The sequence below is a fragment of the Perissodus microlepis genome, chromosome 15 (genome assembly GCF_051167445.1).
Source record: "Perissodus microlepis isolate ML-2025 ecotype Zambia chromosome 15, ASM5116744v1, whole genome shotgun sequence".
Classification (NCBI taxonomy): domain Eukaryota; kingdom Metazoa; phylum Chordata; class Actinopteri; order Cichliformes; family Cichlidae; genus Perissodus; species Perissodus microlepis.
This window is the reverse complement of record NC_140475.1, coordinates 25,563,020-25,707,198: the sequence shown is the minus strand read 5'-3', so window position 1 is coordinate 25,707,198 and position 144,179 is coordinate 25,563,020. Positions and strand designations below refer to the sequence as shown.

The window sequence follows — 144,179 nt, the reverse complement described above, 5'->3', positions numbered from 1 at the left end:
TTCTATTTTTAAATAAACATATTTAACATTTTAAACTGTAATCTCAAGTAAATCATTAGTCGCAGGCAAAAAACTGTTAAACAGGTTCCTGCTCTTGTCGGCTTTTATTATCACTTAAAGTCAACATCAGTATTTGTAAGTGAAAAAAGGTGAAACTCACCTGAACTCTGACCTGCCAAACCTGCTCATAGAAACGTCAAATTCTGCTCGTTCAAAGTGGATCAAAACATTAGCATCATCACATCTTCATCAGCGCTTTGTACTAAGAAACCTTTCTCCATGTCGGTTTCAGAGTGAGCTGAATTAAAGTAGGAATCCTGCTGCTTCATCCAAAACTATAAAAGCTATCATAGATCACAGAGATCAGTTGATCACGTTTAACTGAAATCCGATCTTTTCTGAATAGAGTTTGGCGAAGCAATCAAGTGAGGTGGGGGAAAAAACACACTCCGCCAAAACTCCGTTCCTTTACCTGAAAATCATCCAAATCACAAATAATCAGTAAAAATCACATAAACCATCTGCCTTTTAACTTCCGGCTGCGCCTCTCATTGGCCTGCTTCAGGTGTTGCTGCAGTGCCCCTGCTGGTCAGAGTGTGAAATGCTGACTGATCGTACTGCACTGATTAATCAGTACTTGATTTAGAAACGATTTTACTGATTAGTGATAAATCCACGCTCTGCTCCACAGTCCTCATCCATAAAGTGCTTTACAAATGCAAACATCACAGCTAATTAGGCTAACACCCAACCGTAACCATGTAGCTAGCCAAACAGTGAACAGCCACTTCCTGCCACAGAAGGTAAAGTGTACAGTATATCCTGGTTTAACGCCTCACTGCTGCAGCACTACAGTGATCCTCGTACTCTGATGTTTAGTTTCCTCTGAGCTATTGGTTCTGTCACTAGTTAGCTAACATAAACTATTTTTTTTTCCCTCAAACTTTATTGAAATTACAAAGTGAACAGCCAGTCATTCCAGTTCAGCCTGAACAGTAGACATACAAGGCAAATAAAAGTAACAATATACAGTACAATGAAATAAGAAGGATAAATAAATAAAGGAAAAAAAAGAAGAAAAAAAAAGAAGAAAAAAAAAAGAAAGAAAAAAAAGGGGGGGGGGGAATGTGACAGACTTCATAATTTAGTACTTGAAAGTCGTGACAGCTCATTTGTTAAACATTTCTGAATGAATTTCAATCAATGATAAACCTTTTTTATTGGAAGTTAATTTAAGAGAGTTTAAATAATATTCAATTTCAATCAAAAACAAATTAAATGATGGGGTTGAGTTTTGAAATTTACATTTATGTATATGGAATTTCCCTAATAAGATATAAAGATTGACAATGGCACATATTTTTTGCTAACATAAACTAATATGAGTCTGTTAGCCAACCACATGACGTCACGCTCCGTACTAACAGAAGGTGGCAATAAACATGTTTTTAACACTTTGAACTCTGAGCTCTTGTTTCTTAAACCCAGCGTCACAGACAGAGTAACGTCTGTGTGAGAGTCTGTGAAGCTGGGCTCAGTGGGATCAACTTTACTTATCTTTGAATGTGTGATGTTTTTATTTTGTCATTCAAATCTGTGACTCATCTCTCCACACAGACCCTCTCTCTATCTAACACACAAACTCTTTCGCGTTCTCCTGTCGGATTCATAAATTCACCTGTTGTTGTTGACGTCAGCGGCGCGTCAGAATCACCTGTGTGGGGGCGGGGCGAGGTGTGTGTCTTCCTGTCAGAGAGCAGGTGAGACACACCTGAGGAGGTACATCGGAGCTGAGCTGAGCGTCTTTTCCTCCTCGCGCGTAGACTGACCGCAGACGGACATGTCCACGCGCTCCTCTTCCTCCCCCCTCCTCCTCCTCCTCGTTTTCGCGCTCTTGCGGTCCGGGGGGGCGGTGGACCCGCACTGTGAGGACGAGTTCCGGCGCGGACACGAGGACTTCGTGCTGTACGCGGAGGACGCGGTGAAGCAGGGCGCGGTCATGTTGGCCACCGCGAGCTTCTACTCCGAGCTCGAGTGCGAGCGCGCGTGTTGCGGGCAAGTGCACTGCAACCTGGCGTTGCTGGAGCCGAGCGTCCCCGGAGAGGAGAACCGCACGTGCGTGCTGTTCAACTGCGTGCGTAGGAATCGGTTCGCGTGCAGGTTCGTGACCCAGAGCGGGTACAAGAGCTACGTCAGAGACGCCGTGTACCGGAAGTACCTGGCAGCCCCCCAGAAAGAGGGTGAGTACTTTCAGGCTTACTGACTCTCCGTGATGTCAGTTCTGCTCAGTGAGCAGGATCAGAGGGACTCTCGGAGGCTGAGAGAGGTCTGAGCATGTGCAGGGGGATGAAGATGCAGGCAGGAGGAGAAGAGGAGGGATGGAGGCGGGTGATTGGCTGTGGGCCCAAGTGTGTCAGCAGGGAGGTTGGTGGGCAGACTCGGAGCCCGATGGGGTCGCCAGGTCAGAATACACACGCCTGTTCGTCAGAGCAGGACCGGGTGTTCTGAGAAACCATCCTACTCTGACAAAACGTCCTACCCGTATTATAATTTGACGGTGACTTGCGATTAAACCTAACCCTACCCCTAACCATAACCCTAACCATAACCTTAAGAAGTATTCCGGATGGGTGAGAGAAAAAGGAGTTAATTCGTTGTCTGCACAGAAACATTGTGTAGGATGTTTTTTCAGGTAGGATGGATTCCCAGAACACCGGCCCACATAGACTGCGAAGGCCGGGTCTTCCGAAGGATGTGGCCTAGGTTTTGGGACACAGCTTCTGTTTAATGTTTTTGAAGAGCAGCTGTCGCGTAGACGGCGTGTTCCTCCGCTGTGTGAGGAGTGGGTTAAAGATGATCTGCAGCTTCGTTCTCTCAGACCGCCGTGATCAGCTGATTAAGTGTTACAGGCTGTCACATGTTCCTTCCACGTTGACAGATAACCACGGCACAGACACCTGTTATCTGTGGCTGAAGCCCCCGGCACAACGCTGTGACCAGTTCGCCTCCATCGTAACTGTGGGACTAACGCCTCGCCGGTGCTCTGTCTGTCTTGGTCGTTGTGTCCTTGGACACCTACCGCCTACTGGTGTTGGCCGGGGCCAGCCCCCACCTCACTTGATTGGCAGCCTCGCTTCTGTCAGCCTGCCCAGGGCAGCTGTGGCTACCACTGTAGCTTGCCTCCACCAGTGTGTGAATGTGAGAGTGAATGAATAGTGGAATTGTAAAGCACTTTGAGGGTCTTGAAAAGCGCTATATAAATGCAATCCATTATTATTATCATTTCAGGCTACGCTGCCTCTCTAATCACGTGATCTCTGACCCTGTCTCAGAATCCATCTGACTTCAGCTCCCCCTCACTCTGTCTCCAGGTAAGAAGCATCCGCCCGTCGCCAACGCAGGCCGTGATGTCACCATTCAGCCTGGAGAGACTGTGATGCTCAACGGCACTGAGAGTGTGGCGCTGAGCGGCGCCAAAATTAAAGACTACCGCTGGAGTCTGGAGAGAGGAGACAGCAGTGTAAAGATAGAGGTACAGGTGCTGCTGCACGGGGGTGGGGGCTTCTGTGTTACAGGGAGACTTCACCTGGAGACAGACGGGTAGTTCACTGTATCCACTACTTTGAACATAAAATTCAGCAGAGCAGCTTCCAGCCCACCAAATCTCATTCACAATCCGTCCAGTTTTCACTCTTCCTTGGTTTTTGGAAGTTAAAATAGGGGCTTGTGTCTGTGCAGGTGTGTCCAGGTGAATGTAATTGTTCTTCAGGGTCCCTCTGCAGCATTCAGCTGTGACTGAGTCCAGCTCATTTCACTTTTAAATGCTGTTATTTTTGAATGGGCTTCTGCAGGAGACCAATTATCCTGACCAGGTGCAGCTCTCCAACCTGCAGACAGGCTCGTATGTCTTCAAGCTGACGGTCAACGACTCCAACGGCAAATCGGATAATGCCAAGGTCACAGTCCTCGTTCTTAACCCACAACAGACCAGCTGTGAGTGCTCATGGGATATGTATTCCAACAATAAGCCTGTAGCATGTGCAGAGCTCTGTGCCAGAGTCAATAGAGAATTTGGTCAATTTTAGGTTTTGAAGACGTTTAGTTTGTTTTCATCTCAGTCTGACTTTATTGATTTCTGAAGTCTTCACTTATCGTCACTTTATCGATCAGCTGATGGCTAAATCACTGTGTTATTGATCAGTTAAACAGTGTGGTAGAAGCAGAGTCAGCTAATTGGTGGAGGGAATGGTGTTTGTTTTCTCGCTCCTCTTAAACTGGCCAGACTGGATTACCAGACTCATGCACGCTCAGAGGACGCCCCCACACTCACAGCAGAAACTTGACGTAATTCTATTTGACATCTTCCTTTCAGCTGATTTCAGGGTCATGTGATTCACTGAGTGTGTATTGATCGCAGCTCTGACCAGAGTCAGGCTTTAAAACCGTAAAATGGGAGTTTGCAAAACAGTAATTGGCGCAAGTGTTGTCACAGTGGCACACCCTGTTTGTGTTCAGCACTGCAGTCAGCTGTATTTCTGTAGGTAAAAGTCTGACAAGAAGTGATGTAACTGACGCTGTCCTCGCCCTCAGCATACTGTCAAGCTCCGGTGAAGATCGGGCCGTGCCGCGCGAAATTTACTCGCTGGCGTTACAACATCACAAAGGGCGTCTGTGAGATGTTTGTGTTCGGAGGCTGTAAAGGAAACGAGAACAACTTCCTGTCTGAACAAGAGTGTCTGTCTGCCTGCAGAGGAGTCACAGGTACACACACGCACACACGAACACAGACACACACCTTTATTGTAACACTGTTTCTGTATTTTTGTCCACAGCATCATCGCAGAGGAGTGTTACTCTGCCCGCTGCAGGTCAGTCCCACAGCGCACCTCTTCATCTCTGCTCCACAGTACAACCAGGATGCTCAGTGTGTGTGTGTGTGTGTGTGTGTGTGTGTGTGTGTGTGTGTGTGTTTTAAGAGGTGTGCGGCTCGCCGTGCGGTCCTGATCAGCTAACCTGTGGCAACGGCTGCTGCCTGGACAGAAGTATGGAGTGTGACAACGTGAAGCAGTGCAGCGACGGATCAGACGAGAGCCAGTGCCACCAACGTAACGCAAACACACACACATGCACACACACACACACACACACACACACACACACACACTCTGAGTGTAGCTGACCTTCCTCCTCCTCCTCTTCAGTGAATCAGACCTTGAGCCTTCTGCTGGACATCGATGTGAACAAGAAGAAAGGTTTGTTTTAATTATCTTTGTTAAAGAAATACTCAAAGCTAACAAGCTACATGATAATTAACCCCTCCCCCCTCAGCTCAGTGCACGGAGCCTCCCCGCACCGGTCTGTGCCGGGCCAAATTCCCCAGCTGGTACTATGACCCCCTGGACCAGAAGTGTCACGAGTTCACCTACGGTGGCTGTGACGGGAACGAAAACAACTTTCCAGACGATCAGACATGCAGCGAGTACTGCAAAGAAGTTGGCGGTACACACAAATTCGCACACACAAACACTTAATCTTCACAACAGAGCGCTGGCTTTCCAGCAGATTAAAGATCAACCAAACCAGAGCGTCACCCACACTGCAGCGCTCTGACTTAAAGAAAGTGGGCGTCTCGCTAAGCACGGGAGCGGCTTCTATTGGCCGGCTGAAGGTGGCGTTGCCTTGGTTACCAGCTAACACAAACGTAAAAATTTGGATTTTTTATCTGTGGGAAATCAAACTTTAGGACCATTCACTCATGAGATGAGCTCCACACACAGAAACTGCTCACATACACTGCAGTCACATGACTCTGTGACAATGTCATTCAGATGTCTTCTTGCTAACCTGACGCAGTTTGTGCTGAAGCACAGAAATGTAAGCACTCCGGCAGAACTTCATAAAACTCGCTGACTTCCAGATGAGGAAACAGGAAGAGAGAGCAGCTCACTCGCTTATGAGTTTTGGAACTCACTGCTGCTTTTTCTTCTTTCCCCGCAGAGAACGATGTGTTCGCCAGAGGTTTGTTTGAGCGCTTTGACAAGGAAGTAGATGACGACTCAAGTGAGACATTTAACCTCAGCTTTAAACTATTCTACAGTACAAACAGGACATGACCTCACTGTCTTCTCCACAGGTTCCATCACGCTCGCCGTGATCCTGTCGGTGGCCATTTTGTCTCTGCTGGCCATCCTGGCCTACTGCTTCCTGAGGGCCCGCAAGAGGCACACACACAGGCCCATCAACACGGGCCCCACCCACGAAGCACTGTCCAAGGAGGAGACGTCTGTTTATAACAGCACCACCAAGCCCATGTGACGTCAGCCGTGTCATTACCGTGGCGATCGGCTGCCTTGTTTTGATTTAAGTGTCCTTTAAATGTTTTTATTTCTCAGCTGTTTTCATGATTGATTATTGGGGACGCTGGAGTTCTGTGGTGATGTCAGTTTCCTGTCCGTGGCGTCTTTACTGCTCTTTGTGTTTCAGTATTTATGAATTCAGCGTCTGGGTCTCAGGTTTTATTAGTTTTCATGTAAATACCAAGTTGGTCTCAGGTTTTTAACTTCTGCTCTTATAAAGTTTTAATAAAAGTTTGACAGTAGTAATAAAGTTTGGACATAACAAAAAGTGATCTTTATTTTGAAAACAATCTTCCTGCTTACTGTGAGGTGCTAAACAGGTGGCTTCACAGTGAATCTGTGGTGTGTTCACTGACTCCTCAGTCCCCGCCTGCTCTCCATCCACCTTGTCCAGGTCATGCTGGGTTCAAGTCTTTTACAGAAGCTACATAATTACAAACAATTTCTTTAAATCATTGTTTTTATTTCTGTTGTTGGCTCAAAACACACTAATTTCATTTCTTTATGTATTCATGAGTGGTCTGTACTTTCCTGAGGTGTTTTCTCTTAACCTTGCACTAATTTTGTTTAACCTCAAAGTCTGCATTTAGTTGTTTTGTTATCGTTATTTCCCAGAAAACACTTGAATCATTTATTTTGATGTCTTGTGGTTGAAATGTATGGAGGACCACAAGAGCCACGTGCATCGAAATAAAGAATTCTGTGCTTAAATAATTAATTGTAGAATGAAATCTGCATTTGTAAATTCATTTTTGAATTCCAATTTAATAAACTGATTTTCAAGATGCTTTTTAAAAAACTAATTTCAAATAGGGCTGGGCTATATCATACCGTTCACGGTAATACCAGTGTAATTTTGGGCAACGATAGGAAAATGACATATCGCGATAGAATATGGGTAAAACGCATATATACATACATACATATACATATATACATACATACATATATATACATATACATACACACACACACACACACACACTTTAGGACTAGGGGTAAAGGGGTCAATAACAGTTTAAAATTTATAATTTACAGTTTGATGATTTAAAGTCTGGAAGCAAAAACTCGGGTGTGGGAGGAGTTTGGAGAGGCCATGGAAAAAGACTTTCGGACTGCCTCGAAGAGATTCTGGCAAACCGTGAGGCGTCTCAGGAGGGGAAAGCGGTGCTCTACCTGCACTGTGTATAGTGCTGGTGGAGCGCTGCTGACGTCGACTGAGAAAATTGTCAGGGAGTGGAAGGAACACTTCGAGGACCTACTTAATCCCACTGACACGTCTTCCGAGGACAAAGCAGAGTCTGGGGATGAGGGGGATGACCATCCAATTTCCGGGGGCGAGGTCACTGAGCCACTTAAACAACTCCTTGGTGGCAGAGCCCCTGGTGTCAATGAGGTCCGCCCCGAGTTCCTGAAGGCTCTGGGTGTGTAGGGCTGTCCTGGCTGACACGCCTCTACAATGTTGTGTGGAGATCAGGGGCAGTACCCCTGGACTGGCACACCGGGGTGGTGGTCCGCATTTTTAAGAAGGGGGACCAGAGGTTGTGTTCGAACTACAGGGGGATCACACTTCTCAGCCTCCCTGGGAAAGTCTATGCCAGGGTGCTGGAAAGGAGAGTTCGTCCGCTAATCGAACCTCAGATACAGGAAGAACAATGCAGTTTTCGTTGTGGTTGCAGAACACTGGACCAGCTGTTTATCCTCTCAAGGATACTTAAGGGCGCATGGGAGTTTGCCCAACCAGTCTACATGTGTTTTGTGGACTTGGAGAAGGCATTCGACCGTATTCCTTGGGGTGTCCTGTGGGAAATGCTATGGGAGTATGGGGTGTCTGGCCCATTGCTATGGGCCATTCGATCCCTATACAACCGTTGCAAGAGAGCTTGGTTCGCATTGCTGGCAATAAGTCGGACTCGTTCCCGGTGGGTGATGGGCTCCGCCAGGGCTGCCCTTTGTCACCGATTCTATTCATAATTTTTATGGACAGGATTTCTAGGCGCAGCCAAGTGGCGGAGGGCTTTCACTTATGTGGCCTCAGAATCTCATCTCTGCTTTTCGCGGATGATGTGGTTCTGTTGGCTTCAACAGGGTGCTGGCCTCCAGCTCGCACTGGAACGGTTTGCAGCCGAGTGTGAAGCAGCGGGAATGAGGATCAGCACCTCCAAATCTGAGGCCATGGTTCTCAGCCGGAAAAGGGTGGAGTGCCCACTCCAGGTCGGGGATGAGTTCCTGCCCCAAGTGGAGGAGTTCAAGTATCTCGGGGTCTTGTTCGCGAGTGATGGGAGAAGGGAGCCGGAGATCGACAGACGGATTGGTGCTGCGGCCACAGTGATGCAGACACTGCACCGGTCCGTCGTGGTGAAGAGAGAGTTGAACGTAAAAGCGAAGCTCTCAATTTACCGGTCGATCTACGTCCCTACCCTCACCTATGGCCACAAGCTGTGGGTAGTGATCGAAAGAACGAGATCGCGGATAGAAGCGGCGGAAATGAGCTTCCTCCGAAGGGTGGCTGGTCTCTCCCTTAGAGATAAGGTGAGAAGTTCAGCCATTCGGGGGCTCAGAGTAGAGCCCTCTACATCGAAAGGAGCCAGCTGAGGTGGTTCGGGAATCTGACAAGGATGCCTCCTGGGTGAGGTGTTCCGGGCATGTCCCACAGGGAGGAGGCCCCGGGGCAGATCCAGGACACGCTGGAGAGATTATATCTCTTGGCTGGCCTGGGAACACCTTGGTGTTCCCCTGGATAAGCTAGAGGAGGTGGCTGGGGAGGTCTGGGCTTCTCTGCTTAGGCTGCTACCCCCGCGACCTGGCCCCAGATAAAGCGGAAGAGGATGGATGGATGGATGGATGGATTTAAAGTCTCACACACAACCTGTCGACAGGGGAGGGGGCCCTGTCGACAGAAAAGAAGAGGAGGAGAAACGAGCAAAAGATACAGGTAAGCAGATGTGTCATTGGATAATTGCAGGTCATGTGTCCTGAAACAATCAGAATCATATTAAGAATACTTTATTAATCCCTAAGGAAATTATGTGGGTTACATTTGGTCCAAGAAGAAATTCTAAAAATAGCAACAGCAACAGACTAAATTCCAAACAATACATTATGTTACAGATTTTACACATTTAAGAAATAGCACTAATATATACAGATCACTCAATTATAATTATCAAGGATTAGCAGAGATGATTATAAATAAATATCAAGAAAATTAACAAGAATATTCCAGAGTATAAAAGAGCGTGTGTAATAAGGGTGTAACTATTGCAGTGTTTACAGTGTATTAGATGGAGGAATTGTACAGGGAGATGGCGACGGGCAGGAATGATTTCCTGTGTCGTTCAGTGGTGCTTTTTGGTAATGTCAGTCTCTCGCTGAACGTGCTCCTGTGACTAGCCGGTACGTCATGGAGTGGGTGGGAGTTATTATCCACGACTGTCCTTATCTTGGACAACATCTGCCTCTCAGACACCACCCTAACGGAGTCCAGCTCCATCCCCACAACATTACTGGCCCTGTGGATCAGTTTATCTAGTCTGTTGGCGTCTGCCAGAGGGCGTGTTCGCCCAGGGCACCAAACAGGCTAGGACCGCCACTGCACACTCGTACACACACACACACACACACATGCACACACGTACACACACATACACGTATACATGTATATGTAAACATTACAGCAGTTGATATTGATAAACACAACTATAAATTGGCTCAGTACAGTGCAACAGTGTGACAGTGGTGACAGTGCACAGCTGAAAATAAGTGTTAGAGAGCAGATTACTTTTCCCTAGACAGATTGTACAAACCTAGTTCTGAAAATACCGGACTCCCATGTAAAATGTAAAGGAAAAAAAAAAAAAAGAGAGAGAGAGACAGAAGAAAGCAGTGATTTGCGTATCTCAAAGCCATTATTTATTCACAGTGTAACATAGAAAAGATGTCAAATGTTTAAACCTGGACTATGTCGTTAAAAATAACTTCTTTTGAATTTGATGGCAGCAATATGTATCAAAACAGTTAGGATGAGGCAAGAAAATAAGTGGTTCTAAAAAGAAACAGCTGGAGAGACATTTTAAAAGTACTTAGGTTACTTGGCAACAGGTCAGTAACATGATTCGATATTAAAAGAGCATCTTAGTGAAGCAGAGTTGCTCCGAAGGAAATGTGGGCAGAGGTTGATCAATCTGCAAAAAACTCCATTAACAAGGCTCATGTCTAGACACTGTCCCACAGGCTCGTTATTAGCAAGCAGAGGTGAGGCAGATCAATTTTTACAAATCAAAATTTATTAAGAAAAACTACTACTGCTGTGGTCGGCATGAAGCTGGACACTCTGGTGACAGTGGCAGAGAAAAGGACACTAAAGAAGCTGCTGGACATTATGGACAATGCTGGGCATCCTCTGCACACGGCCATAAACAACCACAGGAGTCTGTTCAGTGACAGATTGCTTCTCACAAAGTAAAGAACCAACAGACTTCAAAACTCCTTTGTCCCACATGCCATCAAACTGTTTAACTCCTCTCTGGAGGGGAGAGGGAGTGGAAACAGGAGGACAAAGGAGGGGGGAACAACTATGCTGTAGTGCCTTTTCACTGCAGTGCGTAGCCGCCTAACGCTCTCTGCCTTGGATGGGAAAAGAATGACAAATGGCTCCGAATACGAAACAGTACTTTGATAAAAGTTAAGGTCTCCACTTATTTCAGAAAAAATCATTCTGTTATTTATTTGCTTTATCATGCTCTCCTCCGGCCATCTCTGCACTGTGTGGGTGATTGGTGGCTCCCTGCGCACTAAGGGCTGTACACAGGGACAAGGTGCACCAGATTGTGATCAGATCTTCCCGGGGCATGGGTAATGTATGCCACTTTTGCATTGGCATGTACAATGCTTTATTGTCTATGGTGGCGCAGGTCACATACTGGGTGAAGGTGGGCAGTGTGGAGTCCAGTGAGACATGATTAAAGTCCCCTGATATTAGAAGAAGGGCTCTTGGAGATTGCGTTTGCAGTCTGCTGACCAGAGTAGAGAGAGTCATAGGCTGCATCCACGCATGCTAATGGCTAACAGCTCAATGTATGCGTTGCAGTTGTTCTTTCACAGCGATGTGCCCAGGGATACCCCATCTGTCGTTTAATAAACACTGCCAGTCCCCCTCCTTTCCTCTCACCTCTGTCTCTCGTCCTGTCTGCCCGCAGCAGCTGGAAGCCGGGCAGCCTACTCACAGAGGGAGTACCGGGCAGTGCTGGGGTACTGCTACTGTGACCGGGTTAGCATCATTAGCTTCTCAATCTTACAAGGGAGCGATCTCACATTTCAAATGGTTATCCGGTCGTTAAGTGATGACGTGACGAATCCTACTTCCGGGCCTAAAGTAGTCTGTGTTTAATATGGCTTTTGTGTTGTTAACATGTTTAATGTTATGTATTTTCTTCTATTTAATCTCAAAAAGCTCCTAAAACAGTCAGTGATCACTGTTGACCTCCCTCGGCTTTTATTACCGCTAATCATTTATTTAAGCTCAGTTTTTAAAACCTTAGGATGTAACTACAGCCCAGCCCATGCAGCAGTATATGAATGACTAACCTCGTATTGTGGATGGATTATCTCAGTTGTTCTCCTGGCTGAAGTTTGGTCCTTTTACAACATCCTGCCATGCAATTACATTTGTTCCTGACCACCGAGAACACTCACGTTAACTTTTATCGAGTGGACAAAAAGTTAGCTTGTTTATATTATGCTAACATAGCTGTGTCGCTAGCGGTCACGTAGCACATCATTATATACCAGCTAGCCAAACTTCAGTAACCCTACAAACGTCACTGCTGTTTAGTTTTCTGTCTTCATTTATGTTGGAAGTGATAACAGAGCTGTACGTTTTAATTTGTTTCCAAAACCCCGCAGTCAGGACATGCTATATTGTATTTAGATAGAAGCTAGCGAGCTAACTTCCTGCTAACTTCTAACTCCGTTAAATGTCATAAATTCCGTTTTCATGGATGCCTGGATGTTAAACTCAATTGTTACACCTGGTAGAGCAGAACGCTGATCATTTTTATTAAAGATGAAAGACTTTAGACAGTTTTTCAACTCTCAGTAATGCCACAGTGATCGTTTGATATATGGACCTGCAGCGGAGTTTAGGCCCAGACACGGCTAGTGACGTCAGACTTAACGACCGGATAGAAAGGAGAGATGGTCTGTAACGTCTCCTTCTCGAGCGACGACACCCCCATCTCTTCCCCCTCACCTCACTGGGGATGTTGGGTCTGTCTGCCGGTGTTCTGACAAAACGTCCTACTTTGGCAAAACGTCCTACTGTAAGTAGTTTTTGCACATTTCTGCTGTCACAGAGTCATTCCAGCACAAATGTAAGTAGGTATGATGGTTTGCCACTTAACTTTGCCCATCAGAGTATGCTTGTAGCTCATAATTAGGACGGTTTGCCACTTCATTTTAGCCGTTAAAGTATGCTTGTAGGTCACATTCACAAAGGTAGCATGGTTTGGCACGTAATTTTACCCGTCAGAGTATGTGTCTAGCTGTTATTAACAAAGGTACGATGATTTGCCACTGAATTCTAGCCGTAAAATTATGCTTCTAGCTCATATTCACAGAGGTAGGATGGTTCGCCACTTAATTTTAGCTGTTAAAGTATGCTTGTACGTCACATTTACAAAGGTAGGACGGTTTGGCACTTAATTGTACCCATCAGAGTATGTTACTAGCTTATATTCACATAGGTAGGATGGTTCGCCACTGAATTTCGTGTCGTGCGCATGCGTAGAAACAACGGGTAGGATGGTTTGTCAGGTAGGATGGATTCCCAGAACACCGGTAGCGCAGCTGCAGGGCGCAGCGCTAACAGCTGATCCCTAACATAAACAAAGGAGCCATGCGCAGGGTCTCCAAATACGGGTGAAAAAAGTGGAGACAAAAGAAGAGAAAAGTAAACAGAACTAGCACAAAATGGTAGTGCATGGTGGCAGAATCTAATTGCTAAGATGTAAGTTAAAAGTTAAGAGAAGTAAAGAGGAGCATGTTAAAAAAGCTCAGAAATGAGCAGAACTGTCGTAACAGACCTCCCAGCCCATTGTTCCTTCAGTGGGCTGGTTTCAGTCATTATGCAAATGTTCTGTTTATAAGATTGGGGAAACCTGCAGTCAGCTGAGACTGAAGAAGTCACTTGGATGAGTGGCGAAACGTTTCTCCCACAAAACGCTACGTCCAGATGAACAGAATCAACTTTTGGAGATTTACTTACCTGGATGATTGAGCATGCATCAAGATGTCGTAACGGGGGGGGGCGCTAGCGAGCGCGATGGAGTGAACATCCTTACTTCAGAGCCTCTGCACATTCCAGCTTAATTTGCATCAAAAATAGGCACTTAAGTTACCAATCTGCTTTCAAAGACAATCTTAAACTTTTAAACAAAGTTCCTACGGATATAAATCCAAGAAAGTCGCTTTTATGGCGGCAAATCTGCGGAAATACAAATACGAGGTTTCGTCGACAGCTAAGACCAGTGCAACCGCGGGCAAAAGTTGTGACAACACCGCTAGCCAAACATCGAAGTCGGCACCGATAGCTAAAATGGATGTGGCAGACCTCAAGACGAATATTCTTACCTCCTTGCAACAAGATATCGCTGCCATCATCCAGCAGGAAGTCAGGTCTGCTCTGGCTGACAGCTTTGACTCGTTGAAAAGGGATATCCAAGACGTGAAGGCAGAAATCAATAGCAACACTACCGCTATTCGAGCCGAGCTGGACCAGGTGAGAGCTAACGTAAAATCTGTCGAAGCGGGTCTGTCGAATTGGTCTGACGAAATGGTGGCCGTACAAGACACGATGGAGTCCCTCGCAAAAGAGGTGAAAGCCCTTAAACACAAATTTGAAGACCTCGAGGGACGTATGAGAAGGGGAAACATCCGGATTATCGGTGTGACTGAAACTCAGGGTTCCAGCTCTCCGGCGGCGGTCTCTGCGCTCCTCAAAGAGGTGTTTCAGCTTGACAGAGAAGTCCGCGTGGAAAGATCTCATCGTAGCCTGACTTAAACAGCGAAGGAGACGCGGCGGACATCCTCAGGAGAGCGCGCAGAGGAAAACTACACTTCAAAGGAAACCCAATCGCCATATTCCCCGACTACACTGCCAGCGTGGCGAAAGCCAGGGCGGCTTTCACTGACGTGAGGAAGATACTCCACGATAGACCGGGAGTCCGCTTTGGCATCCTCTACCCTGCCAGATTCCGTGTCTCTTACAACAACGTTGAAAAGGAGTTTGTGGATGCTGCCAAAGCCATGGATTATGTCAAGGAAAATATACTCTCTCCAGCAGATGGTGATCTGTAACTGTCTTATCTTCTGTCCCAAGGTGGAAGGTAACTCAGAGTTCTCTATGTCAGTAAGCTACATCACTGTGCCTGGTCGTAACTACGTTGTGCAGGGCCTGAGTTCCAATATTGTTTTAGCAGACAGCATTGAGATTTATTAGTGGTACTGAGACTGCTCGCCCAGCAATTTTCCCCAAACTTCAGTTCATCATTCCATATGAAGACATCTAAACTTGAGTTAGCTGCACTCGGGGTCCCTTTGACTTTCTGTCCTGCTGTTGTTACCCTTGTTCAGGTCCCTTGTTCTCCTGGGGATCTTTTGATGGGCAAAAAACTTGTACAATGTAGTTTATATATTAGTTTCTGGTTTGTTGGTTTGATGGTTCTTTTTGTATTGCCCTATGCTAAGCAAAACTTTGGGTCATCATGGAGTTCAAAATTATTTGTGCCTCTCAGATATCCTTCAAACGTAACCCTAAACAGTCAAGATAAATTTGCTTAAAGTCATAAGCTATAATGTCAATGGCCTCCACAGCCCTATTAAAAGGAAAAAAATTCTAGGCCAGTTAAAAAGTTTCAATTGTCATATAGTTTTTTTGCAGGAGACGCATTTATCTGACATTGAGCATGTGCAACGATACTCGTATCAATATTGAACCGTTCAATACAGTGCTTTCGGTTCGGTGCGCATATGTATCGAACAATACAAATTTTTTAATTTATTTTATCAACTTTCCTTCTGACGATGCTGTCTGTGTTGAGCGCTCAGTGGATCTGCGCTCGACAGTGCAGCCTAGGCGGAGTAGTCGAACGCAGATTCACTGAGCGCAGGGCAAGCTAGTGAGACAGAAGTTAAGCTCTCCTTGCAACATGGCAAATTGAACCTCCCCCACCCTAATTCAGATCTGGCGTTTGGAACTATTTTGGTTTTCATGTGACGTATGACCCTGAAGGCAAGCGCATCATGGACAAAAGTAAAACAGTATGTCGGATGTGCCACGCAATACTCAATTACATTGGTGGGAACTAGTGCATTAGTGCAGTTAGCTCGTTAATGTGTTGGCCGTCCAGCCCCATGCACGGGGCGATCCGCAGTAGCTCGTTAACGGAGATTTGCCGTGTTGTCGCGTTAACGTCATTTCAACGAGATTAACGCTGACAGCACTAGTGGGAACACAACGAATATGACTGCACATTTACTCCGACAGCATCCTAGTGCAAAGACAAGTGGAAGCAGACAAAAACAACAAGCACGCATGCTACAAACTTTACCTGAGTCATTTAGACAGCCGTTAGCACATGATTCTTGTTATGGGGACCTGATATGTTTAATATGCTGCTGAGAATATAGCCCAGAAGAAGTGTATAGTATAGCTTTTATTTTGGAAAGAGCCATTTCTCTGTAATAAACTCTCTTTTCCAAAGATGAGTGATTCCTCAATCAGATACAGGGCTCGCAAAATCGCTAGCCCCGGGACGTCGGGCTAGCGATTTTTCCAGTCGGGCTACCAAAATCTACCTCTGCCCTGCCCGTCGGGCTATCGTAGGAAGGAAAAATATATGTCAATGCTTTTGCATTCTTTCGGAAATGTAGCTGGGTAATTATGTCATTGGCATCGGTGAGCCACTGTCAATATGTGACATATTGAAATCGCGTTTGAATTTGCGCTTGTTTTTTGCTTTCACTTTGCAATCGTGCGAACTGTGTATAGAGAGCGACAGTACTGATTGGTGAGTGACGATAATTTGCGCACCAATTCCTCTGACATCGTCTTATCAATCGTTAGCTTACTATGAAAACATGACAAGTGAAATCTCCCGCAGCAAGCTTAAACATGTGAGAGGTTGATCGCGCAGAGAATCGCTGAGCGTTATGTGAGTGCATGTGTAAAAGCAGCAGGATATATATTTTAGTTCTGCTGAGCCAAATAAGACAGGTCAGGGTGAAGAAGTGACAGCCAAAGAAAAGCTTAACACAAAACGGAAAAGTTATGGCAAATCAGACTATAAGGCAAAAAGAAAGTGCAGCTTTATGGTTTCATGGACAAAATAATTTCTGTGGCTGCAATATGACGAGCTATATAACCAGGGGTGCACATAAGTGGTTCGCAGGTGCGCATTCGCTGTCAAAATAAAAAACGCGCACAAGATAAGAAGTTGCAACGCGTGTTTGCGTACATAAGATTTTCTGGAGGAGGACAGACATTTGTTTAGAACTCTTAAAGATGTCGAAGAAGCTCCTTTAAGCAATTACTTTGGTTTTCCTCCACCTCCAAAGAAATGTCAGAAGGAGTCCGAACCACAAAAGAAGCGCGTATTCTCGGAAAAGTGGTTGCAGGAGGTGAGCTGGCTTCAAACAAATGATGAACGCACAGAGATGTGGTGTGGAATGTGCCGTGAAAATCCCACTCTGTGCCTTTTTATATGGACGCAAACGCGCGTTGCAACTTCTTATCTGGTGCACGTCTTTTATTTTGACAGCGAATGTGCACATGCGGACCACTTTTGTGCACCCGTGTAAATAACACAATGTTCTGCCGGGTGTGTTGTTGGTTTTCCCCCGGTTTCTGAGTCGACAAGCGCCTTTGTTACTGGGACCAGTCATTTTAAGAAAGGCCCCCATTAGAACTCATGAGAAATGCAAGAAATGCATTATTGCTCAGTCTGCAATATCTTTCCCAGAACAAACCCCAATTGCAAATAACATACTAAAAATAAACCTGAAAATCAGTTTAAAACAGCGTACTATGTTGCAAAGAGTGAACTACCACTGGCAAAATTTAGCAGTCTTTGCAAACTTCAAAAAGCAAATGGCCTCGATCTTGGTTCCACTTGCCTCTTACCCATGACTTCAGTGGAAATTTCAAATTCATGATCTGACACAGACTGATTCATGTTCTACACAGTTCTTACAAGTTCATAGAAATTTCTGTTCAATTAGAACCAAGTATAGTACCAGGGATTTTGAAATTTTGCGAGCCCTGAGATATATTTATTTTTTTTATTATGTATATTATTTGTACATATACCTAAAAAGTTATGCAAATATGTACCCATAACTTGTTTTTCAAAATATTAATAAAAGGGGTGTGTCTCCAAACAGCCATCTCTTTCCTGACAATTCCCTTTGTGCATATTCTCTTACATATGATAAGTCAACATTGAAACACCTGCGGCTTTTAGTCAGGTGCGGCTAATGTATGTACAAAACAGGATTTTCCCCTGATTTTAGCTTGTGCGGCTAATATTCAGGTGCGCTTTGTAGTCCGGGAAATACGGTACTATGAACAGGGTAGTAGGGCTAGTAGATTGCTGGCAATAAGACTCAGGAAACAGCAAACTTGTAATATGGTCCAAAAGTTGAAGTCAGATCAAACCCTAATTACTAAACCAAATCAAATTGTAAGTTGCTTTGCCAATTTTTTTCGAGTCATTATATAAAAATTCAGATACATGTAAAGATGACAATACACTATCTGATTTCTTAGAAAAGATCAATTTAAAAACACTGCCAGAATCGCAAAATAGCAAAGGAGTTAGATGAACCAATTCGAGAACAAGAAATTTTCCAGGTGATTTCAAACCTTAAAACTAAAAAAAGTCCTGGCCCTGATGGTTTTTATTAACGAATTCTATAAAAAACTTAAGGACAAAGTCACACCCTTATTACTGAAAGCTTACCATTGCGCTCTGGAGACTGGGACTATGGCGCCGTCCTGGAATGATGCTACAATTGTCGTAATCCATAAAGAGGGCAAGGACCCCACAAATTGTCAATCATACAGGCCAATCTCATTACTTAATACTGATTTGCGCATTCTCACCACGATTTTAGCCAAAAGAGTTAGTAAAATTATTACCCAGGTTATAAATCCAGATCAAATGGGGTTCATTGCAGGAAGGCACTATGGGGACAATGTTCGTAGATTGTTGAACTTAATGTCCTTGTACAAGACCAAACAAGAAGAAACAATGATTCTGTCTCTTGATGCGCAAAAAGCATTCGACAGGGTTTCCTGGCAGTACTTGGGCCATACACTTGAAAGATTCAAATTTGGGCCAAAATTAAGTGGATACAGATTCTTTATTCCAACCCAATGGCGGCTGTACGGGTAAATGGAACAATATCAGCCAGATTTCCACTGGAACGTGGGTGTAGACAAGGATGCCCACTGTCGCCCCTGCTGTTCGATATAAGTATTGAGCCTCTGGCGCAGTTGATTAGAGATGAACATGAAATTCAGGGCCTTTCAATTAATGGAGAACAGCATAAATTGTCCATCTATGCAGACGATGTACTTTTATACATTTCAAATCCTGCAGTCAGTGTACCTCATTTAAAAGAAATTATTAATACATACGGTTACCTCTCTGGTTACAAAGTTAATATTGACAAAACATTGGCAATGGATATAGGAGGAAACATTTCACAAACATTCAAGGAGCGATGTGGCTTTAAATGGCCAAACGAAGGTATCAAGTATTTAGGAATTCAAATTCCTCACTCATTATCAGACTTGTTTAAAGTAAATTATGAAGTTATAGTTGCAAAAATAAAAAAAGATTTAGAGAGATGGACAGTCCTGCCTCTCTCTTTCTTAGGTCGGATAGAGAGTATATGTATGAATGTATTGCCAAGACTTCTATACCTTTTCCAAATGCTGCCTATTAACATTCCCAACTCTACATTTGATAATTTAGATAAAATTTTTTCCCAAATTTATATGGCAAGGCCCAAGGATCAAGTCCAGACATTAAAACTGTCAAAACTGCAGGGGGGATTGGCTGTTCCAAATCTGAAATATTATTTCTGGGCAGCTCAGATGAGACCCCTGACTGTATGGGTGCGGGATTTGTCTGAAACTCAGTGGCTAAACATTGAGAAGACAATGCGAAAGATCGTTGGAATCCCTGCTTTTTTCTAACATTTCAATTAAAAATTTGCATATGGGGGAATGGACAAGGGTCACACTAAAGATTTGGCGTAGAATCAAACAATCATTTGGTCTTCCAAAAGAAATTTCAATTTTATCAAGCTTTTCCTCCCTGCAGGGTTTTTCTCCTATTGTGGAAGACTCTGGCTTCAGAGCATGGTCAAATAGCGGGCTTCATAAACTGTGTCATGTTGTGAGGAATGGGCACCTGAGCTCATTTGAACAGTTGAGAGGTCAGTTTCGGCAATGTTGTAAATTATAATAAAAAAAAAAGTTAAAAAAAAAAAGATGTCGTAACAGACACAGTTAAGGTTTCAGAAAAAGCATTCTGTCATTTGTTTGCTAGATTATGCTTTAAACATATCAAAATGCATAGTGAGATTATAATACAAGTGAATACTGTGACAAACATTGGTACCGAATAGGCAATCACTTAGCAGCAAGGTGAATCTGTAATGAATTAGTATGGTCTGCACTTCCTTTTCTTTGATTGGGTGAAATCTGTTGAAAGTAATTGGATGAGGGCACCATGAGGACTGCCCTGCATAATTTCAAGAAAAAAGGCGTTTTAAACGCTGACACAGAACGCTGTAAAAAAACAAACAAAAACAAAACAATGCTGTTTTTATCCGTCTTTGAACGCCGTTTTCTGCCGAGTGATGTAAAAAGCGGCGTTCAAAGAATGCCACTCAGATGGGGCGTTCAAGGAACCAGTCTGTGGCGTAAAAAACAGCATTCTGTCGGGACAAACGCCGTTTTTTATGGCCTTTTGAATAATTAAACGCAGTTTTTACGCTATTTCTTAACCAAACGGGTTAGAAAAGTGGCGAATTTTTGCACTGATATCTTGCCATAGATTACCTTAAAATAACAGGGCTACGTGCAGTGATGCTAATGTTAGTACGTTACCTTCAACAGGTGGTCAGACTGAGTAAAGAGGCGCACAGTCAGAGCTTCAACTCTCCATTTCGCTGCAGGGTCCCTTCATTCTTCACATATCCATGTCAATCAGAGTGTAAATCCCGAGGCTGAACGGCCTTTGCACACGCTTGTTAGCAGGGCAAAGCTATGAGATAGAAAAATCCAGGCAGACAGCTGAGAGCTCCTTACATCCCACGGTGTGGCTAATTTGCATTGCAGCAGGATTTTTAAAATGAAGTTGCTAATCTAGCTGCTAATCTAAATGTTAATCCCTGAGCAAAGAGGAAAGGGAAATGGATTTTGAAATAAGGAGGGGAATCGCCATTTTAAAAAGCATTTTGAAAATCACTTTATTAAATTGGAATTTAAAAATGAATTTACAAATGCAGAATTTATTCTTTTTTTGATGCGCATGGCTCTTGTGGTCCTCCATAGAAACGTAGTTCCAAAATGGAAGACGTGATGAATCCAACAATCGTATGACCGCCCATGAGCAAGTGCTTTGACAACAGTGGGAAGGAAAAACTCCCTTTTAACAGGAGGAAACCTCCAGCAGAACCAGGCTCAGGAAGGGGGGACCATCTGCTGTGACCAGTTGGGGCTGGTGTTTCTTTTCTCTCAGTTTCTATTGTTATGCTGAAGCTTTGTTATGCTCTACCTGTCTACCAAACCCCACCGCCCTCTGTGTTTGCCTCCAGGGAATCAAACCTGTTCTCCTGCAACTTTGTCACACTGAACAGTCCACCTTATCAAAATTTAACAGTTTTTGCCTCCCTGCTGATACCTCCTCAGACCCTTTCTAGTCTGACCCGTGAAGCCAGAACATTCGAATTGTATGAAGATTGAGCATTTATTACAGCTGACTCTTAGGGTCACATTGAGAAAAAATAATATTGTTGATAATTTTGAGAATAAGGTTCAAATTTATATATTAAATTCTAAAATCTATTTTGAGAAAATGTGTGGAGATAACAGGCTGCTGTCCCCTCTAAGAATGCCTCATGTAGATGAGTCAGTGAAACAAAGTGATCAGCCCCACAGTGATACGTCATCCGTCTTCGTTAATGCATGAGGCTGTAACCATCGATAACCTTGCATCTGTCCGTTACCAGACATTTCATTTTGCACAAATCCACTAATACATTTTTATTTTTCTTCTGATCAGACAAAGCTTTCTGCACCATCTCTTCATCGTCCTCACCCTGATATCAACCCTGTGTTTATGAGTCCAAAGACAAATCGTTTCCTTCCTTGTTACTAAAACCGAAAGTACGACCTCACTAACTCAAAAGGTACAGCGGCATTTTGTCCTGAAACAACAGCTGTGATCTGCACATTACCACTGTTATTTCTCAGAAGGATCAATAAATCTTCTTAATGTGGCTTTGATAGAACAAATTTGCTTATATAAACCTTAATTTCTATCATATTTCCTGCAATTTATCACCTAAAACGTGTTGTGCCATTTATTTACAAACCCCACACCAATGATGTTGAAGTCTCAAAAATGTATTAAAACATATATGATACGCATGGCGTTGACGGCTTTGAGTCTGGGCCCCTGTCACAGCCAGTAGCACTGCCTTTTTCTTTCACTCCTTTGTTACATCGATGACTCGAACTGTGTTCTCTGTGGTGTTCCTCTCAGGCCCATACATACCTGCAGCTGGCCCCAAACCCCGCCTCTCGCATCATCACTACAACTCCTTCCATTAGTCACATCAGCACTGTCCTTCAGCAACTTCGCTGAAACATCAGATTGAACCAGGAGCCAATGAACATCTCCCAGAGCCATCATGGGGTGGAAGAACGTGGAAACCAGCAGCTGCAGGAAGTCGAGTCTGGACCGATTACAGACAGGGTGACAGGCGTGGATGTGGGTCAGGGTCGAGATCCAGAGCTCGGCCTGCGGATTTCACTTTAATCAGACCAAATCTCCTGCCTGCCTCATGTCAGACTGCACTCCAGAACGGAGGTGAAAACTTTTCTGCCTGCGCTCTCAGACGTTACACTCGACACTGCTGCTGCCGGAGTCACGAGCTGTTCTTCTGCCCTCGGACAGGTCGGGACTCGTTTTAGGCTCGCTGTTCTGTAACTGACGGTTTTGTGAGTCACAGACATCTGCAGACTCGCACAGCAGTCACTGACTCAAATCTCCACCTGAATGAATGTGTCTGAGTTCACTAATCGGCAGATCTGAAGCCTGCTGCACTAAAACAGTTACTAACATCAGAGGAAACATTTGTGAGGGTCCGAGTCCACCGAGCAGGAAAACACAGACACGAATACATCAAAATCAAACATGTTTCAAAGCCAGTAATGAACAAGTGCACAGATTTGGTTCCTCTGGTGCTGTGGAGCTCTGCTGCCCCCGAGTGGTCAGTGCAGTTTGGGTGTGTCGGATCCGTGCACACATTTACAGTGTGTGTCTGTGCGCGTGTGTTCCTTTTTCTCTCATTTTTAAGATTTAACTATTTTGACGGGGTTGTCATATTTATTTATGTTTTTATTTTTTGAGCTATTCTACTTCATGAATTATTTTCTTATTGATATGATTTGTTTGTGCTGCTGTGATTGGGATAACTGAATATTACTGAAACACACAGATTTCAAATTGAAAGCTGAACGAGGTTGTGCTGATCTCTTCTGCGGCGTATTTTCAATCGATGACGCAGAAATGCAGATGAGGCTCGTTTTCAGCCTCCATTGCTGCTGCTTGAATGACACGCCGCGTTTATGCAAATCTATTTTGCCTCCTGTATTTACCTGCAGAGCTCTGATGTGTTTCATTATGGCGATGTTGGATGTCTGATAACATTCTCCAGTAAAACAGGGACAGCACTAAGCTTATCACCTTCGGTCCATCCAAATGTAGAGGCACCTGCGCTGACAGGTAGTAACCTCAGCCTTCAATTCTCTGTTCTCCTCTGTCCTCTTCTTACTGATTAACGCACGTGTGTGTGTGTGTGTGTCTGTCTCTCTTTCATTTCTTTCACCTTCCGCTTCTCAGGTGTATTTCACGCGTCAGCGCAGTTTCAGTCGCTTTTCTACTTTTCAAAGGGAGCGCGTGCGCATGCGCAGCGGGAGTCGGCGCAGACCGTAAGGAAGCCGTGCTGCAGAGTTTATTTTTCCTGTAAAGTGCTGGGGGCAGCTGGAGGGCTGTGGCGGCTGTAAAGGAGGCTGAGGTGAGTCCACACTTTCACATTTTTGGCTCTTAAACTCCTCCGGGAGCAGCTCCGAGTCCTGCCTGGGCTCCGGGTCACTCTCCAGGCTGTGCTCGCGGAAGTGTTCTGCCTCAGAGGAAGAGCCCGGGCTCAGCTCAGATCCTCTTCATCACAGCAAAGGCACGTAGTGTGTAGGTGGGGTTCTCAGTCATAATTCCGTTAGGAAATCTTCACATTTAAAGATGAGCTGATCAACGCAAATCGTATTACAGACACTCGGGGGTGGGGGTATGATGAGGGCGGGGGCACCTCAAATCTACGGCACCGCGTCTCCTCCTGGATGTTTCAACTTTTACGGCTGTCGGTCGGAGCAGTCAGACCAGGGAGCAAGTCTGTACTGCTCACAGATTATCGGTCCAGATTAGACTGTGTGATGAAACACGAGGAGCCGAAAACAACGACGGGCCCAGATGTTTCAGAAAAAGTACACGATCAAGTTCAGACATGTTTGTGTTTGCAGAGAAAATCAGAAAACACCAAATTAGACGCCTTTAAACGGAGCTCCGCGCGGAGGAAACAGCCGCTTTGCCCAAGCTTTGAGCTCAGATCACAGCTGATTCTCGCTGCTGCCTTTTTTCTTTATGTTTGGTTGTTTGTGTTTGTTTCATAAACACTTTGAGCTTTTTTTCATCTAAAGGTTATAAACAGCGAAACTTTATTCAAATCAGGCTCACCTGGAAAACCATGTCAGGAAAGTCGACCAGTGCGCGTTCATGTGTTACCATGGAAACCATCCAAGGTTCATACCTGCGCAGTGCCGCAGTCTGCACATGCTGTCTCTTTGCCTGAGGAATTAAAATTCATAACTGAGACTTTCTCTGTTTTTAATCATTTTATTAATGAATTATTTCTGATGAATAATCCAGATTCATCAAATCAACCAAATCCAATAACTGAAATTAGCTGAAAGACTTCAGATTAAATGATTAAAAATTTCATTTATGTATTGTAGGAATTTTAAGAGTAAACATTTGAATTCATTGAATAAATAAATTTCTAAATCCTGTTTTTTTTTTTTTTCACACAAGTCATTTTGTTAACCTAAGAAATGATAAAGTCATTAATTAAATTATTTACTATATTATATTTTGTTTAAGTTATTTTTAATTGAATTTGTTGGTGCTTATGTTCATATTTGAGTTTGTGGACAGTCAGATGAGCAGTAAAAAGTTTGTGAACAGGAAGCTTCAAAAGCTTTAAACATAAAATCATCACACAGGAATCAGTGGATGCATCACGGGTGAACTCTGAATCGTGTCACTTCCTGACGTCTATGCAAGTTTCTGTCGGTCCGGTTCTTCAATCCTCGCTCTGCTCGGTTTCTGTTTTGCCTTCATCATCACTCTGCACACTCAGGTGAGTCTGATCACATGACCTCCTCCATCACCCGATGATGCACGTACTGACTTCTGCCGCTTATGTTAAACAGCTGAAGGTCTTTATCAGTCTCCTGTGTGTGTGTGTGTGTGTGTGTGTGTGTGTGTGTGTGTGTGTGTGTGTGTGCGTGCGCGCATGCTTGCAGGTGATGCCTGAAGGATCTCTCTGCTCCTCCTCAGATCTCCCCATGGATGAAGGTAAGACGCTCTTCCTATTCCTCTTGGACCCTGGTTTTAGTTCTGACTTAAATTATGAGCTCCCTGAACGCATCTGGACTTCCCGTTCTGTAGGGGCACTCTCTGGAGCTGCTCCAGTTGGCAAAAACTTTATTTAACTTGCAGAATGGTGTCCCTGTGAGACTCCCTCAGGTGGACCTGAGGACTATCTCCTGGTCCCGGTTCTGGTCCCGGTCCTGATTCTGGTCCTGGTCAACCACAGATGAGTCTTTGTTGGCGAGAGTGGATGTGAGGCGTCTTTCTTCTGCGTGCTGGAGCGAGCCGGCGGCACTGTTGGAGGACAAAGGGTGTCTGTCCCCAGAGTGACGTCAGGCCTGTTGTTTCCTGTTTGCACGCACACGAAGCTGCAATCCCAACGCCGCGTCCTTCGAGGCGCGGTGCTCCGAGCTGCAGGAGAGCAAAAAGTGAAAAAGCAGAAGCGAGATTAAAATCAGCCACGTTCACAAACAACAAACATTCACCAACTCATGATAAAAAGAAAATAAACATCAATAATAAAAACAAATTAATCTTTTAATAATTAATTTAATGACTGTAAACAATAACGTAAAAACCTGAGAATGAAGAACACTGAATGTACAAAATTATAGTTCGCAAAGTAAAAGTATTAAAATGAATTGAAAAAGTGAAAAAACATAAATAAAAAAAATACAATAACATAAATAAAGGTCCCACATAAATAAAAAGAAAAAATAACTTAAATAATTATAATAAATAATTAAAACATTTAATATTTTTTTTATATTTACAATAATCTGATTTTCAATAATATAACAAATAAAATAAATAAAAAATCAGAGTGATAAGGTTTCTAAAACTAAACCTGAACAAAGAGAAATGAAAGAGACTGGGTGTGTGTGTGTGTGTGTGTGTGTGTGTGGGGGGGGGGGGGGGTAAGGGTGTGTGTCTTTGTATAAACAGTTACTTATGAGGACCAAAACGGTTGTCCCCATGGGTTTGAAGACATTTTTGAGACTCAGAATGCAGTTTTAGTGTCAGGGTTATGATTAGGTTTAGGCAGGAAAACATTATGTCAATTAGATGTCCTCACTAAGATATCAAAATGAGACGTGTGTTTGTGTGTGTGAGGGCAGGTGGTGGGGTGGGGCAGGTCAGTCACCAGCACGTGGCATCTGGTGCTCCACGTTATTCTGAGGCTAATTAGATTAGGCTCCACCCCCTGGCATCAGGGCGGCAGGTGGATCAGTGAGACCTGGCAGTCCTGAGGAGACTCGGTCTGGAGACATCCTCTGTTGGGTTCTGCTTCTCGCTCCCTTTAAGGTAGGCTGGGATTCTAGAGTTTCAGCACAAAGCTCAGGTGTTTCTGCAAGTGAAGGGTGAAGTGCTGAGAGATGTGTTTTTTTCAGAGGTGACTCAGCTGTTTGTGTTTGTGTAGAGGAATCTGGTCTCTGACTTGGATCAGCTGTAGAAACAACTGTGTGAAGGTTACCTTTCTGTTTAACAGCCAATCAAATCACTCCGTGTAGGAGCAGCAGGTAGAAAACATGCTGATTAAACCTGATTGTGTGATTCAAACCAGTTGAATGTGGCAGCCATGCCCCAGAGCATCATGGGAACTGAAGACTCTAGATTCAGTCTGCCGAGTAGTTCTTATTGAATTATCACACACACACCACAGCAGGAGGTGTGTGTGTGTGTGTCAGACTTGAACATGATCTCAAGTCACCTGCCTCTTAATCACTATGGGAACCAGCTGATGTATTGCATAAGATAGGTGGTGGGGTTATCGCGATGACATCATCATGCTGCTTTGTTTAAACTGGTTTGAGGCAGTTCTGGTCCACACAGGGCTGGTTCAGACTGGCTCCTGTGTGTGAGGAGGTGAAGTTTGGAGTCCGGCTGTTCGCACTCGCTGGATCTTACTGACGTGCTCTGAGGTGGAGAAACTACAACGTACTTCAGCACATCGTTGCTACTCTGAGGTCAGAGTTCATGACAGCACTCTGAGAAACAGACTGAACGGGTACGACTGCTTGGAAGGACTTCACAGGAGATAGCCTCTCCTCTGTGAAAGAACAGGGCAGCACAGTTGCACCTGAACAGAGCCCAGAGGAACAGACATAACCAGAGTGCAGGTGTTGGTCCATCATGGACAGAATCAAACACCTCAGACCAGCGGTGATGATCAGAGTGGACCATCAACTTCTCTGTAAACACAGTGGAGTAAGCGTGAGGCCGTCTGTCCCACAGCTCTAACTCAGAGAGCTGTGCATGTTCATGTTTATGAAACGCTGGTATGAACATGTGCTAGCTGCTGTATGTCAGACCTCAGTGTGTGTGCAGCAGGTTTGTCTCGGTGGACGACTGACCTAAATACTCATACATGAATAAACTGGAACATCAGAGAAGTTCTTCAATAACAGAAACCCTGAGCACGGTAATCACTGAAAGCCTCATCACAGTGTGAAACATCAACGTTTACCCAGATTATTAAAAACGGAAGAAGTGAGTGACGGCTGGCCACAAGGCTCACCGACATCAGCTAAGAAAAACACGTCAAATAAAGCTGTTTATCAGCAGGTGTGAGTCTGAGTAACAGGTAACGTGAGGCCAATAGTCCTGGGCGTACCTGAGAGTATGGCCACTGTGCTGAATGTAGTTTATACTTTGCTGGTGTTTTAAAGTGAGCTCACTTGTACAGTGGCTCAGGTCCACAGTGTTCAGCTCTGCTTCTCCTGTTGTTGTTTCCAGTGTGTAATCTGTGATGGATTAACTCACAACTTTAATCCCCATTACTCCAGATTAACACACACACACACACACACACACACACACACACACACACACACACGCCTCCAGCTGAGGAAACATGCTTATCAATAAGGAGATGATTAATCTGTAGGTGTAAATGTCACTGTACTTGTTCATTGTGCAGCTGCTGATCGATCACACCGACAGATTATAGATTGTGTTTCCGTGCTCGTGGTCGGGGTTCAGGAAGTGAAAGGGGCTTATGGGAAACGAGGGGTTATTTCTGTTAGAGTGAGGCATTCGAGGTGTGCAGGAACAATGACGCTCCACGTTAATCCTACTCTCTTCCCCGCAGAGGGGGAAGATGTTTTGTTTACCTGCTGTTTGACTCAGCACTCTGACTGGAAGTGATGCATATCCTCAGACACCACTTCCTAAGTTATTGTGTGAAAGCAGCCAATCATGAGTCATCTCAGATGTCAGATTTTTTTTTTATAAACCAGTAAAACAAAGTACTGAGTGTTACATTAGGAAATATTTTAACAGGAAACATCAGAGGATCTTGGACTGAACCCTGTGGAACGCCACACGTGAGACAGATTTAGCCAGTCAGCTCTTCAGCTTCCTGTACTGTGTTCGTCTGCAGATTAAAAAAACCTAATCAAAATAAAAATAACATATCAGGAAACTAAGGTTTTTAGTTGATGTTGACTTGTGCAGCAGCAGCACCCCTGCTGTCTGAACTCACACATTTTTCTTTCATCACAGCAAACAATAAAAAGTTTTAGTACATTGGGCTGAAGCTGTGTGAGGTTTGAAGGATCTTTAGGAAGATCAAGATTGTTTCTGTCCCGTCTGGTTCCTCTAAAAGAGGATAAGCTGCACAGATCAGGACCTTCAATGTGATGAATGCTTCACTCACTGTTTCCTCTCACACGTTTCTTGTATGATACAAACCGTAACTCTGCCGTTCACGACTCACAGCGTCACGCTTCTTGCAGCACTGATCTGTTCCTGTTCCTGATACTTTGTCCACCCCTGCTGGTTACAAGTGGCGTGTGTCTGTGGCATCATGGCGAGACGCTGTGGTTAAACGGCTCTGTTGTGTCTCAAGAACAGTTGGCCATTATCCCGCAGCATCCCCCCCCCCCCCCCCCTCCCCCCAAGACACTTCAGGACACAAACAAACAGACCGAAACAAAATGGAGGAGCAGGAGGTGGAGGAATAAAAACATTCAAACTGGAGCTGAGCCATCAATGTCAGTGAAAGTAAGACGCATCTCAGCTCTGACCTCGCTGAGCTGAAGGAGCGACAAGGAGAAGATGATGTCCAATTATTCATAGCTACGCAGCGTGCTGGAGAGGACGAACGTGACTCAGATCATGTAAATGTTCATTCAAAGCATTTCCATTTCCATAATATGTTTTGAATTTTCACACCCTAAACGTCTCGTGGCTGCAGGGATGTTTGATTCATGGAAACGCTGTGAATTGCTGTGTTTCCATTCAGCATCTGCTGATCAGGGTTTGTGGTTACTTCAGGTCAGCTGGGAAATGGAGGGGATAATAATAATAATAATAATGGATTGCATTTACATAGCGCTTTTCTGGGCACCCAAAGTGCTTTACAATTCCACTATTCATTCACTCTCACATTCACACACTGGTGCAGGCAAAGCACAATTGTAGCTACAGCTGCCCTGGGGCAGACTGACATAAGCGAGGCTGCCATATCGCGCCATCGGCCCCTCTGACCAATGGAGGCAATGAGTTCCCCCAGATCATCTCTGCAGGAATGGTGAGACAATTTATTCTGTGACTTATGGAGCATCACTTAGGTCAGGTGATCTGTGGTCCGTGTTGTAGTTTCAACACGATCACACATCTGTTGTGATCCAGAGAAAGAGGAGAACAGATTCACGCAGAAAGTTCCAGCTCCTCTGCCACAGACGCTAACCTGTGACCTTCAGCTGCAGCGTGGTGATGTCAGGCTCACACTGAAACAGGTTAGGTCATCGTGCTTTTAAATAATAAAAGACAGACATGATGAGAGACTGTGTGACGGGAAACATCATTGTCAGACTGAAAAAGATGTCTTTTTGTGCCTTGCAGACTTTTATTTTGAAAAATTAAAACTTGTGTAGGTCGCTGAGGAGGGCGCCTTTACTTCCTGTGTGAGTGTGCTGAGACCTGCTGTGAGGCGGTGAACCCTGACGCCTGATGCGGCCTGCACGTGTTATGGTGCTCACCTCACCGCCCAGCTTGCTGTCATTTACCTGATTTTTGTTTCTGAGAGAAATGAGAGCCATAGGATGACATTCATTTTAAATTTTGATAGAACAGTGGCAGTATACTGTCTTCGTACCTGGATATCAAGCCCTTGTAGAGCAAAATGTATTATTTTGGTCTAGACATCCCACAAATGTGATGTCCAAATATGTGGACGCCAGTTCCTAGCAGGTTAAGGCGGAGCTCCGTTTGTATTTGAAATGAAACCACACCCAGTGATGTGTTTCAGGCTCCGTCCCCAGTAAACATGTGACTCTTTAAAATGAAATAAAAGAGGACCTAAAATAAATGATGATGCTAATAAAGTTTTTTATGAACAGAAACGGATGACATCAGTGATGAGTTCAGGTGCAGCTGGGTAATCTTCAGACTGCAGTTCAGGTCCCATTGAACAGAGCTAAAGAGAAAGTGTGCGAGGAGGCGAAGAGGAAGGCACTCAGTCGAGTACAGTGATTAAAGTTGTCCAGAGGGGCAGGGCCAACCTGCGAGCGACGAGTAAATCAGAGCCGACGGCGAGGTTCTGCCATGTTGTTGTGTTGCTGCCTGTATGTCTGTTGCCGTAATGTTGTGTTTTGTGATGTCTTGTTGCTGCCTGTGTGTCTGTGTTGTTGTGTGTCTGTGACTGTGTTGTTTATGTCTGTGTTGTGTGTCTGTGTTGTTGTGTGTCTGTTTTGCCATGTTGCTGCCTGTGTCCGTGTTGTTGTGTCTGTGTTGCTGCATGTCATCATTAAATCGTGAGCTCTTGTGTTTGTTCAGATGTTTCTGATCAGATCCCGAGTCTCTGTGGTTGCTCGGTAACGCCCTCTAGTGTATTTCTGGCTCATGTCAGGTCAGTTTGTAGCCCCTCCCTCTGCTAGCGTTTCTTTGCGATTCTTTTTTTTATATATATATTTTTTTTATTCATTTGAACCCAAACAGAGAGGAGGAAGGACCTTCATCTTCCTCACTTTTTAAATCTTTTCCTCCCCTCAGCAACTCCTCCTGATGTCTGCCCTTTCTCCTCCTGTAACTCCTCCTCCTCCTCTTCCTCCTCATGTTTCTGTTCAGCTCTGCAGTCACAGTTTACACATGTGGGGCATTCAGGGCACTTTAGAGCTGCAGGAAAACTCAACCTCTTCTCTTTCATCCTCTTTTTGTTTTTGAGCCTTTTTTGAGGACGTTTGTTGAGGCCAACATTCAGGTTCAATGGGGTATCAGAGGAGCATGTGGCGCAGTCTGACTGGAGGAGGAGGAGGCGATGTAGCTGTGGTCAGGTGTTTCTGCTCAGAGGAACAGGTGAAGATCTCTTTCAGGAGTGTGGAGGAGGATCGGCGGCTCAGACGAGTGTTTGTGCGCCGCTGGTTTGGTGAGTCGCCGTCAGATGGTCCCTGAAAATCTCAGACTTTTTTCCTGATGCAGCATTTTGGATGGAGTGAGGTCTCAGAGACTGTTTCTGTTTTCTAGTGTCAGAGGTTTGAATAAAGCTCATTAGTGTTAAAGCTATGAGCGGAGTGGATAATTTTTTATTTTTTATTTTTTTAACAAACACGTTTTTCTTCACAGGTGTTAAACAGAGCAGGTGAAGAGGTTTCAGATGTTTGTTTGTTTGAGTTTTTATTCTGGTTTCAAACTCTGGTCAGGGTCCTAGAAAAGCTGCTCTTCCTGTTGGTCCAACGGTTGCAGAGGTCAAAGGTCAACCCTGTGTGTGTTTGAAGGTGTTTGAATGTAAACTCTGAGCTGTGACTGGCCCACCAGGCCTCTTATCACATCCATAAACTCACTCCCTTCCTGCCTGGTGAGTAAACGCCTCCCTGGCTGCAGAATGGCAGGAAGCCAAAGAGCTAACGGACCACTCTTTGTGTGTGTGTGTGTGTGTGTGTGTGTGAAGCTGTTTTCATTCAAACACGCACTCCTCCTCCCCTCCTCCTCCTCCTTCTCCTGTGTTCCCTCTCAGGGAGGATTTGTGTTTTGGCTTCTGAGATTCCTGTCATGTGGGAGAGTGAAGTGAACACAGCGTGAAACCCTCCAGCTGAGCTGCTCTTCGGAGCCGGAAGAGGTCCGTCTGATCCTCCCGCTGAAAGTCCTGCAGGGTTAATTTACTTCACCCACAGCTTCACATTAAAGGCTTTTAACTGACTTTTATTCTGAAGGAAATTCAGGAAACTGTGTTTGTGTCTGAGTTTGTTGAGTATTGGACAGAGGATCCGTTTGAAATGATTCAGACCTGAGCTGCTGTTGTGTTCAAGTGCAGTTTGTAATCTGTGTGCAGCGAAGCAGAGAGGACAGGTCCAAAGCTGGTTACCCCCTGCCTTTGTGTGCCTGCTTTTCCACCTGTTGGGGAGCATGCTCTGTCTGTGTTCTGAAGTCAGGTTTGACAGTTCTGTGCATGTTTAACGGGAACATCAGAGACCGTGGCAGCAGGAACTTCCTGTCTGAGGAGCACTCTGCTGTCTTACTGTTGTCGTCCACATGTTGAATGTGTGTGTCTGTGTCTCAGGTGGACTCTCGGTGTCGCTGCTCTTCAGATATTTAGCCAAACCCTCAGAGGACTGGTTAGCCGGTACGTGCGCCAACCAAATCTCTCAGTATGCGATTCCCAGAAATCTGTCAATGAAGCTAAACCAATTAATCAAAGAGGAATCAATGACTATCACTGATCTGCTACATGCTGATTTCACTGAAAGAGTCTGTGGGAACCTGCTGTGATTGGCTGGTTGGACCATGCTTGAACACCTGATCCAAGAATCTGGTTACATACATGAAACACAAATGTGTAGCTTCCACTTTCTCACAGTGTCATACCTGTAAACATCTGCCAGCATCAGCAAGTAACTGCACAGCAGCCATGTTGTTATTGTCACGATGATATCATGAAACTCATCCTAAAGGACAAAACAGCACAAATAAGACAGCTAGCAGCTACACCCATCTGTGTAACCATGCACCTGTAAGTCATAGCGGCCACGCCCCTGATAATGCAAACTCTCAGTCTTCATACACTAAACAGGTGAGTTATAGACTACAGGTGTTTTGAAGATAGATCAAAGTGTTTGTTTACAGGCTGTAAACATGTTTATGTTAATATGGGAGTCAATGGGGACTGACTCACTGCTGCCTATGCTGGACGCCAGAGGAACTATAGGTTGATGGAAGAAATGGGCGTTTGAGGCGTTTCACTTTGAAACTCCCGGAGCTCAAACCACCTGATGAGTCAGTTCCTGAACATTTGATTCCCAGCCAAGCAGCCAGCATGTACATGTTGAAATGTTGCTCATTCGTTCAGTTGCTTCACACCAAGTACAAACTGTTTCTTCACTGTAAAAACATCTAAACACATTTGGATTCCTGACATTCCTCAGGTGTGGTTAATAGGCTACAACCTGTCCAGATGTTTGCAGCTGTGGATGTGAGGCGTGAGTGTTTCCTCAAAGTGAATTCAGCCTCCAGGACCAAAATAACACACTTTTTTATCTGTCTTTGCGGACAAACATTCATCATGTTCTAACTTCTCCTTACACAAGCTTTTATTGTGAAAGTCTGCCCTCACTCTGACAGTGGAAAAACCTCAGTGCTTTTATTGTGAAAGGTGATGATGTAGAAGTTTGCTATCAGTGACATCATCTCTCTCCCTCCCCTCCTCAGAGTCCCCCCGCCTGTCCACCACCTCCATCAGCAGCGATGAGCGTGCTCCATCGTCCACACCCTCCGACTCCTCCGACCTGCTGGCATCTTACCGGCGCCCCGTGAGCCTGATCTCCACTTTGTCCTCCGGGTCTGGATCCTCCAGAGACGACAACCTCGCCCTGCCTTCATCTATCACCAGCTCCTCCTCGGACCCTGACATCAACCTTAACCTGAGCCCCGAGGAGGTCGCTGCAGACCTCCAGGGGTCGAGCCCCCAACCCAACAGGAAGGGGCGGAGCTTCATTCACAACAAAAACAACAACAACAAAGACTGGAAGGCGAGTCGTACCTTGAGCCGCCGACAGCCGGCTTCACCGTTTATCCGCGCCAGCATGGCGCCCAACCCTCAGCTGACCTACCTAGACCGCGTCGTCATGGAGATCATTGAGACAGAGAGGATGTACGTGAGAGACCTGCGCATGATCGTGGAGGTGAGTTACCTAACTGTGTGACCCTATAGGTGTCATGGGAACAGGTGTGGGCTCTACGGGCTCAAATTTGTCGCTGATGTGGATGGTTGGTTGTTGTGGTTGCCTAGGTAGCCACCCGTCCAACCATATCCTTTATTCTCATTGGTAGTTTAACTCAGGACCATCTCCTGAGTTCCTGGAATTCTGTTGCCGAATACCTGGAACATCGATCGCTGCTCGCTAGCGGCGGGTTCAGGACGAGTCAGGTTTGCTTTGATCACGCTCGCTGATGGTTTGACGCTTTAGCCTGAAGCTAACTCTAAAGTAACTTCAGGCGCTAAGCTTTTCTCTGAAAGTCTAGTCTGTGATCTCATGAAAACACCTGGATGTCCACAGAGGGTGGCGGTGGATGATCCCGGGATCGTTTCCATGGTGTAGAACATGAAGTAGAAACACTTCCATCCTCGGCGTCTTATTTTCAAACGATGATCAGTGACCATGGAGCTGGACAGGGTTTTGGTTTTTAAGCTGCTGACGCATGAGCTTCTCATCCTTTAGTTTTAATCTAAACTCACCAAGGTAAAACTGTCTGAACTTCAAACATTTCATTTCTATTCTGAAAGCACGCAGGACAAAAACTGACCCATTTTTCTTAGTCTGAAGATTTTGGGCTCGTGAAACATACACGTTTCCTGAACGCGTCTCCACGTACAGAGGACAGCTCGCGATGTCAGTCGTTACCCCGGCCATGACTCAGTGTCAGACTATAATTAACAAGCTAAGACGTTCTGCAGTGATGGGATTAGCTGCTTATGTAACAGGCTCACCGAGCTGCACGCACCTGTTTCAGTGTCTGAAGTACGACTCAATCAAACCAGGCTGTTTAAAAAACTTAGGAAAACAAACCAGTGAAGGAGCAACGGATACGACAGAAATACTCCAACAGATATTTATTATGATTTATTTACCAAGGTTTCAGAGAATAACAAAGACCTGCCCTTATAATAAAATAATAACAAGTTTTAGGTTTCCTAAAAAAGCTGTAAGTGAGATAGAATATTTAATATGAAATCAGTAAACACATCAGACATACGAGTTTTCGCCATTTTTAAAATATTTAAAAATCAAGTAAACTCTGACACATTAAACATAAACTGATACACAGATTTTAAAGTTCAGTTTATAAAAATAAACATAAATAAATACGTAATCACTTTTATTTAAAACAATAAATGTGTTTATGTACTTACCTCAATAATAAATACCAAACATATGGAATATATATATATTTAATCAAACAAAGCATCTCTGATCAAGCCAGAAGTAATCAGATTACTGTGGTATAGCTCAGTGAACGTTCAGTCTGGCTCCTGTTGGAGAAATGGAAACATTCCAGTTTATTTTAAAGGGTGTTTTATTTGACGCTGAGCTTTTTAAAAAGTGACCCCTGACCTTTCTGTCACTTCCTCTTATCCTCTTCTTCCCTGCTTGTCTCTTCCTTCCTTCCTTCCACTCTACTAACCTCTCCCTCCTGTCCTGCAGGACTACCTGGCTCACATCATCGATCAGTCCGACCAGTCGGATCTGTCGATCCGTCCTGAGCTGGTCTGCGCTCTCTTTGGAAACATCGAGGACATCTACGAGTTCAACAGGTGAAGAAGATAAAGTTTAATGTGTCCATTATCACAGCACGATATTTTGTCTAAAACGGTTAACGTTGATGTTACGTCTCCCCCATGTCAGCGCTCTCTGTTTCCTGTCAAGGGGTGAGTTTGCTTTTGCAGACCGGCGCTGTCCTGCTGCACAGCATGTGGAGTGCTCTGTTTGCTGTGACTTTGAGTGCCTTCATGTTTAGGAACGATTCAGCAGGTTAAATATGAACAAACCGTTTCACCCATTTTCACTCCTGAACGGTGCAGCCACAGACGAACACCGTAACACAAACCAGATCGTATGTATAAAAATAACCATGACCGCCATGATGTCAGCCTTTGGTTTAGTGTTAGTCGAGTCATTCGAGTAGAAGGTAACAGAGACTTTCACTGCATGTCCTTCGTCTGCTCTCCTCCCTCCTTCTTGTCTGCCTTCATGGTTAAAGGTAAAAACTCCAAAACATCAGAAGAACATCATGAAATATTAAAATGAGCGTTAGGGTTCAGACTCTGAAGTAAGAACCAAGGAAACTGCTGAAACGAAAGAAAAACTTCAGGTTTCCTTTGGTTTGCTCCTGGTGACATGCAAAGCGTTGTTGTTGCTGGGGTCGCCACGGTGACAGTGTTTCCTGTTCACAGCGAGCTGCTTCAGGATCTCGACCAGTGTGACAACGACCCCGTCGCCATCGCCAGGTGCTTTGTCATCAAGGTGAGACCAGATCTGATTGGATTTGGGTGAGGATGGTTCGTACAAGCAGCGGCTGATAAAAGTCTTGGTTTGTTGTATTTCAGAGCGAGTACTTTGACATCTACACACAGTACTGCACCAACTACCCAAAGTAAGCCCTACAGCAGCTGTACTGCTTTCCCATACGTCAGGTTTCGAGCACGTTTTAAAAACCTTGTCTCATTCACATTGACCTGTCCACACTTGTCTGTCTCCTCTCTCCTGTTGCAGTTCGGTGGCGGCGCTGACGGAGTGCATGAGGAACAAATCTCTTGCCAAATTTTTCCGGGACCGCCAGTCCTCGCTTAAACGTTCGCTGCCTCTGGGTTCATACCTGCTCAAACCTGTTCAGAGGATCCTTAAATACCACCTGCTGCTACAGGTACCACACCAGCACACCTGACAACCAGTTACACCTGCATCCAAACCTGTAGAAATAGAACAGAGGACTGAGATGAAGCAAATATGTCTAAGGCCACGTTTACATCACATTTCACACGAAGACTCACACGGATTCCCGGAGGATCAGTCAGAGTTAAAGTGTCTTCAGACATTTCCTGTTGTGAAAGCAGAAGTTATCTTCTTAGTTATATTTTTTTAGCCAACTAACTGACAACTATATGAGCAACACATAAGTGAAGTTTGAGTGGATATACACGGTATTTGGAAAAAATGTCCAGATGTGGATGATTGGTTTGGGTTGAGAGGGAGTCGTCTTTTTAATGAAGACTCCCTCAGTCTTCATTAAAAAGAAGACTGAGGGAGTCTTCATTAAAAAGAAGACTGAGGGAGTCTTCTTTTTAATGATGAGGATGTACACATCATGGACAGGAAGGAATGCTGGTTTGAGCGGGGAGTCAAGGAGGCCACATGAAAAGGGAAAGCCCATCTCTGAATTGAGGAGGGGGCCTAAAGGTACATCTGTCACCATCTTACAATGCTGTGATTGCAGCCATCCCCGAACTCTCTGTGAATGGTACTCATGGCATTGATCAATAGGTTTTGATCAGTGTTCATTGATTAATGGTTGTTGATCCATGGTCATGACAATTTTCATATTAATGATCAATGAACTGACCTCACAGCCCATTGTTCATTCAGTGAACATTTCAGTTATTGTGCAAATGTACTGTTTATAAAGTTGGGGAAACATGCAGTCAGCTGAGACTGAAGAAGTCACTTGGATAAGTGATGATTTCTCCCACTGAAAGCGTCCAGATGAACAGAATCAACCTTTTGGGAGTCTTCTTTTATTTTTTAGACTATATATACTTTCAAGCATGTATTGGGGAATATTTGTCAGACTTTTTGGTTATTGGGTTTGAAGCTACAGCGTGATCGTGTCTCTTTCATTTTACATAAATAAATTGGTATCATCTGCATAAAATTGTATGTTTTAACCTTTTCATGCATAGTGGTCACTACAGTGGACAGCTATTCAAAGGCTGTTTTCAGGTATTTGTGTCAGTGTTGATGGTATACTTGCACATAAACCACTACATTAGACACTGATACATTAGACACTGATGTGTCACTCCATACACAGTTGTCCACCTAAGTGTTTAAAAAATAATGAAGTTCAAAATTCTTTTTTTTTCATGCCTAAAGATGAATAAAAATACTTAAGAAAAATATCCAGATTGAGGTTGTCATAATTCATGCATGAACGGGTTAAACTGAACATGACTTTATTCTGATTTGTTGGTGTTTGTAATGGTTTTCTTTAGGAGATAGAGAAGCATTTTGACCCAGAGGATGACGGTTATGAGGTGGTAGAGGAGGCCCTCTACACTATGACAGGAGTGGCATGGTACATTAATGACATGAAGAGAAAACACGAACACGCCGTCCGACTCCAGGTAACTAATGGCAAAACAAAGTTTATTCTATACACACTGTAATTATGGCTATAAAGTGAAAAGAAAATATTGGGGCAGGGATAGCTCAGTAGGTAGAGCAGTGGCCCCATGATCAGAAGGTTGGGGGTTCGAATCCACTGAACGGCTACCCTGAGGTACCCCTGAGCAAGGTACCGTCCCTACACACTGTTTCCCGGGCGCCCAATGGTGAATGGGTTAAATGCAAAGAGGAATTTCCCCACTGGGATCAATAAAGTATACATAATTATTATAATCATTATTATTATTATAGAAAATAACTTTAAATGAATACATTCCTATTTTTAGGCTGTGCAGATGAAGTTCTTATCAGAAGGTAAATGTAAGAGAGGCGTGTCCCAGATAAGAACTATTTATTAGCTCTGACATCTTGTGACAGTTTAGAGAGAGTTTGCTCCCAGTGGTGACATTTTCAAACAGGAAGCCCTGCACTGAATTGTTCTGATAAAGGAAATTAAATCTGGAAAGGTTGAACTTTCTTTTTCTACAAAGTTGTTTCAGGGCTTCCTTCCTTAAAAACAAACCAAAACAACCAAAGGCAGGAGTGTCTGAGTGTTTCTGTGTTTGGTTCTTCAGGAGGTTCAGTCACTGCTGCTAAACTGGAAAGGTCCTGATCTCACCACATACGGAGAATTGGTTCTGGAGGGAAACTTCAAGGTCCATCGAGCCAGAAATGAAAGAACGCTCTTTCTCTTTGACCGGGTGCTGCTCATCACCAAACGTCGCGGCGAGCACTATGTCTACAAGACGCACATCTCTGTGAGTGGCAGCAGACAAACATCTAAGAGCTGCAGGGTTTCAGGTCTTTGGTTTAAGTGCAGGTTTGATTCTTAGTTCTGTCTCTTGGTTTCAGTGCTCCACACTAACGCTCAACGAAAACGCCAAAGACTCCCTGAGTTTCAGCGTCATGCATTACAAAAACCCCAAACAGCCTCACACCGTCCAGGTGAGTCGACCTCCACCCGCCAGCCAACAGATTTAAGCCTGAGAGGATCGGAGTTCACTCCCTGTTCTTGTCTTTTAATGTTTCAGGCTAAGACGGTGGAGGAGAAGAAGCTCTGGGCTCATCACATCAAACGCATCATTGTGGAAAACCACCAAGCCATCATCCCACAGAAGGTCAGAAACATCAGTATACTCACCCATATCGCTCCAGGTGACCAGTGCAGACACCAGTAATGGTTAGTTGTGTGTTTCAGGCAAAAGAAGCTATCCTGGAAATGGACTCCATCTGTGAGTAAACATCTCTTCTGCTGTAGAAGATTAATAAAAGCAAAGATTAATAAGGATGTGATGAAATGCTCCTCTGTGTTGTTGTTGCTTCCCTGTAGATCCTTCCAAGTACCGTTACAGTCCTGAGCGCCTGAAGAAAGCCACATCCTGCCACTCTGACGAGTTCCCACGAGATGCTCGTCAGGGCCGCCGACAGTCAGGTAATCAGATTACCTGGGTTACTGATCAAGGTATCTTGTTGTTATTGATGTGTAATGACCAGTTTTGTTTCCTCTGCAGAGCCAATCAAACAAACCCTGAAAAGCAACAAAGGTAAAGACATTTCATTGAAATCGATTTTGATAAATCTTTGATCAGTATGTCCACTTTTGTGACTTTTGTCCTCATAGTAGTTTCTCTTGGAACGTTTTTGTTTAGGTTGTATTCTGCCCAGGTTTTAGATTTCCTTCTCAGACATGCATTTGGACCTCTAGGTTATCTCTTATAATATTTTGCAGATGTTGATTTCAGTCAAAATTCAATAAAATGTCTGGACTCTGTGGACCTAATAAGGGTTAGCGTGGTAGAAAACACTGTGAGGATTCTGAGGCCTGTTGCTCTCTGGGCTGATTAAAGCTGCAGATGTTCACAGGTAAAGCTGTTGTGTCTAACAAATCTTTTTGCTCTTGTTCTTCTGCTGAATCCCCTGCTGGACTCTCAGCGCTCCTAGAGGTAAGACCCAAACTCATTGAACACACGCCTGCTTGCTGTTGCTCAGATTTAAAGACTGTTTCTTCTGTTTTCTTCTGTTTATGAATCTGTGAACTTTCTGATGTGTTCTTATGAGCGATGTTTCAGTGAGGGTTACTGAGGCTCAGTCCTGCTGTCAGAGCCACATTTTAGTTTTAGAAAGCAGAAACATGATAGTGTGTGACGTCCTGCAGTGCTCAGATGACAGGCGCTCTCTGCGGGCCGCCGTCAGCAGCAGCATGCTGGGGGAGTCTGTCACGGAGGAGGAGGCGGAGCTTGGCAGCAGGAAGGACTCGCTAGAGCGCCTGCTGTGCAGCGTGGAAGAGGCGGGTCAGTTGGATGATGCTCTGCTGGAGGACAAGCAGGTAGACGACTTTGCCAGCTCCGTGCTCGCTGCCATCTCCTGCTGGCACGTCACTGTCCAGGCCTTCTTTTCCGCCGCGGGGACGGTGAGGCTTTCCGGTGCCAGCCCAGTCTTCATCGCCCGCAGCCCCTGTAATGTGCTACAAGGATGCTGCTGTGGAGCTCAAAGTAACTGCTGCATGGGCATCTAACACCAGCCGAGCTGCATGCTTGGGTTCAACACACTTAACTACCGCAGGGTGACCACATGGGGCAGCGTTTAAAGGAACTGACAATGTTTGGATGAAATTCATTGTTTTTTGTTTTCCTTGAGTCAGATTGTTTCAGATGGGTCACTTTCTTTGCAAAAGGTTTAGCTTAGATTAGTACAAAGACTGGAAGCAACAGCAAACTGCTAGGCTAGCTTTGTTAAAACCTCACATCTATCAAATCAGAAAGATGTTGAGGTTTTATGAGCACTCATGACCTCAGTCATCATCTCTAAAGTCCTAAGCTCTGTGAATCTTATCAATCTGTTTATCTATAAGCACATTTAAAAACAACACAGTTGACCAAAGTGCTGTACAAACTAAAAAGTGAAACAAAGACAAAGACACAAAGAGAACAAAGCAAAAACTCAGTCACAGTTAAAAGTTAGGGAGTAAAGATGTGTTTTCAGACAGGATTTAAAAATGTCGAGTGTTGGAGAGATCCTCATTTGAAGAGGCAGACTGGTCCAAAGTTTAGGCACAGCAATTGCAAAGGCCCGGTCACCTCTGTGTCTTAGTCTGCTTCTAGGAACAATCAGAAGCAACTTATCACCTGACCTAAGAGTTCTACTAGTTCTAATCCATTATAAGAGACTTAAAAACAAGCAGTATGCTCTTGTTCTGATGGCTAGTTGATTAGCTAACACGTGGAGCTCCACAAGGTTCCATCCTGGGTCCTCTGCTGTTTGAATAAATACATACTCTGGTGCTTAAAAACAAAACATTTGAAGATGATGTTTCCTACAATAGAAAGCTAATTCACACACCAACAGGTGTAACTTAGGAAGAAGTCTGTGAGAGTCTGTGTGAGGAGGTGAGCGACCAGGTCCTGTTTTTAGGTTGGTTGCTGATATGAATGCAGCTCACAGTGTCTGTACAGCCCAAAGTCGCTGAGCCAGCTGCCCAAATATTATGTCCCATGTTTGCTTTTCAAAGGTGGAAATAAAGAACAGGTCCATGCCACATACCTCATGCAAAGTGCTTCAGCCTGCAGCTGCCCACCATAATCTTTTCACTGAAGGCCATACTGTGGTCAGTGTCTGGAACATTATTTGGTTTGTTGATCATGACATCAGTTTGATGTCTGAACGACATTAGTACCAGGTCAGGACACCAGCGCTGTATTGTAGCAATCCCGGGCGTGCACATTATTCCACAGCAACGGGAAAAACAACCTCCTTTAACCACAAAAGCATTTTCTGTTATGTTTTCCAACAACACGAGTGCTCTACATTTTCACACTGAGAAATAATCTCATTGACTTCTGTGCCTCCTGCAGTGTCTCCGTCAGTACCTCCTTCAGTGTCTCCTTCAGTGCCTCCTTCAGTTGGGGACATTGACTTTAGAAGTTGTTTATTGTAAACAGAAATGTGAAATGTGAGCAGGTTAATGAGGCACACTGACAGTTTTCCTTGGATCAAATGTTTTTGCTAAGCGAAGGTTGTCTGTATGCACTGAAACACCCGACTCTGGAGAACAAACAAACAAGGACTTCCCAAAAACTGTTCCTGTCGTATTAAAGAATGAGAACGGCTCTTTGACTGATTTTGGCTATTTATCTTTGCAAAGCTTAAAAGTTGTTTTGTTTTTTTTTCTCTGGGAGCTTCTTCAAACATTCGTCCTGCAGCTTTACATCCATCTTTGTCTTTATTGCTGTGAGCATGAATACGATTGGTGATCCCGCGTTTCTAGGTGTGGTTGGATGAACTGGACATTTGCTGCTGCCTCTCACAGTTCTGTTGCATTGATTTGCATTGATGGCTGCTCTGTATCATGTAATAAATAAAGGTTCAGTTCACACAATAATAACAGACACTCTTTAAAACTGAGTAAGCAGCTTTTCCATGAACGACACTAATGACTTCTTGGTTTGATTTTTTTTAAATCATATTATAAAAACTTTTCTTTTCTTCCAGCATTTCTTGACTTCCTGTTCTGTTTGTTTTTTGCTGAAGGAGACAGAGGGAGGCAGCATCTCTTCAGACAATTCTAACAAAGAAAATGGACAACTCCCTGAAGAAGAAGAGCCAGGTGGCACCGACAAGCAGGTAAGTAACACTCAGTCCGCTGACTTGCAGTTGTGAGGCCATCTCCAGATCACCCAATCTCTGGGTTGTCAGTACTTGTTGATTTTGAGGGGTGGGGGGTGTTTGCAGGTGGTCGTAATCTCTTGCATCATGGCTGTATTTCCCACCTCTAATTACTGCTTCTGTATTTTTGTCCTGTCCAGCCAGCTGTTGAGAAGCTACCACAGGAGAAGATGTCTGAACTAATCTCAGAACCAGAACATTTCACTGATCCGACCCCTTCCAACATCTCCAATTCCTGTCGAAAGTCAGACAACCTGAAACCTGAAGTAGATCCAGAACCCACAGAGGAGCCATCCTCAGCTACACCTGATTCAGATTTGAAGACCTTGAGCAGTGGGGAGTCCTCTGATGATGAGGACAACGAGAAGGAGACAGCAGAGAAGGAAGGCGAAGCCACCAGCATCCTCCCGTCCTCCGTCCTGGACAAAGCTAGCGCCATCGCCCAGCACTTCACCAACAGCATCAAGCGAGGCAGCGTGGCCCAGGATGACGCCCGCTCGCTCAGTTGTCCTTCACCTCGGTTACCCAGCAGGAGTGGCAGCAGCCTCAGCCTGAGTGCCGAAAACGACGACCGACCTCCGCGGCTCTGCAGCTTTGTTGCCGATCCTTCAGAGACCTTCGGTGGGTCAGATTTGACCATGTTGTCTCCTCGAGATGACAGTCTCTTTGACAGTGACCGAAGCATTAGGCGAAGACGGGACTCCACGCTGTCCAAGCAGGACCAGCTGCTCATTGGGAAAATCAAGAGTTACTATGAAAATGCTGAAAACCAAGATGCCACTTTCAGTCTTCGGCGCAGAGAGAGCCTCACATACATCCCATCTGGGTTGGTCAGGAGCTCCGTCAGCCGGTTCAACAGCACCTCGACCTCCTCCACCTCCACTGTGGACCCTACTTATGCAGAGTCACACTCTGCTTTACCCCAAAACACCCAGGATCTTATGGGCTGTAGTGGCTCTTTGGACTCTTTGAAGTCTGAACAAAGAAGCACTGATCCAGAAGATTCAGAAGGCAGCCAGAGGTCCAGGTCTCAAAGTGTGCAGGATAATCTCTCTGATGATGAAGACTTCAAACCTTCATCTGAAATGATTAAGATCTGGCAGGCAATGGAGCGAGACATCAAAAAATCCCAGAGTGAAGATGGAGGGCAGGATCGAACCAAAGAAGCTGCAGTAACCTCCAGAATCTCCGGCCTTTCTTTCCCAACCAAAAACTCTTCCCAAGAAAGCAGAGCTTCTGATCTCAGAACAATCAAAGAAGAGTCGACAAGCCCTATGCCCCTCAAGCCCAAAGCCTCGGAGGTGAACCGGACAGGAAGCGTGAGGGACACGCTAAAGATGTTTGGGGAAGAGGCCGCCGTCCTCAGGGCTCCAGTGCCTCAGGTCACCCAGCTGATGGTGGAGGCAGAAAAGGACCACCCCAGTAGCGCTTCAGACCAGGTGGTCGAAGTGGACAAGATGGCGAGCAAAGTCCTCCACCTGGCTCGTCAGTACAGTCAGCGAATCAAAACCTCCAGTCCGGTGGTCCGACAGCGAAGTCAGGGTCTCCTCTTTGGAAAGAAGAGCTTAGCCAGTGTGGTGGAGGAGAGGGAAGGTTCAGGTACGCACACTGCTTAACATTTCAAACCAGCAATCCTCAAGGAAATCTATTGATTGTCTATGTGACCATAGGACCACTAAATCTTCAACCAATCAGAAACTGTATTTAATTCTCTTTTGACTTCTTGACATTCACCAGGTCATCAGTGACCTTTTGTAAATGGTAAATGGACTGGTTCTTATATAGCGCTTTTCTACTCATCTGAGCACTCAAAGTGCTTTACACAACTTGTGCATTCACCCATTCACACCCATTCGCACAAGCACATCTTTCTAAGTGCTTTATAGCTAACATTCACACACATTCATACTCCGATGGATGCATCGGAGAGCAATTTGGGGTTAGTATCTTGCCCAAGGATATTTGGCATGCAGACTAGGGGAAGCCAGGAGTCGAACCACCTTCCGATCAGTAGATGACCTGCTCTACCACCTGAGCTACAGCCACACCAGTTTTGTGGTACAGTTAGGGTTATCGATCGTCAACCTATCCATTTTATATGAAATTTTAATTTAGAAAATCAGATAGTACACCTGTAAGGTGATAACACACAGGAGAGACTGGATTTAAAATTAATCTTTTTTTTTTTATACCATGTACGGGGAAAGTGTGATGTTAACCCTGACCATACTCTGAGTCCTGCACGGGCTCGACGACCTGCTGGATGTTAAGAGATTAATTGTTGTAAATGTTTGTTCTCTGTGTTTGCAAAACTGGGTATATATTCAGTCCTGCTCAGCCTGAGCCTGCCCTGCCTTCAGCAAACTCTGCTTCTTTAAATAAACCATTTCCTGTTGAGCAACCGATCAGTCCAACCTGCCCACACACGCTTAGTCTGCGCCCGCTGCATGAAAAGAAAAACAAAAAAACAATGGTACCACATGTAGTTATAACACTGTACTGTCACCTTCAGGTAAAAATGCGCTGCTTAGGGGCAGATTATAATCTGAACAGCCTAAAGTGATGAGCTCATCTTTCCTGAAGCTGAAGTAAAATATCACAGCTGCATGTGGTACCATTGTTTGATTTATGTAGAAGCCAAACATATGTTTATGGATTATTACGGCTTTTGTTAATCATTTCTGTCAGTTATCGGAATATTGTAACGATCAAATTTAAGATTGATTTAAATATGTTTCGTTTGTTTTGTTTTTTTCTGGCAGGTAAATCCAGCCTGACTCTGCCGCTGGTTTCTCATAAGCAGGCAACTTCTTTGCCGCTGAGTCCCATAGACCACGTGAGGTCTTTAACCCTCGGCTTCACCTCCAGCTCAGCGGGAAACTCCAGGGGCGTCTCCTCGGGCCGGCCTCACTCTCGCAGCCCCCTCAGTCCACCTCCTCCCCTCGAAGGCTTCAACTGGCCCGATGTCCAGGAACTCCGTTCCAAGTACTCCGCCAACAGCTGCTCCCAGAAGAGCGCAGTCAGTCGGAGTCAATCCATCCCGGAGCAGTTCGACAGCAGTCTGAGGAGGCACTCCAGCTGCTCCTCAGGCCGCTTCCTCGCTGATGAAGCTCCCAGAAGGGTTTCTTCACAAAGGCCTCACAGAAACGCCAGCCGGGAGGAACGCAACAGACGGCTCCTCAGAGCTAACTCCCTGGATCCTCAGCTGAGTGAATCTCAGATGAGTGAGTTGCAAAAGCTCCAGGACCAGGTGGCAAACGACGGTTACTACATTGCAGCTGAGGCTCCCCTAACAAACGACCCCGAACACAAGATCATTGTCATGGAGAAGCTTCCAGAGCCAGAAGAAACAGCCAGAGACAAAAAAGATGAAAGTTACGTCCAGATCCGTTCACCCACCAGCAGAGAGAAGATCTCCATCATGGCTGTCATCGACCGGTGCCGGGCCTACCAGGAGTCTGATGAATACCAACAGAGGGAGGAACTGAAGGCCAAAACCGAGCAGAACAAGTCCACAGCATTGTCTGCTGATCAAGATGTTTCCCAGAAAACGAGATCGACCTCAGGACCAAAGGCGGAAGGTCAGCAGAGCATTGTGAAGAACCTGAGGGAAAGGTTTCAGAGCCTGAGCTGAAGAGAGTTGTCCGAGCTCTCCTCTACATGTTACGACTCTCAGTTTATAACCAAAGATGTAACAATGACAAGCTGCTCAAGTTTTAATGATGACATAATTATTTAATTTATGTGAGCATGAAAGGAAAAGCTGTTCTAGCATGTGGTAATGGCACAAATGTTCAGGGGGGTGAAATATTAAAACAAAGAAGTTATAATATGTGTATATAAAGTCTGCAGTTAGAATTCTTTCTGCTATCTTAGAAATGTAAATATCTTATTGGAAATCTTGATGGGAGCACCTTTCTGTGCAGGATGCCGTGTTTTGGCACAGGGTTATTACATAATTTTCTGTCCAGGTGGAATCAGGACTACACTAAGGGATCGCTTAAAGCTCCAAACTGCAGCCACTTAAACTTAAACTTTAAAGCTCCACTGTGAGAGGACTAACCACTAAACTCACGTTCATTCCCGGTGTAAAAAGCGACCAGGTTGAGTGTGTGTTGTGTGCCGAGCATTTCACCTCTTCACCTGACCTCCCTGAAGCCCCAACTCCTGTGACTCAGAGGTCAGACTGATGCAGTGGTTTGGAATTACTGCAGCACTCGATCACTGATTTTAAATTTCAGAATATGGATTTTTGGATTTTAAAAATATGGAGGTCTACATTGTCAGCACCAGACTCACCTCTTTGTTGTCAGAGGTCTTGTTACAGAAATAACAGCTTTCATATTTCACTTGTTTGATGGTGATTTTATCAGAGACCACTCATTCCTTGGTGATAATGAGTCTTTGAACAGTCACCTCTGAATCACCAGAGCTTGGTTGGGGTATTTGGACCACCCGGAGCAGCAGGGTGTTGGTAACGCCACTGTTCGGTGAGGTCAGATTGTTCTTTGTGTTAATGTCTGCTTGATATGAAGGCAGCTTTAATCCCTCCGTGACACACAACCACAAAGACCAAACCGTCCTTTAAAGGAGCGGTACTTTATATCGAACTCTCTGTGACTGGCTGTGTTTAGACTGTCTGTAGGGGGATGTGTTGGCTCCAAAAGAAGAGGAAAAGCCCCTCAGAGTTTGTGTGATCTGCACTTTGTGAGTTGGTAACTTGTAGAGTGAGGAGCTGACCAAGCTGATCGTGTCTGAGGGCTGGGGTGAGAGGCCTCGTCATGATCAGGACTTCCTCTCCCGGATCCACCTGCTATAGATTCAGACTGTTGAGACTAGAAGACGGTTCAGTGAAACCAACATGAGCGCACCTGATACCTGCACACAGTGTCAGTTATTGATCATCAGCTTCTGGTCACACTGATTGATTGTGGTCACCATATTAAAGTCAGACTGTTCCTTCCAGTGACTAGAACTTTAAAGACATAACCACGAGTAAATGTTCACGACAGCCAGAGCAGTGCACGGAGCCCCAAACCTGCCTCATTAGAAAAAAAATTAATAAACACAGGTGATGGATTTATTAACTGTCCAGTAATTACTAAACTGTAAATAAGTGAAGTACAAATGATTTTTTTTTTTTTTTGTTTGGCCAAGTTCTGTTTTTCCTGTTAACAATCATAAATATTCAACTGTAAAAGTCATTAGTAGTTTATTTAATAATTGATATTTAAAGGAATTTCAGTTTTTGTGCCTTGTTGTTGTATTTCATCATATTTTATGCAAGTCAATATTTTCCTAATAGTTGGACTCTGCTGCAAGCACTTTGTTCAGAGGCACATGGCAGATTTCAACATGTGACTTCCCACCTGCATATCCTGCTCCTCAGTCCACTGTTAACAGTCATGTGACGATGTCATGTACTCCTTATTTATTTGATCAGATGTAAATAGAAACACATCACCTGTCTTTCTATAAATGTGTGCGTGTGTGGCTACAAATGTGTATATATGACGTCTGTTCTGCATTAAAACTAAATATAGAAGAAAAAGCGTGTACATTCTTTACATGTACACAGTATTATGTGTTGGTGTCATGCACACAGTTCTCTTCCTGCAGCATCCCTGTCGGTCACAACGACTCTGCTGATTGGTTGATGGATGCAGGCTCGATTTCATACTGAAGAAGCTCAGAGTCGTGCAGCCAGCTAACGTTAGCGCTCAGACTGCTCCTCTCACTTTACTCACCCAGAATTATCGTGCTGATAAACACTGTGCACGCCATAATTTGATGTTAAATTTGTGTTGTTTTTTTTAAGTATGACAGAATGACGCGAAGTAATTGATGATGGTTGTCATCAATACTGTAAAAGAAGCCTGTACAGACATTTATTACACACCCAGTGTGTAAGGTTTACGCTAGGGCTGGGTATCGTCACTGATTTCTAGAATTGATTCGATTCCGATTCACAAGGTCCTGAATTGATTTGATTCGACACCCCTAGTTTACACCCCAGCTGCCCTAAAGTAACAGCATTAGTAACGTTCATGTTTTTGTACTGGTTAATCCAGCAGTTTGCACAAGCTCTGTAAATGCTCAAATACATTCAGTGTTATTCTCTTTTTTCTCGTGTTTTTTTTTTTGTTTTGTTTTTTTGCCTGTCCCGTTCAGCCCTGATAATCAGAGTTATTGTGACACACATCTGCACCTGGCGCTATCACCACGTTTGAATTCTCGTTTCATGCACATTACATTTGTGACTTTCAGTGTTTTCAGTTATCGTCTTGCACATAAACCTTTAAACTAAATGAAATGTTTTATTTTCAGCCTACTGGTGAAGGTTCTGGGCTGCCTTTCCTCATAACAGCCATTCCTCAAGAGTCTCCCCATTTAAAGCAATGCACTAACAGGGACTGTAACATCTAGTCCTTTTTACTGAATATACAATAGTATAAGTCGCCCTGCCTCCAGCTAGCCAGTTAGATGGCACAGATTTGGTGCTTCTAGTGGAGTTTAGCCCATTTATTCCCTTTGTTACAGGCTAATATGCTCAGCATTGAAAAGACATCAGTAAGAAAGTAGATTTGTCCTCCACAGAGTGTCTCGGCCTAACACAGGCATCTGTTAGCCTCACCGTGCAGTAAGTCTGTGGGTAGACTGACCTTGTGGCGGGAAACTTTGCTAGAATCAGTGCTGGATCAGAAATTCATCCCAGAAACAAACTCACTGAGGGCTGGTTCTGCTGGTTCTGGACCAGCTATAGCTGGTATTTGAACGATCAATTGTTTCACAGGATGACAAGCAAATAATATCAAAACATGAAAACTAGAGCTATAGATTGATTAATTTTAAATGATTTAGTAATAAAAACAAGCACAGTGACAGTACTCCTCACTCACTGTCTAAACTCACCAATGTTGACAGATAATATCAGAGGAATCATGTGGAAGCCTGACTTACACAGCCTGTGGAAGCTCAACTATAATGCAATATACAAAAGTACATCTCAGCTCTGTGGGGCCTTAAAAGAAAATCAGATGAATGTGTGTTTTCTGCACTGTCACCAGTATTATACCACCAGTATTATAAAGATTCAGGATTCGAGGTCTTTATTGTCAGTACAACAACATACACAGTATACAGCGTACCGAAATGCAGTTTCTTCGGCATAAAAGAGGGAGCAGAGGGGCAACAATCACTCTTCGACTTTATTAACATCATGCTACCTAAGTGGCTGGGATTCCAGCACAACCCATGCAGACTCAGGATCCTGTACGGTGGAAAGATCCACCTCTTCTCAACACCTCAAGAAGCCGAAAAATTCTACAAGAATCTGCCGAAGGAAACAGCAGAGGATGCTCATCACCAGTGAGTCGGTTAAACAACAGGTTAACCATTAACACACTCCATAAGACTGCCTCTGCTTCAACATAACCGACCAGTAATTGAGTCACTGATAAGAGACAGATAAAATTTTGAGCTCAAATTTATGTGCAACTTATGTTAACATAAATATTCGTTCTAAGTTTAATCGCAATTGTTTTTGGGTTATATATTAACAGCTCTAAGTCTTTTTTGTTTCGTTTTGTTTTGTTTTGTCCTACCAAGGGTAAACTTTACTTTATTATGGGGAAAAATCAGTATCATTATATGGTTAGTGTAAACTGTCTGATTTATGGGGTTTTGGAGAGGTTGCGTTGACTAGTTACTCCTCAGTGATGTGGATTAACGCCCTCCAAATAATTTGTTCAAGGGAGGGGGGAACTGGTGCTTCTAATGATTGAACATGCAAATGTTCAATCAGAAATTGTTTACAAGTTCTTTATCTGGTATGTGTGAGTGTGTGAATGTATGTGCAAACCTGCTTCTTCAATTTTTCCTTTACTTTGTTTATTTAAGTAAACAGTCTGACAATATTTTATGGAGAGGACAACTAAAGAAAACATTTTGAACGTTAACATTACGACCTGGAACGTTAGGGGGATACGGAAGTTAGTTAAACTGAAACAAGTATTAAACCAACTAAAACATTTTAACTCTAGAATTATTTTCCTACAAGAATCTCATCTTACTGCATCAGAGATACATTTATTAACCAAAGGATTGCAGGGTCAGGTATATTACTCTTCTTTTACTAGACATGCCAGAGGAGTCATTACTCTTATACATAAGTCAATCCCATTTCATCTACGAGGGTGATTACAGATCCAAACGGGAGATATGTAATTGTGCAGGGCCATATCTCCATGTTAGAAATAAACCTGATAAATATCTATGGCCCCAACGAGGATAACCCATCCTTCTATGAAAATCTATTTCTCACAATATCAACCTTGGAGGGCCTTTATATCATAGAAGGGGACTTCAATTGCGCCCTGGACCCTATCCTGGATAGGTCATCTCAAACTGACACTACTCATAACCAGACTAGAAAAAATACTTTTTAACTATATGAAAGATTTGAGAATAAATGAGGTCTGGAGGACAAGGAATCCAAATAATAGAGAATTTTTATGTTATTCTAGTTCGTATCGAAGTCATTCGCGGATAGACTACTTTCTTATCTCTACAGAGTTACTACCTTGTGTTGAGAACTGTTGGTATAACAGTATTGTGATTAGTGATCACGCAGCAGTATGTCTATCAATTAGATTGGGTGAAGTTGATCAAGGTGCAAAGGATGCAAACATTTTTGTTAAAGGACCCATCATTTGTCAAATTTATAGAAACTTGCATTGATCAATATTTTCAAATAAATAAAGATGAAACCACAGCTAGTATTAGGTGGGAAGCATTTAAAGCTTACATAAGAGGGGAAATTATAAGCTACCGTAGCAACAAGAGTAAGCAATATTGTTGGGTCTGTGTTTCCACAAGCCCCGCTGGTTTTAGAGACTTATTCATCATGAAAGAAAACAAGACAGTCAGCGATCGATCGATTACTCGCAAGGGAGGCCTTGTCTGTGTCCACCACGAAAATGACCCCAAATCCGGCCTCCGATTGCTGCCTTTTATTGAGAAACAGTTCACACAAAACACATCACAGCAAAGCAACGCCCACATGGTTCTAAGACAAGGCATTGTATGTGTGTGTGTGTGTGTGTGTGTGTGCGTGCGCGTGCGTGTGTAAGAATGTGTGTGTGTGACCTCCTGCTGACCAAAGGGTCATAAAAGCAGGAGCAACATCACAAGAAACAGATCTTCCAGATAGGCTGTATCTGCAATAAAACACTACAGCCCCCCACCCAGAACCTCGAGAATCTGGGGAGGGGGACAGTGGAATTCCTTTTGTAGAGATGGCAAGCATAAAAATGACAGCATTTAACAATTCACTCTAACATTCCCTCCTGTGTTGTGATTTTTATGCTCCAAATTATTCCTGTGTAAAAACACATTAGTCAGCAATTAAATGTTTAGCTTGTTTAACTCCCAGCTCCACCCAGAGCCTGTATCCTAGAAGACAAAGTCTTAAAGTTAAAACAACTTCACATTTGCAACCAACTGCAGCTCATAAGTGTAATAAAGTATTCAGCATCACAGAGACAAGTATCATTGCAGGTTTATTCTAAACTCATTAAACTCCTACTTTTTTCCATAATTTGTTCCAAATCATTTAACATCTCAACGTCATTCCACATTTTAATCAGTGACTTTCCTTAAGTTTGTCACTCACCATGAGCCCAATAGTCAGATAATGAACCCCATGTAACTATTTTGTAACCACTGCACATTTGTTCAATTGTCACTTGTCTGTCTGTGCTGAATCCTTTACAAACACTCTTAAAGAAAAACAAACATTAGCCAAACACACGGATCATCCTGATTGTCAGGTGTCGGCCATCCAGATTCCAGAGGTGCCGTAAAAGGTCATAAAGTTAACACTCTGCTGTGAAAAAAGTAACACTGGTTTCAAACACAGTATGTCTCAAACTGTATTCACTTTTTCCCCTATAACATTCACATGTTCTCCAACATTTTCTCAACAACACAGTGTAATTTCATCATCAACATATAGCCTGTAACTACAGTTTTCTTCACACAAAAACTCAGTAATCCTGTGGTAGAAAAACATCATTAAGTTGTGTCCTGCTGTAAATCACATGATCAAATCACATGATTAACCATCTGCTGTAAAAAGAAATGTAAATGTTAGCGCTGCGCAGGTGTATACACTCTTTCTCACAGTAATCTCTGTGAGCAACACAAGGTAGTGAATAACACACCCATTTATTTAAAATTCTCACTCATTCACTCAGTGATTCTTTCTTTTGCTGATTGTGGAAATTATCGTTGCATTTCGTTTCCACGCTCAGCAAAATGACGTCATTTCAAAAACAAAAAGAAGAACTTTAGATCGGATTACCTCGCTGAATCCTTTTGGACAGGAACTCATTTTCTAAATGTCCCAATAAGTGGCTTTCTCCTTAGCCCATTTTAATTTTGGAGAAGCTCACTTTGCAACAGTTATCTCGACGATGAGTCGTATAGCGCTTCTGTTCTAATCGTGCAGATCTGCTCAAACAGAGATCATCAAACAAAACTTTCCATGCACCATGAAAGTTACAAAATAAAAAGAAAAGAAAGAAAATAAAGGAAAGCAAAGGAAAGAAAGGCCTTGTTAAGTCACGACACGTGTTCTTCATGCCAGGGGGATAAATCGTAACAACCCAATTGGCAGGCTCAACTTAGTACCAAAAGACAAATGAACAGCCAGTTTAATCTCAAACATTCATCCAATCACACACAACACACAGCATAACCCTGTTGTCTCATCACATAATAAGTTTCTTCTTATGTAACCAAATGTGTGCCATGTTAAAACTTCTTCACACACCAGAAACTCACAATTAGCTCACTCATTTAAGACCCCTCATCAGCATTCTGTTTTCTCCTCTATGATGCAACCATCTGTCCTCCTATAATATTCAGTCCACTAGTCTATGTATCACTTTCATCTTACTAGTGACTTGGACAAGATGACAAACAGAATCTCATGCTTAAGATGCTGTCTGGTCTTCATGAGTATCGTTGTATGTGTATATGCATGTAGGGTTAGTATGGTTAATGCATTTTCTGTATGTTTTTGTGTTCCTCTCTCATCACATTTTCATTATTCTCATCACTGCTTAAAACAACACAAATCTCTCTGTTTTTTTTTTTAACTGTCCTTCTCTCCAAAACAGAAAGTAGCATTACAGCTGTTTCAGGCTGAGAAACACTCTTCGTGCTATCATTCATCCACACAACTATTTTATTTCTTTTTGTCCACTGGGCAGGTGACCTGCAGAATCATGTCTGCCCCAGCTGGATACCTTTTCACACACACCGTGACGACAGACACACTCACACTCACTTCTGCTTAGAGCACAATTTCACTTCATTCGTCAATGATCCACACACCACGTGCTGCCCAATAAAAACTTTGCAGTGTATTTCATCATCTTTCAAGGCAGACTTACACAGTTTATTCTCCATTACAAGACAACAATCAGCCACACTCACGCAGACCACGTCTGGCCCGCACACACACAAAATAGGCCTATCGCTTGCGTCTACACGCACAGCTAGCGCTCTCTGTTGAAAACTCTCAAATGCCCCATATGGCGGAGAATTCAACCATCGGACACTCTCCTAACGCCCCAAATGGCGGAGATTCCGAACTCTCCTCACGGCGGAGTCACCGAACCTAGGTTGTCTCTACGCCCCACACGGCGGAGAAGCCTGCGTCTCTCTCACGCGGCTGGCGTGCTCCCGTACCTGCGTTCAACGCACGGTCACGTAGCCGCTCTCTAAGGCCTTCTGTACTCACTGTTCGTGTTGTTTTTGTTCATGGGAAGCGTCTCTGGATCCCGTCAATCGCCATCCATCCCGAGGGGAGTTCAGACGCAAACTCTCCGGCCTGGTGACAAGTGAAAAACCAGGATTTTACGTCAATCGTCCCAGACGTTGCGGTGGCGTCCTCTCCCTCTCCTCGGTGGATGCGATGTTTTAGGCTCCGGCTCCAAAGGACCAAATAAATGTTGGGTCCATGTTTCCACAAGCCCCGCTGGTTTTAGAGACTTATTTATCATGAAAGAAAACAAGACAGTCAGCGATCGATCGATTACTCGCAAGGGAGGCCTCGTTTGTGTCCACCACGAAAATGACTCCAAATCCGGCCTCCGATTGCTGCCTTTTATTGAGAAACAGTTCACACAAAACACATCACAGCAAAGCAACGCCCACATGGTTCTAAGACAAGGCATTGTATGTATATGTGGTGTGTGTGTGTGTGTGTGTGTGTGTTATGTGAGAATGCGTGTGTGCGTGTGTGTGTGTAAGAATGTGTGTGTGTGACCTCCTGCTGACCAAAGGGTCATAAAAGCAGGAGCAACATCACAAGAAACAGATCTTCCAGATAGGATGTATCTGCAATAAAACACTACTGCCCCCCACCCAGAACCTCGAGAATCTGGGGAGGGGGACAGTGGAATTCCTTTTGTAGAGATGGCAAGCATAAAAATGACAACATTTAACAATTCACTCTAACAAATATAACCAAGAATTAAAATCGTTTAGAAAGGCAAATTAAATCTAATGAAACTGAATTTTACCAGAGCAATGATCCCACTAAACTAAACAATCTGACTATTCTAAGAGCCAGGTATGATAAATTAACAACAGAGAAAGTGGCAAAAAGTTTAATGTGGACCAAACAATTATTTTATAACCAAGGAGAAAAGGCAGGAAAATTATTGGCCTGGAGGATAAAAAAGATGCAAGCAGAAAAAGCCATCACCCACATAAAGTCCAAATCGCGTATTATAACAACAGACCCTTTTGTATAAAGATTGATAAAACTCTCTGAAATTTTCGTTTATTTCTAATCTGAATATACAGGAAACAGAGAAACACAAGATGCATTTCTTGATCAGTTAAAATTTCAAACCCTCTCAGAAGAGGATAAAACAGCCCTTGATAGTCCTTTAGCAATAAAAGACCTGTCAGAAGCCATAGACGACCTGAATAGCGGTAAAACGCCTGGCCCTGATGAACTTCCAATGGAATTCTATAAAACATTTAAAAATAAATTAATACAGCCACTTCTTAACATGTATGAGGAGTCATATAAATCCGGAACTCACTGAGATTAGCTACAATAACCCTTTTATTGAAGCCAAATAAGCCTCTGACTGAATGCTCCTTTTATAGGGGTAGCGCTGCTATCACTAGATGCATGCAAAGCCTTCGACAGAATAGAATGGAATTATCTCTTACAAGTGCTCCCCAGATATGGACTAGGTGAAACATTCCTGAAATGGATCTGATTATTGTATACACATCCAACAGCACAAGTTTTAACTAATAATAACGTATCAAAACCCTTTAATTTACAGCAATCAACCAGGCAGGGCTGCCCTCTGTCACCAATTCTCTTTGTGTTAGCAATAGAACCTCTGGCCATAGCTGTGAAAGCAAATGCAGGAATATCAGGGATAAGAATTGGAGGAAGAGACCATCTAATTTCTTTATTTGCAGATGATATTATATATATATATTTTTTTTTGACTAATCTGAAAGATAGTATCCCTAATTTAGTAACATTAATAAAAATATTTGGAGAATTTTCAGGATACAAAATTAACAATTCTAAATCAGAATTAATGTTTCTTAATGAAGAAGAAAGAAGAAGCCCTGTGGTGGCCACCCCATTTAAAACAACTACAACTTTAAATATTTAGGCATTAGGATCACCCCAAGCCTCAAGGACATAACCTCAATAAATTATGATCCCCTTGTAGAAGAGGTCACGGAAATGCTAAACCGTTGGAAAAACCTGCCTGTATCTATCTAAAAATGACAATTTTACCCAAATTTTTATATTACTTCCAAACACTTCCGTTGCCTCTACCAACTTCATTTTTTGACAGTTTAAACAAACTATTTAACCAATTTATTTGTAATAATGAGAAGGCAAGGGTCCGCTTACAACTACTTTACTTGCCTTATGAAAGAGGAGGTCTCCAAGTCCCCAACCTCAGATGGTATTATGTGGCTGCCCAACTAACATCAGCCACCCATTATTTCTGCCCAACAACACCTCCAGCCTGGGTTGACATTGAGCAAAAATCTGTTCCAGATCTTCCTTTACACACTTTTCTATATTCTTCAGACACTAAGACTGTCATGATCCTGGGTCATTTTGACCCAGCGTTTTGTGTTTCCTTGAAGTTCATTTTGTGCCTTGTGTTTATTCTGATTTTGTATTAGTTTAGTGTTGAACCTGAAGTTTAGTGTTTTATCAGCCATACCTGTGTCGGTCCTCGGTGCTCTGTTCATGTCCCCGTGTTTGTGTTGTAAATCAGTCTGTGTGTTTCCTGTTTTACTTTGAAGGCTCGTGTTCTGGATTTCCTGTTCTATTCTGAAGGTCTGTGTCTGTTGTCATTGTGTTCAGCTTGTGTCCTCCAGTCATCGTGTGTATTAGGATCAGCTGTTCTCCCCTCCTGTGTGTGATTACCCGATTACCTTGTGTATGTATATTCAGTGGGTGTCGGTCTATGCTCGTTGTCGGCTCGTCTGCGTTTCTCTGTGTTTCTTGGTGTCCTATTCGTTGGTCTGCCTCTCTCTGCCTTTCAACCCGTTTGCTGAGGATTTCAAGTTTGCTCTTTAGTTTTTCCCAGTTTAGGTTTCCGTTAGTATTTCTCATGCTTCGTTGTCTGTTTCTGCCACTGCCACTTGTAAATAAACGTCACACTCTTCATCAGTCAGCTGCCTGCATTTTGGGTCCTTTTCATTCCACAACACGACTGCTGCCCCAGCTGTGACAAAGACATTAAGAAAAAATACAAGGAACCCTTTCTTGAAAAATACAATTATAATTTGGCATGCAGCTCATAAATATGTGGGTGATCCTCCATCGCTTTCGCAATTTACCCCTATCTGGGGAAATGAAAAGTTCACGCCTGGTAAAAGTGATGGAGGATTTAAAATATGGAAAAATAAAGGCATTCCAAATTTTAAAGACCTATATGCAGACGACATGCTGCTCACATTTGATCAGTTATGTAAAAAATATTTAATACCCCCAATTTGGAAAGATGTTATAAAATATCTGTCCGAAGTGTTTAAGGTAAAAATCCCTTTAAAATGAAAACTCTGTGTACTTGGAATATATCCAAGGGAATTTAAGCAATCGGAAAAAAACCCAAATTACTGGACTATGGACTACAGAAGAGCCATTGCGCTATGTTGGAAGAGTATGGATGCTCCCTGGAAGAAGGAAATTGCAGTCTCTCTAGGCCTGGAAAGACTAACATATATTGCCAAGGGCAAACAATGGGACTTTGTGAATATGTGGAAGCCATATATGGATATTTTAGGGAGTGGAGGTGAAGGACATTTATGAAAAAGAAGGAAAAGAAGAAGGGAAGGAAGGGAAAATCTTGTCTATCCTAACCCATTGTATTTGGTGCGTCCATTGTACCCAGGTGCGTCCGCCTCCCCTGCAGTGGCGCTGCAGACCACGCCCCACCACACACATTAACCAGGTAAAATACATATTTAGGCAGAATTTTGCAAATATCTATTTTTCATCTTTTAGCAGCATAGTGCTTTTTTCCAGTTGTTTTTTAAAAGTTAGGTCAAGGCTCCAAAATCCCAAAGGCGAGTAGGGTGGCGGCTCACAACAGTTTTTGTTTGCTACATGGATCATTTTAGTTCAGCTGGGTGTCTTTCCTTTTGTTATATTTCTTTAAGAGTTTAAAACATGTTAATTACATAAATAAAATGTAATTTTCTCTGTAGCACTTCATGGATTTCATAAGCAACACACCTTAGTTGTTCACACAAAGCATAAAAGTAAAAAACAATATATACAGTGTTATCTTTATTTTAGATGTCAAAAAGTATTTGCAGCTCCCAATGTTTTCTTTTGCGTGGAACCCGGGTCCAAATGACTCTTTGGGTGTTAAAGGTTGAAGACCCCTGAGCTAGGGTGTAAAACGACTCTCTGCATCCAGTTTTTCTCCAACTCCAACTTTTTCATTATTGTTATCTGATTGCAGGGCATGTCCTGTAAGAGTCCATAATGAAGTCCAAATAACAAGAAATAAAATTAAAAGAATCGCTACCTTATCGTGGTGGAGTGGTTTGTGTGTCCCAGGGATCCCAGGGGCTATGTTGTCTGGGGGCTTTTGCCCCCTGGTAGGGTCTCCCATGGCAAATTGGTCCTGGGTGAGGGACCAGACAAAGAGCGATTCAGAAGACCCTTATGAAGAAAACATCGAGGGAACAGTTTACCCTGCCCGGGATAGGGTTACCGGGGCCCCGCCCTGGAGCCAGGCCTGGGGAGGGTGCCCGAGGGTGAGCGTCTGGTAGCCGGGCCTTAGTCCATGGGGCCTGGCCGGGCACAGCCCGAAAAGGGGACATGGGCCCATCCTCCCGCAGGCCCACCACCCGCAGGAGGCGCCATAGGGGTCGGGTGCATTGTGTGCCGGGCGGCGGCCAGGAATGGAGGCCCTGGCGGACTGATCCCCGGCTGCCAAGACTGGCAATTGGGACATGGAATGTCACCTCTCTGGTGGGGAAGGAGCCTGAGTTAGTGCGTGAGGTCGAGAGGTACCGGCTAGATATAGTCGGGCTCACCTCTACGCATGGCTTGGGCTCTGGAACCAGTCTCCTGGAGAGGGGCTGGACTCTGTCTCAGTCTGGATTTTCCCCTGGTGAGAGGCAGCGGGCTGGGGTGGGTATTCTAATATAATCTCGGCTTGCTGCTGGTACGTTGGGGTTTTTCCCGGTGGATGAGAGGGTCGGGGAACGGGTCCTTATATGCCGAGTGGCAGTTCAGAGTACCCAGCCTTCTTAGAGTCCCTGGGTGTGGTGCTGGAAGGTGCTCCACCTGGAGACTCTGTTGTCCTGCTGGGAGACTTCAATGCTCACATGGGTAACGACAGCGAGACCTGGAAGGGCGTGATTGGGAGGAACAGCCTCCCCGATCTGAACCCGAGTGGTGTTGGACTTCCGTGCAAATCACAGTTTGGCAATAACGAACACCTTCTTCAAACATAAGAGTGTCCATAAGTACACGTGGCACCAGGACGGTCTAGGTCGCAGGTCGATGATCGATTTTGTAATCGTATCACCAGACCTGCGACCATATGTTCTGGACACTCGGGTAAAGAGAGGGGATGAGCTGTCAACTGATCACCACCTGGTGGTGAGTTGGATCAGGTGGCAGGGGAGGACGCTGGACAGATCCGGTGCACCTAAACGCGTAGTGAGGGTGTGCTGGGAACGTCTAGCAGAGGCCTCAGTCCGCGAGATCTTCAACGCACACCTCTGGCAGACCTTCAAAAGCATTCCGAGGGAGACTGGGGACATTGAGTCCGAATGGACCATGTTCAGCGTCTCCATTGCCGAAGCTGCTGCACTGAGCTGTGGCCGCAAGGTGGTTGGTGCCTGCCGTGGTGGTAATCCCCGAACCAAATGGTGGACACCAGAGGTGAAGGGAGCCACCAGGCTGAAGAAGGAGTCCTATCGGGCTTGGTTAGCCTGTGGGACTCCGGAGACAGCTGACAGGTATCGACAGGCCAAGCGGAATGCGGCTCGGGCAGTGGCTGAAGCAAAAACTCGGTGTGGGAGGAGTTTGGAGAGGCCATGGAAAAAGACTTTTTGGACTGCCTCGAAGAGATTCTGGCAAACCGTCAGGCGTCTCAGAAAGGGAAAGCGGTGCTCTACCTCCATTGTGTATAGTGCTGGCGGAGCGCTGCTTACTTTGACTGAGAAAATTGTCAGGCGGTGGAAGGAATACTTCAAGGACCTCCTTAATCCCACTGGCACGTCTTCCGAGGAGGAAGCAGAGTCTGGGGATGAGGGGAATGACCCGCCAATTTCTGGAGGCGAGGTCACTGAGGCAGTTAAACAACACCTTGGTGGCAGAGGCCCTGGTGTTGTGAGGTCCGCCCCGAGTTCCCTCCGGAGGGTGTGTTCCAACTACAGGGGGATCACACTCCTCAGCCTCCCTGGGAAAGTCTATGCCAGGGTGCTGGAAAGGAGAGTTCGTCCGCTAGTCGAACCTCGGATACAGGAGGAACAATGCGGTTTTCGTCCTGGTCGCGGAACACTGGACCAGCTCTTTATCCTCTCAAGGATACTTGAGGGTGCATGGGTGTTTGCCCAACCAGTCTACATGTGTTTTGTGGACTTGGAGAAGGCATTCGACCGTGTCGCTCGGGGTGTCCTGTGGGAGGTGCTGCGGGAGTGCTATGGGCCATTCGATCCCTATACAACTGTTGCAAGAGCTTGGTTCGCATTGCCGGCAATAAGTCGGACTCGTTCCCGGTGGGTGATGGGCTCCGCCAGGGCTGCCCTTTGTCACCAATTCTGTTCATAATTTTTATGGACAGGATTTCTAGGTGCAGCCAAGTGGCGGAGGGCTGTCACTTCGGTGGCCTCAGAATCTCATCTCTGCTTTTCGCGGATGATGTGGTTCTGTTGGCTTCATCGGGTGAAGGCCTCCAGCTCACACTGGAACGGTTTGCAGCCGAGTGTGAAGCAGTGGGAATGAGGATCAGCACCTCCAAATCTGAGGCCATGGTTCTCAGCCAGAAAAGGGTGGAGAGCCCACTCCGGGTCGGGGATGAGTTCCTGCCCCAAGTGGAGGAGTTCAAGTATCTCGGGGTCTTGTTCGTGAGTGATGGGAGAAGGGAGCCGGAGATCGACAGATGGATTGGTGCTGCGGCCACAGTGATGCGGACGCTGCACCGGTCCGTCGTGGTGAAGAGGGAGCTGAGTGTAAAAGCGAAGCTCTCAATTTACCGGTCGATCTACGTCCCTACCCTCACCTATGGCCACGAGCTCTGGGTAGTGACTGAAAGAACGAGATCGCGGATACAAGCGGCGGAAATGAGCTTCATCCGAAGGGTGGCTGGCCTCTCCCTTAGAGATAGGGTGAGAAGTTCAGCCATCTGGGAGTGGCTCAGAGTAGAGTCGCTGCTCCTCCACATTGAAAGGAGCCAGCTGAGGTGGTTCGGGCATCTGACAAGGATGCCTCCTGGGCGCCTCCTGGGTGAAGTGTTCCGGGCATGTCCCACCGGGAGGAGGCCCGGGGCAGACCCAGGACACGCTAGAGAGATTATAACTCTCGGCTGGCCTGGGAACGCCTTGGTGTTGCCCCGGATAAGCTGGAGGGGGTGGCTGGGGAGAGGGAGGTCTGGGCTTCTCTGCTTAGGCTGCTGCCCCCGCGACCCGGCCCCGGATAAAGCGGATGAAGATGGATGGATGAATCAAAAGGAAAAATACAGAAATCGCAGAGTGTTAAGAGATATACTCTAAAACACTTCTTCAGTAGAGAATCAGAGAAGAGAAACACACAGAATTTCTTGCTAGCAAGGGCAGCCTCCAGAACTGACACTCCAAGAGTGAGGCTCAGAGACTCGCACTGAGGACTGTCCTGGTCCTTTATTTATACACTTCAGTAAGCGTTTGTTCCATACATTGAAATGTGGAGGTGTACGTGTGTGTGTGTGTGTGTGTGTGTGTGTGGGGTCAGAGTGTGACCCCATAAATGACTTCCCTAAACCTGCTGGTCTCGAAGTCCAGCAGTTCATCTAAACAAAAAGCACTTAGACTAAAACAGATATAGCTACGTTAATCCTACCGTAAAACAATAAGACATGGTACGACTTCTCCCATACTCCTAGGATGTAGGGGTGAACGCCAGAACACCCTGGAATGTTACAGACCTCCTAGGATGAGACATTCTTTCAATATGCCACCAACTATATACTTCTAAACACAAATGATTACATGCAGTATTCTACCATATGCAAACTTATATCATTAAAAGATTATACTGACTACTAAGTACAATTTTCCATTGACATTCCCTCCTGTTGTCAGTATAACTTTAAGTGAGATATCAGTATGTAACACCTTGTTGTACATTTTCTGTCACATCCTCATTAATCACACAAAGTCTTCATGTTCCAACAGGTCGGGGTCATCATCATCATCATTTGTCACGGCTGTATATGCAGCAACAGTGGAAAATATTATGCGGTTAATCATGAGTTTTAGACATGGCAGTATACATGTTACAAAGACACAAAATAAAAGTAAAAATATCCCAACTCCGATGAGTAGTCCTTTTAGCACCTGTAACCAGGAGCCAGTGTAAAGCCAAGAAAACCAGTCACTTGTATCACTTACATAGTCCTGATTTTGGGCCTGCTGGATTTGTCTCAAAGCATTCGGGGCGTCAGTCATGTTTGATGAATGTACATCGTCTTTATGTAAGTGCAGCATGTGTTGTTGAAGAGGACACAAAGTCCCCCTTTCTCTGCTAGTATCATGGAGTGGTTCTTCCCTGGGAATTGGTCCAGGAACACATATAGTGTGGGGTGTGTTGACATGCTGGGCATATGGGAACAGACATAATAGTCTGTATTTGCTGATTCTGTCTTTGTCCTGTAAAGGTGAGCGTCGTAGTCAAGGTAACCAGGAGGGTCCACCTTCCCATGGCTACGTACATGTCCGTCACACCCTACTACTTGATTACTCTAGAGTTGGCCAATGGCTGGAGGTTGAAGTGCGAGCAATTCCCTACGGGCGCCCAATCAGCACTTCCCCCTCGCCACTGAAGCAACCAAGTGAGGGTGAAACTTTCCTCTACTAGTTGATTTCTGTGGAGGAAGTGAAATCCTCTGGGACCTCAACCTTTTTGCAGTGGCTCTGATGTATCCAGGAGGGTCTCTCTGCTATTTTGCAGGCAGTTGGAGTGGTCAGAAGCACTTGAAATGGCCTCTATCAACCCCCATCACCTCACTTTAGGCCTTCATCCTGTAATGTTAATTCATTGTTTCATGTTAATCCTGGACCCCTCCTCTTGACGCATGGATACTCCCATGAGTCAACTCATCAAAACCAGATTCCTGTCTTAAAGGAAAAGGTTAGCTAGATCACGTCCCAGGCAACATCAGGGCGTCTCCTCCTCTGGAGCAGCACCACCCTGGACCTATAATCCTGCAATAAAAGATGTTAGTGTGTTTTGCATATTAAGTTTGCTTAAAAACTGGCTCCGCCAGGAGCCTGCATACACACCATCATGGCCTGAAAAACAAGATCTGGAAGTGAAATCAAACTTCACGCTTATAAACAATTATATCATAAGAGTAATAAAGCATTCAACATCAGCAAGACAAGTGTCATGTGCAGGTTTTCTCAAATCAGTAAACTACAATTATTTCCATAATTCGCCTCAGACATGGGTCATCCCTTGTACTCAGTCAACATTAATGTAATCGGTGACTTCTCTTAAGCAAAGTCACTCCACTCATATATTACTAGGAGCTCAATAGTGGCCAGCTAATGAGTCCCATATTCAACTATTCCATAAACACTGCATCTCTTATTTGTTTTTCTCATGTCACTTGTCCGCTTCTGCCTCTACATGTACTCTTAGAAAAACAAACATTAGCAATACACATTGACCATCCCGGTGGTCAGACGCAGGTCGACAGGTTCCAGAGGTGCCATAAAAAGACCATAAAGTTAGCCATCCATAGCTGTAGAAAGAATGTTATTCACATCATCAAAGTAACCTTCACATTTTCCCAAAAACACAGTGTAACAGCATCACTACTCATAACCTATAAACACAGTTTCTTCACACATAAACCCAGAAATCCTATAGTAGAAAAACATCATTAAGTTGTGTCCTGCTGTAAATCACATGATCAAATCACATGATTAACCATCTGCTGTAAAAAGAAATGTAAATGTTAGCGCTGCGCAGTGTGTACACACTTTCTCACAGTAATCTCTGTGAGCAACACCCATGAAAGCCCATGAATAACACACCCCTGGTAGATTCACAAACACAGAAAGTGGCATTTAAAAGGTTAAATCGTCATGCAACCTCGGATGTTGCTGTCATCTTTCTGCTCCTGTAAAAAGAAACACACATAGATTCATCTACACCTTTGTCAGGTGGGGGTTAACTTCGCACAGTGATGTCAGTCAGTCTGTCAGCTTCTGTCAGCTTTTCCCAGTCAATTTTTTCTCTTTCACTCATTCATTCATACATTCATTCATTCTTTCTTTGCTGATAGTGGAAACCATCGTCGCATTTGATCTCCACCCTCAGCAAAATGACGTCATTTCAAAAGAAAAAGAAGAACTTTAGATCGGATTACCTCGCCGAATCCTCTTTAGGCAGGGACTCTCGTTTTCTAATTGTCCCAAATAAGTGGCTTTCTCCTGAGCCCATTTTAATGTGGAGAAACTCACTTGTAACAATTTTCTCGACGACGTGTAGCACTTTTAATTCCCGACATGCAGATCTGCTTAAACAGAGATTATCGAACAAAACTTTCAGTGCACTGTGAAAGTATCAAAATAAAAAGGCCTTGTTAAGTCATGACATATGCTCCTCATCTCAGGAGGGTAAATCATACTAATTGGCAGGCTCAACTTCACAACAAAAGAAAAATCATCAGCTAGATTAACTCCAAACCATCCATCAGCTGCACAACACACAACATAACCTTAATATGTTATTAGATATGAGTTTAATCCCCAGGTCTGTGCTTTTCACTCATTTGGGCCACACACCCATTTTATTCAGTTTTCCTTTTTTCCCGTCATCATAAAACGTGTGACATGTCATCAGGTATTTCACAAAAGACGTTTGTTCTTATGTATTCAGAGTTGTGTATCTGGGTGCAGGATTCACTCGCACATCAAAACAGGAAACTCAGTGTTTTAGAGTCTCCACTCTAACAAACTCCAACACATCCATTCACTCGTGCTAGAATTCAATCACCTTTCATTAATCTAAGAACGATCAACTAATTTGCATATCAGCTATTAACCCACTAAGATGACAGGACAACAGAAATGCATGTTCAAAATCTTATCACAAAAACAGAATTTCCCTCATACAGTAAATTACTTGTGCTGCATCAATCAAGCAGAAAGCATCTCCCAATTTACTATATTAACAACTAAATTTATTGTCTAATCACTGGTTGGTCAAACCAGAATCTTTTTTTTCCCCACAAAAGTTAAACTGTTGTCCTGCAACCTAGAGAGTCATGTTTTTGCATTGGATAAATTCAGCATTTGATAACAAGTGTCTGCTAAATTTACCATATTTTAACACTGATGATAGATAACAAGCTAATTTTCATTGCATGGGTGTTTGTGTTATTAGGCAGGTTTAATGCGTGTCTGTGGAGCTGCATATCCAGCAGAACATGTTCTTAAAGCTGCCTTTCCCACACATTTCTCTGCTATTATTTAATCATTTTGTAACTGATGTGCTATGAGTCCACTGATCTTTGCATCACTTCTCATCACACTAAGTGACTTGGACAAGATGATAAACAGACTCACATGCTTAAGATGTTGTCTAATCTTCATGAGCTCTCTTGTGTTTGGAAGTGTTAGTAGGGTTAATGCATGTTCTGCTTGTGTGTGTGATTTTGTATGTTTCTTTTTTGCAGTGTTTCAGACTCCTCAATTTTCCCACTTAAACAGTCAGTTTTGTTTTTCCCAGGTTTGCTAACCCAAATTTTGATTTCCCAGATTAAACACCAGCAACAGCAGCTCTGTGTTCTACTTACTCTCACTCTGTTGTCCTCTCCCACTTCAACAGTCCAACAGCCGGCAGTTCTCCTTCAGCTTTGTCCTGTGTTCCACTGTCTCTTCTTGCCATTTCCTCCAAAAGTGGCAAATGTCAAACTCCAACAGTCTCCTCAGTTCTCCTCAAACATTCTTTTCACCTGCACAGTGAATTTGCAGCTTGTTGGAAACACAGTGCCATTCATTCAATCAGGCAGGATGATGGGTTTGCTCTTCTTCTCTGATGCTGTTTGTCCACACTGCTGCTGCTTGCTGGGTCTCTTTTCTCAGGACTTTGCTGCTGTCTCTTTATCTGCCATGTTATTGCTCTTTGGAGCTGCATTCCTTGTCTTCAGGGAGGAGTGAGAGCTCGCTTGTGAGTTTGAGAGACACATGGAGCTGTAAATAAGTTAGCCAGAAACTTGGCCTGCATGTTTCCACTGATGTTAAACTATAACTTTCTTCCGACCGCTGCATGTGGAAAATTGATTCAGGTCTGCTTTTCACCTGAAAGTGACAAACTAAGACATTTTCATTATTATCATCACTGCTTAATCAACACACATCTCTCTCTCTCTGTTTTTGTGAACAGTCCTTTCTTAAAAGCAGAAAATGAGATTGTAGTTGTTCTTGGCTGATCAACACAAAACCTTTTTCCTATTATTATTTTTCATCTACAATGTAAATTTTGTCTCTTTTTCACTCTTTTTTTTCTCTTTACAATAGCTGGTGACCTGCAGAATCACCGCTCTCACAATCAGAGGCAATTACTTTTACACAGCGCACAAAAACTCTGTGATGTCAGACACATTCACACTCACTTTTTCATCTGCATAAATAAATCACATGGCTGATTATGTGCCATGGTGGTCCATAAGTATGATCACAAGTTTATTTAATTATTTTTCAACCCAACAAAACAAATAAACAGAAACATGATGCTAATGCTATGAACACTCCACACATATGAGTCAAGATACAAGAAAACTGCTCACAGAAATGCTGCACACTCCAGTTATCATAGTTATCATAGTTTCGTTTCCCTCTCTTTTATGAGTTCTCAGCCAGCTCTCGATCTGATAATGTGTAGCTTGCTCATCAGCTCAGAAGAGACCGCAACGCAACCTCACACAGTGGTTGCGTGCTTTGCCCCACACAGTGGCAAAGACTTTCACTTTCATATTCAATTCAGCTTCTCCATCATGTAGTTTTCAGCTGTTTCATATAGGGTTCAGCATATTAGTTGTTTTCATAGGTGTGCTCTATATCTCAACAATGGCTCATATTAGGATGACAGTTTTTCAAACAGGTCAAGTGCCTCTATACACGTAATTAGTTAAAATATTTACCTATTTCACTCCATCTCATATGTACTTAATTTGAGCAACCCTAAGCTTAATGCAGGTTACTTTCAACAATTATCCACCTCACATCATAACTGACTGAGGTGCCTCTTCATATTAATATTATTTCATCATTAATGCTATTATTTTTTATATAACAGCAATGGTATATTACAATATGTTATTTATATTTTACTTTGTATCCACCAAGGGCTGTGGGTGATCTGCAGTTTCACCCTTTCTCAAGCTAGAGACATTTTCCTTTTCACACACTTTCCTTGGCTGAACAATGACACAACCTTAATATACCTTGTGCATCTCTCTATTTCATTTAATATGTGTTTGTGTGAATTATCTGCTTTCATTCATTCTATTCTGGGCATGATCTTCATCCCAACTATGTTTCATTATTAATACCAGTTTATAGGTTGTTATCCTTGCTATTATTAGTTTGAATACATTAAAGTTAAGTTGTAATTTAGCCTTTTGTTTATTTTACTTTATTCCTCTTGTATTTATATCTATTCAGTCGGGTCTGTTTCCAACCCTTTTTAAACTACTTTAAACTGCTTTGATCTCTAATTTTCACTTGGTTAGGGATTATTACGTTCTTCCTAGTCTGAACTGCTCTCTTCACCTGAGCTGCTATCCTATTTTGAGTTACTGTCTTCTTTGTTTCTTACAGTCACGTACAAAATGTCCCTCTTTTCCACACCTCCAGCATGTAGTGCTAAAGCCACTGTTTGGTGTGTGTGTAGCTCTGCCTCTACCTCTTGCTCTTCCACTATGCATTCCTCTCCCTTTCTTTTGGATTAGTCCTGCTCCGGCTTGCTGTTTTTCTAAACATTTCTCATCAGGTGTTGATTTTACTTGTTTATTCCCCATTTTCAAAGATTTTGCTGGGCCGTCGCTGGCATGCTTGACTTTAGAGTGGTTTACTGATACGGCCTTCAACTTCACCCTAACGGTGAAGCGGTATCAGTTTTATGAGATGAAACTCAACCGTTCTCCTTTGTCACCAGTACGTGAGCCTCAGCAAAGAAAACAAAAATGGAAGTAGTTCAGCAGCGTATTGTGCTGTAAAATCAACTTACTTCCAGACACATACACACACATAGACATTTGCGCGCTAATTTGTCACGAAGTAATTTCGGCTACCTCTAAAACCTAAGTCTAATTCAGTTCCTTTTGGCGAACCCAACCTAATTTAATTTCTCTGTCTCAACGTGTTTTCATTTGCCTAAACGTATTTTAATTTGTCACGAAGTAATTTCGGCTACCTCTAAAACTTAAGTCTAATTCAGCTCCTTTCGGCGAACCCAACCTAATTTATCACGTTACTTTAAACCTTTGCGGCCATTTTATATACCAAAATAGTGTTTCTCACCCTTCGACGTCTCACTGGTGGTTCGGATCATCAGATTGAATCCCAGCGCCGTGGACCAGGCCACCGGCCCAGACCCGAATTCACGTCCTGGGGCTCTCTCCTTGTCTAAGAGGGCTGTGCACAGGCTTCGGTGCTGGCTCCCCACGGCGTCAGGAATCAGTGCTGGATCCTGGAACAGAGTCACAGATAACAGTTCTGATATTTTCTGCTCCGGCTACGAAGGACCAAATAATGTTAAGAGATATACTCTAAAACACTTCTTCAGTAGAGAATCAGAGAAGAAAAACACACAGAATTTCTTGCTAGCAAGGGCAGCCTCCAGAACTGACACTCCAAGAGTGAGGCTCAGAGACTCGCACTGAGGACTGCCCTGGTCCTTTATTTATACACTTCAGTAAGCGTTTGTTCCATACATTGAAATGTGGAGGTGTACGTGTGTGTGTGTGTGTGTGTGTGTGTGTGGGGTCAGAGTGTGACCCCATAAATGACTTCCCTAAACCTGCTGGTCTCGAAGTCCAGCAGTTCATCTAAATAAAAAGCACTTAGACTAAAACAGATATAGCTACGTTAATCCTACCGTAAAACAATAAGACAAGGTACGACTTCTCCCATACTCCTAGGATGTGGGGGTGAACGCCAGAACACCCTGGAATGTTACAGACCTCCTAGGATGAGACATTCTTTCAATATGCCACCAACTATATACTTCTAAACACAAATGATTACATGCAGTATTCTACCATATGCAAACTTATATCATTAAAAGATTATACTGACTACTAAGTACAATTTTCCATTGACACAGAGCAACAAAGGACCGAGATGACAGACTGTACACACAGAAGGTTACAGACACAGGTGAGGACAATCTAGACCACTAGACAAGAGGAGGAGCCTGAAACTAAACACAAGACCCAAGAGACAGTTCGCTAGTGAGTCAAGAGACGAAATCAACAAATCTTACAATCAGTAGCGGTTTTAGATACGGGCGACACGGGCGGTTGCCCGGGGCGGCATCGTGGTGGGGGGCGGCATCACAGCCAGCGCATAGTGGGAATGGCACTCTGACGGTTTTCTATCGCCCATTTGCTGGGAGTAAGGGCGCCCTCCGTTTGCGAGGTGTGCCTGCACAGGGAGGAGGGGGCGGGGGGGGCGAGGGATTCACTGTTGGCTGGAGCAGCATCTAATAACCAACTCGCAAAATAAAACAAAATAAAAACAAACCAACAAACACGAAAACACCAGACATTATGATACAGACTTATAATTTGCACCGATGTTTTTTCGAAATTCTGTACGCGAAAAGTGAGCGCGAGAGCCCTCGGTGCGCCTGCTAGTTGCTGAAGTCAAAGTAAACTTTATTGTCATCTCCGCTACATACAGTCCAGTATATAGAGAGACGAGACGACGAGGCTCCAGTTACAGCAGTGCAAGTAAACAAACAATAAATATAAGAGGAGTAAGAAAATAAATAATCACTTCATGACTAGGGTTATGTGACACAGGACCCACACACACATGGGTTATGCTTAGTGTCTTTTTATTTTGGAAATAATCTGCGGTTTTTTGGCACCCGCCTCGGACGCAGCCACTCCCTCTCTCTGCCAGCATCATCTGCTCCATCTCACTGTGGGCACACAAAAAGACATCTCCCTCATTAACACAGTCCTGTACACCTGTTGCCTCCCAGCCTCCATGCCACCCAGAGAGTTCACTGTGGCTGTATCCCAATTCATGGTCTGCAGCCTTAAAGTACGCAGCCTTAACGGTCCTCAAGGGCCGCGTACTCAAAGACCGCTAAGGCCCTGAAGTGCGAGGCTTGTAGGCTTGTGAAATGGGACGGTCTAGCCTCCGTCGCGCTGCCCAGGTTGCCTAGCAACCATGATACTAACAGCTGGAAACGTTTCATACAGCTTTGTTTGACAGAAATGAAGGAGAACATATTTTGTACATTTGTTTCTACATGAGCTTTGTGTGATTTGATAAGTATCTGAGGCTGAGACCACAGGACTGTAAAACATGATTGTTGGGCTTCATTTCTGTACTGAACAGTCATTTTAAGATTAGCTAGTAAATAACAATTAGCTAATGTTGTTCATGAGACTAAAGTCATCTCACTTTGGTAATGTAAATATAATATGGCCAATATTATATTAATCATTATTAGTTATTACAGCAGTGAGTTTGAACTCTGTGTCAAACACTGAGCTTCAGTAAAGATTCAAATTGCATGTATTTATATGTCCTATCACCTTAAATCTTCACTCAAAGACAAGTATCTTTGACAGTGTATCTATAGATGTATTATATATAAGAGACAAATATTGTTCTTTTAATATGTTGGCATTACTAAATTTGGCTCAATGCTTACATATATGTGTAAAAAGAAAATGTACGAGCTGTGATAACTGTTTCTGATAAAATGAAGAGTAGACTGATATATTAAATATTCCTTTATTGGGTGAGAAAATCAGACCATGTCATAACGGCTTTAAGTCATACAGAATAGATATCAGAGCCTTAAACAGGCTGACTTCTGCTAAATGGGTCAAACTGGGCAGAAAGTATACAAACACATAACATCCTTATAGAATATGATGTAACACTATAGATCAATTTAAAGCATATAAACAATTACAGCAATATGATGCAACAAACACAGCAGTACTACTAAACCAAAATACTCAAAGCTTCATAGAACTGAAACAAACATTTATTTTTAGGTCCATTCTGCTGCTGATACATACTTTAGGTTTCTGAATATTAAACTTGTTTCTGCCTTTCATAGTGTGTAACTTGAAGGCCCTGAGTACTTTCTCCCACACTGAAAACACTGGAATGATAAAATGATTTGAACATTACCTAATAAGACTGATTCAGGACAGACAGTTATTTTAAACTTTTCTAGCAGTCCTTCACAAACAGGGAACAGTCTGTCTATTCTCTCCATCTGTCAGCTGCTGCTGGCTCTTCCTCCTCCTCTTCCTCACAAACTGCTGAGTTTGTCCTGGTGGATCATCAGGGGTGCAAAGCCTCACAGATGATGTGCAGCAGTGGGTCCCTCAGTCTGTCCTCACTCTGGACACTTGCAGTTGTCACACATGGAAATCAAATGTGTGATAAGCTGCAGAATTCAAACACAAGTGTAACTTATAAATACGTGTTCAGACTTTTATTACACAATCAGAGAGAAAGAAAAGGAGAGAGAGTGCAGGACAGACAGACAGGTGACAGTCTCAGGTGTATACACTGCTACAAAACAGCACAAGAGAAGGAGGATTTAGTGATTGTGTTATTACGAGTGCTAAACAAGAAGAGTTCCCAGATGGTACAGTGGACACATGTGTGACTCCTGTGATTAAAGCATCTTTCTTTCAGCTTAACGAGTGAACCGTCAGCTCGTTCAAACAAACGTTAAAGTCCGTTTGGCTCGACACCACCGAACAGAGGCAGCAATATAACATAGCTAACATTAACAGTGCAGTGGATCCTGCTTGTGCCGTGATATTCAGGACTGCAAACCGAGCAGCATTCACTGACTTTCAGCTTGTTGCGTTTGTGGATATATGACTGACTTTAATTATCCACAAAATCATCACATTTTCTGTAAGATTAAGGTCAACTATCAAACGGCGTATAAAGTAAAGGCTTTAAAACAAAGTAAACGCTGAAAGTACAAACATCGCTAATGTCACATAACTTTGCTGGCATGTGGCCAACAGTAATGTTTTAATGTTCTTTATTATTAAACATTTGCACATAATTAAGTGGCATAATATTCAGTACTTACTGTATAAGCCGTGAGACCAGTTTTCCCGTGCTTCACTCGCGTACGTCAGTTTGAAGAGGAAAAAGAACTCCACGGGACTCCGATGTGAAAAGATGTAACAAAAAATTTATTCCACAGTTTGCATTTTACAGGTGTGGTCAGGTTTAACTTATCCTCAACAAAATAACCTACTACGGTAGGAAAACCGTGTGGCTCTGTTCTACCCTGCTGCCGCGTATAGCTTATGCCGTATTAACTCTTTTTCTCTCTCCCCCCTCCCGCACCGCATGCGCTAATTTGCATATATCCGTGTTGCCCGGATTTTTACTATAAACACGAGTCTTTAAGGCACATGTATTCATGGTACTACGTAACCAAACCAACACAGCAATAAAATAATTTTAGTTCCACCATAAACATGCATTTACTTCTTAAATTATTAATTACACAAACAAGCTTAACAACAGTGAAATATATACTAAAACATATGAACTATCTTAACTTGGCTCCCACATACCGGCCCCTAATTGTGACTCTATTACACAATTACCCAATTAAACTTGTGGAGCCAAAGTACACAAACTTCAGTCTCTGCAGTTGATTACTTCAGTCCGATTCCTGCAGAAGGCAAATCTTCGTAATAGGCCTGTCCAGTACACTCGTTTTGGTCTTGAGCCTAACCTGCCGCACCATTCCTGCCTTGTCCGAGATGGTATGGATTACTTTCCCTGTAATCCAAGAGTTGCATGGGGCTGTATCGTCAACAATAAGCACAATGTCTCCAACCAAAAAGTTGCGACATGGACGGGTCCACCTTTGCCTCTCTTGAAGTTGCGGCAAATATTCCCGTGCCCATCGTTTCCAGAATATTTCCGACACGTATTGCACTTGCTTCCATCTTCTTCTTGCGTAGAGATCTTGCCTATCGAACAGTCCGGGAGGAAGAGATGGTTTATTCCTGAGCAGCAACAGGTGATTGGGAGTGAGTACTTCCAGATCATTTGGATCGCTGGACGCTTTGGTTATTGGCCGACTATTAATAATGGCCTCCGCCTCACACAGAAGTGTATGCAGGCTGTCTTCATCCAGTGTCTGCAGCCTCAAGGTAACGTTTAGGATTTTCTTCACTGACTTGATCAATCTCTCCCAGACCTCTCCATGATGGGGTCCTGAGGGAGGGTTGAACGTCCACTGAATGTCTTGTTGTTTTAGGTGGTCTTCAATTTTGGACACATTCCATTCAGCAATGGCTCTTTTAAGTTCACACTCTGCACCAATGAAGTTAGTTCCATTGTCAGAACGAAGGATCTTTATCTGGCCTCGTCTGGCTATGAAGCGACGGAGAGCATGGATGAAGGAATCTGTGTCCAGCGAGGCTGCCATCTCCAAGTGTATTGCACGAGTAGTTAGGCAGGTGAAAATGACTCCATACCTCTTCACCGTACTTAGACCACGTTTGATCTCGAACGGACCAAAGTAGTCTACTCCGCAGTTAGTAAATGGAGGGTCATCTGGCAAAACTCTGTCTCGGGGCAGGTCGGCCATTTGCTGCTGCCCTGCAACTCCATGCTCAAGCCGGCAGGCAATACACCTAGCGAGTATTTTTCTTACTGCAGAGTTGGCACTGGGTATCCAAAATTTTGGTCTCAACTTGGAGATAACATGATTGCGACCACAATGAGCCAAGTTCTCATGTACTTCTCTGAGGATAAGCTTCGTGACGTGAAGATCCTTGTTTAGGATTGCTGGCCGCTTAGACTCCTCGGGTAGTGCTGCTCTGCTGAGTTGCCCTCCGACCCTGAGGATGCCTTGTTCAAGTACTGGACTCAGTTTGAAAAGACTACTAGTCCTCTTCAACCCTTGACCTTTAGAAAGTGCGGTGATCTCCTTGGGAAATGTCTTCCTTTGACAGTAGCGAATGATTGCTTCTTTAGCCTTAGCAAGGTTCTCTACAGTTAGCTTGTTGGTGTCCCCTTGAAACAGGCTGTCCTTGAAACCTTTCATATCCCTATCAACTTCAGGGTGAGTTTTAACAGCACTCAACTCCTTCCTTTTGCGACACAGTTGCAGCAGAATGCTCTTGACTTTAAGCATCCATGCCACTGCCCTTTTAAGCTTAAACCAGGATGAGAAGTACTGCAGGAACTCCAGCACTACATCTTCACATTCCTTGATTGTACTAGCACACACCTTTACCTCTGGGTCATCTGTAGTCAGGCCTTCAACTGGGTGCACCTCTTCTGGCCACTCTTCCATGGATTTGGTGAGAAAGTCCGGCCCCTGTACCCATGTGTGGGACTGCAGGTAGCTCTCTGCTTGGAGCCCTCTTGACGCAAAGCCGGCAGGATTCAGTGAGGTGTTGATATACCTCCATTGCTCTGGACTGGAGCATTTCAAGATGGCATCCACACGGTTAGCAACAAAGGTACGGAATTTACTTGTTTGATTGCTGATATACTTGAGTACCGTGGTACTATCTGACCAAAATACAGATGGTTGGAGTGGAAGCTGCAATTCAGATGTCAGAACCCTGTCCATGCATGCTGCCATTGTTGCTGCGGTAAGTTCCATGCGGGGAACTGTAATGGGCTTAAGTGGGGCCACTCTTGCCTTTCCCAACATGAATGTGCAGTAGACTTCATTACGGTTGTTCCTCTGTAGCAAGTAGCTTACTGTACCGTAGCCCTCTTCACTGGCATCAGCAAATTGTTGCAGCTGATTGTATACTGACTCTCCAAAGCCCACAGGTTTAAAACATCTTGGAACGCTTATGTTCTCCAGCTGGTGGAGCTGGAGAACAGCTGAACCACTGTGAGTTCTGTCTACTGGCTCCACCAGCCAGTAGACAGAACTCACAGTAGACAGGAGGTTCCTCCGAGTGGGTGCCTTGTCCGGCATTACAATCTTGAACCTGAAGCTGTCAGATTGAATACACCACTGGACTCCCAGCGCTCTCTCAATGGGAAGTGTGTCCTGATTTAGATCGAGATCTTTAACCTCTGATGCCCTTTCTTTTTCTGGAATAGCAGACAGAACTGCTATTGCTTATCCATTTTGTGAGCCTGAATCCACCCCTCTGACATACAGCTCTAAGAGTGTGGTATAACTGTATGGCTTCCTCATCTGAGCTCACAGCCTTCAAACAATCGTCCACATAGAAGTTGTGCGGCACTGTGTCGACCGCTTGGCTGTTGGCTGGATCTCGGTTGCCTTCAGCACATTTGCGCAGAGCAAAGCTGGCGCAGCTTGGTGACGAAGTTGCACCGAAAATGTGAACCACCATCTTGTACTCCACCATTTTCTGAGTAATGTCACCAGATGTCCACCACAGGAATCGAAGAAGGTCAGAATCTTCATCAGGCACCTTTACTTGGTGGAACATTGCTTCCACATCTGCCATGATGACCACTTCTTCTTGTCTGAATCGGATAATTACCCCAAGAAGGGTACTGGTAAGATTTGGTCCTTGTAACAGCTGATCATTTAAGGTGGTGCCTTTGTACGATGCTCCACAGTCAAAGACCACTCGAAGCTTGTGTTTCTTGGGATGGTAAACTCCGTGGTGCGGTAGATACCAAACCTTTCCATCGTCACGACCAAGGTCCTTTTCTGGCACTTTCACTGTGTAACCTTTGGTTATGATGTTACTCATGAAAGCCGAGTATTCTGCGTGGAATGAAGTATTCCTCTCCAACTTTCGCTTTAGGTGTAAGGCACGTTGCTCAGCCACTTTGCGGTTGTTGGGCATCTTAATGCGCTTGTTCCGCAATGGCAGAGCGATGCTGTAAAGTCCGTCCACAATAGTAGCTGACTCTGTCGCTATCTCCAGAAAGTGCAAATCCTCTCTTGACATTTCTTGCTTCTCGTTTCTTTCACACTCAGGGAAGTCACTTTTAAACTGCCGGTCCCAGAGTTCATCCAATTTGCTAACTGATATGCGGTTTGCTGCAACCTGAATCAGTCCGCATGCTGCCTTTTGTGAACTGCTTCCTTGGAGGGGTTCGCTGATGGTCCAACCAAGCCTTGTCTTCACAGCATATGGACCGCCATTCTCACTGGCTATAACTTGCCAAGGTTCAACAGCTTTAGGTGCATTAGCCCCGATTAGCAGTCCAATCTTTGCTTCAATCCTAGGTAAAGACACCTGCTGAAGGTAGGTCCACCTGTTCACGTAGTCCTGAGAAGGAGCATTGTCGGCAGAAGCAGGAATGTCACTGTGACTGTACATTTCTGGCAACTCAAAGAAGTCATCGCTGTCTAAGCTGCTTATTTCCAACCCAGACACAATGTGGCTACTGACGACCTTTTCTTCTCCCATCGTTTTCAGCAAAATGTTTGTCTTCCTGCCAGACAAGTTAAGCTCATGCATTAACGCTTCAGTACAAAAGCAGGCAGTACTGCCAGGGTCCAGAAAAGCATAAGTGTATGTCACCTTTTGTCCTCTTTTAGGTTTCACTTGGACTGGAACTATTGCCAAGATGTGCTCTGTTTTCTCTGCATCGTGAGCAGGTGCTTCCATTTCAACAAATCCATTCACGATTGACTCTGTTTGGTCTTCCCTTTCTAATGATTCCACTTCAGAAGCTGCCCTTTTGCTTGTAGCACTGGGCTTAGTCTTCATGTGTAACACTGCAGGGTGCAGTTGTGCACAAACCTGAAAACTTGCCTTTTCTTTGCATGAACTACTCATGTGTCCCTGCTTAAGACAGCTGAAGTATAGTCCTTTAGTTCGCATGAAGTCAATCTTTTCCTTATGAAGTGACTTCTTCATCCTCTTGCACTGTTCCATGGTGTGCTCTTCACCACGACAGAAGAGACAGGGTTTAGAAAATGCACACACCTGATTTCCGCTGACCTTGTTCCTTTCTTTAGAGGGTAAGTCCTGTGTAGTGGTGATAGTTGCAGCTGTGGTGAATCCTTTTCTGCTTCCACTATCTCCTTTGCAACCTCTCATCCACTTGCCCTCTAACGTGGACCTTTAAGGTGCCGTCCTTTATATCACCGAACAATGGATGCAAAACTTCTTTGGCCTGCTTATTGACAAACTCCGCCAGATCTGAAAACTTGACTCTGCGTTTTGCCTTGTCTAAGACCACACAAGCAAATGTTCTCCACCTTTCTCTCAGCTTGTACGGAAGCTTGGAAACGATAGCACGCATGTTGGCCGTGTTATCCAACTCCTCCATGTACTCCACATCCATCATTGCATTATGACATCCAGTAAGATAGAGGCCGAAAGCATGCAGAGCCTCTCCATCATCTGACTTGATGGTTGGCCAGTTAAGAGCCTTGTGAATGTATGCCACTGATATCTTGTAGGCATTTCCAAAGTGCTCTTCCAACAGTCTCTTAGCCGTTTGATATCCATGTGTAGGTTCCATATGAAGACAACTCCGTATCAATTCTCATGGTTGCCCACTTGTGTACTGTTCCATGTAGTACAATCGATCCTTGTCACTCTCTGTTCTATGCTCCACACCATGTTCAAATGCCCGCATGAACAGCCGATACTCCAATGGGTCCACTTTAAACACAGAAATGTTCTGCGGGGGCAACGTAGCTAACTTCTGCTGCTTAGTTAGCACTTCGACCACATCCTGTAGAGCACTTGGTGTCTGTGATGGCTGGGAGGTAACAGTGTGTGTTTGCTGTGCATTTTGGAGAATGTTCTTCTTCTGTGCTTGTCTTTCTCGCGTGGGGAAAGGACTATTTGACTGCTGTGAAGTAAATAAATCTCCAACTCTATGCGATGCCACGTAGGAGTTCATTCCATCCGAGTGGATACACGACTGGATGCCTTGGATGCACGACTTTCATATTCCGATAAGATCTTGATCTTTGCCTCATTTGCTGCAAGAGCTGTTTCTATTTCTAGCTCCTCCTTTTCAGCTTGGAGCTTAGCCTCCCTTTCCTCCAGCAAGCGTTTCTGTCTTAAAGATGATGCCTTAATCAATAAGGTAGCTCGCTCCACCTCTGCCTTCATGCGTGTGGACGACACCGATGACGAAGCGCAGGAGCCACATTCTGAAAATGCCTTATCACTGCGTTTTGAGACAGATGCATTAGATATGCTGTCAGATGGATCCACATCTTCATTGCATTTTTCAGCCTCCACAGCGCGCATGGCCATCTTGTATATCCAAGCCGAAGCTGTCTCCGCAAAAGCCTTAAAGGAATCAGCCTTAGGTTCAAACCATTTTTTCTGGTCTTTAGTTAAATCCTCCTCCGGCATTTGCTGGAGCACCTCTTTAACATTTGTGTTCAAATCACAAAACTCTCCAAACTGCTCATTAAAATCCTTCATTAACTGTGTTGCTTCTGTTAGGCTGGTATCACATTCATTTTCCATCAGCTGGCGCACTTGTTTCACTGTGCCTGTTAATTTGGCTAGCTTGGCCTTCTGTAAATTGATAACACGTTGCAGCCTTTCCTCCATAGCTTTAGGTGTGATTTTCACCGCCCTAGCTTCCATTTCTGCTACTGTGTCTTCTTCTTCTTCGTTCTTGGGTTTTTTCCTTCTTAGTCGCTTGAATTAATCCACAGCGAGCGGGTTTTCCTACAAAATGTATAAGCTGTGAGACCAGTTTTCCCGTGCTTCACTCGCGTACGTCAGTTTGAAGAGGAAAAAGAACTCCACGGGACTCCGATGTGAAAAAATGTAACAAAAAATTTATTCCACAGTTTGCATCTTACAGGAGTGGTCAGGTTTAACTTATCCTCAACAAAATAACCTACTACGGTAGGAAAACCGTGTGGCTCTGTTCTACCCTGCTGCCGCGTATAGCTTATGCCGTATTAACTCTTTTTCTCTCTCCCCCCTCCCGCACCGCATGCGCTAATTTGCATATATCCGTGTTGCCCGGATTTTTACTATAAACACGAGTCTTTAAGGCACATGTATTCATGGTACTACGTAACCAAACCAACACAGCAATAAAATAATTTTAGTTCCACCATAAACATGCATTTACTTCTTAAATTATTAATTACACAAACAAGCTTAACAACAGCGAAATATAAATACTAAAACATATGAACTATCTTAACTTGGCTCCCACACTTACTTTTGAATGTTTACTCTTCGGCAAAATTATCCACACCCACCGCCACGCTATGAAGTCTGGGATATGTTGGGCCATGAAGTCTACACCGCCACATCCTTAAAATTCAGGGAAATGAAGGACGCATTTGAGGGCCGTGTCACTACCCGATCCGTACCGGAAACCCGATCGGTACCCCGCATGCGCGAAAGGTGTCTACTTCCGGTCGAAGCATTTTACGATAGTTACAGGTCAGAGTATCTATTAAGATGTTAAGTATAACAAGTATCTCTTAAAATGTTTCCGATAATGAAACATTTAATATAATGTAGACAAAAACAAAAAAATAAAAAGATAGTGACAGATCAGGACCCGATCCTTACTGCGCATGTGCAAAGCCGGACCGTACAAATCGGGTCTACCCGATCCGTACCGCACATGTGCAGGGGTTTTCTTCTTCTTCTGTTCGTTTAATGGCAGTTTACTCCCCAGTGTACGAGGATACCGCCACCTGCTGACTGAGCGAATGAACCCTATTGTAAACTGAATTAGCGTCATTACAAACGTGTGTTAAATTTGATTTAGTGATAATCGAGTGTGTTTATGCTTGTCTGTGTGGAGAGGATTGTTGGAATAGTGATGATGATGTCCGCTATCACTGTCAATTGCCAGTAAACACTTCATCTGGCTGCTGAATCTTCATGTGACACATTACTAAGTCTGTATTATTAACTCTGTCATTAGGCACCATTCTTTTTATTTTACGGCGCTGTTGTTCAATCGGGGGACGCTCTCTGTTGAGGAGAAAAGCAAAAATTTGTTGCGGATACGGATTATCCATTGTTTACATTGCTGTTGGGAAATGCTAAGAGCTAACTGGGCGCTAACCGTGTCATTCAAATATATTGAATGTCGCAATGTTGGCAAAGAGAGGAAGTGATGTAAGATTTGCGCATGCGGGGTACCGATCGGGTTTCCGGTACGGATCGGGTAGCGACAGGCCGCATTTTGAGCAGCCTTTGAATTGGAACAGCCTTCGTCGCGTCGCTGTGACGTAATCGGCCTTAAAATGCGGCCTTTAAGGCTGCAGACCCTGAATTGGGATACAGCCTGTGTCACCCCTCCTCTGCAGCAGGCCAGCAAACCACGCCCCCGCCACAGCTTCCCCACCGCCCCACCGAGGCCGGGGACTAGGGATAAAAGGATCGATAACAATTTAACATTTATAATTTACAGTTTGATGATTTAAAGTCTCACACGCAACCCGTCGAAAGGGGAGGGGCCGGCTGCTTCCAAATAGAGCACATTTCATTCATAATGTTGAATATCTAAGCCCATTATGTATTCATGATTTGAATCCTGGGTTGTGTGAAATCCCAGAAATACACCTTAGACAAAGTGAATCTGTGAACTAAGATGTAGGTCTATTAGGTTATGTTGTGGTGATCCTCGGGTTGAGGGATGGGTGTTCATAATGGAGTGCAAAATTAAAACCAATGGAAGATGGACAAGAAAAGTTCAAAGCCATCAGGTGCTCAGTTTAGAAAAAAGAGAAAAGAAGAGGAGGAGAAACGAGCAAAAGATACAGGTAAGCAGATGTGTCATTGGATAATGGCAGGTCATCCTGAAACAATCAGAATCAGAATACTTTATTAATCCCTAAGGAAATAATGTGGATTACAGTTGCTCCAAGAAGAAATGGTAAAAATAGTAACAGTAACAGACTAAACTCCAAACAATACATTATGTTACAGATTTGAATAGTAATTAGTCATTGTCAATTGTTGATTTGTCCTGTTCTCATTGTATGACGAATTATGATGGCTGTTTGGTAGCCGTTTGCATACAATGCATACTCTCTCTCTCTTCATAAGTGTGTTTTTCTCTGGTGAAATTCAGTATGGTTCCGACAACAGTTTTATGTTAATGTACAATCCTTAATATGTTTTGTGTGTGTGTGTCTGTGTGTGTGTGTGTGTGGGGGGCGCCAGAGGGAGTGTTCGCCTGGGGCGCCAAACAGGCTAGGACCGCCACAGCTTACAATAAAAAATAGACAAAAAATATTTATTCTGTGACCCCAGTTCCACTCAGTCTTGTTTTTCAACAGTAATCTGCTGAAATTAGCCGGGCTGCTTTCATCTTGAGCTGAGGAGAGAATTTAATTCATTTCACTAATCTAAGCAATTAAAAAGAGCCACTGAGGTTCAGCTTCAGACTGCAGAATGAACACTTTAATAAACGCTACAGCTTAAATAAAAGGGCAAAAAGGAAACACCCCCCCCCCCCCCCCCCCCCCCCCCCCCCCAGAGGTTAAACCTGGAACACTTAGCAGATGCTCGGAGGCCTCACTTGGGTCTGACTCAGGTCATATTCCAGTACAAATACTGATTACCTGAAGATTATGGAGGCAAAGGTCAAAATAATAGTGATGATTCTAGTTTCCGCAGCAGGAAGTTCTGACTCTGCCTCCACCTGCAGGCCTGCATCCGTGCTGTGAGGAGGCACAGTGGTTCTCCTTCTCAGTGAGTCAAACCTGAGCACCAGCACGCTTCAAAGGAGGCTCACCGCCACTTACATTCACCCCCACCTGCTTTCAGTCAGTGACAGCTTCACAGCAGCTACACCAACCTCTCTGTCGTCTCCAGCTCCTCCCACCCCCACCACCCAGGAACAAGAACCTGAAGGCATTCCCACCTGCAGAGTCGAGATAGAGGTGTTAATCCTGGACCTGGTGTAAAGACCTCAGGACCGGCTCCTCGCTCACTGACCTCCACCCCACTTTAAACTCCTGTGGGTGGTGTTAGAGCACCATCAGCATTATGTAGCTGAAGTGTGCTGATGAGCCGTTATGTAAGCCCGTGTCAGAGCCTGTCCTGTCCCACTGTGTGAAGGTTCACGCTTCAGCAACATCATTCTCCACCCACAGCCCGCGCTCACCCAGCGTCCCTTTATTCTGCAGTGGAAGCACAGATTTCCTCAGAGGCTGAAGGAAAATCAAGCCAGAGAGTTCATAACTGAGCACTGGTTAAGCAGAGATGTACTCACAGTACTGGAACATGGCTCGGGGACGCAGGCCGGACTACAGGAGATATACGGTGAGTATCACACAACGCAAACCACCCTGATCCTGCTACACGTGAGACAGATGAGCACAAACATCTGTCCTAGGTCTACGCTGAGTTCACTGTTGAATGTGCTTGGCATCATTTCTAAAGCTTGATTCAGACTAACTTCAGTCTGAACTGATCCTCAAGTCTTTTCGGTACATGTCGGTGTGGAGTTGCTTTTCTCCCAAGGTGCACGTCAGGTTACGGCGTAGGGTTAAAATGGCGTTCTGGTTATGGCGACGTATATTTCACACAGAAGTATAATTCACATATAAACGTGTCAAACTTGCTTTGCTGTACTTTTATTTTGAAGAGGAAGCAGCTTTCATGTCTCGCTCTGATTGGCTTGATGAAAACAACCTGTTTGCCCTGTTTTTGTTTTAATTAATTATCAAAATAAATATTTTGATAAACAACAGAATAAATATGTGCTGCTGTAGCCGACTGCTGACCAATCACAACAATCCATTTTACTCTGACCAAAACCCGACTCGTTTCAACAGAGGATGCCACATGACTCGAGCACGCCGAGGGTTTGGTTCCTTCTGTTCTTCAGGTATCCACACTCCTGGGTTCTCAGTGGAACGCTGTTCACGCACAGCTTACCTGGTCAGTTTGGATTAAAGACATTTTCTATTGAAATTAGAAAACCCGAAACCAACAGACAAGACAAAAATTAGAGCTGAAAGTAGAGACGGTTTCTACTGGTATGAGTGATCAACAGTCTATTGCTCCCTTTCTGTCACATGTGCTCAGTATTTATGCCCTTATACTTCTGTGTCTCTGAATGCATGCCCTGTTCTACACACTCCACATTAAATGTATATATGCACACCTGTATGCAGGTGGTGGAGGGGGACACGCCTCTTCCTTTGGGCTCCACCTGTTGCAGGAAACGTCTTCATTCTGCAGGAGAGGACGAAGAGGAGGAGTTGAGGAGGAGCTGCGCATCTCGGCCCAATCCCGAAGGCTCGCTGTCGGCTGGCGAGCTGAGCCGCTATGGCGAGCCTGAGGAGGAGGAGTTACGGAGACTGTGCCAGCGCTGCCACATCATGGCGTCCCAGCTGAACCGACAGGCTGCTGCTCTGGCCGACACCGCAGCGCTGAAGGTCAGAAACACATATGCACACACGTGTCTCGGAAACACGAAACCCGGCACCAGTGCAAGGACATCACTGATGTAGTTTCTGAATGTCTCTTTAGGCCTGTGGCGAGGGCGAATAACAGCGCCTGCCGAGCCACAGCCGCCTTTGAGGCGTGACCACAGGCTCCCATGAATAAACGTTAAACTCTGTGGCACACACAGATACGTCATATACATCCTGTATGTTCCACACGCTACAGTTTATGGTTTTATTGATGTTTGGAAAAACGTTCCCATTAAAAGGAGGCTGGCTCCAGGCTCCAGGATTCACAGGGACTCTAACCTGTGTGTGACCACTGCACTCACCTGTTCTGTAGTTGTTTTCAGTTTGTTGTCAGTATTTGAGTGTATGTCGATGCAGGCAGGCCTGCGGTCTCTGATAACGCCGTCCACTCAGACTTCTCATCGTTTCCTTTGCTCATGTAGTTTGATGGAGTTCATGTTTCTGTATTTGCTATGAACTTTGATTGGGAGATTTGGAGGTCCACTTCCTGTCCTGGTGAATGTTTGACACTGAACTCCTTTGTCAGGTTTTTTTTTATATCAATGCATGAACATCAGAGTGGCTCACATCTCCGTTGGGCCAAGCGAGCTTTGCTCTTCACTCTCGCTCGCTCTGCAGAGCGGGTAGCTGTGATTATTCTGATGATCTCTCTGGTCACCGAGTCGCTGCTCGCTCTGCTGAACACAATAACATCACAAAGTCTGAATCACTTGTGTTTCTTCACTCGCCTCTTTAATCTCTTTTTCCCCTCCATCTCGTTGTTATGTGTATTTTAAGTATATATTACATCCAGAGAAAATAATTTTCTCCTGGTATGCAGGAAGTATTTAGATCATGTATGGAAGTAAAAATTGTAAATTATTACTTGTAAATACTGAAATCCTTAAAATGAGCACTGACCGCCAGTTTGTGTTAGCTGAATTAGAACAGCCTTGTTCACTGACAGTCCGACGGATTAAAGCGTTTCCGGTCCGAGCATCTCCAGCGCTGGACAAGCCTCTCGTCTCTTTGTCTCTTTCATTGAACAGAAACCCATCTGCGGTCGTTCTAGCTCCAAGTTTAAAGGAAGTACAATGTAACTGCAGCCATGGGACTCATGGTGTCCCAATCACTAAATATCCGAAGAATCCCTCTCAGTGTGGACATGAGGATCAGCAGCAGACTTATGGCTGACCTCGTGCTGCAGATGGATAGCCTCAGACATTCTCTCTGCTGGACTTCGGTGCATCGTTTGTGTCTTCTTCCTGCCCATCAGGGACCCTCAATGTGAACAATTTAACCCTCAACCTCCATATTCCTGTTAATGTCTTCCTGTTAGCCTATCCGGAGCTCATTAGTTAGCCACCAGTACGTCATCATCTGCCCTGACTTCACCCGCCCGCCAAACATCTCTGATATTTAGAATAAACTGATCATTGTGTGAGAGCTAAAAGGATCTGACTGGTTTGTCTGTTTGGACCCGGAAACGTCTCCTGGTGTCAGACTGATTTAGCTCGTGCATGGTGATGGGTATTTTATTTAGAGCAAGCAAAAACAATTTTATCAGTTTCTTCTCTGATTTCACGTAAATCTGCGCTAGAACTAAATTTCTACAAGTTTTCACATTTGCTTTAATCCTGAATCCTGTTTGATTACGGTATGCTCTACTGCTAAAGGTCTCACTCCAGTAAAAGCCCTGAGGATGTGCTGTGTCAGCAGCAGCTTTATAAGCCTGACCTCAAGAGCCCGACAGGAAGTGCTGAGCGTCACTTCTGCCTGTGCATTCAGGCCCAATATTATCCTGATCATCACCACAGCACATATCTCACTTCATGATGGTGATGGGGGTTTTGCAGGTTTTGAGGAGAATAAACTCTGAGCTCGGGTCTTCAGACTTTAAAAACCCAATTTAATGCTTTCAAACAGGTCATGTGAGCAGGATAGTAATTTAATGAAGTTCTTCCATCATTAAATATATAAACCCAGTTTACTTAATTGATTCTCCGCATAGTGTTCTGTTTTTGATGCTCAGAGCGTACAAGCTGATAATAATTTCTATGATTCAGGTTATAGGTTTGATTAATTAGCAGCTGGTTTCATAGGCAAACACACTGTGGACTCCTGTATGCACACACCAGGGGGCACTGCTGCACATCATTTTCAGAGCATGAAAGAATGGCTTAAAGAGAAACATCTAGGCTGTTTGTGTGTTGCACATAAAAGCAGCCGGCAGCTCTGATCTGGAGTCTGAGCGTCTTCTCAAAGTTTGATCCTCAGCCTGAGGAGCTCCAAATAAGCATCAGAGTCAGTGAAAGCTCCACCCTGCTGTCTGACTGCAGGGACACAGACACTGAAACATAATGCTCTGAAATGCGGACTACAAGACCATTTCTTTCAGAGTCTGAGACCCCGAGGAGGCCTGCTGAGATAAATGACTGTGTGATGGAGGGCAGATGAAGCTCCACCTCCTGAGAGGGAAGCCCCAGATCTGTTAGAGACAACAAATGGAGTCTACGCTGAGCTGCTAATGCAGGCCGGCACGGACTGAGCCTGATGGGGTGGTTGTAGCTCAGGTGGTAGAGCGGGTCATCTACTGATCGGAAGGTTGGTGGTTCGATCCCTGGCTTCCCCAGTCTGCATCCCAAATATCCTTGGCATTTGGCATGCAAGTCATGTTATCCTTGACTAACCCCAAATTGCTCTCTGATGCATCCATCGGAGTATGAATGTGTGTGTGAATGTTACTTAGAAGCTTGGGTGAATGTACAAGTTGTGTACAGCGCTTTGAGTGCTCAGAAAGAGTAGAGTAGTGTAGAGTAGAGTAGTGCTCTATAAGAACCAGCCCATTTACCATGATGATGCTCTCTGCAGGACCCGCTCATTGACTCCATCCTTCACCCCACCAGCTGTAACAGGAACATCTTCACCCTCACAGAAAACATGCAACATATGTGACCTTCAATCAAACATCTAAGGTTCTTCTTTGAGGCTGTGAACGAACAGACAGATTTCAGAGCAGCTGAGGTTTCTCCTTTTCTATTTTTGGAAAAGACTGGAGATGCACAAATTTACATTCATATCCATTCATACACAGTCACATCGTAGCCCTGCGAACATCCTGTCAGAGGTTTAGTTGAGGTTAGCAGGGAAGGAGCATCTCCTACATCCAAAAGATAATTCTTTGTTTTTAAATTAATCAGGTCCCAATCAGCCCAAATAGCAAAGAGAAATTAAAAATGCATGCCATTAAAGAGATCAGGTCTTACGAGTTAAAGGCTTTACTCAACTTTATTTCCTGTGGTGATAAGAGCTGAGCGGGAGAGAATAAAACTCTGCTTCTATAGTGACGTGTTTCTATTTTCCCGTTTCCCGTTTCTGTGGTCCTATGTTTCTATTTTCACGTTTCTATGGTCACGTGTTTCTGTGTTCCCGTGTTCCCGTGTTCACGTTTCTTTGGTCACGCGTTTCTATTTTTACGTGTTTCTATGGTCACATGTTTATATTTTTACGTGTTTCTGTGTTCATGCGTTTCTATTTCAACGTTTCTATGGTCACGTGTGCCTATTTTCACATATTTCTGTGTTCACTTGTTTCTATGGTCACGCGTTTCCATTTTAATGTGTTTCTATGGTCACATGTTTCTGTCACAGCTGCGATGGCAGTCGTGTAGGGTTGAAGGGGAAAGGACCCAATCGCAGGCACTAATGATGCAAAGAGTGGGCTTTATTTACATGAGGTGATAATACAGACAGAGCAGAGATGGGACGGACGGAAACTAAGAACAAACCTAAACGGGGACAATCTAACCAACAAATCTGAAACCATAACTCACAGGAAAACATACTGGGAGGAACACAAGATGACCAGTAAGAAGCAGAATAAAACACAGGGCTTATATACACACAGGAGCAATCAGGGAATGGGAGACAAGAGGGAAACACAGCTGGGGACTATCAATGACAGGGACTATCAAAGTAAAACAGGAAATACAACAGGTATGCACAGACACGAGCTTAACACAAGACATCAGACATGGCAACAGGGAGGGAACACAGAGACGTGGGACCAGGGAGGCACAGAGACACAGAGACACAGAACAAAAAGAGCTCAAAATACAAAACAGAAACCAAACCTAATAACAAGGAAATCCTAACAAGAATTAACCTGAAACATAAGATGATAATAAAAACCAAAACCATTGAGTCCACAGCCTCAGGACCATGACAGTTTCTGTGTTCACATGTTTCTGTTTTCACGTGTTTCTGTGTTCACGTGTTTCTATTTTTACATGCTTCTGTGTTCTTCTGTTTCTATGGTCATGTGTTTCTTATTTTCACATTTCTATTTTCATGTGTTTCTGTGTTCACGTGTTTCTATTTTCAGGTGTTTCTGTGTTCATGTGTTTCTATTTTCACGTGTTTCTGTGTTCACGTGTTTATATTTTCACGTTTTTCTGTGTTCATGTGTTTCTATTTTAACATGTTTCTGTGTTCACATGTTTCTATTTTCCTGTGTTTCTGTGTTCACGTTTCTGTTTTTACATTTCTATTTTCACGTGTTTCTATGTTTCTAGCTCCTGAAACTTCTCTGGCTTCAGTTTCAGGATCGTTTCAGCTCATCCTTAAATCCTGAAAACATTCTGTGTGAACACTGATCCACGGCACCCTCTGTGTGGCCCCGCCCCCATGTCATTTCACTCACTGTCAGTTTTCATTTCTCTTGGTGATGAACTCAGTCATGTGTCGCAGTCTCTGATTAATTTGCCAGCTACTCTTAATTAACAGATCAGTGTGTGTGTGTCTGTGTGTGTGTTCTTACTGAAAGGCAAAAAGCAGGTTGGGCTCACATTGATCTTTTCCTGAGTGAAGGTTGATAATTTGACGTCTCTCTGATTGCTTGGGAAGAAAAGCTGAAATATTTCTTAAAGCATGAATGTTGACAAAAGAAATCTTCTGCACATTGTCACACAAACCACAGAGGACAACTCTTATTGTTTTTAAAAAGCATAGCTGAGATCAAATGTCCCTTTAACTGACCAATCACAATATATAGCTCAAGCTCAAAGGAAGACTATCACTGTCCAGCTAATTGGTGGTTAAAGATGAGCAGTAAAATTCATGTTTGTTGATAAGCATTTGAATTTCTGTCAAAAAATGTCATTAACTTGCAACAAAATAAAAATGTAACAAATAAAAATTAAATTCTAATGAATCAGACAAGTGCAAAATCTGACTGTAATAAAGACAAACTGTTTTTAGCACTGCTGATTAGTGGTGGGCGGATCAATCCAAATATCAATTGTATACCAATACCAAGTCGGCATAAGTATCGGATTGATACTAGCCTGGTGAGATCGATTCTTTACTTTAAGTTCCGCTCTTGTTTGCAATGTTGTGCTTTCGGCAAAGACGAAACAGCCAGGTCGCCGGACTCACTGCTGCTGTGTCAGCACAGAGCAGGCACACTTTGCTCCCCCTCCCCCCTCTTGTGCTTAGATATTGCGTTGTCACGTGACTTGACTTAGATGCTTTGGTGATAAAGTGGTTTAAATATTATTTATATTTATTTATTTTTTTTTTTGCCTGTCCCGTTTGGTTCTTTTGCCATCAGAATTATTGTCTAAAGGCGAAGAAAGATGCCCAACGGATTTACTTTACCAAATGGACCATCCCAGCCTTGCCGTAATGGTCTAATTTGATTCACCTTTTATAGTTTATTTTACTTTATTTTCACTTGCTAAATACGGGACAGACTTGGCTGGGGAAAAGAAAGGGGAGAAAGAAAGAGGGAAAGAAAAACAGCGGAGAAGAGGGACGGTGATAAAGGGCAAAAAACAAAAACCAACAAAATAAGCAGACAAAAAATACATATATCAATCACCTGGATCACCTGTTGAGAAAGAAAAAAAGAAAACAAGCAGAAGAAAAAGAGAGCAATATAATAAACAACATCACGATGATCTATGGGAATATAACAGTAAATACTAAATATTAAACATTATTGTGCAGCACGTAAGATCGACAGCGCACAGTGTGCTTTGAGGTAGGAGCCAAAAAGGGTGTAGTTTGTGTGTGTGAGCACCCGTGTGTACACCTGTGAGCATGAGCACGCTTGTATTTAAAAGGTTCCTTCATGTAATGATCTGCTAGAGGGTGTGGGGAGCCACAGCCCCGTCCACCAGGGCATGAAGCAGGTATGGAGGAGATCAAAACTCCAGACATCCAGAGGCCCTCAGAACACAAGAGACCAAGGAAGACCAACGGAGGGGCAGCCGTGTCACTATCCCGGAAAGAGCTGAGGAGAGCCCCAGATGAGGGGTCACTCAGCAGCCGCGGAGCAGAAGCCAGGGGGGGGTTGCAGTGACGTGCCCATGAGCTCCGCTGGCAGCCAGCTGTGCCAGAGAGGACCGAGCCCCAGGCAAGTACAAGTGATTACAATAATCACTTGTACTTGCTGTAACAGTACATTCAACAGCTGCAGCTCTCCCGCTGCCAGCGGTACACATCACCAACACCACCAACAACAACAACACAAGCAGAGCATTGTTGATGCTGCGGCATTGCTGCAGGTTGCTTCACCAATCTCCGACAGCTACAGCCAGGACTGTTTTGAAGCACGCGCCTGCAGGGTCCCCGTGAATCTCGGCGAGGAGGCGCTCCTCTGCCGCCACACTGATGATTAATGAGTTAATTAGCGGCGAGGGAGGCGAGTTCAGCTCCTGCCTTTAAACACGCTCAAAAGAGCCATTAGCTCTGAAAACTCTCTCACGGCCTCGCGGGAGAATTAGAGCACTGATTAATGTGCTCTAATTCTTGGAGGAGGAAAATCAGTTTTCTCTAAGAGAATAAAGACAAATGTGTGCCACTGGAGAGCAGAGATGGGCAGTAACGCGTAATCTGATTACTTTTTTCAAGTAACGAGTAACGTAAGGGATTACTATTGCAAAAACGGTAATTAGATTACCGTTACTTTCCCGTAGGAACGCTGCGTTACTGCGTTACTAAAACCGTGATTTTTTTGCGAGAATGTCTCATGACAGTGACGTAAGCGAGTGCGACGTTTGTGACAACAGCTGTGTGCAGATCAACAATGGATCATATATCAAGTGCGGGAGAGAGTATGAGCGTGCAGCGTTTAAAGCGTGGAAGTACTGACCTTACTTTGAGTTTGATTCCATAAAAAGTGACAAAAACATTAGCGTCCGTTGTGCGTGGGAAGAAAACTTCTTTTTACAGCGAAAAAAACCCTAAACAAGCACCGAGTGCGCTACGACGTAATGGGAAATTCACAGAGAAACTCGCGGATTCTTCCACTGACCGCTGCGCCACACCTGCACCAGGGCAAACCTCCGCCTGCTTTACAGGTGAAAATAGAGCAACAGGACCGCTAGTCTTTGACTTTATTTACTTTCTGCTGTGTTTTACTTGCATCTATTTGAAAGACTGAGTGTAAACACAAAAAATATTTTATTTTATGTGCTGGAATGTGCAGAAAATAGGTTTAAATGTTAAACTAATTTCTTCAAGTCAGAGAATGGTGCATATAATTTAATTTTTGCTTGATGCATAAAGTTAAAAGATTAAAACTGATAAAACAAGTTTTAAAAAAGGAGACTTTTCCATTTGATTACATTTTGTATGATGGATTATGCAGAAAAAGTAGAACTGGGCTGAAAGATCTATCGCTTTATCACCTATTCAGGTTGTAAATCGTGTTTTTAAAAAGTAACTAAGTAACTAAGTAACTAAGTAATTAATTACTTTTGAAAATAAGTAATCAGTAAAGTAACGGGATTACTTTTTTGGGGAAGTAATCAGTAATTAGTTACTGATTACTTTTTTCAAGTAACTTGACCAACACTGCTGGAGAGACACTGACTCTTCAGCATTCAGACTGTTGGCAGCTACAACCACACAGTCTCTTCTTCTCCATCAGGATCTGTTCCTCTGACCTCTGTCTGTGAAAATCACAGATGTTAATACAGTATGTAGGTGTGGCAGAACCAGCTCTGACATGAGCTTCGTGGTAAATGGTAAATGAACTGATTCTTATATAGCGCTTTTCTACTCTCCCGGAATACTCAAAGTACTCTTCCCCCAAGCACTGACTCTAAACTGAGTGCTTTTCTAACAACATTCACACACACATTCATACTCCGATGGATGCATCGGAGAGCAACTTGGGGTTTAGTATCTTGCCCAAGGATACTTGACATGCAGACTGGAGGCGCCAGGAATCGAACCACCAACCTTCCGATCAGTAGGTGACCTGTTCCGTCTAAAACGTTTTCACTCTGTCACAGAGAAGCAGCAGTGTGGCCTTGTGCTGGGGAAGAGCGCTGCAGAGATTTAGAGAAGGTCAGGGGCAGCTTCACTCTGTCTTTAGATAAACTTTAAACCACAGACTGTATATCAAAGATGGATGTTGCAATATCCATGAGGGGTGGATCCAGTTGTGAGTCAGTGCTCTCATTGACTGATGACTTGTGACTGACAGGTAGTTAGCCAGAGTGAGCATGCTCTGAATAATCCAGAACATACAGACTTCATGTTTCACTCAGTAAGACCAAAATCACTCAGGGAGGGGCGGCCATCTGCTGTGACCGGTTGGGGTGAGAGAAGGAAGACAGCATAAAAGACATGCTGTGGAAGAGAACCAGAGATTCTTCTTCTTGAATTTGCCCCTCGATTGGCGGTTGGTTGTCGCATCTCCGTCGGATCTCCTCGTTTCGAAGGCGGTCTGGGAAGTGATACTCATAATACTTGCCGAAGGCAGCGCATCTGGAAAACTTTGAGTTTGTTGAACCAGAGATTAATAACAACCTTGAATCATGTGATTAAAGTGAGCGTGAGGAGCATGCTCGGATAGTAAAGGGCCCTCCTGAGGAGCTACACAGCGGTCCTGGTGGTCGATAATATAACACCCTGAAACACTTTGAGTGAGCTCACCTCAGCACATCTTCTCACCTCCAACACCTTCAACACCTCCACCTCCAACACCACTTCCAACACCTCCACCTCAGCTTCAGAGCAGGTATTACTCTTGAAGGGATTTCATGCATCATATTTAAAATGTTGATATCCTTTGTGAGCATGCAGCCACAGCTGTGACTGACCACAGTGAGAAAAGGAAGTGACATTAGCACAGGGCCTGCTGCAGATGCAGGATCCCAGCTCGTGGGACAGCCCTCTGTCATGTGTGTGAATAAAAAGAGATTTAAAGAGAGGCGTCGGCTGCTCTCAAACTGAGACTGCACTCAGCGTGGAAGTAGCTTCGGGATCAGACTGCACGACCTGGACTATCCAGGGAACCGGGGTCAGCTGGTCCAGGGAACCAGGGTCAGCTTGTCCAGGGAACTGGGATCGGTCTGTCAGTCTGTTTGCAAGTGTGTCGGCTTTTCATGTGTGTGATGAGCGGTAAGGTGTCAGCAGGTAGAAAAGGTTTGATAGCTTGACGTTACAAAGAGTTTGAGCTCCAGATGAGTTCAGTGATGATGTCATGATTGAAGCTCCACCTACAGCTCCTGCTGTGCGTGTTTCAGTCAGGTGGGTTCATGAGGTTCTGCTCGGTGTCTGTTTGCAATGATCTTGTTCAGCTTGAGCTGTGCATCTCCTGGACATGGTCACATTACGTGAAAGCTTCTGACTGGATGATCTTTTTAATCATTTTAGGAAGTTGCTTTTTGATGAGAAATGTTAATTTCATATTTTTTCCCCATTTTACCTCATTTGACTCTCTCCATCTGTCAGCCTCCTCTGTTACTTCCTCTCTCTCATGGCTCGTATTAGGCTGTAAAAGTTCAGAAGTGGTTCTTGTTGATGAGGTTTTTTTTAACTGAAATCCTGCCAGCTGCTCTGCAGCAGCAGATGGGAGAGGTCAGAGGTCAGAGAGACTGTCAGAGAGATTTGTTTGTGTCGGAGCAGCTGGTTTCTGAAAGTGACTCCAGAGAGAGGCTCTTTATTTGGGCCAAAGAGAGAAATTTCTTCACGTGAACATGAACACAGTTCAACTCCTACATGGAGCTTGCCGCAGCAGCCAGCAGGACAAACGGCTGCAGGGCCAAGGAAACGTGCACGTTAGATTTCGGGGTGAAGCTCTTCAGCTCGGGCTGTTGGGCTGCAGCTGTCTGATTGGTCATGTGAAGTTATTCCAATCATGCAGGGCGCCAACCTCCATTGATGCTCAGTGACTCGAGTCAACAGGAGGTCATACCCTGACACACCAACTGTAAATCTGAGGCTGACAGCTGTGTATGTGTGTGTGTGAGTGAGTGTGTGTTTGTCTGTGTGTGTGAGAGTGTGCATGTGTGTGCATATGAGCATGTATTCGTATCTTCGTGGGGACCAAAAATTGGAAGTTTACTATACTACACACTTATGGGGACCTAAATCCCCGTCCCCACAAGTTTGAAGACATTTTTGAGACTCTTTTGAGACTTCTGGTTTTAGTGTCAGGGTTACAGTTAGATTATGGTTAGGTTTAGGACAGTGGTTCTCAAACTTTTCACAATGAGTACAACCTCTTAAAATATATGGCTCTTGAAGTACGACCCTTATGACCGACATTAAAGTACAGTAGAATAGGCCTATTTAACACCACATACAGTTTACATGAGACAATTTTATTTGTTATATGAATGTTATTTATTTTAACTGTCATAAACAGGATGTGACATGTGATAATAATAACGTTTGCAACAGGTGGGATCTTGGAGTGATGACCTGATGAAACCTAGTTGCGGGCCCAAACAAGGATGTTGTGTTTTTAACATGTTTTAATGCTATTTAATCTGAACAAGCCCCTAAAACAGTCAGTGATCACCGACGGCCTCTTTCAGTTTTTATCATCACTATTCATTTTCAAGCTCAGTTTTTAAAACTTTACGATGTAACTACAGCTCAGCAGTATTATTATATTGCAGTACATTATATTGCAATTGTTCTCCTGACATTTGTTCCTAACCATCGGGAACCCTCACTGAGTGGAAAAAAAGTTGGCGTTCATCCTCCAGCTTCACTGTGTTTATATTAGGCTAACATAGCTGTGTCACTAGCCACCACACAGCACATCATTATATACCAGCTAGCCCAACATTGGTAACCCTACAGACACCACTGCTGTTTAGTTTTCTGTCTTCATTTATGGTACATTTTAATTTTTGCTGTGGCGGTTAAGCTGCCGGATTTTTGGCATCACGACCCTACTTCATGGTTCGTGCACGTCGAAACTCAGTTTGCTCTTCGTTTCATTTCAGCCGACGACACAAAATACCATCATGTGGTGGCCTTGCTGGATCAGCTGTCCACCCGCCGTGTGATGACCCTCCTCCGGGATCCCCCCACCCAAGGGAAATACACCGCTCTCAAGGTGGCGCTACTCCCTCTCTGATGCAGAGTGGCCGAGAAACTCCTCTCTCTCTCGGGCCTGGGTGATGGTACCGCACTCAAGCTTATGGAGGGCACGCTGTCCTTGCTAGGAACGGATGACGGCGGATTCCTCTTCACTCACGTCTTCCTACGATAGGTGCCAATGCGAGCTGGCCTCCCCAACTACCTGCTGCTGGCCGCGAAGGATTACCACTCACTTGCAGAAGAAGCGGATCGCATTCTCCTGGCTACCAGGAGCTTTGGCATCAAGGCAATAGTTCCGATTCACTGGCGGCATCTCCCGTGGCCCTACCAATTCTCCCGCCAGCGCTCTGTAGCGGCCACGACCGCTGGCAATAAGGAAGGGCTACTCTTTATAGAGGACTCACGCTCAGCAACACGTTTTCTGGTTGACTCCGCCTCCCGGAAAAGCCTCTGGAACTCTCGTGTCGTCTTTGCATACCTCCACAATAGTATATTATTTAATCTTTAAAAAAAATTGAGATTTTCCGCATAGCACCAGAGACAGCCTGTGTGCCGTACCACTCTTTGAGAAAGACTGGTTTAGGGTAAGCGGTTGGGGAAAAGCAATTAGATGTCCCCACAAGATATGAATACCGGATGTGTGTGTGTGTGTGTGTGTGTGTGTGTGTGTGTGTGTGTGTAGGTTTTCCAAGCTTGCTGCTCTGACAGTTTTTGGTTGTTGATTCATGTTGTCGTCCAGCTGTACCAGCAGTGAGCTAACGAACTTATTTCAAGATTATTTCTGCCAGCTTTAATTCTTCATGGTCCTCAGCTGTGTCAGTAACTGGATTTTGGTGTTCCTGTTATTTTGTCCAACCTTCCACATGACTGTCCTCTCTCTCTTCACCTCTTCCAGGACCTGGCCTATGCCTCCTTCCTCTTTAATAAGCTCCAGCGTCTCCAGTTGCCTCGCCGTGTTCGCCATACTTCTATCGAAGCCCACTGTGATGTATGCGGTGCCTCCTTCCAGCAACTGAGGCAACTCGCTCTGCGGCGGGCTCTGGGCATTAGCAGGGAGATGGCACCACGCCCTGCCACTCCCAGCGCTGCCCCAATCTCAGAGAGCAGCTGGGTCTGCAACGAGCTGCCAGTGAAGCAGCAGAGGTGGAAGCATGAGGAGCAGCAGCAGGAGGGAGGAGCCCCGTGGAGATCGAGCATAGTGCAGAGCACCTACCTTGGTGGGGGCGGAGCTAAAGGGCTCGCCACAGTAACGCCCCTTCCCCTGAACCCAGCTCAGAACCTGGAGGGGGTGTGGAGGGTCTCCTGCTGCACACCTGAGCTCCGACACAGTGCGGTAAGCACCCTATTTAGCTAGTTGTTCAGGAGAACCACAGAGGTCAAGGGTCAGGGGTCACCTGGGTCAGGATTGTATTTTCTCCAAAAGTGCGCTCTCTGCTGGTCTCCATATGAGCTGTTCAGTTATCTCACACCAGTTTGCTCAGTATGGCTCCACCTGTACTCACTTGTGCACAACTGTAAACACACACACCTGTGCACACCTGTACACACGTGCACACCTGTACTCAGAAACCAGAAGCTTCAGCCTCACATTTTTTTCTGCATGTTGGGTCTGCGCTTCCACGGGCCCCGCTGGTTTAGAAACTTATTCCTATTAACGAAGCAAGGAAGCAAGACAATCAGCGATCGATCAATTTCACTTGCTAGCAAGGGGAGCCAGACGGCAGCAGTCCTCTGCCCTCGGTCCTCTGCCCTCGGTGTCAAATGAGTCCAAAGAACCAGCTTCCCCTGCCGCCTTTTATTCTGTTACACACAAACAGTTACAGTACACACAAGCACCACCCTAAACCCCCCCTATGGTTCTAAAAGATAAGGTACTATGTGTGTGTGTATATGCATGTGCGAGAATGTGTGTGTGTGTGTGTATGCATGTGAGTGTGTGTGTTTGTGTTTGGGGGTGCGTTTGTGTGACCTCGTGCCCACAAAAGGGTCATAAAAGCAGGAAGCTTACTAAACAAGAAAACAGAACCCTCACATAGGATGTCTCATAATAAAACACTATAGCCTCCCCCACCGTTCAACAGGCTGGGAAAGTCAACAGAAACAAAAGAATGTCATTGATCCTATAGTTTGTAGGGAACGCCAGGACTGACATAATGAATTAATTAAATAGACCATTAAATAATTAATTAAAATGAGAAATAATTAATTAAATAAATATTTATGACACATTTAATTAATTATTGACATATTTAATTTATTAATGACACATTTAATTAATTATTGACAGTTTTAATTAATTAATAACACATTTAAATAATTATTGACAGTTTTAATTAATTATTTACCGGATTATTTATTTAATTCATTATGGCACTATTGTCCCCTTCATGTCTCACTTTGAAATAATTTTATCTGTCAGCCTCACCCATCAAACTAAGTGGGCGGCGTTGCCACTGCAGCTTCTCTAACATTTGATTGGTTGCTGTGCAAAGTAAGTCAAGACAGGTCGATCCTAGATAATTGATTGCTTGTGTGGACTTGGGGAAGCCAGGTATCCCAGAATGCATTTCAAATCACAGGCAGTAATGGTGGTGGTGTAAAGTTTTAAAATACCCCGTTTTTCTGTCACCAACTACACTTATTTCAGTGTAGTGGTGTACAGTCACAAAGCTCAGTGGGCGGTATCTGTGATACTCGTTAACTATAATTTATAAGTTAACTTCAGTTAACCATTCAGACAGTTCTTTTGCAATGACAAACATAAACACTCATGTAGGTTTCCGCAGTGCCAGCTGTTTAAATTACAGCTACTTATGCAGTAACCATGGTAACCACGGCCTCTGAGCGGCTGGATCAACGGAGGTCAGACAACAATTTTACATATATGATCTTAAAACAGGGCACAGCCACTTTACGTCCTAGCCTAATATCAAATGTGAACTCAGACTGAGTCTATGTTTGACGGGGTTTTTTTTTATATCTAATCTTCTCTCTCAAACATTTAAACAGCAGCGAGTCTGCAGCTGAGGGAATACAAACTCAAATTGTCGGAACAGGTTTGATCGTTTCTTCTGTGTATTAATTTGGTGATTTGTTAAATGTACAAATGTTATTCTAATCTGCTGCTGAGTCTCTTACACTGATGAAAATGCAGAAAACACAGATCACGAACACCTGTTCAACCAATCACTTTCATTCCACTTTGATCTGTGACAAACTGACGTGTTCATCTCTGTTACAGTGTTGCGTTAGACTGCTATATTTTTTTGTTCTTTATGCTGTAGATTTTCACGTCTCTGGAATAGTTGGCAGTAATAAGGATGATTTTCTGTTAAATCATATTGATATGACCCGTGAATTATTCGTAGATGACCGTTAGATTAGTCAGCTGGGAAACGCTGGGTTAACTCAGAGAGCTGAAGATATCGTGGACATGCTGACCTCGCTCCGTGGTGTACAGGTCCGTTTACCCTCATGATTAATATTCACAATAAAAATATTAGCTGAACATCATGAAGTCTGTATGTGTTTCATAGTGTCGAACAACCTTACAGTTAAACCTAGCAGTTACTACATGACGGAAACACCAAAGTTATTTCTTTTATGCCTTTATATGCAGGTCACGCACAAAAACCCAAACATCAGATGTTAATCGGATTTATTTGCTCTCTCTCGTCCTTAAACATGTTTTTAATGTAGAATTGAAACAGGTATGACACATACGAACATCAGGAAATAAAAACCCAATAAATATAACCTCAGTAAATGAAGTCAGTGTACTGCGGGGGTTATGGCAGCTGTGTACCGGGACCTGCATTTTGTTGGCGGTAATAACAGCTCAATTGCAATTGATGTTCAGACTGGGCTGGGCAGACATCTCCGAAATCATCAAAGCACTTTTGCAAAGAGGCTCTATCTTGACAAACCGACCAGACATCTGAAGATTAAACCACTACATTCTCGGCTAAAAAATATTAAAACGGTATTTGATGACACACAAACAGGGTTTTTCAAAGTTCAGTTCTGTTAGTTTCAACATGCCAGTTGTTGTGTGCTAAAAACAGTGGCCACAAGGCCAAAGCAATGGTTTTGACTCGATCAGCGTTAACCCCGCCTCCTGGGTTTGATGGGTGAGGTTGACAGTTAAAATTATTTCATGGTGAGACCTGAAGGAGTCAACTGTGCCAAAATGAATTAATTAAATACACCATTAAATAATTATTTAAATGTGGCAATAATTAATTAAAATGTGAAATAAATAAATAAATAAATAATTAAATGTTGCAATAATTAATTAATTCAATGCATCAAAAATATTTATTTAATTAATTATTTCCCATTTTAATTAATTATTTACAATTGTAATTAATTATTGCCACATTTAATTAATTATTTAATGGTGTATTTAATTAATTCATTATGGCAGTCCTGGCGTTCCATAAGTTTGAACTAAGACTTACAAATTTAAGTAACACAATGACGACATTTAACAATTTGACTCCAACACTGCACATGATTTTAATGCAGCTGTAAAGTCAGGCTACAACTCTTTGTGTGTGTGTGTGTCAGCTGCAGTTATAACAGACTGAAATTTCCAGTTTCTCCGGTGTTCCCAACCTTCAGCAGCAACCTTTGGAAAAAGACAAAGTTAGTCTCAGGTGTTTGATGGAGCAGTTGTGACAGCGTGATGACGGCAGCGGGACTAAAAACTCTCAAAGCGCTGCAGGAAGCCAGGTCTTCATCATGTGCCTCATTAGTTGCCATCAGCATGCTGAGTTTAATTGTGGCGGCCTCTGATCCTCCACCAGCTCCATTTTACTCCTTCTCCTACAGCAGTGATGTGATCATTCTGAGATGTCACGCCACGATTCGCCGAGGTCATCATCATCCACGGGGATACGTCCTCACAGTCCCACAGATGACACAATGCACCTCCTCAGACCTGGATCGTTTGTTTCATGGATTCTTGTATAATAAGTCAGACAATCATATTCAGGATTATCTCAGCTCCATGATTGGCATTCAGACTTACGCCTGGGCAGGAGTAAACATGGCCGCCGATCACAGTGTGAGGAGAGGTTGTGATGATGTCATGTCCTTAACACTGCATTTCAGTGGCTGCTTTTCAGCAGGTGTTATTTTAGTAGACCAGGCTTTTATTGTGAAAAGGGTGAACATTGACTTGGTGACGCAGAGAAAGAGAAAGAGAGTCAGAGCTGAGGTGAAGACGATGAAAACGAGTGTCACATGATTTTATGGATTTATCCTGCTCAGCCACATACACACCTGAACACACAACATGCCTCAGAGCCAGTCATATCCCACAGGTCAAAGGTCAACTTCAGCACAGTTACAATAATTCACTCATTAAACCTTCACACAGGTGTGACATGATGACAGTGATGACATAAGCAGAAGGTGAAAGGTCACAGAGCATGTTTTGTTTGTTCTGATGTTTTAAACCTTCGCCGTGTCTGTTCCTCTTCCAAACTTGGATGGAAACCATCACTGCACAGCCGTGAGGCGGTAATCGCAGTGGGCTCTGTGGCCCTCGTGTTTGATTGGTCTCACTCAGGATGGCGTTTTGGCACTGGCTCATCCCGTTGCCGGCTCTCTGTGTAATCCTGTTAGCCAGCCGAGCGTGTCGCAGTCACACAGCTGAAGAGTGGATCTGCCCCAGTGTGCCACTTCCTGTAACTGCGGTAATTCACCATAACTAGGCCACGGATCTGAGGCCAGAGACAGAAGCTGTGCTACTACAGCTGCAAATAGCTGGATGTTTCTGAGATCACACTCATGTGTGGCTCCATTATCCTGGAATGAAAGCACAAAAGGACAAAACAAGCTGCTCTGTATGATGAAATGTAATTATAGCAGCAGACCAGCTGACCGGTCATTAGCCCAGTAGGACTAGCCATTAGCCACGGTGAACTGGAAAATGCCTTCAGTGGTTGAAGCAGCCATGTTTGAGCAGAACAGGAAGTCTGGATGGCAACGATCAGGCTAACGACCTGAGGTAATTAACTAATGATCTCCTCGTCCAGAGCTTCCTCCTCCTGCTGCTGATGAAGCCAGGAGCTAACGGCGCTCATCTGCAATTTCTGATAAATAAAGAGCGTTAAATAAAGGGGAAGTCTGACCTCTGAATAAAAATAATACTGGGATATCAGCATTATTTACTATAAATATTATACTGCTACAAAAATATATTTAAACATAAATATCAAAGTCTGAGTACAGATGTTTCTCTAAAGGTGCAGCATTGACGGCGTCTGACGGCATCGGGATCCTCTGTGAGTTCGTGTCAGTCTGAAGGAGACTGCCTGCTTTTATTAATTATGTAAATTATGAAAAATGTGATGAGTTTTATTAAAAAATAAATGATTTAATTTAAGAACAGAACAAACATCAAAAGGAGACTTCAGGTGATGCTGGATTTCATGTTTTGGCTTAAGACCTGATATTTGTCTCATCTGTCAGGGTCTGACTGCAGATGGAGGTCATCTGACCGTGACGGGTACAGCCCAGAACGTTCCCGTTAAACCAGCAGCCCACAGCGTCAGCACCCAAACCAGCCAGCCGCCGTCTGCCGCTGCCGCCTTCTTGATCAGGTCAGTGAACGCAACATGACAGAGAGACGCAAAGCAGCACATGCTGCACATAGATCAGTGTGGCTAACCAATACTAACGTGCTTTAGACCTGCATTCTGGCCAGCAGGGGGCGACTCCTGTGGTCTGACTGGATGAAGTCTGTGAGCTCAGTGAGTCATCACGACTCTCTGTATGTAAACTGTACGAAATAAACATTACAGCCAATGTAGCTCAGACTGTAGCGATAAAACACGCTCACGCTTCTGTTAATTCACAGAAAACCTGGCTTACTGTGGACAAACCAAAACACTGCTTTATGAGGGAGGTCCTTATCGGCAGGGAAAACTGTGAATCTTATGAAGCTCTCTGGGCTTCATTTGTGTTTGTCCTGTGAGGGAAGCTCATACAGCAGAACCTCATGTGTGGATTCACATGGAGATGCTGCTGCTGTAGGAACGTCTCCCTCAGGGATCAGTGAAAGTGCTCCAGATTCAGATTCTCTCCTTGCAGAATCTAATTGGCAGCTTTTCCGCCTGTCCAAGCTGTCAGAGGTGGTGTTCGGGGTCAGGGGGGCTTTGACTCCGTCTGTCTGCTCGAATCTGGTATTCTGACCCATTCTGGATGTTGAGGGTCACAGAGGGAATGGAGGCGGTGTGACCTCCTGTTCGGACACACAAATGATCTGAAATGTTTTCTAGCCGGCTGTTCAGGGCGCGAACAAAACACTGTCAGAGTGTTTTATTTGTGTTCGTGTTTATTACATACATCGAATCAAAAACGTAGCTATGTTAATGCGGGGATCCCCTCCAACTGTCGACTCCTCGCCGTCTGCTGGTACGACACCTGAGCCTCGGGCTGCTCTCTCCACTCGCTGTTTGCTCACTGCTGCTGCTCAGTCACAGCTGTAGGCTTAGCTCAGCCTGATGCAGCACCTTTACAGCGGTCAGGGCCACCTGATGCTGCTGTGCTGTGAGGAGGTGCTGTCGGAGGTGATGGAGACGCTGTGGACGCGGGGCCAAAGGTTCGGACCGGCGCTGAGCCTGGAGCACAGAGCAGAGCCACACCTCCTGCAGCTTAGACTCACAGTGAAACCCCAAAATAAAGTGAGGATTAGACCCGCTCCCACTATTAGAGTCAAGTTCCCCAAAGTGGATTTCTGGCTCGTGGCCCGAGTTTTTTTATCGACTTCCTGTCCAGAACAGAGCCTCTCCCAAACCGCTCAGACCCAACAGAGCCGCAGCGCTGCAGCAGAGTCTGCCCGGAGAAGGACTGCTGGTTAACTGGCTCCAGTGTCAGTGAAACTCAATCACAGCTGCTGCTGACTTTGAGAAAGTCAGTGAACATGGAGCACAAACTTCTGCTGCTCTCTGTGCAGGGAGAGCCTCGTGAAGACATTCGTGAGTCAGAGCGCAGATAGGTAGAGCTTGTGGTTTAACCAGCGACAGGTCACCTGACGCTGCACGCTGGACAGTTTAAACTTCTCTCCACCTCGACGACGGTGACCTGTCCAGGTCCTCTTTGCTAGTGTGCAGACCTGCCTTTAACACCTGTGGGACTCCACAGACCTGAAGAGTCGCAAGTACAGCCAGAATTCCTGCAGTCATTGAAGTAAACATCTTCCACTTAGGTGAGATTCTGTTATCATGTCCTGTTGGAGGGAATCAGCAGTAACACAGTCCTCAGACACTCTGAGACACGGCTCAGCCTTTGATATATGGATCGTCTCAGGCTTTTATTTCATAGCTCAGCATGTTTGTGAGGAGGACACTCTTTACTCAGTAACTAAGGCAGGCTGAGACTTTAAAATGACCCGTGTCCCTGATCCCTGTACGCATGGAATACAGAGTGACAGAGGAAGTGATGTAAGGAGGTTACACAGAGCAGAGAGTCACCCCTGGGGCTCAGCCGGGAATCAAACCTTCAACCTTGAGAGCAGTGTGTTGATAGAGTGGAAAGCTGAGGAGTAATGTGACCCACATCCAGAGAGAGCTGAGTCCTGAAGGCCTCGCTGAGCCGACCGTGCTGCAGACATGAGTGTGACGGAGGGTTGGTACCTGCTGCTGCCCACCCCAGGACTTCCTGTCCAGACCGCCTCACAGTTTCCTGTCTCATGCCGAAGAATTACCCTTGTGTAACCTCATGTAATCATGAATGTGAAACTGAAAGAAACAGAAGGTGATGATTTCCAGATTTCATAATTTATTATCAACAGAGCTTATAAAACATGTCAAATGTCTAAATTGAGAAACCGTTTGACATGTTTTAAATGTTTCACAGTGCAGCAGCTGCTCTCAGCTCACAGACTGATGTTGAAGACAATGACACTGCCCTCAGATTGAAAACGAGTTCATATTTGATTAAAGATCATATTTTCTGCATTCTACTGTCAATCAATTTATGAACATCCTGACATTTTGCAGGTTCAACATGTGTCCCATCACATGTTGAACTGTGTGAAACAAACAGTGGTTCAGCGGTTCGCATGGAGTGCACGAGACTGTCCGCAGTCCATCCTGATTGTGCCAATTTCATTCCCGTTAAAGTCATCGCTGTCACGACTGTTTGTGATTCTGTGACGGTTGAGCACAAAAGCTCTGCCCACTGTTGTCCCTGTTCCTGCAGCAGATAAAAGACAGAGAACTCAGTTTTCTCTGGAGCGTCTTCCAAATGAGCCACTGCTGCACCTCTTTGGGTTTAAGCCTCAGAGTTTATCTCTCACTGTCAGACAGTCGGACTTCAGCGGCCTGGAGTGCGGGGCGTATGGCAGGAAGATAAAAGCTGGTGGTGCAGAGGTGGAGCTGCTGACGGCAGTCCAGGATAACAAGGGCCGAGATGATGTTGGAGCGGCACTCTGAGGAGAAGCTGGACCGAAGGAGCTTGCACCCACACACTGACAGCAGGGCCCTGGGTCTGACAAACATCTGCCTCAGAGGACATCTGATCACAGAGTCATCAGATGATTCTGGAACAAAGAACATTGAGAAGGACGTCCTCGTGTTCAAACCATGCATCAGACCGAAGGTGGTACCAGGATCACAACGATAATAACACCATAAGACACCTGTTTATGTTAGAATAAAGCCTAAAGTTTGCATTATTAGGGGCGTGGCCTCTGTGACTGACAGGTGGACACAGGCTGCAGCTGCTAGCTTCACCTGAACTGGAGGTCTAGAACGTCTAGAACGTGTTTGAGCCTTTTGAGGCATTTTAATGACATCATGTGACCAAAAATATGGCTGCCACTAGGTTACTGTAGTAATAGAGTGTACAGGAATGCGGAGCTTCAGTTTTAGGGTTTTGATTGGATGTTACTGATTAGCAGTCGGGGGTGATTCATGGTCTTTCAGGTCTAAACAGAGCCACTTTGTGTTATTGGGATTGGTCAGAAGGTGATGTCAATCTAACATGCACACCTGGAGACAGACAGAGAAGATGAAACCAAACAGTCAATAATAAAAAAAAACTGTAAATATGAAGGGTGAGCGGTGGAGCCTCTGAGCTTTTAGCTCCACGCTCTCACAGACGTGGTTCTTTTAATTGTGTCTAATCGTTCAGTGAGTGAACCTAAGACCACAGCTGATCATTACCTGTCTGCAGGTTAACTGTGACAGATGGCCTTGGGCTGCTCCTATCAATTGGCGTCTGCTTCAGAGAATTGATCTGGAAATGGATCTGTGGCTCTGATACCTCTCCTCGCTCTCTGCAGCAATAACACAGCTCTCTCCAGCTCCTCCTCTGATCAATAATCATCTCTCCACTCACATGTTGCTTGTTTTCCTGGGCATGCATTCAAACGTGTCCCCAGAGAGCAGCAGCAGGTAGGAACTACAGTAAAACTGCTGTCAGGCACATTTTGGCAGGTTTGTCTGGCCTGAGACGACCTGAAGGGGAGTTATGATAAATATAATTTCAGAGCAGCTGAGCTCCTGCAGACAGCGCTGAATGAACCTGAGCTCCTCATGCTGCTTTCCTCAGCTCTGATTTGTTCACTTCAGACAGTGAACTCTGTGTACTTTCCTGCTCAGGAAACAGCCAACCAGCTTTGGACCGGAACGGTGTGTCACCACCGTTGGGCTACATTATGGAGAAACCCTCCATAATGTAGCCCAACGGTGGTGACACACCGTTCCGTTACCCCTCTGCCATAAAATGCTGGTGTGGAGTTGCTGTCATCCCGCTGGGCAGACACATGACTTTGTGACCACAATTACCGAGGATTGTCAAACTCTTACCACATGTGCATCTATGATCTACCAGGAGGCTGAGGGGAGCAGTCCTTTTCCCATAGAGAAGGGTCGAAAGGAGGGAGCTGAGGTCTTCCAGGCATGTCCTAGCAGGAGGAGGCCGGGGGCAGAGCCAGGACACGCTCCAGAGATTACATCTCTCTGATGGTTACATACCCACAATCCTTCACTCTCATCGTCGCTTTTTTTTCCATGTCATACTCTGCAAGCTACACATTTTACCTGCAAATGAAGAGTTCCAGTGTGTCTGCACAGGTGTTCGTTCATAAAGCTGGAACAAGGCTCGTGCACGTGTGCATAACATTGTGATGAGATTTGATGAGAAAGAGTTTTAGTGTACACACACACACACAAGCCCGTTCAGCCATCTTAGCGAGGACCTTCATTGACATAATGGTTTCCCTAGCCCTTTAATTAACCATTAAAAATCAATGCCTAACCATAACCCTTACCCTAAACTTAACCATAACCTAATTGTAACCCTGACACTAAAACCACATTTTGAGCCTCAAAAAGGCCTTCAAACTTGTGAGGACCGGCGTGTGTGTCCTCACAAGTGACTGTTGGTTCTCACAATTATAGTAGAATGCAGATTTCGGTCCTCACAAAGATGGCCAGACAGGAACACACACACACACACACACACACACACACACACACACACACACACACACACACACACACACAACTCATTTTCATACGATATTGAGGACATCTCATTGACATTTTACTTTCCCTAGTTACTTACCCTAACCATCAAAAATGAATGCCTTAGGCCTGACACTAAAACTACATTTTGAGCCTCAAAAATGCCATCAAACTCGTGGCGACACGCACTTTGTCCCATAAGTATAGTAGCATGCCAATTTTATGTCCTCACAATGATGTCTAAACATGTACACACACACACACACACATTCTGCCTATGTGCACAGAAGCAGTGTTGGACAACTGGACATCCCATTCACATTAAATTGAAAGGTTTTTTTTCCTTTGTCCTTAAAAAAACCATTTACTTTTTTGTTAATTATTGAAATAGATTAATTTGTGTTGATTGATCAGTGATTGCAGCTCACACACTGAAGTCTCCTGTTTGCTCTCCTTCAGTCAGTCTGTGGTTTCATATCAGTGACCCAGCCTGCAGGTTCTCAGAGAGGTTACACCACACACACTCACACTCACACATACACACATGCTGAGTGTCTTTGAAGTCCAGCAGTGGGGGTGTCTGTCATCTCATGAAGTATTCATGTAGCATATCAAGTGTGTGTGTGTGTGTGTGTGTGTGTGTATGTGTGCGTGTGGTGGGGTGAACAGTAGTTTCACAGCTGCTGTGTGTCGACACACCGAGAAGGCGGGGCAGTGAAAAGAGAGAGGGGGGGGTGAGCGAGGAGAGTGAGGGAAGGTGAGGTGAGCAAGGCAGACGGAACCCACGGACGGAGGGAGGGGAGGAAGAGGAAGAGGAAGGAGGGAGGCTGGAGCTTTGCCAGTGTTTCCCAGCAACAACGGCAGGGAGAGGCAGGAATCCTCCCGCTCTCATTCACTCGTTTATTTCCACCTCTTGTTTCAGTCCTTTATTCCTCCTTTGCTGATGCCACTTCCTTTCATCCCTCTCTCTCTCTCCTGGAGTTAGAGGAGGAGGAGGGAGGTGGGAGGGGTGGAGAGGAGCGGCATTGCGATACTGCAGGAACAGACTGAGGAGCTACTGGAGAGAAGAGAGAGGAGATGAGCAGGAGAGGTGGGAGAAGGAGGGAAGAAAAGAAAGGAGGCGAAATTAAAGAAGTGGAGCTTTGAAAAGGAAGAAATAAGGAGAGAGTAGGAGAGGAGAGATGACGAGAGGAGAGAGGAGGAGAGGTGGAAATAATGAAGAAGGAAAGGTAAAAGAAGAAGGAGAGGAAAGTGAGAGTGTGGAGAATGAGTTGCTGCAGGGTCAGAAAGATGGAAGAATGATTCAGTACGAGGAAAGAGTGGAAGGAAGGAAAGCCGGCTGAGGCTCTTCATTTGGGACCGAGTGAGGCGAGTTCTACAGATTGGCTGCAGGGCGTGAGGACGGAGGGAAGGATGGAGGGATGCACAGCTTTGTGGAGTACACACCATCGCAGGCGGATTGATAGCAATCATAAAATAAAGTGAACTCATCCTCCAGGAGTCTCTGCAGAACTTTGCTCCAACCAATATGAAAATGTCCCATGATCAGATTTGCACTTCCTGTCCGAAACACGGAAAGATGGATTTGGAGTTTAGCCATATGGAACAAACTGAGGGAAACGTGTTGAGATGCCGAGGTGCTGGTTTACAGATGAATACTGTCAGATATTTTTGGATGAATCTCAGCAGTTAGATGTATTTTTGATCAGGAACTCGGCACATGTTGATGAACTTCAGTGAGAAAAACTCTGATCACCTGAACATCACTCAGCAGAGGATGATTGGATTGATGACAGCGAGACGGGGTTGGGAGAGTTTGAGGATATGTTTGGACCTGTGAAGGGAGCAAAGACAGAAGGATGTTCATTCACGCGTGAAATGAATGTGATGTGAGTTATTGCTTTAATGGGAACAATCATGAAAAACCTGAAGCGGTTTTTTGGTTTCCTGTCTTATTTTTGATTGACGGACAGACTGAATCTTTATTGTTTGACAGAAGTGAGTAGGAATAATAATCTGCTGAAAGCTGAACATGGTGATAAATCTGATGTACTCAACTGAATGCTTTAGGATTAACATAAGTTTGGGATCCCTCCGCAGCACTTTGGTAGTTTTAAAGATCTTTTAGGTTCAACCCCTAAACTTCTTTATGGATTTGGTAAAAACCAGATGTTGAAAATGAAAATGAACTCGTTAAAATGTTTAATCCCTCTGAAAGGACAGACATACTGTTGATGTTGTGATTGACGAACCAAGAAACTCTGCGAGTTTAGGAAAAACCATGTTGGACATCATGTTATCATCATTGTCTGGATGCATGGACAGTGTTTTCCTGTTTCAAAAGTAAAATGATTCTTGCTTTAAGGAGCGGTTTATTGGAGTTCAGGGGGGATGGAAAGTCAAACTGGTGGATGAAAAGCCATTTTGTTGGGAGCATGAAAATGAATTAAAGCCTTGGAGAAACCTGTAGAGTTTACGAAACGCTACACTTGTGGATGTTTACTGCTGAATGCAGAAGGAAAACAAAAGAAGAACCTTAAGTGCTTTAAAAGAGAACACATCTGGATAAACATCTGGGTAAACCTGAGACAGTGAAAATGGACTATATGGACCACCATCAGCGTTTTTCCTTGATCAGCTGAGTGTCCGCCGATCATGGGTAGATTTCTGGGTGCGCTTGGTTTGACACTGGATCTATTTTCTGGAGAAGGCTTCATAGGTCAGCCTCGATGATGCGGCCCGGGTGTCCCTCCTTTACAGCTGTGGTTTTAACACTTGGTTTGAATAGATCTGGGTCTTTACAATGGTGAATGAGGACGAGAAGAAGCTTGGTCCCAGTTCCTCTTTAAGATCAAGAAGTTTGAGCAGATAATGGATTGGAAGGAACTGTGAGTAATAATAATAGTGATTTTTAAATCCTATTTCATCTCAGTCCAGCTTCATGTTTGAGGTACTGACAGTTCTGTGGAAGGCAAAAGCCGAGAGCAGTGGAGAGACGTGCTCGCGGTGATAAATGAAGTCCAGATGTAATTGATACTGTAGACGCGTGAAGCATAGAGTGTAAAATAACAGCTTCAACGAGTCTCTGATGTCTCTTCAGCTTCTCCTTCAGGGGCTGTTAAACATATTCCACCCTTTGTCCAATCTATTGCGGTTGCTCACCTGTGGAGTCAGACATCCACTCAGAGAAGATGGAGTCATCCCTAACCCTGTGACATCACTGAAACACCATCATTCGAGCTAACACGTGAAATTGTGTAGATGTAGATCACGTGTCTCAGATCACGGGTGGGTGTGGATGGTGATGGTGTCAGAGCATCAGCACATCTGCATTAGCATTAAAATGTCCTTTAAAGAAGTGTGTCAGCCGCAGAAGGACGTAACCGCCATCACTGCGGATGAGTTCCTGTTAGGTGACGTGCACAGAGAATGTCGGGTATGCCGAGGGTTAGCACAGGTTAATACGTACCTGGTTAAACACAACGATCAGGCTGTGGCTCTCCCACAGTGCGTAAACAGATAAACTGTGTTCAGGTTTACCTGAGCAGATGTGTGGACGATCTGCACGCTCTATGGCGGTACATCACCATGGTTACAACATCTGTGACAGTCACAGAGTGCATCCTCCACCAAGGTCAATAACGTATTTCACGTTTTTAAAGAAAGCGGTGCACCTTAAAGCTTCTTCTTTTACCCATGATCCTCCTCTCCATGAAGGTCATGAACTTCAAAGTTTGAAAGTTTGCTGAGCTTCACATTTTCTTTGTGAAGTAACCGAATGTTAAGCATGCTTTAATGACTCTGAGCCACGGAGCAAGTTCATTAGCATCCTAATGCTGAGCCTAGAGAGAGCTGCATGACTGGGATCAAATAAAAAAATCTGAGTTGATTTTTTGTTTTACTTTGAATTTTCTTGAGGTGAAAATTGGGGGTGAGAGAAGTTTGAAATGTAAAAACAACTTTAGAGCAAAAGCATCAATTCGATAAGATAATCAGGTGACCTGTGTGACTGCCAGCTGTGGTCTCTGCAGTGGGGAACAACCCAAGACCAAAACACAGGTGCCTTCCTTGTGGCCCTGGTCGCTGGTGGCTCTGCTTTCGCAGAGTGCTTTGCTCTCTTGTTGTGATGCAGCGCCGCAGTTTGATGGGAGCGGGACGTTTTTCATCCTCTTTCTTTCTCTGCATGTCCTGCTGTACCTTTGCTCCATCTATCTCCAACCCACCAGGAGATGCTGCTGCTCCACCCTCGGACACACACGGTCACACACAGACATACAGACACACACACACACACACACACACACACACACACACAGACACTCTCTCTCTCTCTCTCTCTCTGGTAAATGTGACGTTGGCAGTGAGTCCTGCCGGTGGTTGGAGGCTATAATGACACGCTCTGTTTTCAGAGTATCTGTCTGGGAGGAGGCACCGGGAGGAAGAGTTTGAGCCTCCTCCTCCTCCCTTCTCTCTCTGCCTGTGTTTGACATGGACCTTAAACTCATCTCTTAATACTCAGTCTCAGATCAGCTCTTCTCTCTCTCTGATCTTATTTTATGTTTTCTTTTATTTCCTGTTAAACGATGTGTTTGGGTGCAGCTCGGTGCTCTCTGACTCTGTTTCTGTGTTTTGTGTCTTCAGGGCGGCTCACAAGCTCAGTCTGTCCCGCAGGAAGAAGTCCCCACCTGGCTCTGCCTCCCCGCCCGGCGAGTCCCCAGAACCGCTGCTTTACACCGGGGGCTTCAGCGGGGCCTTGCAGCTCTCCCCGCCTGCCGTCCCACCATGTCTCCTTCGAGCTGGGTCAAAGGTCAAGGACACGCCGGGGATGGGAAAGGTGAGATGGTGTGGTGTTAGTCTGGATCTGATGGATGTAGCTACTGGGACTTTACCTGCTCAGCTGATGGAGTCGAGCCTTGAAGTCAGCGGTGGGGGTGTAGGGGAGGGGAGGGTACCAGGTCACTGTAAGCTCTAAGGAGCTCAGAAAGAATCAACCACACTTCTTCAGGTTTGGTGAAGATGCTTTACCTCGCTCATGTGGCTATGGGCTGGCTGCAGGGGGACAGTCTCTCAGGAGCCATCGTCCCTCGGCAGGATATCTGCAATCAGCAGGAATCTGTGCTGTAGTCTTAGTCTGGGCTCACACTGCCTGTGTCACATGTTTCTGACAATGGGTTAAACATCTGCTCTCCAGAAGATTAGCCCTGTAACCAGCATTACTCTAAGAAGAGTGTCGTTAGCTCAGAGGCTTTAATGAGCTCTGCAGCCCATTGGGGGCGGTGACAGGCTCGTCTGTGACAGGTTAATGTTTGTTGGCGTTTGGGTGCAGATCAGATGCTTGGCTGTCAGACTGTTGGCGGACGGAGCGATTAGCGTCTGAGCTCAGGTCTCCACCAAATCACCGTAATCACACGATGTCCTCGCTAACCTCTCAGACACAGCTAACTGGTGAGCCAGGTAACTCTGGCGCACCGTTAGCTTGAAGCGTGAGCTCCTCATTTCTGTGCTCTCTCATCTCTGCTGACACAAAGAAGCACCGAACTGAGACTCGCAGACATACATGGTTCACTGACGTGTTTGGGTTTGATGACTCTCCGTCCACGTGAAGCCCTCATCATCCCCCTAAACTCTTCCTATGACTCTGAGAGTCTGCCAGCTGCTGTGACTGCAGCAGTAAGTGTGCCTGAATCCTGAAGAGGAAGCTCTCTGCTGGCATTCAGATGTCAGGTGATGTCTCCTGCAGCAGGTGGGCTCTGTGTGAGGTCCCCACAGGTCAGGGTGTGCTGCTGGCTTCAGAGCCCTGCAGGCACCATGTAGGGACTCCATGTCTCCTCGCTGCAGCTCAGCTTCCTTCATCTCCATCCGCTGGCAGCTGCAGGAGCTCACATCTGCATCCTGCCAATGCAACATGTGGGCGTCGGTTAATGAGGCAAGGACAGAAATGAAAGAGCATTTTAAAGGAGATGCGGTGAAGTTAGGAGGATCATACGTCTCTGCTCCTGCACCTTACACTGAACTAACAGAGTCACTGCCAACACCTACAAACTACTCACAATGCAGCTCATCATTTCATCTTTCTCCTTCTTCTTTCCTTCTGATCTGAACACAAAGTTCTCATTAAGAAAACTGAAGCTGCTCGTATTCTTCTTCTTTTTCTTTAATGGTCTGCACAGTAGATCACCTGCCTCCATCTCCTCCTATCCTAGCATCCACCTCTGCATGTACTTCTTCATCCATGAGCCTTCTCTGCTACTCCATCTCCATCCTCTACCCTCCCTCCTCTGCACATGCTTCTTGATTTGACTTTGTAAGAATTTAGTGACATTAGATGAACTCCTGGAAACAGGAAGAGTCAGAGGGAAGTGTTCACTCTGACTGCCGTCTCTTCTCTCGTTTGCATTCAGCGCTGCGTTCATTCCTCTGAACCTGCAGTTATTCTCTTTAATGTCTTAAAACTTCTCACCATGGCCTCTGGCTGCTCTCTGTGTGGGCGAGAGAGCCTGAGCTGGATTCTGGGTGTAAACACTTCATCGTGAGTGATATCAAACTCTGAGTTCAGACTGAGGTCAGAGCTGTTTCTGTTTGAAGCTCTGCAGTTTGAAAGCAGCCCTTCAGATTTTTGCTATTTGCTATCTTTGCTATCTATTGATGCTGTACCTTTAATCAGAAAATATCACAGCGAGGATCTGACCCAGCCTGCTTCTGCAACACTGCACTGAAACATGCACTTCCTCTGACGTCCAGCAGAGGCAGCAGGAAGTCAGTGCCCACATGTTTACAGCCTGATACACAAACTGTTTGGTCTCTATAAATATGTGTCCCTCTATAACAGCTGTGTTTGAATTATTAGGGGTGTGGCCTCTCTGACTGACAGATGACACAAGTGGTTGTAGCTGCTAGCTTCAGCTAAACTGGACCTCTGTGCTGTGTTTGTGCTGTTGGAGCTTTTTGGAGCATTTTTAATGACATCATACGTCTGCACTAACAGACTGTCCAGGAAGGCGGAGCTTCAGTTTTAGGGTTTTATTTGGATGTTACTGATCAGGTGAAAGAAAAAATGAAGAAAAAATCCTGTAAAAACATTTGTGATTGAACATAAATGTGCCGAGTAGGGCTGGGTATCGTCACTGATTTCTAGAATTGATTCCGATTCACAAGGTCCCGATTTGATTTGATCCATGATTCAATTCGATTTGATTTGAATTGGGGAAATTTGCCTCAGACACACAGAAATATTATAATTCTGCTCATTTATCAGTACATATCCATATTTTTATATCTTTAAAAAGAAAACTGACATTTGTGTAAGCATCACAGCAAATGCTTTTGTGTCAAAGTAACAAAGCGAAAACACAGAAAAACATGAAGGAGAATTTCCTGACCTGTCTTTTTATAGCAGATAACCACCTTAAAAATATTCTGCAGTAAAACAAAAACAGAAGAAAACCATTAATCTACATATGAACATTACCTCATGCTGCTGAAGTGAAAGCAAAGTTACAGAGGTTTAATTAGAGACACAGCTAAGTGTTTTGCAATATCACATAATTTTAAAAAGTTTACATTTCTTCAGTATTGAACAAAAGAAATGGGGCTTTCTTGTCACAAGTCAGTTAAATTTAAAAAAAAAAAAACAGCGGCCGACAGCGCTGTACATAACAGTAGACTTGTGCGTAATAAGCAAGCAAATAATGCAGAAAACAGATTTTTAGATGGGAAAGTGTTTTTGAAGTGCACTGAGAGAGAGAGAGCTGTGCATGAAGTGTCATTTTACCGTGGTGGAAGCAAAACAGCAAAAGAGAGAATTCATGACGATGTTTATGTGAAGCGAAATGTGAAGTGAAATGTGAAGCGTAGTTTGGATCTTCTTTTTCTGCTGGTTCAGTCAAATTTGGTTGGAGAGAGACATAGCCTACAGCTTAATAATCTAGCGCAAAAAAAGACGTAAACACAATGCACAGACCCGCTGACACATCCGAATCTGTGAGCTGTCGGCTTTCAGCCCTGACAGCGTGTCCGTGTACATGCAGTCGGGCAAGAAAGCCGACATCTCACAAATTCTGATCCGACGGCGGGTCCGGCTTTGTGTTTAGGTCTTTGTGCAGAATCCGTGTACCTGCTCTCATTTACGTTTTTAGCTGTTTGGTCGTTGTCAAAATTTTGTGAGGTTTAACCTGAGATTCTGGCATTTCGGGCATAATAAATTTATATTTAAATTTATATTCATTCAAGATTTTAATGAATCGATATTGCGTTATTCAAGATAGAATCGATTTTAATCTGAAAATCAATAATCAAAACCCACCCCTAGTGCCGAGTGACTGGAACACATAAAATTAGCTGTGACTGGATCAGATGGCGACTTTCAAGCTGCTTCCTGTCTGTATCCGTGGTGACAGAGGAGCTAGCTCGCAGAGACTCGTCGTTTAAAAACTGCTCCGTCTCATTATTGGCTGTAAACTCGAACTCCTCGCCACCAGCTCAGCAGCTCTATGACAGCACAATAAAACCCTTCAGAAGGCTGAGGGACACGGGCTGTTGAAGGTCAAAGGTCAGGAAAGCAGTGTGACTCCCTGCTCAGTCCAGCTCTGATTACAGTCTAAAATGTCATCCTGGAATACCTGAAGAAGAGCTCAGGACGTCTCTGCAGGCTTTACGGCTGATTCTGAGCTTCTTTCAGCACAAACAGTTGATGGTGTGTATCAGGTGATCTGAGTCAGGTGATCTAACGCAAACTCAGTGAAAACCACACGGAAAACAAAACTAAACAGCAGGTAGAAAGAATCAAATCAAAGTTTAACTAAACAAAGTCAAAGAAGCACAGTTTCCTTCCAACTCTGTGTCAATATCTCTGAACGCTAGTACCCAAGATAACGAACGGCTGCAGGCGAAGCAAACGTGGCCACAGTCAGGCCAAGCATCTATCACTATCTGAGCACCTCTGGCTTAGTTTAGCATTTCATGATGCAACTCCATTGTCCAGCCAGAGACTTGATGAACGCAGCAGTCTTCTCTGTGCTTCATGCTTCCTGTCTGTCCTCAGGTCAGAGTCATGGTCCGGATCTGCTCAGTCCAGGATGAGTCCTCGGAGTCCATGTCCTTCCTGAAGGTCGACGGCAGGAAGAAGCAGCTCACGCTGTGCGAGACGTCGGCCCAGAGACGGTCCTCAGCCTCAGCGCCAAAGACCTTCACCTTTGATGCCATCTTCGCGCAGGACGCCTCCCAGGTGAGTTCTCCAGCATCAGGAACTTTACCATATCTTCTTCCGGGCATTAGTGTGGGTAACGTTACAGCTGATAATTTAGCTGCACAGACCTGCTGCTGGTGACGCAGAATGAACAGTTTAAAGTGAAACTTTCAGAGTTTTCTGAATAAAAATCTAAATTCAGGGCACGCACGAAGGTTTGAGCTCTTCATCAGCAACGTGTCAGCATGCTGTTTACCCACAAAGAGCAATGACAGCAGCAGACAGATCACAGCGCTCTGTGTGTGTGTGTGTGTGAGTGTCAGTGCAGAATGTTTGTATCTGTGATGTGACATAAACCTGCAGATAGATTCATAAAAACATGTTTATGATGTTCAGTTTTCAGCTCCTCCAAACAAACAACATGGCACTCAGCATCATCGTGCCTGCTGGGCTGCAGATCTTCTCTCTTTTTAGACACCTGACTACATCGGTGATATAATGGTTTCATGTTTAACACGAGTTTTATGGGAGAATTAGAGAAAACACCTGGATCAGTGTGGAGTCCACACTCAGGTGTCTGACTGCTGGACAAAGTGCACCAATAAGAGACTTCCCTCATTCTTATTCATTTCAGTTTTATGTATATAGCACTAGATCACACCAACAGTTTCCTCAACAGTCAATCGTTGCTGTGAAAGTCACTTATGTGCATTGAAGGACATATCCTGGTCAAAAATGACTCCAAGGTTCATCACAGTGTTACTGCAGGTCAAGGTAATGCCATCCACTGTAAGAATCTGGTTAGATACCATATTTCTAAGATTTTCAGGGCCGAGTACAATAACCTCAGTTTTATCTGCATCTAGAAGCAGAAAATCCAGAAAATCCTGGTCATCCAGGTCTTTATGTCTTTAAGACATTCCTGCAGTTTAACAAATCGATGTGTGTTATCTGGCTTCATGGATAGATAAAGTTGGGTGTCATCTGCATAACAGTGACAGTGTATGCTTTGTCTTCTGACAATGGTGCCTAAGGGAAGCATTTATAATGTAAACAGAAATGATAATAGCACTGAACCCTGTGGAACTCCATAATTAACCTTGTGTGTGAAGAGGACTCTCCATTTACATGAACAAATTGGAGTCTATTAGATAGATACTCTATTAGATATTAGAGATTAGATGAAACTGTATTAATCCCTCGGGTGGGTTCCTCCGGGAAATTCAGTGTCCAGTAGCAAGTAGCACAGCACCAGCAGAAGTTGCATGTTACAGATACAATAAAGGGGAATGAGAGTAAGGATATGAGCATAAATATACCATATAAACACACATATAAATACAGAATATATAATAGAGATAAATAGGAATACAACTGGATTGCACATTTGAGTGAGTCTATTGCACAGTGATTATTGCACAGTCGTATGTAAGAAAAAAAAATACTGCAAATATTGCACAGTGAAAAAAAGCACTACAGCTCAGCTGTTTCCTGTCATCCTTTGTCCTCCTGTCTCCCCTCCCTTTCCCTTCCAACGAGGAGTTAAACAGTTTGATGGCATGTGGGACAAAGGAGTTTTTAAGTCTGTTGGTTCTTTACTTTGGGAGAAGCAACCTGTCACTGAATAGGCTCCTCTGATTATTTATGACCGTGTGCAGAGGATGCCCAGCATTGTCCATAATGTCCAGCAGTTTCTTTAATGTCCTTTTCTCTGCCACTGTCACCAGAGTGTCCAGCTTCATGCCAACCACAGAGCCAGCATTCCTGATTAGTTTTTCCAGCCTGGATTAGTTCTTTTTTGCTGTGCTGCTCCTCCAGCACACCACAGCATAGAACAGTACACCAGCAACCACCGTCTGGTAAAACATCCCCAGGAGCTTCCTGCAGATGTTAAAAGACCTCAGCTTGTTGTCGACCCAGAGCCCGAGGTACTTGTAAATGGTAAATGGACTGATTCTTAGATAGCGCTTTTCTACTCTCCCGGAGTACTCAAAGCACTGTATACAACATGCCTCATTTACCCATTCACATACATACATACAAGCACTTCTAAACTCAAGTGCAAAGTAATAAACATTAACACTCCAATGAACGCATCGGAGGGCAACTTGGGGTTAGTATCTTGCCCAAGGCATGCAGACTGGGGAAGCCAAGGATCGAACCACCAACCTTCCAATTAGTAGCCAATCTGCTCTACCACCTGACCCACAGCCACCTTGTATGTATTGACCACCTCCACCTCTTCTCCCTCTATCTGAACTGGCAGTGGACCTGGTCTGGACATCCCGAAGTCCACAACCAGTTCCTTGGTCTTTGAGGTGTTGAGTTGCAGGTGGTTTGTGTGACTCCGTCTGACAAAGTTGCTCACCAGACTCCTGTACTCCTCTTCCTGATCATCCCAGGTACACCCCATGATGGCCGTGTCGTCTGCACACTTGAATATGGCATAACTCAGAGTTGTAGCAGAAGTCAGAGGTGTACAGGGTGAAGAGAAGAGGGGACAGCACAGTTCCCTGTGGTGCCCCTGTGCTACTGACCACAGTGTCAGACGTGATGTCCTTCAGCCTGACATACTGTGGTCTGTCAGTGAGGTAGTTGGAGTTCCAAGCGACCAGGCAGGGGTCCACCTGCATCCTGTTCACTTTCTCCTGGAGCAGACAGGGCCAGATTGTATTTAAGGCACTAGAAAAGTCAAGATACTCAAACTCCATCAAAGTAATTAAGTAATAGATATACAACAACTGTTTTTGGTTTGTTTGTTTTTATCAGAACTCTTCCTGTAATTCTACACGTTTATGTATTCCTGCTGATGATTTCTTTCGTTTACTGAGCTGTCTCTTTTTTTACCTCCTAAATCACCATGGTAATGAACGCTGAACACTCATTTGGTTTAAAATCATCTGGAAGCACTAGATTTTTACAAATTCTCTTATTTACATCTTGCTTTCAGTGTGATATGAATGTTATATGTGCAGCCATCACCTTAGAAACAAACAGCAGCACTGAGCGTACCCAGACACATCATTCACTGCCATTCATATCTTGAATTTACTGCTGTGTGACACAAATCACCAGATTAACCAGTTTCTGCCACTTTTATCTTTAAGACTATTTTACTGTTAGATTTTATCATCGTCTCATCTGATATTGTCTCTGATTGGAGAAGGTGGAGCTCACAGGGAGCAGAGAGCCACAACAGAGAAAGTTTGATAACCACAGTGATGAGACCCATGATCTCTGACTGAGGTTTAGTTGAGTTAGCTAACTCAGAGGAAGCCTGGATATGTTGAACTTCCTTTGTAGGACACCCCTCAGGTGTGTAAGCTCAGCTTTAAAGTCAAGGCATCCACATGGGGAAGGATTCACTTTGTCACTCACAGCTGATCCTAAGTGACTTTTCCTGCTCTGGTTACCTGCAGCAGGTCACATACCTGCCATGCTGTTACTGGCATGTCAGCAGCGGGCTTCGGTACACCAAGTGCTCCAACATCTCTGACCTAAAGCTTGTCATAAATACTGTACTGTGTTTATTATTATGTATGTATGAGGCGCTGTGACAGTGGCAGCGCTCTAAGGTGATCGCTGGCTTCTCTCTTCTAGGCTGAAGTGTGTTCAGGAACGGTGACAGAGGTCATCCAGTCGGTGGTGAATGGCGCGGACGGCTGCATCTTCTGCTTCGGGCATGCTCACCTGGGTAACCACATGATACGCCACCCACACACACAAAGACATAATTCTGAAAAGTCACATGATTGTTGAGTTGACCCTGCCTCCACAGGTAAGACGTACACCATGATTGGTCGGGACTGCTCCACCCAGAGCCTGGGTGTGGCTCCAACGGCGATCTCCTGGCTGTTCAAGGTGATCGAGGACCGGAAGGAAAAGTCCGGAGCTTGTTTCTCAGTCAGAGTGTCGGCCGTGGAGATCTCCGGCCATGAGGAGACGCTCACCGACCTCTTGGCCGAACTGGCGGCGGCAGGGCACCAGGAGGCACCAGGCCCTGCCGTGTTGCTGAGAGAAGATCCCATCTGTGGATCCCAGGTACAGGAAACAACTCGCACTTTGAACACTTTTTAACCAATCACACAAACTGGCCTCTGATATAAACCGAGGACTGTGATTAGATGATATATAACTAATGATTACAGCTCAACATGATATCCAATATGTTCATCCAGTCATCCGGGCCACTCATGCCGTTCCCTTTCCAAAAAACCTCGCCATCTCCTCTCTTTAGTCCTTTCCTTCTCTTTGTCTGTCCCTGACCTACTCACTGAACTCCTGTTCACTCTAGAGACTTCTTCACTGTTGACATCTGTCCAATTAGTCCTGACCTTCCTCCTCCTACTCGTTCAGTTTGTTTTATCTCCCCGGGCTCCTTCTATCTGCGCTCACTTTAATTTTCTTTCTCTTTTTCTCCTCTCATGCAGACATCCTTCCTTTTTTTTCCTTTATCAAACCTCATTCTGTCTTACTTTAACTTTTATCTCGTTCATTTTCTCTCTAAGAATAAAGAAGGATTTCTACTTTGAGCCAGAAGAACATCACAGAGCTGCAGATGGCAGGAAAATGATCACACTCTGGTTTCTGTGCTGCAGAATGATTTAAAGTTTTGTTTCAGTCCGAGCCTGACTAATATGGGGTAAACTCATGGCGGTGTCTGCGCCTGATTGCAAGATGCCTATGTGTTTTAATCGTGCCTGATGTTAAACTGAGTCAGGAGAAAGACATCAATATTGGATAAATACAGCTTCCATCAGGGTCATAGCTCAGTGAAATCTGAATGTGAATCCATCCATCCTCTTCCCCCTGTCCTGTGGTAGCTCACAGACTCTGTGTATATATAAATCTAAGTTGGCTTTATATGAACAGAGAAGAAGAGCTCTTTCTTACTGCAGGACCTTCATCATGTACACCTGCAGGCAGAAGCTGAAAACATGGACTTTCATGCTAGCCCGCAGCATTTCACCATGAAGCATGCCTCTGTTCTGTGCAGCCACCTCAGTCCCAGCTTATCTGCATCTCATTAGCTCTTTCTATCAGCTGCAGAACCAGATGGAGCTTCGGGCGAGCAGTGCTGAGCGAGCAGCATCCTTCCTGGACGCCGCCCTGGCAGCGAGGAAGAGAAACCGAATGCCGAACAACCAGGAAGTCCGAAGGAACTCCCACTTCCTGTTTACCCTGCACCTCTACCAGGAGAGGCTGGACAAGAGCAACAAGGCAGCCAGTGAGTGTGTGCGTGGTCGTAACTGATATTTTGCCAGAATTATTAAAAGTTGCTGTGACGTTAAAACTCTACTCATATTTGTGGACCAGTTTCTCAGCTTCTTCCTCTTTTCAGTATGTTTGTTATCAGGAAGCAGAACCTCAAGCAATAAAACCTAAACCCTTTAAAATTCACACTTGAGATCACTGAGGGAACTGATAGTATATCAGGAACATACACCTCACTCGTCTGACACCTGTTGGTTTGTGTACTCCACGTTTTGAAGGCTGAGACTAACCAAAGAGAACACTGATGGCAGGTTAAGCAGATACATGATGGACTAATGCTCTACATCAGCAGTCCCCAACCCCCGGGCCTCGGACCGGTACCGGTCCGTGAGTCGTTTGGTACCGGGCCGCGAGAGTTGAGGCTCAGGTGTGAAATGTATAGTTTTCAGGGTTTTTATTGGTTTTCAGCGTTATTTTGTTATCGTTTTTATCGTTTACTCGGTTTTCCTGGGTCTTTTCACGTGTGTTATGAATAAATTTTCTTTTTTTTGGTACCGGTACTAGTTTTATTTTGTTGTATTTATCCGCGACACATTTAAGGCCAGTCCATGAAAATATTGTCGGGCATAAACCGGTCCGTGGCGCAAAAAAGGTTGGGGACCGCTGCTCTACATGGTTCACTTCTGACACGGTGTCAGACAAGTAACTGGACATGCTCCGATGAAATGGCTGAGAGATTCAGGCTGGGTGGAGCTCTCTGAGTTTGTGCCTCCATGGTTAGCATTAGCATTGTGCTTGGTCTCCCTTCCTGTTGAGATGTTCACAGACGTTTCTGAAGGTGAAGGCAAGGTTGCAATTCATTCCATACAAACTGTGGATCTGGGAAAAAGCAGGGCGCTTTGAAGAGAAACTGGTACTCAGCATGTCATTGAAAACCCTAAATGAAGTCTGAAAGGCTTATTTGGTTCAGCTGAAGCGAGATGTGATAATCCTTAAACCTCCCAGCAGTACACAGACCTGCACACACGCTCCAGCTGCAGACTCATCAGCAAGGACTTGGAGCAGCAGCAGGTTAGAGGCTCTGACCCCGGGACAAGAATAAAAGCCCCCATTAGCGACCATGCAGCTGTGAAATTTGGCAGCTCAGTTAGCCGTTAGCTCTTTTTTTCCACACTCCAAACATGTAGCTGCTAATTAGCTTGGTGTTGAATTGCTAACATGCTCAACAGGAGCGTTTACAAGCAGAGCAGCTACACTAACGCTGCCTCCACCCACGTCTACCTGTCAGCAGAGCCGCTTCCTCCGTTATTGGGCTTTTATGCTGGAATAAATCTGCATGGCTAACGAGCCCTGATGGCTTGGCATCCTGCAGTGTTTATAGAGCTGTGGAAAAGCATCCACTCAGTGGCGCTCAGCACTTTCTAAATCTTGCTGATGTGGCCGGTTAATGGTTCTCGCCATCATTACTCTGAATTAATGAAATGAGCAGGCAGTTAAACTGAGCGGATCAGACTGATACTGAAGCTTAGCGGGATGCAGTTGGGACGTGTTCAGATGAAGCTTCTTTAACATTTGCACATGCATGCAGGCGTATATATGTTTCTACATTTGGTTAGTAATGTATTGGAGCCATGATCTGATGACTTGAGATTTGCTGCAGGACTTTACTTCAGCTTGCACACAGCCCACAGGCATTTTACATGATTCCTATCATTCACAGATAAGGAAGAGGTGTCTTTACCCTAACGGCTGCTTGGTTCCTGATAAATGATTCAAAGCAGCCAATAAGTTATTACCAAAGCTATTGATTATGTTTCTGTCTATAGACTAATGAATAGATTGTTGTCTCAGAACTAATGAGCAGTTAAGCAGGCAGTGTCATACACTATAAAGCCCTCCCAATCTGCATGGCAGTGTCTGGTCGGAGTCGCCTTCACCTCCTGGATTTGGGCAGCTGCGAGACGGACATCAGCAGGACCCGAGAGGGGGGCGGGGGTCAGTGTCTGTCGCTCTCAGCGCTGGGAAATGTCATCCTCGCCCTTGCCAATGGAGCCAAGCACGTTCCCTACAGGTACGGGCATTTTGATGAGCTCATTGGGGTCAAAGGTCACAGCAGCCAAACAACAGATGGACCAATGATCCCTGTGAGGGGGGTGGGGGGTGGGGGTCAAGTTGTGAGCTTTAATGAGCTTTCAGTCAGTGTTAAATGGTTGTTTATGCTGATGAATAAGTCACAGTAATGATAACTGATGTTCAGTCCTTTTTTGCTCCTCACATTTGGTCTTTTCTGTTTAATACTTATTTCTGGATGCTATTTTTTAATTATATTGGTGAACTTTCACCTCGCTCCTTCGTCCCCTTTTCTTTTCGTTTGTGAAGCCATCAGCATCACACGTGTTTTATTTATGGAGCGAATATCTGCACCAAAGAATCTCATCAGTTATCATCCACAGACTTCAAAGACTAACATGCAAGCCTGTCGATGGAAGAATCTTTGATATCTTTATGTTTTCATGTTTTTTAATGACAAGCATCCCTTGAGTTGTTTGATGCTTCAGTCAAATCCATTAATAAGATTTTTTTTCACACATTTACATGAGTGAAGTTAGTGAGTGGAAGTTGAACCAAAGAAAACCCCCAAACGAGGACTTGTGATATTTTAGGTCAGTTGGTGGCTGGAGTTCAGTCGGGTTTGGTTAAAAAGGAGAAAAAGCTTAGACTGTAGTATGTAAATTCTGTGTTTGATCCGTCTTCTGTAGCGATAGTCCAGGTCTTTTCAAAGGCAGAGTTTCATGAACATTTCAGTCTGTCTCTGCCTCTGGATCACATGTGGTGTGTAGTTCAAAGCGGACTTCATTAATGTGAAATGAGAGATCGTTCCTATTCCTTTTTGCCTATCTGTGCCAAACTGTTGTGCGGTGTAAAAAATGGTATCTGTGGCCCCATGGGGATTCTCACGCCCGCAGCACGTCTTCCTTTTTTTGAGCTAACGAAGCATTTTTTAATGTATTATTCAGGGACAGCAAGCTCACCATGCTGCTCCGCGAATCCTTGGGCAACATCAACTGCCGCACCACCATGATCGCTCACATCTCCGACTCCCCGGCGGGCTACATGGAGACGTTGACCACGGTGCAGTTGGCCTCCCGCATCCACCGCATGAGGAAGAAGAAGTCGAAGGTGCTTCATCTTTATTCAGGTTTTCTTTCTGGAGCTCGTTGTGGCGGAGGTCACGGATCTCTCGTACAGTGTGCAAAACACCAAATGTTATATCACCAATACAGAAACCATTTACTCACATGTGGATGAGATTGATTAGGTTCTGATGGTTGTTAGGTTGAAGTTCACAGAAAACTGCACCTCAAACTTAAATCTCAAGTCTTTGTCTCTGAACATTAAACATCTATAACACTGAAGGCAAAACAAATTCAAAGGACAAACTGAGGTTTAAAAGTTATCAAAGTCTTCAAACCATTCTTTGGGATTTCCAAACATTTTGGCCTCTAAATGAATTTTCACTAATTTCTTGAGGCTGATAACAATAAACTCCTCACATCTATATTAATGAGTTCAGAATGTCATAATTCACAGACTTTTCCTATCATGGTTTTATAGATAATCAATACCAGTGTATCTACAGGGATGGGCGGTTGTGTGCTGAGATGAGCCTCATTAGGCAGTATGTTGAAGATTGGAAACCAGAGTTAGCAGCATATGCATCTCACTCACATTCATTTTAATGTAACACAGTGCATGGGCACTCATGTAATGATTTCCCTTCAGTTTAATCGCTGCATGATCCAGCTCTCTTTAGGAGATTAATTCTGTATTATTTCTCTTTTATTCGCAGCATGCCTCCAGCTCATCTGGAGGGGAGAGCTCCTGTGAGGAAGGCCCATCCTGTCGGCCTCCTCGTCTTCGACCCTTCCACCCTCTGACCGTGGCCCTCGACCCGGATGTTCCGCTGCTACTCTCGAGTGATCCCGACTATTCCTCCAGCAGTGAGCACTCCTGTGACACTGTCATCTACGTTGGGCCGGGAGGGAAGGCAATCTCAGACCGAGAGCTGAGCGACAACGAGGGTCCGCCTTCCTTCGTTCCCATTATTCCGTCCCTGAACAAAAAGCGAGTCAAAGATGCACCCAAGTCCGACGGTGACCACTTTAAGTGTAACACGTTTGCAGAACTACAGGAGAGACTCGACTGCATTGATGGCAGCGAGGGCCCGGCCATGTTCGGCACAGAGAAGAAATCAGTAGCACTGAAGGCTCAGAGTGGCCCTCTTAAACCCACAGAGGCAACGTCTCCACCCAAATCTGAGAAGAACTCGTCCCACATGTTCTCAGAAAGCACACTGACAACATGCATAGACAAATCAGATCAGGATCAGCCCAAACTACCTTCAGCTGGTGGCTTCATCGAGACGTCCAAAAGAACGAGTGCAGATGGAGAGAAGCTTTCAGGCACCCCCGTTCAGCCATGTGTGGTAAAGTCAGGGGGGGCTCCAACCCATGACTCAGAGCCTGTAGTTCGAGAGAAAGTCTACCTCAGAGGAGCTGTACCCAAGCCACTGGCCTCACCGTCCTTACCCAGGACAACGAGGATGGCACCTCGGCCTAAGGAGGCTCTTGGCAGGACTCCCCCTGTCGGTATAAGTGAACAAGCAATGAGGCAAGACCAGCCACCCAAATCTATAAGCCCTAACCTAAACACAGATGGAGCTGCTCACACAAGCAGGTACCCCACGGAGGTGAACAACCTCCGGGCCTCTCTGTTAGGACGATGCCTGGACGGAGACTTTCTGAGGACCACAATCACTCTGCAGCAGCCCGTGGAGTTGAATGGAGAGGACGAGCTCGTGTTCACAGTTATAGAGGAGCTCCCGCACAGCCTTGTCCCAGATAATGGCCGTCCCTCCAACCTCCTCAGCTTTAACACTGACTGCTTTCCACAGGCTTTAGCTGCTGGCTCTCGCCCGGTCAGCATCATCAGTAGTATTAATGATGAATATGATGCTTACACCTCTCTACAAGGAGCTGTGGGACCAGGCACTGATGTTGGCACCGAACACCAACAAGGTTTGCTTTCCCACAACAAAAAGCAGCCGTCTGTTGGCTCATGGCTTTGTGAATCAGCTGAAGGTGATGGTCTTCATTCACAAAGCAGGCTTTACTTGAGGGATAAAACAATGGACAATGCCGCCCTGCTGAGCTCACCATGTATATTCCATAAACAGCCGTTCTTACAGCATGGCATTAGGAGCTCCTTAAATGACAGCGGTGTCTGTTTCTCAGAGCTGGAAAGCGACCCTGCTACCCCAAACAAACCATCTTTTACTAAGTGCCCTCCTTCCCCCGAGTCAGCCAAAGCATCTCTAAAAGGCTCTCTGAAGGTGAAAGCCAATACCCTGAACACATCAGTGTCAACACAGATTCCCCGCCATGCCACCCATTCCAGTCTTCCCAGGAAAACCAAGCCTACCTCATCTGCAGCTGTGGGCTGCAGCAGACAGGAAGGCAGGCAGGATGATGTTTTGCTTCAGCGAAGCAGTTATTGTGATACCAGAGAGGCGGAGTTTCTTTCTGCAAGTAAGCCAACAAGAAGTGGCGTGACTAATGTTTCCACCAAGAGGTCCGGAGGGAACAGCAACAGTGTACCTCGCCCACCAAAGACACAGATGTCTTCTTCAGCCCAGAGGGTTGTTGATGGCTGTGAGAAGTCCAGCAGCAGGAGAGGAGACACTCTCATCAAATTGCCACGACTCACTCGGGGCGCAACAACTCTAGGAACCGTTTCCACCCCCCAAGAAGCTGCTTCAGTGATCAGTACACTGAGGTTTTCATCCCTGGGAAAAAAGGCAAATGGACAAAAAAGCAGCACAAAGTCTGGACAGTCGAGTCAAGAACAAAAATTAAGAATTGTGCTGTCTCCAAGTGCCTTAAAAACAAGCAGCAACACTGGAAAGTCCTCAGAGGATGAAGTGCATGTCAGGCTCAGAGCTGGTTCATTCAGCCACAGGACATCCAGCTTAAAAACTGAACACAGTTTTGCAAGGACATCCTCAAGCCTGAAGACGCAAGGAGCCAAAGATTCTTCCAGGTACTTTGGGAGTCTAATGTCTTTGGAAAGGTGCGACAGCCCAACCTTAGCTGGGTCCAAACCTGAGCTGTTCAGAGAGAACAGTGGTGCTACATCTGGAGGAAATGGCAGATCCAACAGATCAGTGCCAAGACTCAGTGATCCGGCATCCACCTCCACATTGGCCTTTCCGTCCCAAGTTCCAGCTGGTGTTTTTGCAGCAACCAGCAAACTGTGGCAGGTCCGCAGTGGCAGCGGATCAAGAGCAGCAGCTTCTGGTGGACTGAAACTTCGAACGCTGTCTGCCAGCAGTTCGAAGAGCCCAAGCTCCTCCCCCAAACTGCCAGAGAACGTAGCTGGGTGCAACACCAACCTACCTTCCAATGGCAAGTCCCCATCTCGCTCTGGAACCGGAGGCAAGACAGTAAAAGGCACCATTATGGGCACCAAGCAGGCCATCGGCAGGGCAGCCAACAGCCGGATTAGCGAGTTGGTTTCAGGTAGCCAAAGGAAGATGTTTGGTGGTGGAGCTGGAAGCGACATCCCTGGCAGCAGGACTGATAGCATCACTGGATCACCCCTCAACGCACCGTTGCCATCACCTTACAGCAAGATCACAGCGCCTCGGAGACCACAGCGCTACAGCAGCGGGCACGGCAGTGACAACAGCAGCATCCTGAGTGGGGAGCTGCCCCCCGCCATGGGACGCACCGCCCTGTTTTACCACAGCGGGGGCAGCAGCGGCTACGAGAGCATGATCCGAGACAGCGAGACAACCGGCAGCACCTCCTCGGCACACGACTCTATGAGCGAGAGCAGAGCATCCTCATCAAATAGGAGCCGAGTTTCTAAATCGCCCAAGAAGAGAGGAAACGGTGAGTGCATGAGATGGGGTAACGTAACACAGGTAACACTTTAGGTTCTGCTCCATGCAGCACTGCCCCTTTTTTTACAGTGATCAGATCTGAAGAACAAAAATCTTTAACTCGTTGACTTCTCTGTACTCATCATAGAATTCTATGTAGAGCGCATATAATGAGCTCATCACCTAAATATGACATGAATTCAGTTCTAAGGCTCAGTGAAAGCTGAAGATTTTTTAAAGTCTTTTTAAAATTGTCTTTTCAAGTCAAGTCAACTGTCTTTATTGTTATTCCAACCATAAAGACAATTGCCAGTACATAGTGAAGCAAGACAGCGTTCCTCCAAGACCATGGTGCTACATAAAACAGACAATCAACACAGGACTACATAAAGTGCAAGTGTGCAAAAAAACAAAACAAAGACAGAAGAGAACGATACAGAGACAACAGTGCCGACACAACAGTGCAATAGAAAAGTGCAGCAATGACAGTGGATTGTGCAAAAAGTAGCTTGATGTATGAGTGTGTGTGTGTGTGTGTATGTGTGTGTGTGTGTATGTGAGATAAGTGCAGATAAGTGCTTTTCCTTTTTTTGGCCCAACATTATTACTGTAAACATTATGTGGTATGTCAGCTGCTGTTCCATCAAGGGCCACATAAACACCGATGTCTGGCCACTCCTCCCCCCTTTGTGTCTGTCAGCAGATCCGTCCCGGTCGCTCCCATGTTAACCTCACGGCAGCTCACATAGACTTAAACGAGCCCTTCCTCTCCGAGGGACGGTATATCTAAGCAGTTATGGAAACACAAAACGCAAGGTTTATGGGTTTTATGAAACAGCGGCTCGTGCAGAGGAACTTGGAAGCTTTTCTATCACAATGAGATATTATTTAAATAACCTGTGAAATCATTACAGCTGATGGCCAAAATTTAAATCTCAGATTTGATATTCAGCAACTATTTCTCCGTGCATCGACTCAGAAAGTGAAAGAGCAATAAAACTCATCTCTGCTGAAGAATTAACATATTTATGGCTTTTTCCAGCATCCATCAGTGTGTGATGATGGCTGCTCGCTACAATATTCCTATGAATGCTGAGCACACCGAGAGTACAGGTGCTACTGCTGTGGGAGCATCTATCAAAGGCAGCTCTCCTCCTTGATATCGTGTGAAATTATCTCTCAGCCGGTGTCTTTGTACAAAAACTTGACATGGGCGCACATCATGTGGCACGCCGCTGCCACGTCCCAGTTCCCAGCAGCCGATTGCAATTCGTGCGGCAGGCGAGCCGGCGGCCTGATGCATACGGAATCGGCACTCTTGTGATCTGTCTGCCATTGGCCTGTGGATCTCGCCTCATTTCTGCCTCATTAATGTTTCATGAGGACAATTCCCAGTGTACATATCCAACTCCAATTATCACCCACACATCCTCCCATCCACTCCACAGCACTCCACAGCCTTCACACCCACTCCTCTTCGATCTGTCATCATGTCTGAATCCTCATCAGTGAGCCCGGATGTTTTTAATAAGCCATAACGTTTTTTTGTTTGTGGAGCACATGCCTGCTTCTGCTTTTACTTGGGAACCTAATTTGACAGCCGTGTGTACAAAGTCGTTAAAAATACGAGTGAGGTCTTCAGGTGGACAGCAGCGGCCTTAAAACCTGATCAGCAGCTCTAATGGATGTTGACAGAGGAGGAAGCACCACAGAAGAAGACAAGGCTAATTAAAACTAATGAGCTGCGTGGGCTGTCTGCTGAAATCAGCAACCTTTTATTGAACTTATTGTGATATTTCACTGGCTCGCCTCACAACAGACAAACAGCTTTCTGTTAGCGTTTGGCGAGCGTTTACGTTCCAGCTGTGACTTCAGGTCCATCACCACCTGCTGCTGGCATTTAAAGGCACCGTCACATATTACACATAAAAATGTTTTTATGGCCAATGTGGACAGATTCAAAGTAAATAAAGGATAAGACTCGACAGCTGGCTGATATTTGACTCTTTACTTATTGTTTAATAATGTCTTGCACAGTCAAAGGAGCAGTTTAAGACACATTTCACTGTGTGTTGTTGTGTTGGTGCATGTGACAAATAAAGAATCTTGAATTGTGTAAAGGAGAAACATCCACAGGATGTGACATTTATCCTTGCCAAGCAGCCCCGAGTCCTCACAACCGCCTGACACACTCCAACACAAACTCCACACACACAAAAACACAGGGTTTTACTACATTAGCATGCTAGCTGCTACCTTTGGTACCAGTTCATAACTACAGTCACCAGTCTGTGCTAAAGTGTGCGACTCCTTCACCCGCCCTTCATTACACACGTTCTTGTAGTTTGTGCATGCCCAGCTACAGTGCTGATTTAAAATATGGTTCTTGAACACGACACCACCAGACTGAGCTTACAGCTTTTCCTTTGACTTCAGTGAATAAAGAGTTTTTAGTCCGGGCCTTGTTAAAAACGCAGATTGGTCAGTAAACATTTACCTGCACATGCATCTGTACATCAGTGAAAGTCACGCGGGCTGGACAGGAAGGTTCACATGGGCTGATGTGGGCCAACCTGGGCTGACATGGGCCACGGCCCGTGAAATGCCCAGGTCTGGTTTAAGGCCATGTGGTGCAGCTGCGTTACAGCCTTGATAGTCCTGCCTGTTATTGAGTGCTATTGGCTGTCTTTTTAATGACATCACTGGCTCCTTGACACTGACTCAGGTACCTGCTCAGAGCACAGGTGTGACTAACTTCCTCGCTGACTGCAGCTTTAACTGAGTGAGTCAGCTGGCTGTGTTGAAGCTGTTCAGTGAGCATTCAAACACCAGTCTCCGAATGCAGGGCCCTGATGTTAGCTTCCACAGCTGGAAACACCTGCACCCCTAGCCCTGTGAACTTTACCTGACACACAGTCTGCTGCATTTACTGATCATGGGTTATTTCATCTCTTTCCTTTTCCACCTGCAGGGTTCCTGCGGCGGCGGCTAATCCCTGCCCCCCTGCCGGACACCTCCTCCCTGGGCAGGAAGCTGGGTGGTCAGTGGGTGGACCTGCCGCCGCTGGGCGGCACCCTGAAGGAGCAGTTTGAGATAAAGGTGTATGAGATCGACAACGTTGAGTGTGTGCAGAAGAGGAAGGAGGCGCTGATGGGATCTGAGGTGAGTCCTCCACCTGACCAGTAGGTGGTGGTTAAATAATGACATGCTGCTCACATGCCATTCAGCATCACAGCGTGCCGGTTTAGTCCCCTCACGTGGAGGTCGTGTTAAAACCCTCCGCTTCTCTGCGATGCACTGACAAGAATGACTCAAACACAGCCTCCTGAAGCAGGTGGAGTTTCATCTGGACCCTCAGCCTCAGTCTGAGCGCACTCAGAGGAGCTTTTTATATTTTTATCCAAATCACATATATAAAGCAGACCGTGGGGGGGATGCTTGTCTGGTCTCTGTGACAGCCACCTCTCTCAGTGTTAACGGGTCATTAACCCTCGGCAGAGCGGCCTGTCGGGCTCTGATTTATTTTCAATTAGAGGAAGGTGACGTGCTCTTCATATCCGGAGCACTGCTCGGTGAATAATCGGCTGCTCTCTGGGGTTTTTTAATACATATCACTGTACAATTTTTCAATTTTTCTATACATATTCTGTACATTGTTACCTGTATATATGGACTTCGGTTGCTTATGTTTATAGGACCACCTTGTGTCTTCCTTTTATATTTTATTTTTCCTTGCTGTAAGAGCTGTGTAACACCAAAATTTCTCATCCGTGGGATAATAAAGGTTTATTCTATTCTATTCTATTCTATTTGTGTCCCAGCAGACGTTCCACGATGTTGAGAAGGTGAGTTGTCCTTTACACGTTCATTCCTACATTCCTCCAAACAAACCATCCATGACATGAAACTCGAACCGGCCCTGGTGTGGAGGACCTCTGTGATCCCACCGGAGAGTGCAGGGTTAAAGGTCAGAGAGGGTGCCGGTCTGACTGGCGGCCGGTGTAGAGACGCCAACATGGAGGCCGTGTGGTGTCGCTTGTCTGTGCTCAAACTTTTGTCTCACACACTGTCTGCCTGTCATGCTTTGTGTGTTTACCTGTTCACACTGGATTCATTCTGCTCGCTTCACCCGTCGGAGGTGCTTCCTGTCCTGCTGCATCTGTTCATGTGTATTTTACACCTGCATGCTTTCCCCAAATCCCAACTTGTCCTGTAGCTCCAAATGAAACAAGGCTTTCTTGCTGCTGACACGGAGACCTGAGTTGGCTTTACATCAGCAACTCGCTGGTTTCACTGGTTTCCCCTCCCATGGGCCTCGCTGAGGTTGGTCACGCCTGTGTCATGGCCCCACATGAACAATTTGTGATGGTCTAACTGGAGTCAGTCAGTCTGACTTCACCTGAGAATCTGGCCTTTTTGGCTGCGTGTCACAGAGAAGCTGCTGCAAATGAAACATAAACACACAGTTAATGTTCAGGTCACTTATCATCTGGATGATCAACTCTTTTATTACTGCTCAGCTGCCCACATTTACAGACTTTCACAATAGAAACATCCCAGGATTTTCAGAATAAAGCTCTCTGAGGGGCAGCTGTAATGAAGCGCAGGTCTGAACCACCTCTCTGTCACCTGCTTGTCCTCAGTTGTCCTTAATCCTCCTCTGATCACAGATTAGCACTGCACTGACTCCTAATTAAAGCCAGACACAGGCTGGAGTCTCGAAGCCTCGTGCTAATCCCCCCTCGTCTTCCTCGTCATCGTCCACACCCCTACCAGCCGGTGTGTGCAGTTCGAGGCTCTGACTGTGTGCTCGCTCCTCAGGGTCTGCTCTACTTCAATGCCCGGTTGAGGATGCTGGAGAAGCGGCAGCAGCAGATCCAAGAGCTGAAGAGCAAACACGACAGGCTGAAGGCGGAGCTGGAGGAGGCCAAGAGCTGGCTGATGCTCCACCCGAGCAGGTGGAGTGGAGAGTGTGAGTATGAGCCGCAGCGGGAGGGAGCTGGTACTCATATAATAGATTACTCAGCGTTTAGAAAGCCGTCAGTGACCGGCTGCGATATTTCTGTGATGATGAACCACAGAAACCTCAGAGTTCAGCTTCATGTGTTTGTCATTAACTGAACTTAACTGACCGGGCCAAGCGTTCAGAGATGCTGTGCACGAGCAGCTGAGGCAGAGTGGTGATGTCATGGTACAAACGTCGGCCCGCATGCATCTAAATAGCTAACCGCTCTCTCCATGTTTGCAGTTGACGTGGACCAGGACCTGGACTGCGAGTCCCAGGAGTACCTAGAGGCTCTGGCTCAGGCCACGGGGGAGCTGGAGTACTGCGTCAACCTGTGCAAGTCCCGTCTCATGATGGAGACCTGCTTCGACATCACCGTGATGACGGCAGGTGACGCTGCGCAAGGGGGCCGTCAGGAGGTGGAGGTGTGAAAGGTTCGCTGACTCACCGACGGAAGATTGAAGCAGACGTCCTGTCAGAGCAGAGCAGCAAATGGCTGATCGGAGATCAGACCTCAGAGGACGCAGCTTTGCAAGTGCCTTCTATTCACAAGCTCAACGACTCTGTGAGCTTGTTTGTCGTGGTGTTTTTTATGGTGCTGAATTCATCCGTTGTGCAGCAGAGTTTAGGAAAAATGATTCAGCTCCAGCATGGACTCTTTTCACCTGTAAGCTCCACCCCCGAGCCTCAAACCTGAAGAACCCAGAGCAGGACCATGGGTTTGATCCCGCTCAACGACTTAAGCACTCGAGTTGAAGTGAACGAACTCTGAAGTTGGTTTTAGGAAACCGCCTCGTCCACCCTGAGTTCAGCCTGCTCACGTTCTCAGTGACTCAAACAGATGTTTCAGCAGGTAAAACATCTGTGGCAACATACATGATGACATCATCTGCACTGCAGCCAGAACCACAGAGCAGGAATGGTATCTAAATGACAGATGTACAGACATACAAACACACATTAAAGGGGACGTGAAACACTGAAACACTATGGTCTCCTCTCAGTAAATAACAACTCGGATGTGTTTCTGAAAGAGAACAATGTTCTGACAGTATCCAATTTTAAAATCACTGAATAAAAGCTAGAATCTCGGTCAGGTGACATCACGAATCACGTGACCGACGATCGCAAGTTGCCCATTTTAAGTCGAAGCGTCCAGAACAGGGGTGTCCGTATATTGACGTGAAGAAATATAATGCAGTTTTTTTCTGTTAGGGAGGATTTGTTTGTCGTTAAGTGTAATGTTAAAATAAGTTCTTTAAAAAGCCAAAATGATTTAATATGAAGGCAATATGAGCAGAGAGTGCAAACGTACTAAGAGATTGACTATGTTAGTTCAGTGAGACAGTCAAAAACTAATGTGTACACTTATGTCTGCATTTTTATTTTGTTAAATACGAACAAAATGATAGAAGTGCTGCCACGTGTCTGGCCAGAAAGAGAGGACCAATGTGTTTATTTGGTAGTTCAATGAAAGGCTTTAGTTAGTTAAGAGTGAGGAAAAGAATCTGTGTTCACGTTTGCAGTTTTGTCTTGTTATACACTATCTGAAATTTAAAAAAACAAACAAACAAAATATTACATTTTCAGAAATATTTGTGGGTGTTTTCTTGTTTGTTTCTTTGTTTCTTTTTTACTACCTGAACGCTAAAGTGGCCCTCCAATGAGATGACGGTGCCAGGAGTGGCCCACAGCTCATTTAAGTTTGAGACCCCTGGTCCAGAAGAGCACTGATGTGTAAAACCTGCAGATCTCTGACTGAAAGCCCCACCCACTTATAAACTGTCAGTCACTTGTGGTTGCCTGATCGATGGTCTGCGGCCACGTTTATGCACACTCACTTCCTGTTGGACCCTGAAACGTTAGCTTGTCATGACGCATCGGAATCTTTTCTCGTCCACGAGTTCTACAGCCACATGAGGATGTCTCCGAAACTCCAAACTGTCCCCAGATGCTTTCTCAGACATAGCGAAGAACATCAAACTCTGAGCTCCACACATGACCCCACCTCCAAACACAGTATACTCTCTGAAGAATACAAAATAAAAGTTCAGAGTCAGCTGTGAGGATGTAAAATTTCACATTGCAGATTTCCATCACACGTGTGATGTGCAGCAGGAACTGACACACTCAGATTCAGACTCAGTCCGAAGAGAGTGGACGACGTTTCCCGTCTCAGGCTCTTTCTGAAGTGGCTGCATGAAGCATCGTTCTGCATTGTGTTCTTGTTTTTGTTCGTCGGGTTTCGTGTTTTTCTTTAAATTGATGAAATCGCTCTGCTGATGTGGCGTGTTAACCGTCTGTTTCCTTTTCTTTGTTTTTGTATTGTACAGTTTTCTAACTATTTGTAAAAAAAAAAAAAAAAAAAAAGAGGAGTACGTGGGTCGGCGCAGAGGCAGCATCAGGAACATGAATAAAGATTCAAAGATTTCATCTCATGTTTTTGTTATTTGGTGAACTCTTTTTGTGCTCCAGGCTGAGCTGGTGGACTCGTTACACTGCAGCACTTACCAATCACACGTCAGCATACGGCCAGTCTGTAAATCAAACCTGACCCAACAGAGCTCAGCTTCATCAGGTCGCCTGTTTAAAGTCCTCCATACAAGAGACATCATCATTCAGGAAACACTCCTCCTCCTCCTCCTGCCTGCCTCCTCCTACTCCACCCCTTCTCCTCCTCCTATCCTTCCCATCCTCCTCTTGTCCTCCCCTCCTCCTCCTCTCGCCCTCCTCCCCTCCTCCTCCTCCCCTCCTACTCCTCGACAGTTTCTGCTCCTCTCATCTCCAGGTCTCTCACACACCTGACATTTCACTTTCTGTCATGTGACTTCACACCTCGGTGGCAGTGGTCAAGTATGAGGAGGTAAAACGTCTACAAATGTCAGACTAGAGGACGTGAGGCCGGACTGAGCATGCCCACAGGTGTGCAGACAGGTGTCATCGGCTCTGCCTCAAACGTGTTTGTTTATGTGAAGTTCACATCCAACCAGTTCCACCTGCACCGCCACAGATCTGCACCAGACTGACCTTCAGTCTCCGCCTCAGCTCAGTGTTTGTGGGCAGGGCCTGAAAGGATTAGATCACAGCTCCCTCTGAAGGCATGTGAGCCATTGGCCTCTGTCCAATCACATCTCGGAGGCCGAGCGTCCGTTTGTCTCCTGCTCAGTGGAGTTTCCCTGTTTCCATGACTTTTTCTCTTTACCTTTCAGTAATAATCTTCCTGCTCTAAATCAAAGGCTCCTGTTAATTCATTTGACCAGGCTTCACGCAGCCATGGCAACACAGATGAAAAAGCTTTTCATCAGTTCGTTTCTGCTAAATTAGCCGTCGTTCAGGAGGTGGAAACAACCTCACCTCCTCCACTCTCCCTCACTGATGGCTCTTAATTAGCATTTGTCACCTGACCTGATTGCTGTGGAAACGCTCGCTGTCAGTTGATTATAAACTGTGACCTGGGTTTAAAGAGACGATTTCACTCAGCATCACTGATGGTTTTTGTGTCACTGCAGAGATTTGTGTGGCATGTCTGACACCGCCATCATAGAGATGAATATTTGTGAACACAGCTGACCCGTGATGTGAGCACGGCCTGGGTTTAAAGATGGACATGTGAGGACAGACATGCTGTGTCCACGTCTCAGTCACACAGACCCCGACCGTTTGGCGAGTGGTTGCTAGACGAAGCCCATGGTCACCCATTGACTGCTGCCATGATCTGCAGGAACAAGCTGCTAACACTACACAAAGAAGAACTGGAAATGCAGGGCTCTAGACTAACTTTTTGACATGGGCGCACCTGTACGCCTAACTTTAAAAATTTAGGCATACCGGCACAAAAGTTAGGCGCACTCAAATTTTTCAACCGCATCGCTTATCACTGCAGTTTTACATGTGCACTTTCTTTGGGGGGGAAGTCCATACAGACAATATTCATTTCTAAATTATTAACTAACAAACTTGTGCTTAAAGTGCTTTGTCAATATTGTAGAAAATGTTAAACCATTATCTTGGCCTCCTCTGACGACCTGTTTGCTGCTGTCTGCTGCTGAAAGGCAGTGGGGAGAGGGGACACTTGGGCAGTGCATTTATTGCAGCATATAATGTGTTTCCTGGATACACTGTGCTTTATCAGCATTCAAAGATTGATGGCACCATGTCAGAGCACTGGCTATGAATTTCAGACAGATCAGGCCTTAACTTAACAAAAAGGTTATCAATAGTTTTCATCTTTTCTTATTACCCACAGCTACATCCACTTCTCTCAGGCCTAGGCTGCTCACTAGGGCTGGGTATCATCACTGATTTCTATAATCCATTCGATTCCGGTTCTCAAAGTCCTGATTTGATTCAATTTAGCCTCAGACAGTCAGAAATATTATAATTCTGATCATTTATCAGTAGTGATACACATGACACTTCATCAGAATTGTGAACATCACAGCAGATGCCTTTGTGTGAAAGTAACTGAGAATAAAACACAGAAAAACATGAAGGAGATTTTCCTGGTCTGGCTTTTTATAGCAGATAACCTTAAAAATATTCTACAATGTTCTGCAATTTTGCATAATTTTAAGAAGTTTAAATTTCTTCAGTATTGAACAGCAGAAATTAGGCTTTCTTGTCCGAGGTCATTTAAGTGAAAAAAGAAAAAGACAGCGCTGTAAACAACGGTAAACTGGTGGGTAATAAGCAAATGGATAATGCAGAAAACAGGAAACTGTTCCTGAAGTACAGACAGAGAGGGAGGGAGGGAGAGAGAGAGAGAGCTGTGCATGAAGCAAAACAGCAAAAGTCAGAGGGAATTCATGACGACATTGATCAAATGTGAAGCGTAGTTTGCTGCTTCTTTTGCTGCTGGCTCGGCGAATTTTGGTTGGAGAGAGACATAACCTGCAGCTCAGAATCTAGCGCAAAAAAGACGTAAACACAGAGCGGACCCGACGCATCAGAATCGCTAAGCTCCGACAGTGTGTCCGTGTACAGGCCGTCGGGTGAGAAAGCCGAGAAAGACAAAGCTGATTCTGATGCGTTGGGTCCGCTCTGTGTTTACGTCTTTGTGTGGAATCCGTTAATGAATTGATATCGCTTTATTCAAGCTACTCACCTCTCTCTTCCACCTGCACTTTCAACTGGACCACGGCCAATCAGAGAGGTCCCGCCCCTGACTATCTCTGATTGGTTTAGTCCACGATAGGGGCATAATGTGTGTCTGTTGTTGACCAGTTTTTTGGGTTTTTTTTGTTACCTGAACAGTTGGTCGCACAGGTGCGACCAAATATTTTTTTTTAGTTGCACCACTGAAAAATTTGGTCGCATTTGCGACCAAATTGGTCGCACTCTAGAGCCCTGAAATGGTGGATGCCTTTTTGTATTGATTTATACAACAGGAGCGATATGTTAACGTTGCTTTAATCAGTGCATATGTATATGAGACCTGGACCCTGGTTAGGCTTTAAAGACACAAGGAAACAGCATTATTAATAATTAATAGTACAAATACATGGAAACATTTCACAATAATCATTAATATAAGCAGAGCCGCTTCAGAGATTACAGATTTGATTATGTAACATTTTGTCTTTGCATTTAAGATCAGTGAAAGTTTTCATTTGTTTCATAAATTAGGTATTAATAAAAGATTCTGATTCTGATGTCAAAGGGATCCAGATCTGTGAAGTGTCACAGATGACAACCACATGATGTTTCAGTAACTTACAGTCGCTGTAAAAGCACGCCATGGTCTCGGTGCTACTGCTGAACCGTCAGTCCGATTGTGTGTGGCGGTTGCAGGTTACATTGGTTAGCTCACCCCGAATGTTCACACAGTGGAACTTCACAGGCAGTCGGGAGCGAACACTCCGAAATCGCTCATCCTGATGCTTTTACGTTGAAGGGGAACATCCTCTGTTTCCGGTCTGTGTCACACTTTTAAAGTCTCGCTGACAAGTCGTTACATGTTGCCTTGGCAACCAGTGGTTACCAAGGTCAGCCCTGACCTCAAACAGCCAACCAGATCTGAACCAGGAAGTGTACGAGCCAGTGATGCTGCTGCAGGGTGAAGGTCCAGCACAGGTGGGTGGAGTGATGGTTAGTGATGTGCCATACCACTGATTTCCTTTCCGATCCGATACCAAGTAATATTCAGGGTGGTATCGACAATACTGATCCGATACCGATACTTTGTACAAAAACTTATTTTATTTATTGTATCTCAAATTAAAGCATCATAATGATTACAGGATATCAGATTACTTGTTCTTATTACTTAATAATGCAGAATTATCATGTAGAAATAAAAAAAAAACTGAAGTTGTGCGTTATTTGAACACCTTGCCTGCCAGCAGCACTAAAGGACTCTGTGAGAGACGTCTGTCTCGCCCTAGCAGCACCTGTCCCTGTCCTCCTCTTCAGTTCACCTCAACATACGCTCGTCATATTCTGTGATATGATTTACTCTGAGGTGTTTGACAAGGTTAGTGATGTTGCCACAACCATACATGCCAACCCTCCCGATTTTTCCGGGAGAATACCGAATTTCAGTGCCCCTCCCGAAAATCTCCCGGAGCCACCATTCTCCCGAATTTCTCCCGATTTTCCACCCGGGCAACAAAATTGAAAAACCATATCGCAGAATTCATAGCGCGGCCCAGCCAATTCCAGTTTCCAACAATGACGGCAGCTGCTTAGTTTCAATATTACTCTTATTTCTCTTTCTGGGTCGCAACAAAACTTTTAACATATTTTCAGGTGAGAATGCAGCTGTGTAAACTTCAAATATCTGAGCCGACCGACACATCGTCTTCAAACCCCTGCAGTCTTTCGCTACTCGGGTTAAACATGATATATAAGTCACTTTGATAACTTAAAAATGTTATTGTTTGGCTTTTTCAGTGTTTTATTTGTTCGTGAGTAAATCGGTTTGGCTGAGATTAAAGTTATTAGATTAGATTAAATTTATTAATTAACTTTAACTATTAACTTTATTAACTTTATTAATCCCTTGGGTGGGTTCCTCCGGGGTTTTCACACAGCTGAATAAACGTCAAACAGAAAACTAATTAAACAAAGTGTGAGACGGTCAAGAGTTTATGCCAGTGCCCGGTTATATTTTAGATAGCAAAGAGCAGACGGCCGAGTTTCACTCCACCGAGGGAGCTCATGACGTACTACCCGGCTTTCTTTAGACCGCGAAGGCCGGGTCCTCAGGTGGAAGCAGCCTCTGAATTTGGACACCCCCGCTGTTTCCGGGCCGGCCAATAATAACGGTGACATTTAACGCATTTTAACCGATAAATAAACACTGTAAAATGTATTTATCACCCCCCCCCCCCCCCCCCCCCCCCCCCCCAACAGCCCTTTTGAATGTCTCCCTAATTCTGAGGTGTCAAGGTTGGCAAGTATGGCCACACCTCACTCTTGGAGCACTTTTTTGCCACATGTATCGCAAACCACGTCTCAGCTGTTTGTGGAGGTAAAATAAGTCTGCACATGACTCCAATTACGCTCAGCCATTGTTGTGAGTGCGCACGCCAAGGGGCTGCGAGTTATTATACAGCGTATTTCGCACATGACTATGAAAGGCGGAAGAGGAAGTAGTTCCTTTGAATGTAGACAATCCGAATGTTATAGTTTCTTTCCACTGTGTTCCTGTTAATGATAAACTACAAATTTACCCTAAATTACTAAAATATCGATATTTTAATGTGAGAATCGATTCTAGAACATAAATGATTGGTATCGGAGGAATCGATATTTCAGGATCGATCAACACATCACTAGTGATGGTGCGTTCACACTTCGGGTGGTGCAGTTACAGACAAACAGGCAAATCTCAGGAGTTAGTCAGTTAGTCTGACACCTGTCGGTCAGAAATGTGGGAGGAGCTAATGACTGAATATTCACAGGTTTGCACAGGTAACACGAACACGTTACTGTAAGAAGACAGGCACATTAAAACTTTACTTTGTGGCAAAGACGCCATTTTGGTTTTGTGTCATTTTAATCAGATGTGTCTGCAGCTCCGGCTCTCTTGTCTTTCCATAAAGTCTGACCTCTGTCCTTTTAGTGACGGTATAGGTGAGTCCTGACAGTGGAAGTGTGTCTCCTCTTGGTTCTGTGTGGATCGTCTTTAATCATTGAGGCTGGACCAGCACTTTCACCTTTGACGTTCAGCAACAATAAAAACGTAACAGTGAGGCAGTCGGCCTGCTTCCAGCCGCTGATGTGGAGCAATTTGGATCGGCTCAGCATTGATGCTGGACGCCATCACCATTTATCTGAGTCATTCAGAGTCTGCAGAGTGTTCTGTGTGCTGACGGCAGCAGTCTTTGAAGAAGAGGAGCAGCAGTTTGACGTCTCAGTCTGAGCTGCAGACTTCAGGTTCCTGACAGCTCAGTGATGAAAGGTTGTGTTTGAGCATCGTGGTGATGTCGCTATGAGGACAGCGAGCAGCTCGTCTTCCTCTCCGTCTCCGAGTTCTGCCATTAAAATTTGTTCATTCTAATGCATCAGCTGAACTCTGGCTGAACTGAGCTGTCACCGCTTTAAAGGCACATCTGATCAAACAGGAAGTTAGCTACAGCGAAGGCTGATGCAGAGAGAAAACCAACGAGAGCATCCATATTTAATCTGATGAAGACAAGGGAGGAGGAGGAGGACAACAACGACTTTAGTGCTGTTATAAACAGAAGTGACGTGTTTTCAGAGTCTGAACCCATGATCAGCATAATGAAAAAAGCCTGTTCATTAAGAGGCTCATTACACGTCTATGAGTACATGCAGCCAGCACAACATCCTTCCTCTGAATTCATGCAGTAATCAAGCCCATCCCCTTATGAGACAGGTGTTATACAGATGTGTAGCTGCTCTGTGTGTATGCACAGGTAGTGTTATGGCCTGACGATGTGCTCAAACTGGCACAAATGAGACGGGTTGTAGGTGAGGTCAGCCCTGAATTTACATGTTCACGTCACTAATTCCTTTCTTTGTTCCTCATCAGTGAGACAGAAACGGTGTTCTCCTGGAGTTGGAGTCCAACCTTAAGGGGTTACTCTGACCCTGAGTTTGTCGGGACCTCGAGGATAGCTCACTCCGGGTTCGGTCAGAGTTCAGCGACAGTGTCATATGATGCATTTGGATGCGAGGCTCACAGGATAAAGGTCTGAGCAAAGGTGTGCTCAGGTGTGTGCAGAGACCGGCACCATGGTTCGGTTCCTCTTGCAGGTTTAAAGAATTGATCTGTCTGACGGCAACCTACAGGTCACCTCTCCCTGCTACTCCTCCTGCGCCTGATTTGCTATCCTCGCTGTTATTAAAGTGCTCGGCCACCGAGGTCCCACAAACGCTTTCAGCTCAGATAAAATTATTATTTTTATTGAGATGATTTTAAAAATCTACAAGTGAAGCAAAAAATCTGATCTCAAATAAGGAAATGTTTATATTTAGTTTATGTTAAAACTGCTCACACTCATACAGAGGTAGTGTCTTTAATCGTTTTTTATTTATTTTTGTTGTTTTTTTAGGCGCCACAAAAGTTTTAAATAAGATTGGATACGTTTACAGTTTGAGCACAGAGCACAGTGATGAATGATTATTATTGATGATTATTGTTGTAAATGGTTCACAGTAACTGACTGCATTTAAACAGTGAAATACGATGAAACTGGGATTAAAGTGGAAGTTATTCACACTTTGTTTCTTTTGTTTTTAACATTTTCTGTCGTTTAGATTCATTCAGATGGAAAAATGTTTGACTTTGAGTTTCTTCTGCTGACCTGATCAATAAAACATCTTCTTCAGAACTGTGAGAATAATTGATTTTTTATTGGGAATCATCTTCAAACATGTTCACACTGTTTCCTGGTTTGATTTACTTCTTCTGTTTAACACACCCGCTCCTCCTCCTCCTCCTTGTTGAGTTGTATTACTCTGCTCTGATGAAGCTCTGATGATCTTTAACATTCAGGAGACCTGTGAGCGCCACCCATCAGCTGATTTGAGGAACCTGCAGGTCAGAAACAATCTGAGCTAATGAGTTTGAAGGAGGAACCAGCTGTTTGTCATGAAACACGTACTGTTTACATAAACTGTGACATCACAGCCAAAGGGTAGCTGCCTGTCTGTTTGTATGTGTGTTTGTTAGTTTTTGTTTGTTTGTTTGTGTCTATTTGTTTGTTTGTTTGTTTGTTTGTATGTGTGTGTGTCCCATGAGCGTCGGCCTGACGATGA

General features: G+C 44.6%; 3 protein-coding genes across 15 annotated transcripts; all 3 read left to right on the top strand.

Moving 5' to 3' along the window:
* Positions 1-1,840: 1,840 nt before the first annotated feature.
* Positions 1,841-7,141, top strand: LOC146372279 (kunitz-type protease inhibitor 1-like). The gene is made up of 10 exons (XM_084952657.1): positions 1,841-2,240; positions 3,372-3,532; positions 3,852-3,993; positions 4,591-4,761; positions 4,833-4,868; positions 4,977-5,105; positions 5,202-5,252; positions 5,329-5,499; positions 5,998-6,060; positions 6,134-7,141. The coding sequence occupies exons 1-10, from the start codon at positions 1,841-1,843 to the stop codon at positions 6,313-6,315; spliced, it is 1,506 nt and encodes a 501-aa protein (XP_084808783.1). The 3' UTR covers positions 6,316-7,141.
* A 3,823-nt stretch (positions 7,142-10,964) lies between these two features.
* On the top strand, positions 10,965-48,971 carry LOC146372278 (pleckstrin homology domain-containing family G member 3-like). 9 transcript variants are annotated; one of them, XM_084952629.1, is made up of 22 exons: positions 10,965-11,210; positions 23,320-23,440; positions 23,558-23,732; positions 24,991-25,127; positions 25,294-25,345; positions 34,007-34,479; positions 36,001-36,110; positions 36,750-36,819; positions 36,903-36,949; positions 37,069-37,219; positions 38,565-38,696; positions 39,312-39,494; positions 39,589-39,681; positions 39,768-39,854; positions 39,935-39,968; positions 40,067-40,168; positions 40,248-40,280; positions 40,669-40,679; positions 40,892-41,146; positions 43,264-43,356; positions 43,539-44,997; positions 46,161-48,969. In XM_084952629.1, the coding sequence occupies exons 5-22, from the start codon at positions 25,297-25,299 to the stop codon at positions 47,030-47,032; spliced, it is 4,254 nt and encodes a 1,417-aa protein (XP_084808755.1). In that variant the 5' UTR covers positions 10,965-11,210; positions 23,320-23,440; positions 23,558-23,732; positions 24,991-25,127; positions 25,294-25,296; the 3' UTR covers positions 47,033-48,969. The 9 variants fall into 9 exon arrangements, with proteins under 9 accessions (XP_084808755.1, XP_084808756.1, XP_084808758.1 ...); XM_084952630.1 differs by lacking the exon at positions 23,320-23,440; XM_084952632.1 differs by lacking the exons at positions 10,965-11,210; positions 40,892-41,146 and having other exon boundaries at positions 21,584-23,440; positions 46,161-48,968.
* A 34,537-nt stretch (positions 48,972-83,508) lies between these two features.
* On the top strand, positions 83,509-136,390 carry kif26aa (kinesin family member 26Aa). 5 transcript variants are annotated; one of them, XM_084952625.1, is made up of 16 exons: positions 83,509-83,633; positions 84,491-84,754; positions 97,019-97,456; positions 102,604-102,734; positions 112,248-112,440; positions 116,647-116,829; positions 120,391-120,484; positions 120,569-120,831; positions 121,834-122,017; positions 123,919-124,075; positions 125,022-125,184; positions 125,855-128,957; positions 131,919-132,109; positions 132,772-132,792; positions 133,769-133,919; positions 134,196-136,390. In XM_084952625.1, the coding sequence occupies exons 1-16, from the start codon at positions 83,574-83,576 to the stop codon at positions 134,381-134,383; spliced, it is 5,784 nt and encodes a 1,927-aa protein (XP_084808751.1). In that variant the 5' UTR covers positions 83,509-83,573; the 3' UTR covers positions 134,384-136,390. The 5 variants fall into 5 exon arrangements, with proteins under 5 accessions (XP_084808751.1, XP_084808750.1, XP_084808748.1 ...); XM_084952624.1 differs by having other exon boundaries at positions 132,769-132,792; XM_084952622.1 differs by lacking the exons at positions 83,509-83,633; positions 84,491-84,754; positions 97,019-97,456; positions 102,604-102,734 and adding an exon at positions 108,403-109,495.
* The last annotated feature ends 7,789 nt before the right edge of the window (positions 136,391-144,179 follow it).

Excerpts from the sequence above, each read along its gene's own strand:
- LOC146372279 (XM_084952657.1), top strand. The coding sequence starts at position 1,841 with ATGTCCACGCGCTCCTCTTCCTCCCCCCTCCTCCTCCTCCTCGTTTTC. Across the intron at positions 5,253-5,328 it reads CGATGTGAACAAGAAGAAAG|CTCAGTGCACGGAGCCTCCC; the intron begins GTTTGTTTTAAT and ends CTCCCCCCTCAG. Across the intron at positions 6,061-6,133 it reads GGAAGTAGATGACGACTCAA|GTTCCATCACGCTCGCCGTG; the intron begins GTGAGACATTTA and ends TCTTCTCCACAG.
- LOC146372278 (XM_084952634.1), top strand. The coding sequence starts at position 31,571 with ATGGGGTATCAGAGGAGCATGTGGCGCAGTCTGACTGGAGGAGGAGGA. Across the intron at positions 39,495-39,588 it reads TCTACAAGACGCACATCTCT|TGCTCCACACTAACGCTCAA; the intron begins GTGAGTGGCAGC and ends TCTTGGTTTCAG. Across the intron at positions 41,147-43,263 it reads TCTTTTCCGCCGCGGGGACG|GAGACAGAGGGAGGCAGCAT; the intron begins GTGAGGCTTTCC and ends TTTTTGCTGAAG.
- kif26aa (XM_084952624.1), top strand. The coding sequence starts at position 83,574 with ATGTACTCACAGTACTGGAACATGGCTCGGGGACGCAGGCCGGACTAC. Across the intron at positions 102,735-112,247 it reads GCTGCCGCCTTCTTGATCAG|GGCGGCTCACAAGCTCAGTC; the intron begins GTCAGTGAACGC and ends TTGTGTCTTCAG. Across the intron at positions 125,185-125,854 it reads TGAGGAAGAAGAAGTCGAAG|CATGCCTCCAGCTCATCTGG; the intron begins GTGCTTCATCTT and ends TTTTATTCGCAG.